Below are 126,414 nucleotides of genomic sequence, written 5' to 3'. Positions count from 1 at the left end.
CAATGTGGTATGCAGACACGCAAAGCGATGGCATGATAGCTTGTTACGAGAGTCACTGGGCGGTTCCTCTGACAAATCATACTGGGATTATGGGTATGGCTGTGTCACCAACAGGCTTATAGATGAGAACATCTGATAAGCCATGACTAACACTATGTTTTAAAAAAAGGTATTCCCATCCATTTTTGTTCCCAGTGTACACCAGCAGCTTTGTTAAATGAACTTAAGTACTCCCCTCAAGGACATGTTTCGAAAAGTGTTTATTTGGGCGTTCCTAACGCTACTAATGCAAGTGTGAAAGCTGTTACTACAGTGTTTAGCAGAGCAGAATTTATAACTTATGTGCTGGTTTCTTGTAGCTCACCACAAGCTAACCTTTACCATCACTTATCCATTATTTTTATTTTTATCCTATTGTATATATAATTTTATTTCATTTCATTCTATTGTATATAGTATTTTATTCTATTCCATTCTATTCTATTCTGTACAGTTGTGTACAGTATCTTATTCTTATTGTATTCCAGTGTTCTCTAATTTTATATACAACTATATATAACTTTGCACTGTTCACTTTCTGCTAGACAAAACAAATTTCCCACGTGTGAGACTAATAAAGGTTATTTTATCTTATCTTATCTTATTACTCTTGGCTGCTTTTACCATCTAGCATAGCTGTATATAGCTATGGATATTTTGTGCCACATGCTTTTATCAGTAACAGTAATTTTGGAGGGTTGTGGATTTTTTGCCAGTCTTGGTAGCTGGGGACCTCCGTCAGGACCTCAACTCCTGGCCGCCACACGGCTACGGTGCCTCCTGCGGGTGTTGGGCCTGCAGGAAGATGAGTCCATGTCCCTTTTTCGGGCTGTGCCCAGCCGGGCCCCATGGACTAAGGCCCGGCCACCAGACGCTCGCCCTCGGGTACCCTCCCCAGGCCTGGCTCCAGGGCAGGGAGGGTGAACTGCTCCCTCTGAATCGCTCTTTGTCTTGTCCCTCACCCAGGACCAATTTGTCATGGGAGACCCTACCAGGGGGCAAAAGCCCCCAGACAACATAGCCCCTGTGATCCCTGGGACACACAAACCCCTCCACCACGATAAGGTAGCGATTCACGGAGGACAGGAGGCAGGGAGGAGGCCCCAGGGCAGACCCAGGACACGCTGGAGAGATTATATCTCTCGGCTAGCCTGGGAACACCTTGCTGTTTCCACGGACAAGCTGGAGGAGGTGGCTGGGGAGAGGGAAGTCTGGGTTTCTCTGCTTGGGCTGCTGCCCCCGTGACCCCGCCCCAGATAAGCGGAAGAAAATGGATGGATGGGATTTTTTGTTTGGGTTTTTTAGGGGGAGTATATGTGTGCATCCAGTTTTGAAAATAGAATTCATATGTGGGTTGTGGATGCACATGTGTGTTTTAAGTGTACACATGTGCGTCTCCCCTTCTCACAACAGTGTCTAGTGTCTTTGAAATTCCTGCAGTGTCCTTCTCAATATGCCACACCCATACTCAGCGAGATGAAGGCAACATGCAAGGAATAGATTACATACAGAGGAAGTTACTGTGTTGTTTTTGTTGGGAGTGAACCGGGGAGTGGTACTCACACGCTTGTGCTTGTGCGCGCACACACGCATATTTTAATGTTACTACACTAAACTTTGAGTCAGGAGATCTCAGATTTTGTTTTGTTGCGAAAACAGGGTGCAGCTCTCCCACAAAAAAGAAGGCCCGCTGTTTGTGCGCAGACGTGTGTAGATGTCTGTAATTGTGAGCACACTGAGATAAAAGTGGAGAAATAACACCAAACATGTGCAAGACATGCAGAGATCCTAAAGAACTGTGTATAAAGTGGGGTAAAGCTTTACTCTTTGGGATGGAACAGTGTTTAAAAATGTTCAGGGGAAGTTTCAAAAGAGTTTTTTTCAAAAGTTTCAAAAAGAAAAACGTTACTTTAGTGTTTAAAGTATACTGTGTGTATGAGTGCACAACTACTAAAGCAATCATCTAGTGCCTATAGTATTTTCCACAGAATTTAACGTTTTAACTTGAACAGAATAAGATTTCACCCACTTTCGAAGTACAGCGCCTTTTTGATTCCCTTTCTTGCCAACGGGGTGTGGCCTTTAAAGAACAGTCTTAGCTACCAGAAAATGCTGATTCCAGACAGACAACTCCTGTTATGTGTCTGCTAGCAATCAGGATTACTCCTGTCAAAAACGATGCACTGCTCACAAACTTTTCAGTAGGAGTTAAATGTTTACAGTTATTTAATAACTCATCAGTAAATCATATCATTGGTTATTTTTTCAGATACTCATGACGTTTATCTATAATACAGGTGTTCACATATAAATTTCTTATAAATATATCTGCTTTTATTCTAAATGAACTCACTGCAGCAGGTCAGAGGGAGACAAAGATAAGCAGAGCAGTCAGTTAGCTCTGGGACAACTCAAATGTGGACTGTTCAAACTGGATAATTGTGAAATGTGCTAAATATCTTCCATGCTCTTGCAAAGTCAATGTCCTCTGTGTATCACTGTTTTGTTGCAGATCACTCACTTGAATACAAGGATATGTGGGAATGGGTGTGTTTCCTGGCTCTAGGTGTGTCAGCCAGTGTGAACCAGCGCAAATAGCTTGGCTCAGACGCACGATGAGTCACAGCCCATGACTACAATGAAAACATGGGCAGCTCAGACTGCAGAGAGGAGTAAAATCAGAGGATTAGATTGGGATGGACGGTTGAATAAATGTGTGTGTGCTTGTGTGCGTATGTGTGTGTGTCTGTGTGTGATTGTTTGTGTGCGTGTTATGAATAATTTCTCCCGCAGGATAAGGGAAGTCACATGCCACTGGCCTAACTGTAACTTGTGATATGACTGAATAAAAGTAACATAACAACCAGACAAAATAACTTTTAATCTATCAAATTTCTTTCAGCAGCTGTTTGGACCTGCCTATAGGTAAGAAGGTGTGAGTAGAACACCTGATTGTGCAACACAGGCTTAATCATACACAATGGACTGATCTCAATCAATGATTTCCAACCACATATCAGGTTTTTAAACTGAATGAACACATAACTCCAATTTTAGCCAAACTACATTGGCTCCCTGTTAAATATTGCATAGATTTTAAAATTCTTTTGTTCACTTTTAAAATTCTAAATAATTTAGCGCCCGCCTATCTCTCTGAACTACTCCACTTATACAATCCCAACAGAGCACTTAGATCATCCAATCACATGCTCCTTGCACAACCTAGGTCTCGAATGAAGTCGAGAGGAGACCGGGCCTTTGCAACCGTGGCACCCAGATTCTGGAATAACCTCCCTGTACATATTCGTACTGCCGAGTCTATCCAGTCTTTTAAATCACGTCTTAAAACTTATCTTTTTACTTTGGCTTTTGATTCTAACTAGTTGGCTGTTTTAGGTTATTGTGTTGTTACCTATTGTTTGTTGTCCTGTTTTATTGTTTGTTTTAATTGTCTCGTGTTTTTACTGACTGTGAAGCACTATGGTCAACACTGTTGTATATAAATAAATTTTGATTTGATTTGATTTGAATGGATGGTATAATGGCTTTGAAAGCTGCAAATAAAATGTAGTATACGATGGAAAAAGAGAAAGATTTTATAGTATATCTGTAAAAAATAAATCACAAATATTGAAGGAAACTATGATCTTAGATTCAGACCATGCCAGCAGTGTACTGTAAGTATCTTGTTTGTAGGTATTGAGATGATTTTCAAGATATGATAAATGTCTATTCCAGAGCACATTTAAGAATATAACTCAATGTTTGCTGCTTTTTATTTCTAGAGACATTGTCAAAATGCTTCTGTTATGATTTTTTCAAACTTCTGTTAAATAAGTGGACGAAGATGGATGGATGGATGGATGGATGGATGGAGTATTCAGTGTAATGACTAACCATCCCTGGCAGTAATCCCAGAAAAAATGAGAAAAAAAGAAATTCAACGCATCTATTTGACGACAAGATTACTTTCTGTAGTTTTGCTTGCTTGAAAAGTTTGCTCAAAAGTATTTTAAAAGCCTGGTTTGCATTCAGAGAGCTTATCAAAAGCAGGCGGTCAGTACGCAGAAAGTGAGCAAATAGAAGTTCTTTGTAGCTTCATTAGATTTTTTTTACACAATGCAACATTGTCGATATTGTGTTGAGTGTTTTTCCAGCCAATGCTGAAGACAGAGTGAGATAAACATTGTCAAAGAGGCATTGTCAGTAGTGGAGAATGTCAAAAGAAATTCACCACAAATTCCACTTGTGTTTTTGGTGAATGAATGCACTATTGTAGAAGATGAGTTCAAAATAACTGCAAAAATAATCAGAACAAACACTGACCTGTCTTATGTTCCTACAGCTGCTGCCAGTTTCTTTTTATTTACTTATTTAGGATGTTTTATCTTTTTCTATGGTTTGATTCTGAAAGCAAATCAAATTGAAGTAAGAACTTCTTTAAGGAAAACACCCACTAAATCTAAAAGAATTGTATTCTATTGCACTGCTAAAGAATAAAAGTTTTTTTAATAAGTTATTAATATAGGCACCCTCTGCAATTATACTGTGCGCAAAAAATAATTAAGTATAATGACAATATTTGTTAAGTTTAGTTTAATAAAAAGAGATCATGAGAAGGAATTAAACATGATTTATTGATGTATAGAATTAAATTTGAGGTATTTGCCAGTTAGACTCCAATGGCCATCCCAGCTGTGATTTTGATTAGGGCAGGACCCACCAGAGTCTAGACGCTGGTGGTGGAGATGGAGGCATGAATGGAGCCTCAGTGATGAGGGAAAGAGGGTGATGGGGAAAGAGGTGTGTTGCACAAAGGCGTCTGCAAGGAAGAATGATGGATGCGCAGGAAGATTTAAAGCACGCAGAGTGAAAGCTGATTGGCCTGAAGAAGGCCGGCAGAAAGATGATTGGGGTAGACCAGTGATGTCACCGTCACCTTGACTGCCAATACCTGGGAAGCAGTCAGATGTGTGACTACAGATCTTCTTGTACAGCTACAAGCATTTCACCCCCATGTCATACTGTGTATGGTTGTGTGTGTGTGACAAATAAAATTTGAATTTGAATTTTGAATTCTTTATTGAACTAATGCATAAGCTTCATTTCAATAAGGAGAGATCATTAGAAGGAACTGAACAAGATTTATTGATGTAGAAAATACAATTTGAGGTATTTGACTGTCAGACTTCGATGGCCAATTACAGCAGAACAGAATCCCAGAAGTGATAGGTATTAGGGCAGGATACCCAAAGAAAAGAACGCATTCTTGCCGTGGCAGGAAGATCTGATCTATAGGGAATGGAACATATGAATTTATGAAGCAGTAGAGTAGAAATTGAGCCTGCGACAAGACTCGAGGGCCATCGGGGGCCAGGAGGGTGGAGAGAAATTGTAATAAGGCATGAGGACAGACTAGAGCTAAGACAGGGACGTAGATCCTTTGATTTGGCTCAGAGCTGAGGTACGACAGGAGAGATACAGAGAGTTAGTGATAAGGCTGAGAGCTGGCAAAGGAGACAGGAGAGATTGAAGGGCAGAGAGGAGAGGCTGCCAGCTTAGGGGCACTGGAGGCCAACCTGCAGCAGAAAGATGATAGGAGACAAGAAAGGGTTGCAAAATGCAGGAAAGAGAAGAGCCTGCATTAAGACTCAGAGCCGCTGTTGGCCAATAGAGAGCAGAGAGCCTACAATAAGACTGAGAGTTGCACAGACAGGAGAGAAAAGAGCCTGCATGGAGGCGCGGGCTGGCCAACAGAGAGCAGAGGGCCTGCAAAAGGCTGAAAGTTGCAAGACAGGAAACAGTAAGCCGATAATCACCAACATGTGAACGACAAGAGAGATTTACCTAACCAAAGCTTCCTGGAATAACAGAAAGAGGCTAAGGGTTTTGTTTGTTTGTTTGGGTTTTTTTTTTATTATATAAGGTTCACTATAGTGGACTGAATGAACTTCCGTATAAATGGCTTATGCAGATGTAAAAATCAAAGCTAAACATATCACCCTATTAAGAAAAAAGAAAACAGGCTCCGCCCCCTCACCTGAATTCCACACATAAACTTTGATCAGTTTCATATTACTTGGTATTGAAAAACTGAAACGTCAGTAATTATTGCAAAGACCAAAGCCTGACCTGACCTATCCGGGTCTAGCTTTGCTAAATACAACTCATGACTCTCAGAGATTTAAAAAAAAAAAAAAAAAGGCATTTATCTGCACAGTTAGTTTAAGGCATGACCCAACTGAAAATTTTGAAACAAATGGGGGTATGTTGCGAATGCTGAGCAGACACAGTTCATGCTTTAGTAAAGAAAAACCACTGCAGGCAAGAGAATGTCTAACCTGAACACCCCTCTTGCCTCTGCAATGGTGGACAGGGTCTGCACCTTTATAACTATGGCTAGATTTCACTATATGTCCTATCTGTAAGGTTTTGAATAGCAAAGTGACTTGAGCCGAATTTGCCCACTTTTTAGTTGGCTACTCATACAGAACATGTGGACTACTGCCACATGAGCTAAAGAGAGGAATCCTCACCTTCTGCTTACAGGAGTGGGATGCAATATAATGAGAAAACTAACTTGAATGTGTTGGTGCAAGTGCTGCAAACTTAGCTGCGGAGGATTCGCTAGAGTTGCTGCAGATTTAACTCTAGATGAATGTGAATGATCAGGCTGAGTGATTAGACTGGGAATTTTAGCTTCTTACCAAGCTTTGAACTTATGAAATTCCACTAGAATGTGTTTTCAGTATCAGCCAAAGCAAAAAGTTAAATGAGATGTCATGCAAATAACCACAACTGAGAATGAATTAACCATATTTTTTAAAAAGCTGAATACAGTTTCACTTGCCAAACCCGGGCTTGATTACTGCCACACCTGCTGAATCAAGAAATCATTTCAATAGAACCTGTTTGACAACGTGAAGTTGGCTAAAAGCTTGAGGGGGGGAAAAAACACCCATCACACCACAATCTAAGGAAACTCGAGAACAGATCACCAAGGGACTGACATCTATCAGTCTGGAAAGGCTTACAAAGCCATTTATTAGGCTTTGGGACTTGAGGGAATCACTGTGAGAGCCATTATGCAGAAATGCAGAAAACTGGGAACACTGATTAACCTTCCCAAGATTGGCTGTCCTACCAAAATTACTCAAAGAGCACATCAATGACTCATCCAGAAAGTCACAAAAGAACCAAGGGCAACATCCAAAGAACAGCAGGCCTCATTTGCTTAGAGATTCAGCAAAAATAGATGCGTCTGCCTAATCTTTTTTTTTTTTTTTTTTTAAGTTAACATGTTCTTTATTTCTTTTCTTTTTTTTTTTTCTTTTTTTTTTTTTTTTGGCCTGTCCCGTTTGGCTCTTTTGCCATCAGAATTGTTGTCTAAAGGCAAAGAAAGATGCCCAACGGATTTACTTTACCAAACTGACCATCCCAGCCTTGCCGTAATGGTCCATTTGATTCACCTTTTATTGTTTATTTTATTTTCACTTACTGAATACGGGACAGACTTGACTGGGGGAAAGAAGGGGAGAAAGAAAGAGGGAAAGAGAAACAGCTGAGAAGAGGGACAGGGGAGAAGGGCAAAAGACAATCTTAAATGGGGCATTTGTGATCGAACACCCTCAAAATTGGCTGAATGAGAAAAATCCTTCAAAGAAGATTGGGCAAAAATTCCTTCACAGTGATGTGAAAGACTCATCACTGGTTATTGCAAACATTGCAGTTCTTGGCACCAAGGGTGGCACAACCAGTTATTAGCTTTAAGGGGCAATTACTTTTCCACATATGCCCAGGTGGGTTTGGATTGCATTTTCCCATTTAATAAATGAAAAACAGCATTTTGTATTTACTCAGTTTATCTCTGTCTAATATTAAAATGTGTTTGATCATCTGAAACATTTAATTATGACAAAAATTATAACTAGGTAAGGGGGAAAATACCTTTTCATGGCACTGTAACTATTAACAACGGTCCATAGTCATCTGGAAGATAAGCAGCCCTTCATTTCATGATGCATCAAATGTTTTCAGTTAAATACTATTTTATTTATATAGCACCAAATCACAACAACAGTTGCCTCAAGGTGCTTTATATTCTAAGGTAAAGAGCCTACAAAGAAAACGATTACAAATACAAAGAAAACAGAGATAAGCCCAACAATCATATGACCCCTTATGAGCAAGTGCTTTGGTGACAGTAGGAAGGAAAACCTCCCTTTTAACAGGAAGAAACCTCCAGCAGAATTAGGCTCAGGGGGGAGCAGCCATCTGCCGCAACCGGTTGGGGGTGAGGGGAAGACAGGACAAAGTCTTGCTGTGGAAGAGAGACAGAGACTAATAATAACAAATAATTAAATACAGAGAGATGTATAAACACATAGTGAGTGAAAAAGATGACTAAAGAGAAAGCATTCAATGCATCATGGGAATCCCCCAGCAGCCTAGAAGTATTGCAGCGTAACTAAGGGAGGATTCAGGGCCACCTGATCCAGCCATAACTATATGCTTTAGCAAAAAAGGAAAGTTTTAAGCCTAACTTTAAAAGCAATCTCAGAGCGAAGAGTTCTAATGGGGTGATATGGCACCATTAGGTCATTAAGATTAGACGGGGCCTGATTATTTAAGACCTTGCATGTGAGGAGCAGGATTTTGACTTCAATTCTGGATTTAACAGGGAGCCAATGAAGACAGGAGAAATATTTCTTCTCTTTCTAGTCCCGTCAGTACTCTTGCTGCAGCATTTTGGATCCACTCAGGGCTTTTCAGGGAGTTTTTAGGGCATCCTGATAATGACAAATTACAGTAGTCCAGCCTAGAAGTAATACATGCATAAACCAATTTTTCAGAGTCACTGGGAAATGCACGCAAGACAGTTCAGCAGCCTGATTCTTCATCCATAAAGCTATGCTGTTTGTATTAGCTGCAGTGTGCAGTTTAGCATTGCATTGGTGGGATGGGAGTATATGTTGCTCTAAAACCTGTATGTAACTTTCAGCATTGATGGTGCCTTTTCCAGATGCAAGCTGCCAATTCCATAGGCACTGATGTATCCCCATACCAGCAGAGATGTAGGCTTTTGAGTAGTGATTGACAAGCCAGATGACTGTTTCTCTTCTTTAAGTCGAGAGGATGTGATGTTGATGTTTTCGAAAATACATTTCTAAATTCAGTTCATTTGAGCACAAAACAGTTTTCCACTTTACCTCAGTCCATTTTGAATGAGCTTTGGGTCAGAGAAGGTGGCAATGTTTTGGGATTGCGTTCAATTATGGCTTCTTCTTTGCATGGCAGAGCTTTAGCCTGCATTTGTAGGTGGGATAGTGAAATCTTTGCATAGAAAAAAATAACTTTTGGAAGTATTCTTGAGCCCATTCACTGATTTCCATGACAGAATCATGCCTGCTGCTTAAGGGCACGAGGATCTCAGGCATCCAGTACTGATTTTCTGCCTTGCCTTGTGCACAACATTTTCTGCTGATCTTATCGTACTGTCATAAATGAGTTTTTCAAACACTTTATGATTTTTGATAAACATTATTCTGAAATTGTTCCAGACTTAGTGGACAGTTTTTTGCATATTGCTGACCCTCTGCCCATCTTTATTTGGGAGAAATTCTGCCTCTCTAAGGTCATCTCACTGACCTTTTACCGATGAACCTAGATGCAAAAAAATTCCTCCAGCAGTGCCACTTACCTTTGCAGTCTTTTGTTAACCCCAACCCAACTGAAATAGGGGTCATAAATGAGCTAATACTTTTGGTAACGGTAATGGTCTCAGCTTTCTTTGAATTATTGTGGAAAAAAAAATATTTGTTTATGAGATTTGACAGTCATTGCATTCTGTTTTTATTTACATTTCACACAGCATCCCAACATTTTAAGAATTGGGGTTGTATTTGAACTTTGGATATACAGCACAAATTTTCATCTTTTAAGTTTTGTCCTTAGCTGTTAAATGTTCCATGGTAGTGGAGCTGCAGACTGGCTACAGATGTATGTGTCTGTCTGTTACTTGATGAGCAGGTAATATGTAATGCATTTACAGGGCTATTGCTGAGGAAACAGATACCTGCTACTGTTGAAAATGATACTATGAAAGCAGTACTATGAGGAAACAAAAATGTAAGCAGTGAGTGGGAGCTCATGCTAAACTGTCATAAAGCTAAGGGGGCTGTACCTTCATAATAATGCTCTGCAGTTAGCCTTCACACTGTCATTGTCATGGTAAGAACTTTTACATACAAACCATGTACTTGTAAGGGAATATTTGAATACTGGGATGATGCCTGCTGTTACTTCTGTAAGGACGGTGTACATGGCTTATTCTAATGCTTATATTATTTCCAAACATATCTGCAATTCAACAAGATTAAAATCACTCTACTGTCTTCAACTGTGTTGAGACTGTTCAAGCCAGGGAAGTTTAAATCCTTGTAATAAAAGTAGAATGTAATTCCTCGCCTTTCAAATTGCTTTGCAAGTTGAGTACTGGGTAAAGTCCTGTTTAAAAACCTATTTAACCAATTTAATTAGCACAGATAATTGAATTTCATCTTGTTGGCAAATTAGCGAACCTATGGAATGAAAACTGATCACCCCATCATTAAGAAGTTTCCCCATAATTGAATTAACACATGCATCATTTGTTACGTCAGATGCAATGTATTACCACGTATGCAATTCTGTGCTACGCTAGCCCCAGAGCGCTGTGGGTAAGTAAACTACAAGCTGCAGCTTCTCAAAACAAAGTGGACCTCAAATAATCATTGAGAGCAGAGTGTACCTATGTGGAGATACACTAGAAAGAAATCACTGGCAGCTCATGAATGTGCAGTACTCAAGATAAACTATCTTGCAACACACGGGTCACGCTGCCTGTTATTTGCTATCACCATAGTAACTCGTCTATTGGTAATCTTTTTGGAATTCCCCTCAGTTCCTGCTCTCTCGCATGCACACGCTGACTTACAGGGCACACACGAGCACATGCTGATGACTCAGAATGGCAAGCTGTTCCTTTGGTAGAGAAGAGAATGTCAGGAAAAAAGGGGAATAAGAGACAGATCGAGTTGTGGTTTCCACTGCAAGCTATGAGTCACAAACACGAGGGAGTGAGTCAAAAAAAAAAAAAAAAAGACTATTCTGGGATGGCTACTATAGCAACATAATAAGCAAGGGGGCAGGTACTTGCAGGGATGTTTCCATAGCAATGCCCTGTGTGTGTGTATGGATAAATATCACATGCCCAAAAAGCAGTTTGTTATGTAGTAAGGAACTCTGCCCCACTTTTTTACACAAAGTATTATAACAGTTTTTAAAGAAGATGATTATCCCCCTCCCGTCTTGTCTTTCTATTTCAGCCTGAACAGACCTTTTTGTCTGCACAGAAGAGTCATCTAAACAGCCCGATGCTTGGAACGCCTTCCGCACGTTTGGTCTTGTTGTCACCACCCTACAGCAGGCTTAATAAGTTCCTGGAAACCTCCGGTAAATTTATGTTGTTCAAGTGTTGTAATGCATTGCCCCCAGAAAATTAAGCAAGTGATCTGACACATTACTGATGCACACCTTTGTGAATCTGATTAGATTACTGTGATCATTTTCTTCACAGAGTCTCACAGCTATTCACTATCAACTGTTTTCAGCTATTGATCTCTCACTCCACTTCCATCCGTTGTGCAGGCAGATATGATCCCAAGCTGCACATTCCAGTCATAGCTAAAAATGTTGATGCGCTCACTCACATGAGTATAATGTAAACGGCCAGCAAGTCAGTACATGAAGAACAGATGAGTGAAGTGGGGGGTACCCCTCTGCTAATACAAGTCTAAACGGCTTCTTTCTTAACAGAACGTTTTGAACTGAAGTGAGACAACAGTGGTACCTGTTTTTAGTTCTGCAAAAAATACATTTCTAGCAACGCACATTTGTTTTTTCGTGTGAAGATAGCCTAGGGCTATTTTAAACACTGAACGTTGAGTACACACCCAAACCACAACTGTGGAGCTATTATGACTAACATTTGAAAGTAATATTTCCTAATGCACCGTCCTCTAGCCTTGTAGGGTAGCGAACCAACTATAAAGGTTTATTAAAGAGAACACATTTTTATTTATTTTGAATGTTTTTCCAACATGCAATATTTCTGCCTTAGTAGTCATGGCAGTGCATTATTGTAGTTTGGCTTAGTTTGACAACACGCCCCACCTCCAGATTCTGGTAACATGAGACAGAAGCAACTCTGGGGTTTCATGTCCAAAAGTGCAGGGGCTGACTGTTTTCTCTCCATACCTCTCTCTTGACTTGTGTCACGCACTTTCTTCTCTACTTTCACACCGACAAACTCTGTTGCAGGGCAACACAAACTCACCAACAAACAACTTATTAATAATCTCTTCACGGATGACAATAACTGCTTCAACTTAAAGCTGGTACTTGCAGCGGATGTTTCGTGTTATGTTGTCCGAAGTGCTTCGTCACTACTGCAAAAGATCTAATCTTTTCTTTCCCTGCCTCCTTTAGCTATTTCCCCTCAACATACTCACCTTTGACCTCCCTCATTCCATTCTAGGGCTGCGTTTTAGAGCTATAGAGCTGCAGAGAAATGTGCAGCTCGCACACTTTGACTGCACTAAAGCCATGAAAAGACCCTATCACCAAACAGAAGATCTCAAGGTCACATTTCTAATCTAAGAGGATATAATATGATATACAGCATGTATATATGCATGTGTAACTATCTGTAATGTGTTGCAGTCTTTAAACTTCATATTTTCATTCTTGGCCCTGCCTCAAAAATAGAGGACATTTGACTTGAAGTCGCGCTGGGTGCTGACTAAGAATCCATCTTCCTGACCTCATTTTTATTGCTCAAATTTAGTGTGTGTGTGCGTGTGAGTGTGTTAGAGGAATTTAAAACCCAGCAACATACTAGAGTGTAGGGAAACCCCATAAAAGTCTAAGGGTGGGATTATGTGGTGGCTGAGTGTTGTTTCTATCCGCCCAGAGATGTCCCTCCAACTGTGACAAGAGTGATGTGCTCTTGTTTTGGCCAGCTGGCCTGTGACAATAAGCAGAGCTGTAAATATGTCCAGATTTGTGTAAAATAGACACATGTAAGGCCTTTAACGATAACTTAAAGACACAAAATCTACACACTCATAATCCATAGACATGCTTAACCCACACAACAGGAACGTCAGTGGTAGCTTTCCTTTCATGAAAACTGTGTCAGATTGCTTCACCTTGCTGTTCCAAGCCCTCCACTGACTACCTAACCCTTTTCCAGATGTGTGTCTCGCAACACCAGATGCTCAGCACATGCATACCATGCCCAGAGCTCCTACTGCGAGCTGACAGCCACACAGGGACCTTGTGTGGTGAAACAATACATCAGCTCTCTGTGTTCCTCCCTTACAGGGCTCCTCGCTGATCCAACTGCTTTCAAGAATCCCCACCCCTCCTCATGCGAGCACACAGAAGAGAGAGAAAAAAAATGTCCAGAAAACGAGGATCAGTAGAGGAAGGAAAAAGTAGTGAGTGTGTGGCCAAGTAAGAAATAAAGACCAGGGGGAGGAAGGTTGGCAGGACTGGAAGAGAAAATGTTGCTCTTTGGCATAAGACAGCTCATTGTTCTCGTGGCTTGCTTCAGTTTGGTTTTTTAACTCTGAGGCTTCTAAATACAAAGCAGGCACAGCATATTGTGTGGACTTGATGCTGCCTCCATCTGGCAGGAAGCTTGCCTCAAAACGATTAAAACTGCATGGGTTCTGCTCAGAGTCATTTCATATTTGACTTACAAAACAGCTTTGGTAACGCCACTCCTTCAGCAATCAAAGGGTTATCCTTCAGCACTTTTGTAACTGCCGCTGTGGTGCGAGTGAAGTCAAAGTTATTTGCTCAAGTTACAGCCCTCTTCCACCGTGATCCACAGGATGAGTGAGTCATGTGTTCAAGGACTTGGGTGCTTGGCTGTTGTGGGAACATTTCCATTTTCTGATTTCCATGAGACTACAGAACAAACTAAAATGGCTTCCCTGATTCCACACCATGGTGGAAGATGGTTGCGCCAAAATGATCTTGAATCACGCTTAGCAAGTAGGAAAAAAATCACACATCTGACTCACTCTGAGATGAGAGTCCTCTCCTGTGCATCTCCCATGAGTGTGTGGATGAGTGCGTCAGAAAGAAAGCCCCTGCATCCACCCGAGAAGTTATAAAGTTTAATGCGCAACACTTCAGTGATCAAACCACAGTCAAGCGTACTAAATGTGTCACATGTTTGATATTAAAGGGAAGTTAAATCAATATGTGCCTGAATAATCTGCATTCATTACACGGGCTCGTCCAGGTGCACCGTTTCACCTGCAACCACTTGTAACAGACAATGCTGCGACAAACAAAGAAACGCCGGGCAGCAGGTGTGGGGAAATTTCAACAACAAATGATCAAGTGTGTTCAACAAACTTTCATATGGTTGGGTGTGTCCGATGAAGACAAAAGCTTTGTGCTCACAGTTCAGCGCCAACAGACAAAATTTATTCAAAGCATCTGCCATTACAAAAGAAAGAGTTTAGCTTTGAGTTGGGCATTCAGGCAGATGTTAAAAAAACAAGTAAATTGATGTACCACACAGGAAACTGTGGATTATGGTTATCCCTGCTTTCTTTTCCTCTTTTTTTACTCTAGCAATACCAACTTGCAGAAGTAGGTTCTGAAACATGGTATTTCAGCATTGGACTGGGGTGTGGCTCTCTCTACATTTTTATATCAGCCCTGCACGCACACTTATCATTGTCAAAAATAAAAAAATAATTTTCCACTTACAGACTACATATTTACATGCACATTTGGAGCTTTAAACAAGTTAAAGTTTAATGTGAAAATCTGCTCTGAACTTCTAAGTCTTAAAGAATTGTTTTACTTTGGAGTCCATGTGCCTTTTCAACCACTGTCAACTCCAAAACTGAAACACATTTTATTGATGCTTATCAAGTTTAGTGTTTTGTTTTCATGGCATAAACATGATTAACAAAGCACAGATTTTATGTGAATGGCCCTTGCCCTCGTGTATCCAAGAGGAGTTCCTTATAAAGATTTGTTTCAGTCATCTCCTTAGGGGAGCACAGACTACTTCAAAACAAGAACCCATAGTTTAAGGCAGACAACATTCCCATATTCTCAAACCACAGAGCTCAGCCCAGCCATTTTCTCTACCAGATGTGCCTTCAATGTTAAGTCTTTGCCTGCCCTCTACAGGGACTTGAAGAATCTAGTTTTAAGTTGGCTTACCATTTGTATAGTAAACCCACATATGGTTTGCAAGAGTTAGAAATTTAAAAACGCCCTATACATGTTCCAAGACAGCTAGACATTAATCCTGATGAGTCACAAAATCAGCTGCAGAAGTGCATCACAAGATGCCTGCTGAGCCCAAGGTTAAGTAACTGGATAAAGCCAAAATGCAGTATTTTACTGACCTCTTCTGGTTGAATTTTTCATTGCATGTTTCAAAACCTAACCACTGCCTATTAGCATGTGTGGGCACTGTTGTACCATAGACTGCAAGGTCATTTTCTGTTTTTGGTACGCATGAAGTTAAGAAAACCCAAATATTTGTTTGCTTATTCTCAAAACAAAACTTAACAGAAATACATTCAGATTGAATTCACACACAATGGACATCAAAGAGAGATAGCATTGAGGGAAATGCTTTATTTCGCACGTCAAACAACCAGAAAACCACTTTGAAGGCCACAGAGAAACTTCATTCTTGTCTTCAAATACTGTCATTCCTGCAGGTAAGTAAGCATGTGTGGCTCAATGTCCATTGGTTTTAAGTGTTGGAGAGCAGAAGCGCAGAGTGCTTTTGTTGACTATCAGTGTCCTCTCACTTGAAGATCTTGCCCTGGTTGAAGGCTTTACCCACATGCTTGAAGTCTCCCTCCCAGGCAAAGTACTCTTTTACCATGGTTTTGCACTCTTCACTGTTTGGATCCAGCTTGCGCCAGTCATATGATTCGTAGTCAATCTGCCAATCTTCAGAGAGCTGGGAAGGAAAGTCACAAATTGAATTCAAGTTAATTACCCTCAGCTTTTAATCCAAAAATATATCATCAACATCACTATCCGATTTTAGATGACACATTCCATCCTACCTATCAAGGCGATAGGTGAACCATAACAGAATGCATTCAAATGCAGACCATGTAGGCTACGGGACACTTTATATGAATGCCAGATCTCAACATTCCTCAAATGTTTTTTTTCCATTTTCACAACAACTGTATACAACAGAGTGGTTTTCTGTGACAACAGCCTAAATACAGCAGTATCAATAATTATAGTTTGAAATTTAAATGTAATGTTTAGTGTGTGCACATGTCCACTGCACAAAAGCAATGTTTTGCTGCCTAAAATAGACATGACAATCCACAGAGTTCAAAAGTCAGCTTAGGTCAGTAACCAACAAATACCTGCACAACTAAATCTGTCTTTATTCAAGGACAATTGTCTTAAACTGCAATACGGTTTGTGGCCACAGCATGAACCAGCCTTTTACTCACTTAACCAGAGATGACTGGGATGAATATGGTCTTGAGTTTCTCTTCCCCCGTTAGATTAAGACTGCGTGTCATAATGGGACACTGCCTTGCCCAAAAACAGGGGTAATTTAAAAACACTGACTGGAACGTTAATCCTAACAGAGCTGCAATCCATGCACTTCACCTCGACACATGAGGAAATGCCCAAATCAATGTGAGAAACACTGGGGATATTATCAAATCAGAACATTGATCAAAGCACGTTTAAAATCTAATACTTACAGTGAAGGCCAGTTCCTGGCCTCTGAAGACCCAGATGCCAGAGATGCTGCTGTCGTTGTTGGTGCCGAACAAGATGACACTGGCAAAGGCATTCTTTCTGAGTTTGTCCAGGCGCTGGAACATACCTGTGAGGTACAATCAGAGATTTGAGACATTTTGATTTTTATCAACACGTCATGGACATCTTCCATTTGATCCATATCTAAAGGAACTTCTGTCTCTCTACATGTAGAACAAAAACAAAAAAACAAATTGCCTGTGGGGCAATTCTGATCCTGTTTAATGTGACCACAGCATGAACCAGCCTTAAACTCACTTAAAACAGAGATGACTGGGATGAATATGGCTTGCAGTTTCTCTTCCCCCGTCTGATTAAGACTGTGTGTCATGACAGGACACTGCCTTGCCCAATGACAGGGGAATAATTGCTTTTCTCCTAATTGTAGTACAGACCCGTTTCTGAAGTTGATTCAAACATGTCCAAACTCCTTACAAGAACGTCACTGAAGACCTGAAGATGACCAATTTAACATTTGACAAAAAGGTACTTAACACTTATTTTTAAAAAACAAATCATGGTTTTAGCAGTGCCAAGCCCGTTTGTCCCAATTTACACATTCTTTGAAAACTGGTGTAATCAGCTTTCCTGAAAAACTGCAGGATTAAATTCCAACTAGGGCTGCCACAAACGATTATTTTGATAGTCGACTAGTCACCGATTATTTATGCGATTAGTCGACTAATCAGATCATCATCCACTGGACGTAAAACTACAGCTTATTGCACCAGCAGCATCTGCTCTTATATAACTATCATTAGCTTACAGCTTTAAGCTTTTAAGGTGCTAACTAAAAATAAAGACAAGATGATAGTTTATTCAATTTTAATGAAATTTGCAGATTGTTTCGGTAAAGTTTAATAAACTCCTTGCTATCTAAAATATAACAGGACACTGGAGTATATTCTCCAGCATCTCACACTTCTGATAATCAGCTGTCTGCTTGACGTTTATTCAGCTGTGTAAAAACTATAACTTTAATCTCAGCCAAACCGATTTACTCAGGAACAAATAAAATAAAATAAAAAAATAAAAATAAAAAAAGCCAAACAACAACATTTTTAATTTATCTAAGTGACTCATATATATTTAACCTGAGTCGCGAAAGACGGCGGTGGGTTTGAAAACAATTTGCCGGGAGTCCGGTGTTCTCACGGCGCTAGTGACCTAGCCCCCGGCTAGCTATCGAGCTAGTGGGTAACAGACGTCTCCGAAAACGTCGGAGCGCTTTTGAAAATATGTGGTGTCCTGATAAACTGAGCCGATATTTGAGGTTTACACAGCTACATTCTCGCCTGAAAATATGTTAAACGTTTATTTTGTGACCCAGAAAGAATAATAAGAGTAATATTAAAACTAACTAGCTACCGCCATTGTTGGAAACTAAGCTGGGCCGCGCTATGAATTCTGGGACACAGCTGCTTCTTCTTCTTCGGGGTTTAACGGCAGCTGGCATCCTTGTACATGCTGTGCTGCCATCTTCTGTTTCAGTCCGTTATTACACTCTTAAATCCTGCTATTATTCCTGCATCTTTTGCGATCTTACAAAGCTTCAAACGACACGTCGACTATTAAATCAGTCGTCGACGATTTTGATAGTCGACGTAATCGTGACTAGTCGACAAATCGTGGCAGCCCTAATTCCAACCCAGAATCAGTCCAAATGATTTAAATGAGACTAAAACCTAAATCTACACCAGGACTGAGAAAACCAGCAGTACCCACTGCAGTCAACAAGAACACAAGTTAAGATGCATTTAAAATGATCTGTCCTGTGTAGCAAGTCCCAGCACTGTCTCCTCTAATCCCCTCTTTAAGGCTACATGAGAGCCGTCTTAGAAGTCTACAGACTTTCAGAAAAATTCCCATATGCACACGACTGCCTCTGATCCCAACTTGTTCCTGGGCCATAGGAGCAAACCTAAACAGATGGAGGAAATTCATGCCAGCACATGAAGTAGCAAAGAAAGATGTAAGACCAGGGAAGAAAATAAAGCCTTTTCTGCGTTTGCTTTCCAACCAATAAACAACCATAATAATAAAGTAACTTTAGATACTAATGAGACCAAAGGTGTTATATAAAATGGCTGCTGCTGAGTCTCACCTGTGATAAGGTTGCAGCTCTTGAAGGTAAGTGTGAGCTCCTCGGGATATTTGTACTGGCTGTGCCAGATTGAGTAGCCCTCACGGTCAAAGTGCTCCCAGAAGTGGGGAATGGCTACGGTCAAGGTGTCCTCGTTGGAATACTTTCTCTTGAACTCATCCATAACAAATGCGCTAAAATGAAAAAAGGAAATGACACGAGTTATGTGATCCGTGTACATGCAAGGTGAAGAGAACAAGGTGCAGAAATTAGATTGAGATCACTGGAAAAAAATTAATGTAGGAACAGTTACTGAATGCCTACAACCATTTTGTGGGTCCTACAGGACTATAAAAGGACGTTTAAAGCCAGGATTTGCCACTGACAATAACCCGAGTTTATAAATACCCACATGACTCCACCATCTTTACTTCAAAGAGAATCTTTAAATACCATAAAGCCTTGATTATATTCTGTTGCAGACATGGACAGCTGGAGACGACGTGACCAAGTAGTCGTTCCTTTTATACTTCTCCAAGTCCACTGCCTGGGGTATACGCATAGTTTGCAAATTGTAATGTAAATTTCTCTGCAGACAAGTCTGCACAGTCAACCCCCCCCCCCCAAAAAAAAAAAAATTTAATCAGACCCAAGCCAGCTGACACACAGATATACAGTCAACCTTGAAGGGCAACTATGCATCTCAAAGTTACATTCTGTTTGTGGCCACAGCATGAACCAGCCTTTTACTCACTGAATTCAGAGATGACTGGGATGAATGTGGTCTTGATTTTATTTTCCCCTGTTAGATTAAGACTTGGTGCCATTAAATGGGCACAGTCTTGCCAAATGATAGGGGACCATCTTTCCACAGCATAGGAATGTCAAAACTCAACATGTGAAACCACATAACGAGTTTTAAATGATCAATATGCCAAAGACTGCTACAGATGCACAATAGAGAAATAGGCCTTCACCAACTGATTAACACTCTTAAAGGCAGAGAAGCCTTTAGGGAAAACTACTGGGGTAAAGGGTCACACCCAACACTTGCAGATTGACTCCACATTATAGATTTTTAATTACCATACAAGGTGTGAGCTTACAGCGAAACAAATTCTGAATGATGAAATGTATACACAAAAGAAAAAAGATCTCTCTACCTCTTTGGCAGGTGTGCAAAGGGGTCCTTGGCTTTAGGCTCTGCAGCCAAAACAGCATCACAGTCATCCATTTCCTCTTCAGGATCAGGCTTCTTCTCTTCCTTTTTCTCTTCCTTCTTCTTCTCTTTCTTCTCCTGGGGCTTGCCAGCCTCCTTTCCTCCCTTCTCTTTCTTAGAAGGAGTCTCTTTCTTGGGCTGCATCTCAGCAAATTTCTTGGCTGGAAGAACAAAGCAGTGAAAGTCATGTTCCGTCTTTGGTTTTGTATCTGTTGGGAAGGAGCCTGCCCTCAAATCATTTGCCCAACAATGGCTGATTTTAGCTGTGTTAGTATTGGCGTGAATTAAATCAGATATGCAAACTTTTTTTTTTTTTCTTAACTTCAAATAGCCTCAAAGACAATGCTTGGGGGGGGGGCAGTGTGAAGTATGGCCCGACTCCATTGTGCACCTTAAACTTGGCAGCACGATCGGGTGTAATACTAGATTCTTAGATTGGGTTCTACTCTGAGATCCCTCACCAGCGAGGTGATTGGAAGATAATTACCCACAAAATTCAGTTGTCAAAGTGATACAGTATTACTATTATTTTTGAAGAATCCAATTGTGCAAATAACTCAAATATTAGCAGTGAATGCAGCTTTTCCAACTATCATTTAAACAACAATGGTGTGGACTTTTGCTTTTAAACATTTCAGACACTTAGGCTACGAGTTCATACTGTCTAACATGTATGCCTTCTGATCTAACTGCTGGTGACTCACCGTCAAACTGGGCCATCTTTTCACACAGCTTGACCTCTCCCAGGACAGCCTTGAACTGTGGCTGGTTGACACAGGTGACAAACCAGCGGGTCACATTGGGATAGGGCTGACGGAAAGAAGGCTCCAGGACCTACAGGGAACAGTGAGGTGTTAATGGCTTCTGGTGCAACTTCCTCCCCAAATTTCATTACAGAGATGAAGTATTGCCATTAGGCTCCAAGGTACCGCAAGGTGCAGCCGTCTGTGACAAACCTGTTTGTAGAGCCAGAGCATGGAGCAGGCCACGGTGATGTCTGCAAGGGTGACCCTCTCTCCCACAAGGAAGGTACGGGTGTTCAGGTGTTGGTTCAGCACAGCAAGGAACTTTTTCACATCCTCCTTGGCCTGCTCGGTGGCCTGGACAGTGGAAGAAAAAGAAAGAAAAATGACTGTAAATCTTATTTTCCAGTACCAAGGTGCAACAACAGGGTGCAGTCCTCTAGGAAGCCATTGTTTCAACTAAGAAACACTGAGCTGTATACCTGCTTGTTGAACTGCATGATTCCCAGAGTGGGGAAGACCCATGCGCTGGCAGGAGGGATGATCTCTGAGTCAGCGAAGCTCACCCACTGCAGCACTTGGGCTGCCGCCTGAGGAGTGGAACCGCGTAGGGTATCATTGCTCACTAAGCACACAAGATTTTAAAAAGGAAAGTTGCTGTTATGGTTTCACAGTCGTTCTGATTTTTAAAAAAAATTATAGTACAACTTCAGCATTTTAAGATTTTCTTAATACACTAGAGGTAAAACTGTATAGATATAACTAGTAATGTGGTCTGACCCATCTATATGATGATAAACCCTTGAGTCAAGAAATGTCCTGTGAATTTAAATGTTTTGCTGATTGAGTGCTGTATCCCATCACAAATTCTAGACCGAATTAACTGCATCCCTGAGCAATTTTCTAAAACAAGAGTGTAGAATTCAAGCCACTTAATTATTATTAAATGTGAGACTTACAGTAGTGAGCAATGGCATTACTCTCAAACAGACAGAAGCCGTCATCTCCCTGGTAGGCAGGTACCTACAAATGACACAACTACTCATTTGAACACATTCAATGTGTTTTTAAGTCAGAGAACAAAGCGGTGCATGTGCAGATCTGTTAGCTACGAAACATAAAAGGGTGTGTTGTCAAACTGGTTAAATCCCAGCTCATAAGTTGCATTTGACAAATAACGAGTCAACCTTATTCGTGTGGGAAGGAAAAAAAGAGAGGCTCTAAAAGCAAAGCAAAAATGCATATTTAAGGGAATTGATACATTGAATTGATTAAACCAGCTGTACTTACCTTGCCCAGAGGGAAGTTGTTGAGGAAGGCAGGAGTACGGTTCGTCTGCCCGAAGGTGAAGGCAGGGGCACTCGTGGCAACTTTGAGGCGAGCACCACTGTACTGGGCTGCAATCTGGGCCTTAAAGGCCCGCCAGTTCTCTGGGTACGTGTACAGAGTCTGAAAGGACAGAAGACAACTGTTTTTAAAAGCAAACTGCATATATATGCACCACACCTTTTCAAGCTGGATGTCTAACCATTTGATTGGCCTATGAATGACTTTCAGGAAATAGCCTGGTGTTTTACTAATGTATATACTGAGTCCTGAACAGGCTTCTGTCGGTTTTCTAATTCTACTTAAGGCATGTAAACTTGGATAAAATTGGTAAGCAATCTATCAAACCCGTTAAGAGGCAGCATTTAATTTGTTTTAGTGTCACAAATAAAAGGATCCCATCCAAATTAAAAGGGTGGACCAATTAAAATCTGGCTGATTAGGCTATGGAGCATGATGAAGCTGAAATACATGCTGACTTGCACGGAATACCGCATTTCTGTTAATCAGTTATCTAAAATAAATAAATTCTTTTCACGTGGCTTAAAACGCTCTCTTGACAAATAAGCTGTTCCTTAACACCGAGTCGCTTAACTTCGGAGAATAAATTTAAATATACGGCAGAATTGAGACTAAATAAACTGAGCTGTAGCGATACCCTCAGGTAAAAAAAAAAAAAAAAAGAGGGGAAAAAAGCGTATGATGTGAGGAGGAGGTTTTCAAAGTGATGAATAGGTAAGGTAACGTGGCACAACCCTGAGCTAAGAGAGCGGAGTCTTCCACTTACAATGCATCGTTAGCAACAGCTAACCTGTGTTAGGAGGAATACTGAATGGTATTGTTTACAAATATCCCCTATAAAAGCTAGAAAACACTCCGAAAGCAATGTCTGTGTGAAAAGCTACTCAGTAAGAGGGCAGATGCATCTGATTTTTAGCGGATTGCAGCAGGAAACCTAAAAGTAAGCACTATAGCTGGCCATCTCTCCATCTTACTCACCCCTGCCGCCATCTTCAGGACGAGAGAAAGAAAGAACGACGGCGCGCTTCACTGACGTATTTACGGCCAAATGACGTGCGCGTTCTTGAAATATCCGCGTTCACAATTCTTCTGAACGGCATGGATAAAGCTGCCTGGTCACATTTCAAAACATCCAAACATGACTTAAAAACTTAGTACCTTCACAAATAGCATTTGTAGCTAACACAGGGAGATAAACATACACTGACACAAGGATGTAAGAACAAATTAAATATTTTATTACAGCAAAAGCAAAAAATATGTAGGAATGATGAGCATTCAAAATAACAAACACTACTAATATGGATACTTCTATTCGTTAGCAATTTTTAAGTAAATTTGTTAACACTCTTACAACATTTCCATTAAAAAAAAAAATGTAGGCTGTACAGCATAATAACATGATGTGCCTATAGGGCTTGGCCCCCATCTCCATACCAGAACAGAAGAAAAATAGTAATTTGTCTGTCTTAATAGTAATTAAGACAGACAAACTGAGATACAACGCAATAAAGTCCCACTGTTTCTTGCTCCTCAGAAGAAAATCAGCTCACAAGACCTGAAACAAAATACAGATGGTAAGTTTAAAAAAAAAAAAAAAAAAACAACATACACCATTATTTTTGTTTGTTCTTGTTGTTTTTATGTGCAAATAATCATAACCAAACTAAACCAACAACAACAAAAAAGCAGATCTATGACCCATCTGACAATGTACTGTGGTCTAATAACTTACCCAGATAATCATCCATGAGAGATCCAATGGCAAACTGAAAAACAAGGAAAACTTTGTTTTAATATAGTTTAAAAGATTGATGAAGGCACAATGGCATCCCACATTGATTTGTTGAGCTGAGATTTTTCACTGTTACCGTCTTGGCGTCTGTAAACTGGATGTGACAAGTGATCTGACTGTTGAACCATACACTTTAATAAGTATGCCCTGAACAAAGACAGTTGTAGCGCACTGGCAGTTTGCAGACAGCACATCGACTGGCAAAGAATGTCTGCTGTTGATGGGGACAGAGTACAAAGTGGGTGGTGCAACCCGTCTATGGGCAACTCTTGCCTGCGATGTTGATCAGCCAGTTGGACCAAATTAACATACGAGAGGAAGTGAAACAGAGTTCTAGAGACAATGAAAAAGTGTCCACTGCAGCTACAGTCTGTACTTTTAATGCTGTACTTTTTAATCTTTGACATTTTGAGGGTTTTTTTCCACACTTCTCCTATTCGTGGAGAACTCTGTGGTCGCTCTCTTCCCCATTTTGGCCCACTTGTCAACCAATCGGCATTCAACCAACACACAGCGTTATCCACATCCTGCAACATGCAGTTGGTATGCTTGTCTGTAATGAAATACATACACAAAAAGGCGCAATAGTGCCATCAACTACACACTACACTGGCCCTGATAAACCAGGTGTGATTTTTGTAACCTGGCACACATGGCATAGCCTGTGCAGCCCAGGTTGAAGACACAAGGGTAAAAGCAGGTCAGTCCTTACCACCATTTTAATAATATATTAGTGCAGGAGCTCAGAGATTCCCCAATTACAGAGAGGGAGATGCTGGAAGAGTTGGAAAAAAGCAAAACTTTCTGGAGAAAACTCAGCGATCGCTTTGCTTTGTGTTTCGATTTTTCCCGTTTCTACACCAGCACTGATGTTGAGGTGAGACATATAATTCAGGAGAAGAGCCACAACCCAGTCATAAACTATGAGTTGGTTGTGGCACAATCAATCCTGTGACCAAAACTAGGTGTAAGGCACTTCTGCACTGCCTTAACTTTTCAGAGCCTGTAACTATGAACATCTTTTATATTTATAGGAAATTAACTCCGGCTTAAGTTTATATGAAGTACTTAACTAAAGAAGAGTAACAAACTTGGGGTGAAGAAGTTTTTCAAAAAATAAGAACAAACACTTACAATGTCATTCTTATCCACTCTGGTTCCCACAATCTTCAGCCGGATCTCATCATCTTGCTGGATTACAATGTCCTTAAAAATAAGAGGAAGAAACATCCTTAAATGCAAAACTGACACTTGTGTTTTAACCTTTATCTTCACTATAATGTGAACACATGTCTGAGTTTGCTGAAAACTTTTTTTTTAAACACATAATAATGATAACTTTAACTTTATTTTAAAAGCCAATAAAGGCAAAGAAGAGAAATGTATTTTAATACATGTTTCTGTAACACAATTATTGTTTCAACTTAACAATGAAACAATACCTCATCAACTGTCTTATAACAGGGTGGATTAGAATTGGGGTCAAAGTCCATTTCTATGGGGATCGACTGCAAAAGAAATGTATCATGAGATTGAATTACAAACAACATAAATACTGCAAAGTGCACTAAATGACAACTAATTAAACACAATTGTAAATATCTTGCTGACTCACGTGGCGAGAGATGAAGCAGGACATGGGACCTATTTCTGTGAACAATCCGACCTGTAAGAATTACAGACATATTTAGAAACATTTCAAAAGGAAGACAGAACACTATTCTTTTTCAGCAATTCATGACTTCCTTCTTAAAACTGGACACATTTAGTTTAACAGTTTGGCTGTTAAAATGATTCAGAAAATTCAGAAGTACAATTTTTTTTATATTTCTACATCTTATAGGATGGATGGAATACATGGTGTAAAAAAGTAACTTTTCGTGCCACTATTGCATTTGCAATGTTTTACATCGCTTTGGAGGAATTTTGGCCCAATTCTCTTTCCGGAATTATTTTGAATTTAGCCACATTAGAGGGTTTTCAATCATGAATGGCCTGTTTAAGGTGATGCCAAAGCATATCAATCTGATTTAAGTCCAGACTTTCACTATGCCACTCCAAAACTTTCATTTTAGTTTTTTAACCATCCAGAGGTGTACTTGTTTTGACTCATTGTCCTACTGCATAACCCAAGTCACAGAGAGCCTCAATGCACAGACAGCTGAATGCATTTTTCCATTTGTAGTTAAACGCTCTCACTGTTGTTCAGTGGAGTCCCAAAACCTTAGAAATGGCTTTGTAACCCTTCCCAGACTCACGTGTGTCAATGACTTTGTTTCTCATCTGTTCTTGAGTTTCTTTAGTGTGTTGCTTTTTGAGATCTTTTAGCCTACATCACTTTGTCAGACCAGTCCTACTTCAATTCAATTCAGTTTTATATATCTAGTGCCACAGTTGCCTCAAGGCACTTTATTTTGTAAGGTAAAAACAAACAAACAAACATAGAAATCCCAACAAGTTAAGTGAGTACTTGAGTCAACAGATTTGACAGTGATCAGCCCTGGGTGTGGGTAGTGAAACTGAACTCAACTTTCCAAAAAAAAAATTAAATTCCAAAATGATTAGTCATATTTAATATAGGATTTAAAATGTAGCAGGAATTATTTTCCACACAGGGCCAACTAGGTTTTGGATAGCCCCCCCCCTTTAATAAAGGAATTCATTTAAAACGGCATTTTGTATTTACTCAAGTTAAATATTAACCCTCTCTCTGATACAATTTTTTTTGATTATCAAAAATGCAAAAAACAAACAAACACACAAACAAACAAAAAACTAAGAAATCAGAGAGGGGGCAAATACTTTCCTACAGCATGGTATGAAAACTGTGTTTTAAGACTCTAAACCTGCCCCTCACCTTGTTAACCTGAGTGACCACTGCATCCACAACTTCTCCTTTAAACGGACGGAAGACAATGGCCTTGTATTTGACTGGATAGAGGACAAAACCTCTGCCTGGTTGGATTACGCCAGCACCGATGTTGTCAATGGTGGTAACGGCAATGACGAAGCCATGCCTGCAAGACAGAATTAAACAAATTATTCAAATTGCAAAACAACCTCCATCTGTGGCCCAGGTTTCCAGAAGCCACTGGTCAAATTTCAGCTTCTTTTTAGCCTTTGTTTTAAACTATTTTTAAGTCAAACACAAGAGTCACTCACTTGCCAGTGCAGGTCCCCTCGACCTCTGTGAAGAGCTTCTGCTTCACGGTGTTCAGCAGATTCGGACCAAAATATCTCGGATGTAGTAAGATTTCGTGCTCCAAAGAAATCTGTGAAAACAAGGCTTTTGTAAATTAGCTTGCCGTGGACAACGTCACTGCTCAAGCTATTCTGCTGCCGTTCAAAAACAAGAGAAAAAACACTTGTAGCATCTCCACACGACTATAAAAGCGCAACAGTGATAACAGCTTTTAAGGGTATACGATAAAGTTTTACAAAGCTACAGTAGCTACAAGCACGCCAGCCAAACTTGTATCAACGACAGAACCAGACTGCTGTTAGCGATTATATACAGAGAGCAATACAAATACTTACATGGTAAAACATTTCGGTCTGTTTACGTTTAGTCCCAACTCAAAAATCGTTTTATTATATTTTCTAAAAGATGTTTTTTCGTGTATTGAATGAAAACCAGCCGCTCGTTTGTTCCTAACAAAGTCACTTCCGAGTCAGAGGTCGATGTTGGGAAGTTGTTACCCTCAGTTCTGTCTCTCAGGAGCGTATCGCTTTTCTTCTCTAATTTTGATAGACACGAAAGTTAAATGTAATAATCACAAGTTAAGTTAAACAATAAATATAATAACAATTTAAATATTTTACCTGCCTTATCTACGCATCGCTTAATTAACTATTTAAACGACCCACAGCAATCAGGCTAACCTTTTCAATCCAGTCACAGACTGACCCCTGTCGGTGAGGAGGACTAGTGCGTGAGGGTGTGGACGTGCAGCAGGCGTGCCTCCATACTGGGTTTTGATTGGTTTGTTTTCCACGAGACTGTTAACGTCTGACATATAAACGAAGCAAAAACGAGATATTTGCTAACACGATAGCTGATTAATGGTAAATACTGCTTCAGTTATTGTGTAATGTGACGCACTGTGAAGTCGACTTAAAGCTGGATAGGTAAATATCCCTGCTTAACTTAGCGACATTAGCTCTAACTTTGTGCCTCTTAAGGATTAGTCTGACTTCCTTGAAAACCACTCCGCCTGGATACAGCAGTAGCTGACTGACGATCAGATTAATCTCACACCAGCCTCCAGTTTCTGCTGACTGACATGGCGAGTAACCTCGTCTCGAAGCTGTTCCGCCCTCATCTGACACAGCTTGTAAGTTGTTCCACACTTTTCCACTTTGTAGAAAGCGCACTTTATGGGTGGTTTTACGTGACTGCGCTGTCCTCCCTGCAGGTGTCTCTCCGTTCAGGTTGCTTATTACGGGGGAAGGGGGAGGTGGCAGCAGCGATGTGTACCAGATGTTCCTCCAGTGGCTCTCCACCAGAGAAGATCAGCCGATACCCAATTCCTTACAAGAAAGATCTGCCGTATGATATAGTGGAGCTTATGGAAGAAGTGGAATCAAAGGTTTACATATGAGGCGTTCAAGGTCTTTAAGTCTGCTGAACTTGATTCTGCTCCCCGTTAAACCTGTGTTTCCTTACAGGGAGGATTTTTGCCCAATGTCTTCAAAGTTCTGTCTCACAGACCGGCAGAGTTCAGAGCCTTCTTTGCATACTACAACGAACTGATGAACAAGGACACAGGTGTGCTGTATGTCTTTTTTTCTAGCAGCAGGTGCGTTTTTGTCTGAGATTCAATGGAATTGACAAACTCTGGGAAACGTTAGGCCCCAGAAGGTGCGCACACACTTCAGTAATGGCCCCACTCTTCCCATTGAGAAACACAACACCCAGACTGACATGAACCATGGTGACACAACTTGCTTTTTTTAGTAGTTTCAGTAGGGATGAGAAAGTCTTTGGAGTTTATTGTCGTGTGTGTGTGTGTGTGTGTGTGTGTGTGTATGTGTGTGACAGACAGTACAGTGGTGTGGTGGTTAGCACTGTCGCCTCACAGCAGGGAGGTCCAGGGCCCTTCTGTGTGGCGTTTGGATGTTCTCTCTGGGCACTTGGGCTTCAAAGACACCCTTTAGTGAGGTTAGGTTAATTGGTGAGTCTAAATTGGCCAAAGTGTGGATGGATGGATGGATGTTAGATTTGGATGTTGAATTGTTCCTTTCAGAAAAGCATTTCTAAAATTCAAAACCTGTAACCCTTGCAAAACTACACATGTAAATCCTGTCACATTCCAGGATATCTATAGCACTCTGGGTTCAATGAATCCATAAGCCATTATTTGTCTGTGTGCACCAGCCTTGCTTTTTAAAAGTAAGGAGAGCTGCAGATTTGGTATGCATTTTTAGCAGCTACCTTTAAAAAGAATGCATCATATTGCCTAGTATGAATGAATACTAGGCAATACGTAAAATGAGCTCTTTTCATACTTGCGTGCACTGCGGGGGATTGATGATGAAATCACAACTGCAATATATTTGTGGAGTATTCCTGTAACAGGGGTTGTTTTGTTTTTCTTGACTTAAAATTCAGTTGTGTTTATTTTCATTTCAGATCATTTTGGTAATGTGTAACCTGAGTCACTGTTTGTCCAAAAGAAATGTTCAGTAGCTTAGAAATGGGACAGCGCCAGCAAATTATCTTTCACAGAAAGTTAAAAATTCTCTTTTTAATGAGAAGCCTTCAAGATGGGACGTAAACTTCATGCAATGTGGGAAATGGCTCGTTCCAGCACTAATATTAACAATCGCTGCCATTTGCACTGTTTGGCTATTTTGTTGCTACAATGTAAATTAACTTTTCCGGGTGTAGGCATATTTGTATTAGCCTTTTTGTCTGCAAGTCTGTACATCTAAAATAAAATCTGTCCTGAACAATGCACCACAGCCTGAGAGTCTAGCAGATTGGCTTTAATTCTAAACAGAGTTGAGATTGCGCCTAAGATGTAGCAGGTGTACTGATTTATTGGTAAAACTTTAGCTAGATCAGGTTCACTTCAGTCTTTTAGTACAGGACTGGATTGTTATTTGAACAGGTTTGTGAGAAGTGTTTGCACCTTTTCCTTAAATGCAGCAAATGTAATTTTGACTCAGTATTTTTCCGATAGTTATAAATGTCAATTGTTTTGCAGGTAGATTAACCAAGGCAGACCGTGAGCTGATTGTAGTGGCAACCAGTATCTACAACAGGTGTCTGTACTGTGTGGTATCCCACGGTGCTCTGCATCGCATCTACTCAAAGAACCCCACACTTTGTGATCAGGTATAATCTTAAATCCGGTAATTATAACAAAGGTGTTTTAAGGTATTTTGTATATACACTCATTATGTGATGTGCAAAATTAAAACTAGGCTGTCTGTCACATCTCTTTTTTACTTTCTAATACAGATGCTGTTTGCATGTGACCTTCCTGTTTGGTTTTTCTTAATTGCCATAAATCAGCAAAACACACTTGTAGGTCTAATTGGTGCTCTGTTTTCCCCAGGTCATTGTGAACTATGAAAATGCTGACCTGGCCCCTCGGGAGCGTGCCATGCTGGACTTTGCCATGGCTGTGTGTCGCTGCGACACCATCACAGAGCAGCACTTTAAATCTCTGGAGGAAGCGGGCTTTGACCGCGAGGATGCCTGGGACATAGCCGCCATTGCTGCTTTCTTTGCCATGTCTAACAGGCTCGCCCATCTCACAGACATGAGGCCAAACCTGGAATTTTTTAACCTGGGCCGCATACCACGGGACAAGAGCAAGGACAAGGGGGGCGATGGCAACTGAGAAAGGGAGATGTTACAGATTGTCTTAGGTCAAATGCTGTATGTGATGTTAAACTGTTCATGGTGAAGGAAATTCTCTTATATTGTATCAACATATGACTGTTGATATTTGAAGTGTGGTTTAATGAGGTGTGATAGCCTGTTCTACAGGTGTACACGCTAAAGGCAAATAAATTGACACTGAAATTAGTCTGAAGGTCAGGAGTGTAGACTTGAGATTTAAGTAGCTTGACTGAGCCTGTTTGTTTTGTTTTTTGTTGTGCCAAAATCAAGTTATGCAGTGCAGGCATCTAAATGGGGCTTGTAGGAATAGTTATGTTAAGATTTATTCCGATTCGCTCATGACTCACTAAGTTGCGGTTAATAGAGAGGTTAAGAAGTAGCCCTTTGTTTTGTTTTGTTTTTCTGCAGTTAACACATCTCTTACCTTTGAATCTGACCAGTGTGTAAAGTGAGAAAGCTTGTTTGGCTCAGGCCTTAATAGCCTCCACTGCCATGTAATTGTTTATTGCAATGTACACGAAAAGCATACCAGGATACACGAAGACATGCATTTCTGAAGTATTGGGTAACTTTGAACCAATTTCGAGTCCCTTCCTATGGCAAAAAATGTCATGAAACTGACTTTTCTGTATTTTACTGACCTTGTTTTAAAGTTTAAATGGAAAATTGCATTTCCTCAGTTTCACACTGTCTGTGGGATGAAGTTCTTGATTTTATGTGAGCTTGTATTTTCAATAATTTCTGTGTACAAGTGAAAGATGGGGCTTTACTTGCAGATGTCTCTCCTTTGTCGCTGTCAACCGAAATTACCTAGTCTTGGAAAAGTGCTTCCTATCACCACCAGATGGCGCTGCATTCATGAACCTATCGGAATTTACACTGTCTTCTATATGTAACCTCTGACTCATTAATTATTCCATATGTGAAAGATGGGCAAATAAAACCTACAAAGAAGAGCTTTATCTAAAGCTTAAAAAATGTTGCTGAAAATTATCTCCAAGATTTTTTTTTTTTTTAAATGCTGCAATCATGCTATCATTTTTCCTGGTGTAACTCTTATCTGTTGGAGTGTCTCACTTCTGTATAGTACCCAGCATTTCCTCTGAAAGTTGATCACTTTTGATAGCAGAAAGTAAAGTCAAACATGCATCACCTGAAGATTTGCTTTTTTTTTCCCCTCTCCTCATGCACTAAAAACTTCCCTGCTCACTAGACTATTTAGGTGATATTCACACCAGGGGACATGAGATTGTGTGTGTGTGTAAAGCTTACAGGAAAGAATTACAAATATAGTTTCTGTATCATAAACACCCTGAAAGTCAACCAGAGCAGATCCTTATTGTAGCATAATGGGATTATTTATGTATATACACATTTAAATTTAATCCCTGTGCCAGAAGATGATGTGTCATTAAACCATTTGAAACAGAATCACCTGATGTTAGCAAAGGTCATTTCACAGATAGTTTTGTCCTTGTGTCTGTCCTGGGAGACCTATTGATTTGTTAAAGTGTCATATGGCTCATGTGCTATTACAGGTTCACATTAAGCACCAACCTTTATGACCCCCATGTGTCCTATGACTGTTAAAATGAGAAAACAGTCTCTTGACAAGACAAGTAATGTGAGGCTGCCCTGGACCATTCATGTTGTAACTAGAATAGAATAAGATACGATTGCGCTTTGTTGAGCTTGAGCACATAAAGATAAGAAAAGCCTTCAAAATGAAAGCTTTAACCATTTCCTGTTGTAGTCTGTACTTTGGTGGAGGAATCAAGGTTTTATATGGCAGCTGTATGGGGAGTCTGCAGGCCTGCCACAGTGTCTTTATTCTCCAGAGGGAGATAAAACAAAGCACGACACACATATCAAATGGGGTATGATAAAGAGCAGAAGGAAAAAGAAAATTGAGGTTGGGGGTTATGTGGAAACAAAGGTGGAAAAAAGCAAAGTAGAAAACATTTATGAAACATAACTTAGATGTTTCCAGACGGGGTCCAAAGGGTCCAGATTTACAGCATGAGGCACTCGAGACCACTTAGGCAATTACATAAATGCAGACAAACTGTGAATCAAACAGATATTAGACATTGCATTGATCATAATTTGCACAGTAAGGTTTTCTTGGTGGGAAGTTGTATCTCTCCACTTACTTTAGGCATATTTGATAAATTCTTCAATATATTCCCATATTGAAACCAAATAATGTGAAATTATTTTCCCGTGCTGACAGATTCCTCTTATTCATTTGTCATTTTTTCATGTCATGTTAATCTGTCAACCTTTTGAGAACAATCTCCAGATTTTACTGCGTTATTACTGCGTCATCCAACATGGCGAGTGGAAAGATGAGAGGGGAAGTTATGGAAGAAGTTGCTTCTCATAGATGTTCAGGCAGACTTGTCTGCTTTTATTTAACACAACTTTCAATGTTGTCAGACAGCTTCTCCAATGTTTTGCATTTCTTGGAGAAAAGGAAGAAAAGGGGCAAAAAAAATATAAAGTAGGACAAATTAATTGAATATTTAAATAGATTTTCTTTTGCATCCAAATTGTGTATTCAGCATTTGCTTATTTTGTTGCTGTGGTCTTGTTACGCTGCTCTGGTACTCTGTGTGCAGTTCACTTGTAAATTCAAACTCCAAGGCAGCTCAAAACCTTTCTGTCCTGTCTTCAACGCTCTAAAACTGAGGATAGGAATGAGGTTTACGCTTTTCCTTTAAGCGAGATGCTATATCTCTACATAAGGGACACATTTGCCATTTGCAGTGCAGTGAACAGAATGAAGACAGGCAGAAGAGCTCATTTCTAGCAAGTGAGCACATATGGGACATTAGCAAATGGAGAGACACAAGGATGAGACCATTATCGTTCCGTTAAGAACGTGTCGGCTACTGTTAAGAATACATGTGAGCATGCATGTGTGCAGGATTGCATATGCACATACTTTGTCAAGCAAAGTGTGTGTCTGCTTGTGTGTAGAGTAAGGCTGTTCTGTAAGCCTTTGCAGCTGGGGTCATTTGCATGAATTTGGCTTGATGGAATTTCACATTAACTGGCTACTTGCCCCCTTATCTGGGAGTCTAATCCCTACAGACTCATCGTGCAAACCCATCACACAGCTGCTAAACAGAGTGGAGGGAAGTAGCAAGTAGAAATGGCTGTGGTGGAAAAACAGAGCATCTATTTGTTACAGCCCTTGATGGCTTGACATTTCCTCTTTTTGTGTGGCTAACCTTTTTGAGTCCTTATGTGCAAACTTGTGTTAGCAAGATCCTGACCTGGGCTGGATTCATCATCCTTTCTTCCTCACTCCACCTGCCATTGTAACAGTGCCCCAGTCCAATTCCTGACACCTGGTTAATAGTGCATCTAGTCTGTCCATTGAGACGGCTGTTATTTAGTGTGAACAGTTGGCTACTGTGTCTGTTACTAGCTTCCCAGCACTCATCGCCTACAAGTAAGGAGATATTATTGTTTACTGATATTATGAATAACCAAAGACATTTTGGTTTCATCAGAAGCAGATATCATCCCTAAGGACAATGTATGCTCATGTGATATTGGCTTTTCTAGCTCACTGTATCAACACCCTAAAGTATACCCTGCTTTCAGGGCTGTGCAGAGATGTTTGAAGGGGCGGGTGCTCCAGTTAAAAAGGGGCAGATAGAACCGGGCTGAATAACAACAACCCACATTCATCAGGAATCTAATATGGAATCTCATCATACTACAACTGCGCACCGCCCAGGTGGCAAAAAATGTGCATGCTCTTTGCGAGCTCATTTCCGGCTCATAACCAGTACGCTCTGCCATTAACGGTGAGCATTGGTTAATGGTAGTCATGTGACTGATGCAAACCAGAACCTTTTATTTAGCAAAATTGTGATTAATAGTCAAATGTTATTGTTGAGGGGCACAGGCAGGGCTCCACATACACACACATTAAATAAATAAATTAAAAAAAATTTACCTCAAGAAAAGAACACTTGGAGCACCCATCAGGAAAAGGGCAAGTGCTTTTGGTTGTTTAGATTAAGTGCCGGACCCATTAAGTCTTGGAAGCTGTATATGGACTTAAGTAAGGAGTCCACTTTTAGTTATATTTTTTCCTCGTCATGTGTAAATCTCCTAATAGACAAGGGTTGGTTTCACTCACTATGAGCAGAGCCCAGTGTGTAGAAAAAAGATTGCTGAGTTGTTGAAAGAAATGATTTAGTCTAAGAAAGAAATAAACTTGGCACAGAAGCATGATGCAAGAAAGCTGCAATGGAAAAGTCAATTTGCACATCTAAAACCTGATCATAGAGCTCATAGACCTTTTGCAGCAGCTGTCACTGTACGCATCACAATGATAGAAGTCGCTGACTCACAGATGAGGTGTGGCAGCAGTCAGAGTTTCATGTTTGATATGTTCCAACAAAGACCTTACTAAGTTTCCCTTTGTAATGGCTCAAAGATTAATAGTAACCCAGTTAAAAATGCTTTTTTTAACAAGCCCATGTGAACCTTGCCTAAATGGAAGCATGGTGTGCTGCAGATTAGTAAGATATCGGTTAATTTGTGATGGTTTTTAATGACTCTGCTTGATGTTCTTTCTGTGCTTTGTTTTTGTTTTTTTATGATTTTATGGCCTCACCTTACACCACTGAGCCCTGTTTGTCTTAAATTCATTTCTCAGTTGTCTGTATGGTCTTTTTTTCCTTTTCTGTATCTTGAGCTGGTTTGTGACATAAATGGAGATTAAACATAAATATTTAGCCGACTGAATGGGGTAAAATCTGAACAAATATGAAGTGTTAACATTCCCCCTACTTGCACTAACAGATTAACCACAGGCTAAGCAAAGCGGTCATCTAAACAATTGTGACATGTATAATAATAAAAAACGTGATGATCAGTTCTGATTTGACTAGGAAAATAGGTAATCAGGCAGCATGGCCACCCACTGGTGGTATGATGTTCATGGATATTGGCCCTTTAGGAACTATACACTTCCCTGCACAGGTTTTCCTTCCCTTATCAAATCTAATGAGTGAAATCCAGTAAGGTATCAAGGGTTGTGATGTAAATGGATTCACAGGAAGCTGTCTGGAATTGATTTCATGCACCTAAAATGAAAGAGCAAGAGTTTAATGAGACATGTAACACCTCTGAGAGTGAACGGTGAGCAACTGACTAAAATGGGAAAAAAACACATAGTTGCCACTTGGTCGTCATGGCTTCCTACTTTAGTACTAGAGGAAGTGTTTTCAAACCGGTAATCCACATACTCAGATTACTTCATGCCTGAGGATTATCAGTGATGCTTTACCTAACCTCAAATAAAGCTTTCACTGCTTTTGTGTATCCTTGCTTGTTTCACAGCAGGTAATTTAACAGTGTATGTCTGCATGAAAGAGCCATTTCTGTAAGTCAAGGCATGAAGGCGAGTGCTGTAAAAATAATGGCTTCAACACTGCATGGATGTCAATTCCATCTTAATGATCTAAGGCTCCGTTATCACAGTGTTGACGTTTCAGATTAGGGTTGAGTCCAGCATTGAATATTGTAAATAACAATACAAGTCAGTCTTCACTCTTGCTGTCCTTGAAACCTGACATGATCTGGGCAGACTACTATATTTGAAATTTTTGCTCAGCTAGATTGATAGATAGAAGTTAATTAGTGATAATAAATTGGTCATAGGTGTATATTGTGAGCATGGACAGTTGTGTTGGCCCTGTGACAGATTGGTGACATGTCCAGAGTGTACCCTGCTTCTCACTCTATGACATCTGGCTGCCCATATCACCACTCCATTCCAAATCTTTGACTCAGATAAGCAGAAGAAAATGGAGGGAAATTGCTCTAACCAATCTAACAAATGTGCTGGCTGGACAGGGAGATTGTGTGTTTGGGATTCCTTGGATCAGAGGACCAGGCAGGTGGCCTGGCAACATTTAGGGAAAAGAGAAACAATATTCGGGTATGGCGGCAGCAGCATCCAGCAGGGTTGGATTAATTGGGACCGGAATGAGAAAATGTGAAGAGGGAGCAAGAGGGGTGGTAATGGCCTCTGGTGATGTTCAGTATTTGTGCATTGAAGCTAGTGTGTGTTCGGAAAGCAATAACATTTGGCTTTCAAATCCCACTCACCAAGCATAAACACACACAGTTCCACCCACTCATAATCCACCTACCACACACAAACACAAAGTGAGAGCTTCATTTTTCTTTAAAATAATAATGCTGGCCCAGCAGTTCAGCAGGCAGAGGTCATTCCCATATTGGATGGTAATAAGGTTGAGCTTCATTCCATAACTTTTTTATGGATTTTATTACTTTTCTGCCCTTTCCTGACTTTTCCCTATAGCTTCCTGAACCTGTTTATGGTTTGGATCCCTAAATTATTCATTTTCAGTCCGTCATATACTGTTGTTGCATTTTTAGGTTCATAGATTTTAATTTATATTCGCAGGAAAAACTGAAATAAAAAAATCTGCTTTGGTTCAATTCTTCTTGATTCCCTGTGATGTATGCATCATTTGCACGCCGAGCTCAGCAGTCTGACATGCAATCTGGCCTCACTGAATCCCCCACCGTGCGCAGCATATGTGATCGAGTTTATGTTGTCGGTGCGCAACACATAAGCATGTGTTTATGTGCGAGTGTATTTTCAGAAATTTTGCATGTGTGTGTACGTGAAGGCGCCCTGACATTCAGTCTTGCTACCACTTTAACCCCATGTTAACAGATCCAGACTTCAAAGCTTCTGTTGCTGGCTCGATATAAAACAGCAACACCGGGGAACACATCAGCAGCAACAACAACATTTTTTTACATGTTGTGATCCCAGAAGAGTCTTGAAGGTGAAGGTCTGGCAAGTATTTCAGGCACTTAAACCTTAACAGGCTGACTCTCTCTCCATCATTGAGAGTTTGCTATACATACCAGGTGGTGCGCATGAAATGGGGTGCACACATCTGTTCTAATGGAACCGTCTGATTGCTTTTCCAAGACCTCCAATTTTTTTTTAATGGTGAAAAACATACAACATGATCTGAAGATGTAAAGCATGAGAATGCTTTTGAGGAAGGGTTAAAAATGTAAAACATATTTGCACAGGTTTGAAATACAAATTATATGCCAGAAAACAGAAAGACTTTTTCCACCCACAGGGGGAAATCTCTGAATTTTGCTGAACATCTACTTTCACAGTCCTTGGATTGCTCCAGAGCATGCTGCTGCTGTATTTCTGCTGTATACACTGAGCTCTCCCATATGGAAAAGATATATATAAATCTTATGAAGTTTGTATCTGTCTTGTGTGAAACTTGTATGAAAAGCATACAAGAGTGAAAACATATATAAGATCCCTTGAAAAATTATATAATGAAACTTGTATGTTTTGGACACTTACTAAAACAATATATGAAAGAAATGAGAAAGTGGCCACTTTCATGAGTAAATCATATAAGTTTTTACTGTTTCTTTTCCATATGGGTCTGCTTAGGTCTGGTCATGTATGTTTTACTGTAAATCTATGATGTAAAAATCTTGAATTATTAATGTTGATAATAATTAATAGCAACAATAAAGAGATTACAATATAATGTATAAGTGTGTATCACAAACCTACCATTACCTTCTCACCACTGCTGTGCTCTGATCCATGATGATGTATCAGATGAGTACCAGAGCAACCAGACTTCTAATTAAAGGGAGGTGAGTGACTTCTAATTCATTATAAATGGATTATACAGCATCTCCCATGCTTTCTGTGGATCTGTTGTATTTAAATGTGTTATATAAATGAACTGACTTAACCTGACTATGTTTCCTGTAAATTCATGAATAGGTCCAAGCCTAAAACTGATTTAGAGATTAAAATGTTCCTCCATGACCTGAATGCCCTAATAGTTTTTTACACTTGCATTGCTTTTGTCTATAGTATTGAATTTGTTTGCTGCATGTTTAGGTCCTTGTTATTTTGGGTTTTGCCTGCCCATTAGGTGTCCTAGACTCTTCTTGCCCTGAGTTATGGTTGTTTGTTTGTACCAATATGGCACCAGTGTCTTTCTGCATTGTTTGATGACAAATAATGACAAAATGTTAGAGATGATAATATGTCAGATGTCGACACTTCGAGGTAGAATTTTAACCAATTTAATTACATGAAGTTGGTGTTTTCTGGTCTTGTTTCAGTGCCAGTTAGTAAATGAAAAGATTGCAGTGAAACCAGTTGGGAAGTTAAAAAAAAAGATTTTTGGCAGCACTTATGTGGTAACATGTCACAACAAAATTTACTTAATTTACCAAATAAATATGAATTCTTCTTATATTGGGGTCCTTTAATGAATGTAAATTAATCATTTTAAGTTGATATGTGTTTCAGCCTTGTATCACTAATATGGATAAAGGGCTGGCTAGTTATGGTTTATTACTGTTTAATAACATACCTGTTACTAACCTAAAGTCCTGGATTCAAATATAACTTTCCCCTGAGTATTTTTTTTAATTATTTTTATTTTTTATATTTTTTGTTTTTGCTCCACTATACCATCATCAGTGTGTAGACCGTGAGTGCACACAAACATACAAATATACACAAAACCTCAAGTGTGTAGCTAAGGCAAGCAAAGCTAAACAAAGGAGGGCCTGTCTTGCAGAAACAGAGTGAGGGGGATTAACCTTTAACACAGTATGCTTTATATAGAGAGGCTACTTGTCTCCCAGCCAGAATATCTTAAGAGCTTTTATGCATAACACACACTCACAAAATATATGAATACATGGGATATAGAAGCTCTCTTATCACAAACCTTCCATTTGTAGGATTCCCTCTTTATTCTCATTTATGTAATATTCCCACTGACTGAGTCTAAGTGTCTTCTCTCTAAAAGTGTCTCTGTGTGTTTTTTTTTTTTAAACCAAACTCAGTTTATGTCCAAAATTACACTTTTGCGTATGTTCTCTACCAAAATATAAATTCTAATTATCTAACTTCCACAACTGCAGAATAAAAGTATGTGGGCTTTCGTGTGAATAGATCGATGAAGTGGCACTTGTGAGTCGTGAAATTCACAGACAATTGGAACAAGGAGGTTAATGTACCCTCTTTGTTCTACTTACAAATTTAAACTGGCACCGGTGTTTAATGGTGCATTTGTATTAGGATACAGTTGCATCTCCTGCTTATAGTATGTTGACAAAATTATTCAAAACCTCCACTGTAATAGCTGTTAAACAATGTCTGATCATGCAGTTTCATGTTTTACATCAACGAATAGATTTTAAGTTTTCAAGTTAACGTGTTTCTTTAACAGCTTGTTCATAGTGATGCCGTTGAGGTGCAGTGCTTTCATCTCCTGCTGTCATGGACTGTTTCGCTCATTTCTATTCCCATGCCCTTTTAATAAGTAATTTGAATGCTAACGCAGTGCAGCAGGCATATCTCAGTACAGTACTTTAGTCCCTCAACATGTTCTACACGGACACACACACACACACACACACACACAAAATAATGTATGCACGAGAATAAACATTGAATAATGGACGTGAATAATAGACCTTCTTATGGTCAGAAAGAAGGAAGTTTTTCCATGAGAGAAGGCATCTGCAGTAATTCTTGCAGTACCCCCTCATATTTTTACTTAGCATTTTGTTATTGTTGTTATTAAAATATATTTAGTCCAAAATAATTTTTTTATGTCTTGGTTTTCACAGTTTTAATCATACAGTATTTAATTTCCAGAGAATTCACTCGACGGGTAACCCCGCTCAAAACAGTCTTATGAAAAATAACTTTATGTGCCTGGTGAGAAATGTGGTTATATTATAATTTTACCATACCTATGAGCTTTAGCTTGGTGACATTAGTTACAAGCCAAAATATATTATTAGCAGAGGTGTGGACTCGAGTCACATGACTTGGACTCGAGTCAGACTCGAGTCATTAATTTTATGACTTTAGACTTGACTTGAAAAAATGTTCTAAGACTTGTGACTTGACTTGGACTTTTACACCAATGACTTGGGACTTGAATTGGACTTGAACCGGTTTACTTGAAAAGACTTGATATTTTACCCCAAATATAAAATTTTACATGCATATTATATAGAGATTGAAAATGTGACGTCATTCACGGGTAGAACCGCAAAGGATTCTGGGAACTCGTGGCAAGCGGTACTAGCGCACGCAGGCTTTCAATTAAAATCAGTTAAACAGCGATAAAAAGAAACACAAAAATGTCAAGAAGCCGTTGTATTATTAACTGCAATAGCCGGTCGCATGACAGCCACGGGAAGCCGACGGGTAAAGAGATCGGTTGTTATCGGATTACGTCGTTGAAGAGAAATTGTTCGAGCCATGTTTCTGAAGTAACAAAGACGCGACGGATGGCCTGGATTGCAGCCATTCAAAGATCAAATATAACGTCCCAGAACACTCCAGCTCACAGGTTAGTCTGCTCCAAGCATTTACACGAAGGTCAGTGTTTTTTAGTAGTTAATACGTCATTTTCATAACATAATTAGTGATATAGGTTACAAGCAAGTCTGGCGCTGAACAGAAATCGTCGCGCTATGCTCCTTTATTTATTGTGCATAAATAGTGAATTGTCCTGACACAATATTGCGTTTCGCTTCTGTTATTATGGTACATTGACAAAAACATATACTTTTATTCACAGGATAAAACAAGTTTTTTGTATCACTAATTGCCCAGTGCGATTACAGACTGCGGTAAAGTGAGCCGTCATTTGTGAGCCGCGGTCAAGCCAGCCGCCTCCTATCCGCGCGGTGATTACAGCATACAATATTGTTGTCACTGCTACATTTCTGTAACGCTACCAGAAATTATTTCCACTACTAATTAATTACCGTTGAGCTCAAAGGTCCTATTAATAAACGGTTAAGGAATGTGTATTTATGACGACAATTTGTGAGACTGGTAAACTTATGATACGTACGATGGTCTTTCGTTCTACACGGTGCATTTCAAGGTCCTGCACCCATCCGTCGGTAAACTGTACCTGGGCTTGTTGCAGTGACCTGAAGTTACTAAACTTCATGAGTGTGTGCACTCACTCCAAGAACCGTATAATTATAAATATGCATATAAATATGCTACGATGAGATAGCTGACTTCATCTAACTAGCAAATGTTGTCCAGGCTACGTTGGTGATGCAGTTTTTTTTAATGTGTATGATATTTTTGTCATGCGATTTTAAAGCTGGTCCTACAACCGCATCCAAGAATAACATGCAGCTTATCTCAGAACTGTCGGTGAAAATTATTCTTGGAGCTAGGTTTAATTGAGCTGCATTTTAAAGAGGTGCAATTTCACAATTTGTGTATATTTTCTAAGTTCACTATTTTGTCATGTGTTGAGAAAAACACAGATTTTAAAATTACATGGTCTAATATTTACATTTAGCATAACTGCAACATTATTTTTTCGTTTTTTTTTTTTTAAAGACTCGAAAGGACTTTAAATTCAAAGTTTCAGACTTGTGACTTGACTCGGACTTTTACACCAGTGACTTGAGACTCGACTCTGACTTGCCTGACATTACTTGAGACTTGACTTGAGACTTGAGGATAAAGACTTGAGACTTACTTGAGACTTGCAAAACAATGACTTGGTCCCACCTCTGATTATTAGAAACCATTTCTTATTGTCTCAGTGAAAAGCACACAATGAAATACACTGCAAAAATTGAGGAAATGTTTAATCATCACTGCACAACCCCAAAACAGTTACATTTCAGAGACATCCCGCTGTCCAGTCAGGAAGCATAAACCAGTGTGAATCTATTTCACGCTTTCATGTAAATTAAAGTCACAACAGGCGCAGTGTCAAGACAAAAACAACTGATCTCCCCAAAAAGGAATGGTTTTGCAAGTGGTAACCACAGACTAGTGCTCTAGTCTGTTATTTCTCCTGACTGATTTTCCTCTAGTTTTGCTTTTTGTCAGTGTCCTTGTCACTGTGGGTAGCATGAAACCATATCTGCAGCCTATTCAGACTGCACAGGCAGAACTTAAGTTGGTTCTATGAGCCCATGTGAGGCCTCATGTGCCAGATTGTGTCGGCAGTTATTGGATAACAAAGGCACTGGCCCTCATGCCAATCGTTGCCTTCATCTGAGAACCTCTGGAGTGTTGTGTATTGGTTCATTTCAGTCACAAAATAGTGCCAAGGAATGTCCAGGAGCTAATTCAGATCTGGATCTAGGAGGAGATCCCCAGGACACCATCCACCATCTCAACAGGAACATGTCCAGGTATTATCGAGAGTGCATACAGGTAAATGGGGGCCATAGATTACTACTGAGCCACCTTCTGACCTACAGTGGGGCAAATAGTTATTATATCCCCTGCTGAATTTGTAAGTTTGTCTACTTACAAAGAAATGAACTGTGTATAATTTTAAAGGAGAGAAAGATAACAGCAAACTAACAAATTCTGCAGGGTTTCCTACTATTATTTCCCCCAACTGTAAGTTGAGATTAACTTTTGTTACTTTGACTGTTTGGTGTGATTTTGATCAAATCTATAACCCTGAATTTATTAATAATAAAAGACAAGCATGAGGGTGAGATTGATCACAGTTATATAATACAACAGAAGGAGGAATCTATAGAGTTCTTAATTTTTATAAAAAAAATAAATAGAAAGTATACATGTCAGTCTGTGGCATCATCTATACGTACCAACTACATCAGTATAGATTTTCTTCATAGTCAGAGGCACATAACTGTACAGTATGATACTTTTTTTTCAGTCTAACCCTTCAACCAAAAGGTTTATTTTGTCACGTCCACCCCTGCAAAATAAAGCCCACCCTAATTTCTAAGCTTCAAAAGATTTACCTGAACAAAGGTTTTATTTTTAATTAATGTTGCCATGTGAATCGAATCATTTCAAATGATAATACTTGTAGTTTTACTGTTAACAAAATGAGTTTGTGCTTGAGTTCAGGAAAATTGTGGTTGTAGAAGGAAATGTGCTCTTGTAAACTGGTTTTAACACTACTCCTGTCTGCGTACATACAACAGTAAAATCGCTTCAAGACTTAAATGCACGAGTCATTCTTCTTGAAGTCTTGGCTCAGTCCTATCAGTTGGAGTTTATCCACAAAAAACATCAAACAGTTGGGACTTTAGAGAATGTCTTTGTTGGTCTCACAAAAGAAAAAAAGGAAAAGAGGAAGAAAGAAATCAGAGCATGTTTCCTAAATCACAGAAGGAAAACATGCCCCAAATTCTTGGTCATGGTTTTAGCTCAGATTTATATTTAATTTCCTCCCGCATTCAATTTTTCATTCCCCTTCCTTATCTGGGACCAAAGACAATTTTATGCCACTATCTAAGAAAACCAAAGCTTTACTGAAAAGAGCGAAGAATATACAGATCTTGAATAAAATGTTACACTGTATTTGTCTACTCCAGTAAGATCCTTGGACTGTTTGATGTGTTTTACAGCAATTCTCAACTATTATTTGTTGTTTGGGATCATTCTGTGATTAAAAGTATTCAATAAATGCAATATTCACAACAATAGACCAATAAGGATTAGATGTGATTGTGTTTTATGTGTAGACTCTATAGTGACTGTCTCACATAGCAACAAAGCCACACGTTTGCCTCCTTCCACATTATATCCCCACAGATTTATGCAGAGCCTGTTATACGGAGAATAAATAGTCTTTTATTAACACAGAGAGCAAAACACTCACATTTAGGCAGAATGAAAGAGATAAAGACTGTAACTACCAGAGAATGGTGGCAACTGTTCCATGGGTGGGAGGTGGAGGTGGAAGTAAACATTTACAGCTTTCAGTCACTTTCAGTTCCTCAGCTCCTTCAGGAAAACTCATACTGGGATCCTAGCCTGAATCAACACTATATTCTTTGGTGATATGGTGGCAAATGAGGTTATGACATTTTCTGTTTGCGATTGAGCCTCTAGCAAGTGTCAGCAGTGTCAAGGATTCAAAAGTCACTTTGTTCTTCATCCTTAGAAACCACGTATGATTTCCAACAAGTGCAAACTCTTTAACAGCTTTCAAGTGATTGCTTGTTTTTTAAACTGGTGCAACTACGTGACCTGTTTTCAACAGTTAAATGAATATTAAGCGCATGTCACATCAGAGCACTTGGTTATATGATTTACTGTACAGGTCAACATGTGATATTTTACAGTACTCGAAAAAGAAAAGACACCAGTTCATCTTATTTTTACTGGTCAACAACCATAAATACCAGTCAACACAGTGATGTCAATACAATACACTGGATATTTCATAAACATTATTTTTCACTGTCCCAAACAGCTCTTATTATGTTACAGATTCTATAGTTCGAAATGAAGAGGCAAGACAAAGTGAGAAGTTCCTAAACTGATGAATAAAGAACAATAAAGCAATAAAGTTTTGTTCAGTGCTCTGTTGATCTACGCGGACAAGAAAACATTAAGATTCACAGTGAAACATCTCATTTCAGTAACTACACTAAACATTTTTACAAGGATTTACATTATCAGAAGTAATGTGTGACTTCCTTATTAGCTTAAAAGGTAAACAACGGGTGTATGAACTCAGACTGAGGTGGTGCAAGTGGACAGGAGAATAATATTTAACAAAGAGGACTGTGGTGGAGTTTGTATCATTGGAGAGGTGATTTTAATGGACAGAAATGATGTTTACACTAGTTTCAGGGTAAAGACAGTTGTCTTCCACTTACTTAATGTAAAAAAAAACGTATGCAATGCTGTCCTCTGCTTTCTCACTGCTTTTCTGTGTTCTGAGTATTTTTGTTTGTTTATTTGGTTATATTTTTTTCCTTTTAAAGAAAATCTATCAATCTATTTCTTATATCAAGACAGAAAGAATAAAAAGAATTTTTCCTGACCTTTATGATGTAGCATGATGCAGGTGCTTTTGCATTTATTTGCACCACATTTTGAAGCTCGCCTCCTATTCAGTAGATTTGGTTGGTTTGGGACCACGTACATTTATGCCCTCTCCACTGTCCTCACTCTTACACTCTCTCTCTCCCTGTTACACCTTCTTCATTCCTTCTCTCCTGTTGTAACCAGTTATGTGAAGTCTTTAGAAACAGCCTCTATGAAGTTGGGTGCAGACAACAGGATTGTGAAGGTACAAATGATTGAGAAGAGAGAAAACGCCACTAGACACAGCCGGTCCACTACTGCGGCTGCAAACTTCCACTCACTGCAGATCGCCTCAGCCTCATCCTGGTCCCGGAACCTCTGAGCTATGTACGACACCTCCTCCAAAATACGCTGGATCTCTGGTGGGGGGAGGCCCACTCCCATCCCCAGGCCTACAACACCACTGCTGACATGTGGCTCTGCCTCATCACTGGGGGAGCTGTGGGCACGTCCCCCAAGCGTTACCCCAGAGTCACTAGAAGGTGGACAGTGTGGGCTTTCTATAGGATGGTAACTGCCAAAGTAGAGACTCATGGAACCATTGGAGGTGCCTGAGGGTGGGCAGGACGTCTGTGACATCGGCACAGTAAGGCTTGGTACTGTTCCCATCTCTATGGAGCTGGTGCTGGAGTGGTGGTGGGAGGTGTGACGATATTTGTAACCCGGCCGCTTGCGCTCATCGCCAGGTTGTTTCATACGGAGAAACCAGGCACACCAATTTAACAGAACCACACGGATCTGAAAGAAGAAAGGGGAAAATCAACACATAGGCACTGTTAACATATTCATTCAAACACAAACATGATGATTATCTTTTAATATAAGCTTCAGTCACTCACCCACTTAGGCATCTTCCCGCCGTGAGGGTCATGGTGGTGAAATTGTAAGACTATAACTGTAACCACCACAGACATTCCCACAATCATCATGGTGCTGGCAAAGTACTGAGCTGTTTAGTACACACAAACACACACACACACAAAAGAAAATCAACAAGGCTTAATTGTTTTTTCCCCAGAGTTATGTATGAGATCAATCATTTTATTACTTGTGGCATGTTTTTTTCCCACTTACTCCTCATTTTATTTTTAGATGCTCATAATTACTAGCATTTAGAAACAGACAAGACTGAATAAACTAGGCTGATTTCACACTCTATCATGAAAGGAAAGCAATTCTCCTCAATCTACAACACACTATTTTGCTAAAGGGAAGAGATGCACATTTGAACTGAAGCTGGGTGAATAAAAGCAGTGCAAAACAGTGCAACAAAACAGAGAACAAAGGTAAATAAACCCAAAAACAGAGGCGAGAGAGAGAGACTCTTATCAGGAAGCAGTAGAGGAGGGGGTAGGATAAGTGTGTAGGTGGAGTTTCATTATTATTTGTTAGGATTTTTTTTTTTTAAAGATAAAAGAGAAGAGGTTAGGGCCTTAAAGAAAAGAAAAGAAAAGAAAAGAAAGGAAAAGAAAAGAAAAGAAAAAAAAAAGAAAAGAAAAGGACAGAAAAGAAGGTTATAGTAGAAGTGGAGCACGAAATAAGGCTGCTATTAGAAAGTGTATATCTATACGGAGGTAGAATCAATAGAAAAACACAAGATGTACAATAATTCCAGAAATACGGTAAGTGGACCCAAACCACATTGTTTTTTGAGACAGAACAAACTAAATTGCGAATTAATCAAAACACAATTAAAATGAACTAAGCCAAACAAGAAATTAGCACACCTATGTTGTGATTAACGGCTGGCGAGTAATAAAAGACTCATGCCCTGACAGCTACAGTAACTCATATATATATATATATATATATATATATATATATATATATATATGTATGGGGGCATCTCCCATTTTGACCTCGGGACTTCCAGGTTATACTCCGCACAGATGTTCCTGTACACTATGCCGGCCACTTGGTTATGGCGTTCCATGTATGCCTTGCCTGCTAGCATCTTGCACCCTGCTGTTATGTGCTGGATTGTCTCTGGGGCATCTTTACACAGCCTGCACCTGGGGTCTTGCCTGGTGTGATAGACCCCAGCCTCTATGGATCTTGTGCTCAGAGCTTGTTCTTGTGCTGCCATGATTAGTGCCTCTGTGCTGTCTTTCAGTCCAGCTTTGTCCAGCCACTGGTAGGATTTCTGGATATCAGCCACCTCCTCTATCTGCCGGTGGTACATACCGTGCAGGGGCCTGTCCTTCCATGACGATTCCAGATTGAAGAGGTACATATATATATTTTTATTTATTTATATATATATATATATATATATATATATATATATATTTGGACAGCAGGGCAAGAATTTTGCATAACTGCCATGAAAGTATGGATCCACCCTGTTCTAGGTGGTGGTGATGGTGGTGGCACACTGTGGGCTCTTTAGTACCAAGTGAACATAGAGTCCATTCCTTTTATGAACAAAATGTTCTCATCTTCTGCCTGCTTCCAGCACACAAAGCTGAAATAATCTGAAACTGGTTTCTTTAACATGACAATGTACTCCACAGCCACCAGATCTCAATCCAATAGAGCGCCTTTGAGATGAATCGGAAGTAGTACCAACAAGTTGTAACTAATAAAGTGGCAGGTGAATATAAGTTATCCTGTTATTGCTGCTGTCACTCATTTTTCAGAAGCCATAATAAAGTTTTGACAAAGAGGTATAATCAGTAAGTTGTCACAGGCTGGGTCTCCGACCCAGCACTCTGAGTTTTCTTTGTATTTTTTGATATGTTATTAGTTTTTGTGTTATTTCCTATTTTGCCTTTAGTTTAGGCAGTTATTGGTTATTGTTCCTGGGTTTTCTATGTTTTGGGGTTTGGTATTTATTCATCACGTGTTGGGTCCGTTGAGTTGTGTTGTCATGTTTAGTTTTAGTATTTCCTGTTTTATTCTGACAATGTCATGTGTTCTCTGTTAATTGTATTTAGCTTTTCTCTCCTGGTCCTGTCATTAGGTTTATGGCTGTCAGCTGTTTCCCCATATGTTTCCACTTCCCCTGATTCACCTCATGTCTGTATTTAAGCCTTTTGTTTTCTTCATGCCATTGTCGGGTCGTCTGTTTATTCTGCCCTAGTTCTAGCCTGGTTCTGTTTATTTGACCTCAGTCTTAGTTACGATTTTTTGTCTGTTATGTATTATTAGTCATGGTCTTTGCTTGTTATTTTCCACCACAGTCATAGTTTAGGTTTTGGTCTCAGTACCGTTTAGTATTTTGTTTCTTGTCAGTGTCTTGTCAGTTTACTTTGGTTTCCTGGTTTACTCCTGCAATCATCCAAATAAAGGATCGCTTTCTGTTTAAACCTGCAACACCTCGTCCACATCTGCTTTTGGGTCCTGTTTCAAAAACACACCGGCGCACCCCGCCGTGACATAAGTATCAGGTAAAGCTAAACAAAATCATTGGTATGCTTTATCTTCTAAGGCATACCAATCTCATTTGCTCCCCCTGATTCAACATTCACGCACGCTTAAACATGTTACATGTACTCACACAGACACAGAAATATAACCCACCAATGAGGGGGACAGAGTCTGACGTTGCAGGCATGATCTCAGCTACCAGAAGCATGAAGACAGTTAGCGAAAGCAGCACAGTGATGCCTTGAGACAGAAACCAAGAGAGACACAGTGAGAGAGAACATGAGCATATACATAATGATGCAATCAGGGTCACTGATGTATGAAATTATTCTTGTAATTACTTATGTATGTAATCAGTTATGTTCTCGTGACTACAACCATTTGTCAGATGGTGCCCTCTCTGACATGTTCAAGGTAGGTTACAGCTTCAAAACTCCCCTACTTTGTAGCTGCTGATTGCTCACAGACAGGTAGCTATTCATCAATGCTCTGCACGGACAGAATGCATTCAGTGATTTTTTTTAAGTGTCTTTAAATGCATGAATTCATTACAACATTCATTGTGGACAAATATGCTTGTAATGCATGTGAGGGCACCTTGAAGTTTTGATGTACTGTGCAGGGTGTTTGCATTCTTATTAGTTTGAACACTCTCCTTTATTTAAAAACTTAAAGAATGTCTAAACAATACACCCCCTTTGTTGTTTGTTTTATTTTACTCGACCAATATTCTATATCAATTCTTCTTTTTTGTTACTTATTCACATATGCACCAATACATATCTGCAGTAAGCTAACGTGTGTTCAGCATGCCCCTCTCACCCAGAGAAATCTTTTCTCCTGAGTCTGCAGGTAAAAGGAAGACCAGCAGGGCCAAGCCAGAGATCAGCACACAGGGGATGAGCAGATTTAGTCCATAATACAAAGTCCTGCGGCGCATGGTGACTGTAAACGTCACATCAGGGTAGGGCTCCTTACAGCACTCATAGTACAACTCATTACGCTTGGCCGGCACACCTGAAGGACACAAATGCAGATCTGTTTCTGTGGACTAAAGAGCAAACTTCATTTAAATGTTTGTTACCATGTAAACCCAAACACCATGTGACCATGCGACCTGCCAATGGGATTGCAAATTAGCTTAAGCTAACTCTGGTACAATGCATTGAATGCCAGCATTTATGTTAATATTTTATACAGTCCCTTCTCAAATAAAATTGTATTTCAACCTCATTATTTTCACTCTGTATTTAAATGTTTGGCAAAATAAAAAAGTAGAAAGTAGGTAGGCCATGGTTTTCCTGAATTTTAGAATTTTCTCACCTTAAGGTTCAGCTCTAGGGAAGTGATTAGCTCCACTCACATATGGCTTGGCTACACTCATGTCAAAGTGTCAAACTGTTTCTCTTGCATGCCATCTGGTTCTGTCTCACACCCATTTCAAACTAACCTAAACCCCAGAGCCCTGGAACTGGGATTTCCTTCTACTCTGTCCCAGCTTGAAAACCTCGAGAGGTCTTCCAAAACTTCTTCCATTTCCAGTCTATTCATTATAGCTCATTTTTTTGGCCTCATGTCAGTCTATTAACAGGCAGTGTGCATGTATATAATGTATAACATCTGCTTATGTCTGAGTATTTTAGCTTTTTATTTACATAAAAGAGATTCGAAATATTGATTTAAGAAAACCTGATGTAACACCTCACTCTCTGGTGACAGATTGAATTAAGCAGCCTTTCTTATTGCAAAGTTCTGCAATGTTCTGATTAAAGAAGCCCTCTTACCCACAAGATCCCACTCTCCATTTGGTATATAAGTGGATGTGTCCACATCGAGCATCTGGAGGTCCAGAAGCCAGCCGTTGTGTGTCCATGAGCCAAACTTCAAATCGCACTTCTGCACATCGAAGGGAAACCAACGCACGTCGATGTAACAGGTGCTCTTCAAGATGCCAGGGGGAATATACTGGCAGTTACCCGACGCATTCACCAGCACGTTGGTGTGAAACGTGGCATCAAACCTTTCATCCGCACTGGGAAGAAAGCAGAGGACAGTACTTTTAAAGCATTCATTCATTGCCACATGATAAAATTATCTTGTTGGGGAATGCAAGCGCTGATGGAAAAAGTAACAAGAAGGTATTTCTGTCACATCTGTTTATTTGCAGCAAACGTGGTGCCAATGTGCCTTTATTTGTGTGTTTTTATTCTTGTAGCAGTTCCTACTCTTCACAGTCGCCCTGAAGCTTTGCTGTGCTTTCAGAAATAGCAAATTGCACAATGCCTGTCTCTGTTCAAAAGAAGGGTTTACACCTGAGAGAGGGCACCAGTCTACCATGGGGCTGACACCTGATACAGTTAATATTGTTTGCATTTTGTGCCAGCATTTTCAGTCTGAAAACTGAAGCCAAGTGCCAAAAACTGCATTTCTTTTAGTGACTTTTTGAGACTAGGTCATGAGTCAATCTGTATGGACTAGATAATAAAATAACAATCTTTAGCACAGAAACGATCATGCTTAGCAACTGATCTTTATAGCTAATAATTTTACAAGGGTACATAGCTTATGTAAAACTAACCCGTTACAATTTATCAACGCTTTAAGTTGAGGCAAGGCTGCTTTAAGGGACAGGTGCATGCACAGATAGGGGGTGATGTAGCCAAGAGCTACCACCTACGTTTGGTCGGAGCATTTTAATGCAATTATCATGCCCCATTATAGCATGATAGCAGCCAAGATGCTAACACTGAAGCTTCAAAATGGGGAGATGACGTATTTCATGTATAGTCTGCAGTGACTGCAGTGGCAGCAGGGAGTTGTTGAGTGATATATCTACTGAGCCCTCAACCTGCCTGCAACTATACACCTTGATGAAAACTGTTAAACGCTAAATATGTAATTGCAAAACCAAAACAGAGTAGGTGATCCTTTTTGTGTTTTTTGTAACTCACTGACTGTTGCAATGATTAAACGCCAGTTTGAGCAAAATATGAAACACATAAAAATTATTGGATCTGTTTCACTGACAATATTCGCTGTAATGTACCAAAAACAAATAAATAATTTGACGTTACATCTGCAAGTCGAAGAGTGCTAGCACTTAGAGATAGATGCTTACAGTAAAGAAAATGCATGTGCATAACCTTGATTGTACTACAGCTCTGGTACTCCACTTGAACTCTAATTAAATATTAAAGAAAAGCTCCTCTGGTGTTGGTTAGAATGGGAAGTCCTTAATAAAGTGCCAGAGGCAAAACCTGAACTTTTAGAGAATTAACAGTATATGGCAAAAGTCATAAAGCAAACTAAATTCTGAGTGTAGCAGCTGGCTGGAAGAAAGCAATTTAGATCCTTCTTCAATACGGCATTTGGATAGAAGTGAAAAAATGAGTCAGCTTAGACCAGTGAATACAAAAAATTCAGTAAAATATATCAATTAAGGTTGAGCAGGTGACCATGCAGCAGACAGTGTTTGAGTTTGCTCCATGTCTTTCCCTGTTCACTCTTGCTGCTCTATCAAATAAAGGGGAAGAAATCTTCTTTTATGAGCTACCAAAACAACAAAATTAACAAGACAATACAAAAACACACAAAAGTCTGCAACAAAAAGAGTGAGAGAGTGAGAGTTTCTCATATTGCTTCAAATTTCAGCTTCCTGAAAGAAAGGTCTGCAAGAGTGTGAATACAAAACAGAAGTTTTGATCAGAGGACTGAACCTGAAGGAGCAGACAGTGCTGGTAAAAAGTATACAGCAATAGCCCTGCAAAAAACACTGCAGAAAAAAGGAACAGACCACTGATGCTGTGGACAATATGACTGGCAAAGGAGCAAATGCTTTATTGTACTGTAGTTTTTAAATAATAACACATTTTGATTAATAAGTGTATTTATTACATGAAAATACACATGTGCAAACTATTAGACACATTGTGTATTAATTGTTGTGAGCTATATTGTTTTAGTTCACACTCCAAACAGCTTAAAAAGCCACATATAGATCTGTACATAAATGCACAGTATACAGGCACACACAATGCAGTAAAATGCAAACAAAAAATAAAGCAATAGGCACACACACACACACACACTTCAATCCCCAATGAGAGTGATAACATCAGCGTGTCTGAAATACCCCACAGCAGTATTGAGACTTGACAAAAAAACGTGGCCTGCATTTTAACCAAAGTTTGTAGATGGCTCCTTTTTCTTTGTACCTGCTTCTTCTCAGATTGAGTGATTGACCTTTTCTCTGGAGGGTCAAGTGTTATATTTTATGTCTCTGCTGTGTGCGTCGCTATTAGCTGTGGATCCTGCAGGTACTCAGGAAGGGATGTGTGGGGTTGGCCAAGGTGGAGACACGCAATGAATTATTCAAGCTTTGGCCTTACTTTATCTGGATGTGCAAGCTTTCTTGCGATCAGCGCTTACACACATCACAGTAGACGATGTCCTGAAGTGTGTGTGTGTGAGTAGATGCCAGAAGGTACACACTTGTCTAATCGCAATTTTTCAATTTTTACTTAAGACACTTGCCTACCCCTTCAGCTTGATTATAGTTTTTGTTGCATTTCTTTATCTTATACCTCCACAGTGCTTTCATCAGTGGTCACATGGAATTATTAATTTAAAGCATCATTACATGGCTCTTCCACGATGCACAAGTAACATCAAAGATCTACCAGACCTTACAGTTAAACATTTGTGAGCATATTTGAAGTTTCTGAAACCCTTAATAATGGAGTAACCAACATTTTGCCATGTAAAGATTAGAATTATTAAAACAGCATACAGTTGGACACGTGATATCCCTGGGAGAAGGAGAAGCTGTCACGCTCACATACACACATACAGGCTGGCAAAAGGGCGCTGTGGATATGTCAGAGTGCAGCAAGGGGGAAACGGAGACTGACCGACAGTGACAATGGTGGCAGTGACAGGTCTCTGCACCATGGGACATGACTCACCCGGCTTTATTCTCACTAACTCAACACCTGACTCTCAATAATAAAAAGAAGGAAGTCTTTTGGATGTGAGGCAGAAAAAAGGCCATACAGAGTGAACAAATTCTAAATGCAGCACAAGAAATGTACAAACGGTAAACATGTTTATATAAAATTATGTCAAATATAATCTTATGTATCTTAAATGATTAGTCTGAAGCTTTTTTTAAAAAAGAAATCTGAGAAAGATAAGAATAAAATAGAGATACAGAATGTGTATTTCTCCAGAGGAAACAGCTAACACCTTCCCCAAAGCTTTTCTGAAGCTTTTAGTCAAGCATAGTTGAGAATTACACAAGGTCAGTGCCTCAGACTCAGAATGACTGCATGAAGTACAGACCAATCTGTCCATGTCCATTATGTCATATTCCAGAGATACAGCCCTCTATTAAGCAGCCTCAGGGCATCATGACTTGAGGCTTTCTGTTTGACAGCCTCGAGGCTTCGTGGTTAGCAAATGGACAGAATAGAAGCAGAGTGCAAAGTGACATTAAATGGATTACTTATAAACTTAATTCAGCTTCAAATCATAAAATACAGAAGCAAACAGGACGGAAGAAGACTTGTAATGTTACACAGTGGTATCTGATAATTTCTTTGGTTTTGCATATAATATGTTGTCTGTAATGTAAGTTTAAACATGTTGTCATCATAAGCATTTTAGGAACTTGCACAGCCTCATAGGCATGAATACATATACTAATAACGCCGCACCTTATTGTTACTTATCCTGTCACCACTTCAGCGATTTGTGAAAAAATAATAGATGACAGAATTGGTTTTTTTTAGGTTTCTTATAAACCTTATTATAAACCATCGTGAATTTTGAAAACATGCTCCTGGGCAGTAAAGACATTGACTCTTTTCTTTCATTCAAAACTTCATTAATTTTAATGGATCAGAGAAACATCATTAAATCCAGCCATCTGTCTATTCATTCAACTCAGCTATCCGTCCAGGAAAAAAAAGTTCACATCCATTTATTTGATTACTTCTCTATTAATTCATATGGCCTGTCACAATGTTGTGTGCTGTATGTTTACGTTTTCTGCCATAACTGCAATTCAGTCTTTGTCCTACCTGAATTTGACGTCTGTTATGTTCATCGTTGCAGCTTTCTGTTTCCTCTAATGAGAGAAAAGTTAACAGCTCAAATATTCGGCCCGTTATAGTTCTATTTACTTTATATCAGAGATGTCAAACATATGCTCAGCAACCAGAACAGCCCTGCCACTGGGTGGCTTTGAAAAATGTCACAATGGTATAACTATAACGACTATTATTTTATCTGCACCATCAAAGGTCTGAATCATTCTCAGTGTTTCAGCATTTATAAAGACTTCATCCAAAACCTGGCGTACTAAAACGAAACAAGTAAAAGACAAAGCATGAAACAGAAAATAAAGTGTCTTTTTAAAACTTAGTATTTTGTGAATTAACAGAAAAGTTTTGGTTTTTTTTCAGAGAAGCCATAGTAGAAGTAAAGTAGAAGTCTCAGTAGAAGAGAAATATCTTAACGGTCTCATCTGTTAATTAAAGTTTGGTTTGTGTTTTCATGAGGCCAGTTGACGAAAAGCAAGTCATTAGACCCACTGTAATTATTGAACTGGAAGATGAAATGTGCTAATTAAAGACTGAAACTATTGCAAAGATGGAGGATAAAAAACTATTTTCCCCAGGCAGGAATGCACAGATATCTTCTGGATGATAAATCCATGGCTCACTGTATAGATTACCCATGCGTAAAATATAATTGTGAAGCAGTGTGAACAAAACAGGCTGACAATAACAAAAGCAATATCGGAGAAATATGAGATTTCACACTGGGAAAGAAATGAGCTGGCTTATCTCATTTTTTGTCTTTCCATTCAGTCCATTCCATATTTAGACAGAATCGGATCTCAGCACCTCTAAACATCATTATGGTAATATTAATACAATTGAAATGAATAAAAAAATTTATGGTAAGCTTTTGTCTAGTAAGTACTTCCTATTTTCATTCTTCAGCTTACAACTTGTAGGGAGGACACCTACACCAAGCATCCAACAGTGGTAACATGGAATTATTCATTTAAAGAAAACACAAAGTGCATCTTTCACAGTGTTGACATAAAAATGAGAGTGATTAAGTGCAATACATTTTGTTCTTAGAGTTATATAAAGTTATAAATCACAGATAAATTAGCCCAAACCGGATGACGAGATCTCTGGGTAAAAATGACAAACTGTTATTTAATATGCCTCATAGCAGTTTTTTTGTTATATATATATTTGCAGATTCATTGTATACATGTATATATCCATCCATTCGCTTCCACTTATCCTTTTCAGGGTCGCGGGGGGCGCTGGAGCCTATCCCAGCTGTCATAGGGTGAGAGGCGGGGTACACCCTGGACAGGTCGCCAGTCTGTCGCAGGGCTAACACACAGGGACAGACAACCATTCGCACCTAGTGGCAATTTGGATTATTCAATTAACCTATCCCCACAAGCTGCATGTCTTTGGACGGTGGGAGGAAGCCGGAGTGAACCCACGCAAACACGGGGAGAACATGCAAACTCCACACAGAAAGACCCCGGCCTGATGGTGGAATTGAACTCAGGACCTTCTTGCTGTGCGGCAACAGTGCTAACCACCGTGCCACCGTGCTGCCTTACATGTATATATGTTATGTATATATATGTTGAATATGTTTGTGATGGCATCAGCCACACATAGGTAAAACTAGTCCATTCATTCACTTTATTAGTTTGGTTTGCAGTTGCTTATTCACTAATATGATTCTTTAATCATTTTACTTAAACCTAACACTGATATTATGAGGCACACGCATAATAGCATTGTATGGTTTTTCTAAAAATATTTTCTGTTATATTAATTATGTTTCTCTTTCTTTGAGTTACCTGGTTTGGAGCGTTGGCTGTCTGCTGTCTGGGCAAAAGGTATGGCTGAGAACAAAATGCCTGCTCAGCAGGACCAAGCACGTGCTATCAGAAACAGGGGTGTTTTAGCTTTACTTAAAGTTATTCTGTGCTTAGTTAGTGTTGGTGTTTGTTTTTGTTTCCCCCCTGTTGTGTGTAAAGGGTTTGGTCAAACTTTGTGATTATAGGTCAGTTTGTGAGTTAAGTTGTGTCCACTTTGTTTATATAAGTTTCTGGAAATTACTTTTTGTAGAGTTATATTTAGTTGACCTCTTTTATGAGCCCACTAATTATATTTTTGAATTTTGTCTTTTTGAACTTTTTTTGAGGGTTAAAATAAAGAGAACCCATTTTGAAGACATTTTTCCCGTGTCCTCTATGCCTTAGCTGCTTGGTCCCTCACAGTGTTACTTTAGGTTATGAGTTAAAGTGTTATGGAATAAGTACTATTTAGTATGTAATTATTATATTTACCAAGACTGCATACATCAGCCCAAGTGGCACCCCTAAGAGAAGAGGTCGTGGGAATTTTTGTACAGATGTTTGTTGTGCATTTGTGTAAAAGCTCAGTGTCATGCAGTGTAACTATAGCAACCCTACCAATAATAACTGTAATAGTAGCTATATTATTAATATTTCTGAAAACTGTAAATTTAGATATTTCCTCATGAGGTGCATAAACCCTCATGCTCAACTGTGGACTGGATCTTCATATTTAGCTTCATGTTGCTGTTCATTTTTAGCGAGTTCAACAGATATTTTGATTTCTCATTAGAGTCTGTTTTGGGGGTTTTTTCAGCCATTGCTCTGAAAAAACTGTAAAAAAAAAATATTCAGGCCATAATATATTAGCAGTAGTGCTGTAATGGACATATGTTACTATGAATATATTTTGTAAAATACAACAGGAAGAATTTACTTTGACAAAGTATGCAAATTTATAGAAAACCCTTAACATGAAACAAAGAGGACAGAACCTTTGTTTTGCACAGACTGATACGTTTCACTATGATTTGATTAGATTTGACAAAAAAAGTCAAACAAAAAAATATGGAGACAAAACACCAAAACAAAGTGTTTGGTAAATAACATTTGTAGCACCTAAGTTTTAGGGGAGTGTGTAGCCAGTTCAGAAACAAGACAAGCGGGCAGAGAGAGGAGGGCGAGGAAACATGCTGACACTTTGACAGAGCAGATGGAGTGATTTATAAAGAGCACTCGATGAAAGATGGGAACGATAAAATATGGAGAGAAAGAGTTGATTGAATGGAATGAATTATAGTAAGACAGTGAGTTATGAAAGAGATGTGGAGGGAGACACAAATGAAATGAAATGAAAAGAGGGATGGTGAGACGGGCCGGCGGTGAAGGGGTAGGGGAGGGTAAAAGGCAGACATGGGGAAAGAGAGGGGTGAGAGTCAAGAGATTAGGTTGGGTAATCCTGGCAGGTCTAAAAGCTAAGCTTTTAAAATTTGGGTTAATACTCCTAGACCTTTGTTTTGTCCTAATGTTCCATGTGATGTGTGTGCTGGAGGTACTAAATTTATCCATCCCTTCATCTTCTCCTTTCCTTTTAGTCTCAAACTGAACATCCATCTCTCACTCAAGCATTGCAATTAGTTGTTTTGGAGGAAAACAACTGGCCTACATCTCTAATTGGACTGAGAAAGCCTTACACAGAAGCATGAAGTGGATAAGCCACCATCATCAGCTTGACCTGAATCAAAAATGCAATGAGCTTGTTGAACATCGTTTATGAAAACAATGATTTTGACCTTAGCTCTTGTGCGGCTCCTAAATTCATTAAAAACTATTATTTTTTAACATTTTAATATTTTTTTAATATAGTGAAAATCAGTTTTAATGACATCAGCTGCTTTTTATCAGCTTTCGTTCATCGTCAGTGACTTGACTGCCACAGAGTTTTTAAAATAACCCGTCTCCTCCTGTTTTGTATTAATGTGTTTGTGCTGCATTTTGATTGAATATTTATCACTTTGGCTCAAACTAATCTGCACGGTTTTGTGGAGATTAAAGGTGGAATTTAATTTAAAAAATGGCGGCATATCTAAAGAATTATATACACGTTTAATTCGCTCCTGTCAAAAATACATAGTGCAAGGAAAGATGGCTCTGAGAGGTGAGTTTATTTGTAGCAAAGGACAGACAGTGTTAAACTGCTCCACAAGAAAAGTAGAAAAACATTTTTTTTTAAGAAAGATCAAGGTCATAACCTTCTAAAGTAAGGCTGCAATGAGTGGACAAAGTCAGAACTGACCTGTTGTAAAGAAGGATGTCAGGCGTCCAGACCTGGTCTGAAGGAAATCGCAGGTTTTGGACACCGGGATAGTTTTCTGGATTCCAGGTCAGGTAGATGTCTGTCCAGTACTGAGACGGAAACATACATATTTATAGACTCATTCATTCAGTTATAGATTATGTGGCATTTTTATAAAATGGCATAATTTACCCTCATGCACTGCTAAACCTGTAACCTGTCACAATGTAAGAAATTGAATAGCAAAAATGTAAATGGAGCAGACAAGCTACATTAAAAGTCTGTATCTTAAAATAGAAAAAGCATGGGACAGTAAACTAGTGATAATTCTTCCCTTAGCTTTTTGAAAGCTGCTCTATTTCTTTAAATACACCTGGACTTTGGACTTGGGTGTCGACTGTGTCATATAAACAGTATATGCGGGAAAGGCAACAGGACAATGACACAGAGACACTGAATCTGGCTGCTTGAGCCTTTTGTGTTAACAACCTATGTGTTGTGTACCATTAGAAACCTAAACATCAGGTTGCTCCAATGTTTTTTCCATAGACCGAGAATCTGGTGCTTGGGTCCAGGCAGGCTTTCATAGGTGAGCAGGTTAAAAAAGCCAAATTGTTAGGTGTAACTGAAAAACACCTATAATGCTGATAATAGAGTTGCCGAAATGAGTAAGACTATTCCAACTTTTAGAGCATGCACTGTTATTTTCAGAGACAACAATTAAGCAAGTATTACAGCACATTAAGTTGATGGTCATGTGCCCCACTCAGACTTTAACTCACCAGCTGCAGCCAGGCATTCGTTATCAGCACTTGGTTCTTCTCGTCCTAAAAACAGAAGTAGAAGAAAGACAAAAAGAGAGTGAGATTTTCTTTTATATAAGAGCAAAGAACCAAAGCAATTCATATTTAATAAACTGGAAAATGCCTTTGTGATCAGCAAGTCATTGCAGCTGTTTTGCATTTCCAAAGAACCAACCACGCTATGTGAAACCTTCTAGAAGTGATTTTTTGCAATAAAGTGTAGCTCAGTTAAAGAGCTTCATGGTGGCAAAGGACTACTTAAAACTTTTCCAAGCTTTTTTATATAACACTGTCTGTTAAACAGGGGTGATGTAATGTAAAATATCATGCTAGCTCTTGTAAAATACTGCATGTCATGCTGAAATCAAAGAATGACGAACATTATAAAATAATGAACTTCGGAAATGTTTTTAAAGTGTACATATAGCATTTCTGGAAATGATGTTGCTCATATTCTAGCTGCAGGGTGGAAATTAGCATTTCTGCAAGCATCACTATTCCTGCTCCCTGTGCTCCCTTACTTTAAAGAAAAGGGGATATATATTAAATGAAATCCAAGCAGAATTCCTGCATCTTTTTAGCTTTTTGTCCTCTTTTTGAATTTGTCAAATAAAAGGTAAATAACTTTGTCTATAAACAATTTAATGAAACAATCAAAATAAAACGGAATATCCTGAAAAGCTGAATTTGCATATCTATTTGATGTCAGACAAAATTCTTGCAGCACAGTAAACAGGGCCATAATGTATAGAATGGCAATATTTATTTATATAATTTATGGTCTATCATTATTATTATTGCAGCAAAAATCAAGCTTTCGGGGTTTCTACTGTATGTTACAGTAATAGTGTTGTATACATTTCCTAGTAATATCTTGGTGTTTCTATCAATACGTGTTCATTTGCATTTTCACGTCATATAAAAATCAGACCAAAGCTTCAGTGAACACAATACACCAGTTGCTGTTTGAAGCACCAGCTAAGATGTTGGAGAACAGGAGCAATGCAGGTCTCGGTGGCATGAACTTGTCCAGAAGCCAAGATGAGAAATCACAAAGTTCCTTAAGACCATCGTCAAAACCCTGCTGTCAAGACTGCTCCCTTGGTTGTTGATTACAGATGAAGTCCACGTCACTCAAGTTAAAAAAAAAACTAGAGGATGGTCAGATTCATTATTGAAAAAGCATCAGAGACTGCCAAGAGCTTTAAGCAGCTTCTACTTATACAACAAAAATGCCCTGGAACAGCCTCTCTCAGGAATTACTTTTTAGGAAACTGATAACTTTTGAAGCAGCAGGACAGACATTATGTCCATATGAAGCAGCTCAGCGGACAAAAACTGCACTTCAGTTTGCTGACTTTGTTTGGAAGGTGCATGATGGAATAAATGGGCCTGGGCCATGCTCAAAGACACACTTTCAACAAAATCTGAGTATCTATTAACGAAGGATACCACTGAACTAAGAGCAGAAGATGGTGACACGTGTCAAAGTATCTCAGTAACAACATGGATAGTAGAAATCAGACTGTTAGAGACAGGAGGAATAAACAGGATTAGCCTTTTTCTGAAAGTTGTCTGGAACAGTCAAAAATCTTTGTCAGAAAAGAAACATATTGAGGTGCAGAGAAGTTAATTGACATTCAGTCTAAAAAAATTGAATTCCAAACACATCTTTTGTACACTCTTAACTGAAGACCCTTTATGAAGGAGAGCCAATCTGATCTGACAAATAAATGACTTGTAAGTATCTGAGTCCTCAGTTTTTACATAAAAGCTTTTCAGTGACTTAAGAAGCATCACCACATATAAAGAGAAACAAAAATTAGTGGAAAAACAGACTGAAAGGTGATTTTAGAAGGACTGAAAGTTTGTTTGTTTTAGACTACAGCCCTACTACAGTAAACTAGTGTAAAGAACAGTAAAATTCTGAATCTGTCTGAATGTCTTCCTCAGTCTGTTAGAAGCTGTAGATCATCAGAAGAACATGTGGTTCCTTAATTATCAAATAGATTAAACAAGAAAAACTGGAAACGCTTTATTTCCAGTTGTTTCCAGTTTCAAAAGGAAGACGTCCTTTTGAAAGTGCACGCTCTCACACACACAAACTGTTGCATCTGTCATTTCTGACAAATGACAGCAGACACATGGCAGTTAAATCTCAGAACCAGTGCATGTAACATGCTAACACTTCCCTAAACTGTCTCCTCTCTGTGGATGAGACTGACTGATAAATGTACACACAGCCTCTGTCGGGTCTGTTACGTTTTTAATTCTTTCTGATGGTTAATGAGGCTTCATGTGACAACCTGCTGCTACTCTGAGAAGATCATTTACTATTTAAAAAGTCATTAAAGTTAGTAGAAACCTGATTTTGGGGTCACAGGCCTGAGAAAAGAGGAATAAAATATAATGTTCATAAACTGCAACTGTTTAAAGTGTATTAAGCTCCCCTGTATCGAATATTATCAACCACTGAATTACTTTTACCATTTTTATTACTCTTATATAGACACATCAACAGTGGTCACTCCACTGTGTATTGGGCAGAGTTCTAGTTTAAAATTAAACTATACAGTAAGATTTGGGTTTGGTTAGATTTACGCACCAGAACAACTTGGTCGAAGGTAAGACAAACCACAAGTTGAGTTTAAACACAACCATTAACAAGGAAAACAGTCTTACCACAAAGTTTAGGAGGGCACCTTTTGGCCAAATGGGATGCATTACAAGCTGGTAACAGCCATTCAGTGTGCTAATAAACAAGAATTGTATGAGCAATCTCACACAAACTCAAAATCACAATCAGGAAAGGAGATTCTAAAAAATCTCTTAAATATACTCCAGACAACATGGGAAACTGTGGTAGAGAAAATCACAGGGCTTTTGAGGCACGGTAAAAAACTACAATTGAGCTGCAAGAAGGAGCTGCAAAAATTTTAAAAATAAAATGTAATCTACTTTTGGCTCCTCCCTTGCAACAAGTGGTCACCACAGTGGGCCTCACTCTAATCAGTGACCTTTCACTTGCCAAGCAAATAAGTAAACTACTACACAATAGAGCCACCTTAAAATGAAAATAAATAGAATAAAACAGAGCTTTTAAAATTGTTTCATTAACCCAAATGTAGTGTTTGATTCATCAATCACTTCATGGATACCCACATTACAGCTTCAAACAGACACAACAAGAACACATTTGCATATATACTTGCCTGTATTGTGTAATATTTAATGTCACCTGCAAAATTAGCGCAAACCTTAAAGCCACAACTCTTACACGGAAAAGTCTCCATGAATGTAACACTCAGCTAAATACAAAAATGTCAACGTTAAAGTAACTAAAATCCACTTCAGGTTTTCATACAATTACACCTGGAAAACTTCATATTTTTCCACACATTCTTTATTTTAAAATGACCAAACTAGATACCATGCCACACACACACATCCAGTTTTCTCACCACATCTATGATCTGCAGAAGTGTGAGGCCCAGCTCCACCAGGATGGGAGCTGAGTCATTGACCACAGGTCTCTCTAATCGATTGTAGTTAGCCAGCAGCTCCTTGTACAGTCTTCTCTGGTACTCGCCCTGCAAGGACCCTGGAGGACAAATGCAACAGGAAAAGGGGTTTGTGTTGAATACATATTAAACCCAAAGTGCCGTCTGCTGCATTTACAACATATACGCATGGAGGCTCTGTGAGAATGAAAGCAAGTATGGAGGTCTATGAGTTTTTTACACCTAAGCTCCACTAGTTTGCATAAATGCTCCACTCCTTACATGCCCTCCACTCACTATAAATAGTTTCTGAAGGTCAGCATGTGATTGATAGGGTGTGTTTTGCATTTTAAGCCATAAATCTAGTGGTAGAATAACAATGTTATGGAGAAAGACGTTTTTTTTTTTTTTTGGCTTGGACTATCCAATTTCTTGGAACATATTCTGTGGTGCATTTGGGCTGAATTCCTAATCCAAAAAGTATCTTTAAAGGTCTTGAGAACCTTTTACCCTTCATTTGCTGGCACCACTGCCTTACTGCCTCATTCTAGAGGCTTTTGATTTCTATAGTTTATCATGTGAGCTTATTGAAAATGTATAAGAAGAAGGTGTGTATGTTGAGCCATGAGTTTTGATGAATAATGAACAAATAAACAAGTGCTGACATCTGCAGATACATCTGCTGACTGTAACACAAAGAGAGGGTGGAGGGACTGTGAGTTTGGGGATCTCTAGGATTAAGGTGATTAGGTTGATGTGTTTGTTGGCCCAGCTTTTGTCACCATTATTGATTCAAATGCCCCATACATGTTTAGCACAAGAACAACCTAACTTTTCACATCAGGACACTTTGTTAACCTTGAAGTCACTGTTCTGACTAGCTGCAGGATGATACTGTATTTGGCCTTAAAATGTAAAAAAAATTAAAAATCAGATTTTCTGCCTTTATTATCAAACAGCTGGAATTAGAGTATCAAAAATGACTTAAAATGACATCATATGCATGTCCAATAACTTGATTCAATATAGCATTAATTCTCTACAAACATGAGCATCTGAGGGTTGGTGTGGATGAATTTCTTAATGATATTGGATTCCAGCTACAATGAAAAACATAAGCTGAAGTTGTGAATTAACAGTCGAAGTGATAATATACACCCACTAGTTCCTTCATTAGTTACATCTTGCTGTGAAGTTGGACCCCCTGTTGCTTTCAGAATTGCATTAATTATTTGTGGCATAGATTCAACAAGTTGCTGGAGTCTTTCATCCACATTGACGCAATAGCATCGCAGAGCTGTGGCAGATTTACTGGCTATTGGATTCAAATTTGGTGGCTACAGAGACTATTTGAGTACAGCAAACTAATTTTTATGAAAGCAGATTGAGATTTTCTGAGTTTTATCATTTTATCATTTTATTAAAGATAAATTCTTTCATCTTTAATAAAATGATCAGTGTGGCTGCTCTACCAGGTGTAACAATGAAGTTTAAAATCCAGGCATCCATAAAAACAGAATTTATTCAATTTCACTGAGTTAGAAGTTAGCAGAAAGTTAGCTCGCCTAGTTTCCCACCTAAACATGATATACCATGTTCTGACTGAGGAATTTCTGAAAAAATTAAAACATATAGCTCTGCTATCACTTCTGGCATAAATGAAGACAGGAAACTAAACAGCAGTGACGTTTGAAGGGTTACTGATGTTGGGCTAGCTGGTATATGATGATGTGCTACATGGTGACCGGCGACCTGTCCAGGGTGTACACTGCCTCTCACCCTAAGACAGCTGGGATAGGCTCCAGCACCCCTTGCAACCCTGAAAAGGATAAGCAGAAGCAAATGGATGGATGGATGGAAGGATGGATGGATGGATGGATGGATGGATGGGTGGATGGATGGGTGGATGGAATACTAAATCCCATACATTTTTTATCTTTGTTATTTTTTGATAGTTTGTTTAAAGGATTTCATAGGACCAATATGTTTTGGGAATCACAACACTCTCAAAACATGGTCAACAGCACACAGGTCATTAAATCCACACATTGTTTTCTAGATACCAAATTGCTACTCTTCCCATGCATATAGATACTCTAATGCAAACAGTAAAAGGACTCCCTCATATTAACATCAGAGGGCAGTCAACAGTGAATTGCTGGATGGAGTAATCCAGTGAAACAGAACAAATACATCAGAGAAGGCATGTAGTATGAATGGGAAAAAGGAGAAGGGATTACTGACACAGCCCTGCAAAGCTGTGAAGATGATAGAAGCATGCCTTTGGCTTAGCATGCTGCTGATTGGCCCATTAGGACTATAATGAGAAGAATTATAGGAGGACGGAGCCTTAGGTCAAAGGCAAGAAGCTGCTCAGCACAGCAGATGCCCTCTGACTGCTCCTAAGACTCCTCACACTCTCAGACTTTATACACCCATCCACCCGAGGCCCAGTACCTTCTGCTCAAGTGGGATTGATAAATAAATATTTTTCCCACATAAACATTTAAACTCATTAATAGCCACACACATGCATGCTGAACCATTATTCACCATCTGTACCATTTGTTTTTCTTTCTTTTTAAAAACGTGTTGGAATGGACTACGAGTATGTTAAAAGTTGATTTCTTCTGCAAGGTCAAAAAGACATTTTAAAGAAATCACAGCACAACAAAGTTATAAATATGTCGATATACCCTCAATAAAATTTGCATGCACACATTCACAATGACTCAAACACAGCCTCGTCTGCAGCTGTTATCCGGCCAATCTCCCTCCTGTGTCACTTTTATGTGTTATTACTGTGAAATGTGAACAGAGGGCCAAACAAACATAACTAAACCAATCAAAAAGATTTGAAACCTCAGTCTCTGTTGCAGCTTGTATCATAAAACCAAGTTTATAAGGAATTAAATAATCAAGTCAAATAAACCACTGCAAACTTTAATTCACATACAACCGTGTGCAGTGTACATTAGGGAGGAAGGGGTAGATTCATACCTTTTGTTTTGTTTTTTCTTTTTCTTTTTAATCATCTCACTAATGAAGATTATATGAATAGATGCAATGAAGGAATAATTTCCACCAACACAGCGAGAGGCGTCCTCAAAACAAAACAAAGATTACGCATCCAGCAGAGGGAATGAAAGAAGGAAGTAAAGGGAGCAGTGGGAGCTATTTTTCTTAATCACCTTCACTATTTATCTCAATGTTTTCCAAATCTGCTCTATTGTTTAAATAAGTATAATAGAAAACTGTCTATAAAGATAATCCTCAAAGAAATAAAAAAAAATTCTTTCCTTTTTTAGTCAAATATGTTTTCTTAATTTTTTTTGTTTGGATTTGGCTTAGATTGAATTAGATTATTGTTAATGCTGCTTTCTTTTTGAAATAAGAAAGTGAGAGTGACACACTTTTAATTAGGAACTTGTATGGGTGTGGCTCATTAACACAGATGCTAATTATTTTCTAGACTCGGATTATGATGGATTTGGTTTCTCACTCAAGTCTTACCAAGGTCAGTACACTATAGGTCAATATATTAAAGAGAGAAAAAAAATATAGAAAATATATGACATATATTTATTGTATTAATTTGTGATTTCCATGTGGTAATATGTTTCTGAGGGGGAAATATGAAAGATTACCGTGCATCAGTGTTAGAAGGTATCGTAAAGGAAAAGCATTCATTTTATACTCAGAATATGTGTAGACCTTGCTGGTCAAACAAGAGAGGTCAATCAAATATTTTCAGAACTAAGAATATTATATAAATAGTTTGAGAGGTTTGACCTTTGAGGTTATATCTCAGTCACCTTTACACAAAGTTCATTTCAATTCCAAATGACTCCATTTACACCACTAAACTAAACCAAGGAAAAAGATAAATATATATATATATATACTTTTAACACATATATGTTATTCTACGAGTCTTCTTAGCAATTTGCACAGTTGGGAAAAAATGTGAAAACTGTTTTAATGGTGATCCATGATAGGTCAACTGATGTAGACCCTCAGTTGGAGCACTTTCTTGGCACTTTATTCACCCATTTGGGCAAATGTGTTCCTGTTGCAGGGAGATAAGAGTGTTCTACATGGGTTAATGTGTGTGTGAATGGGTGGTTGACTGGTTGTGTAAAGCGCTTTGGGGTCCTTAGGGACTAGTAAAGCGCTATACAAATACAGGCCATTTACCATTTACCAGTTAATGTCTTTAATTAAAGAAATAAATTGTAATACTGCAAAATACTACCAAATACTATTACTGAATGGGGTCCTACTTTAATAATGAAGTTCTATTGCCTGTACACTGTACAAATATATGCAAATACATACAGATTTTTACAGAGTCCTGACAAAACAACATTTGGGTTCATAGTATTTACTTCCTTACTCTCTTTCTGAAAATGTATATATAAAAGAGCATCACTGTGTGTGTATAGCATTCACATATCTATCTTGCATACAGCTGATTTAGAATCACCAATTAACCTAGTGGGATAACCCACACAGTAACAGGGAGAACATACAAGCGCCACGTAAAAACGATCTCACAGCCATCTTGCTGTGACATGTCTGCGCTAACCACCATTGCACCAGCAGAAGACCAGCAGGCGGTTTGTGGTTGTTGGGAAGAGAAAATCCTTGTTCTACTCCAGTTCAGGAGTATGTTACTTAAGGCCCCCAAAAATCTCTGCTGGGTTTTTTTAGGGGGGACTTAAGGGTTGAATGCTGGTGTCATTAATAGAAGAGCCACAAACTTTCCCTAACTACAGTACATGAATAACTTGCCAGTTAAAAAATAACATGTTTATTAATGCATTTACTTTTGACCATGGGGGTATTTGTTGAAACTAAGCTGCATCATTAACATATTTCATTTTAACGTATTGTGTCTTTTATACTATGCATGTTATCCCTGCTAAACTCAGGCTAATGTTATACAACAACTGCCTTCAATGCTCAGTCCCTCTAACCCCATATAGATCACTACAGGAAATGATCAGCCTATGAAAAGGTCACAAAATTATTGATTATTAGCTCAACTTTACAACAGAGAATCTGTTCATTATTTATATGTACATTTAAAAAGTGAAGGTCAGACCATTTGTAGATATTAGCAGAGAAGGTCAAGAGACAATTGTCTCAGTCTCAGGAACCAAACTTTGAGTCTATACTGCCACTGGAACAAGTAGTGACTATCTCTGCCTCCTTCAGAAAGCTCACAAACACTGGTAGGCCACACACTGTTGCAGAAAAATGCACTTAATTGTGGATTACTGTGGATGAAAGCACTTTTTTCAGGGTTCTGTTTGAGTTAAATTTATTGTTTATGTGAGAGAAAATTCAGGAATTGTCAGAAGGACGTCTACTTTACTTCAAACAAAATACTTAAGCAGCCAAGTTTTGAACAAAGAAACATTTTCTTCAAGTTTAACCAAATTCTCTTTTCGACAGACTTCTGCTGTTAATACTTCTCAATTAAACATAAAACTTCATTTTATTTGGTGAGCTAACTGCAGCTAGTATGAAGAAAGGGGACCCTACCACATCAGAAGAACCTGGACCTTTCCCAGAGAGCAACCACAGAAGTGAGTGAGAACAAGAAAGAAAGTGGGAGAAAAGCTGTGTTGTCATGCTCAGCCCCACTGAGCCCGCTGCAGCCCATTGTAGTTCTATATTTTGCCTTTCTCCCTCCCAGTTAATGACGTTCGGTTTCATCCCATGGCTCTGATGACCTGTTTACCCTGTGTCAGTATCTTTATCACCGGTGAAACACTGAGGCATCCAGCAGGAGATTGCTGCTGACTCACTGTATACAAACAACAACAATAAAAGAATATGCAACTGTAAATTTAAAAAGAGGCTAAATTTCATTTTTTAAAAACAGCTACCTCTGAGTCAAGAACAAACACAATGGCAATGTGTTGTTGATGTCAATACAAGTCTCATCCTCATTTCCACATTAGACACAGATTCCACAGAAACAGGTGATTTGTTTTTAACTCAGTACACTCACAGGCTCACAATGATGTGTCCACGTTACAATTCATAATGATTTGGCACTCTGAGCTTACCCCGAGGTGTCTGCATGCATTTAGTTCTAATAAGGAGAGCCAGCCTGCTCCTGGTCACTCCAAGGCACCACCAGGGGGAAAGTTTAATGCATTTCACATATTCAAATGGTCTACTACTACAGACCATGCCAATTTTATTTGTGTGGATTTCCTTGACATGAAATTTATTAGAAGAATATTGGATGTGCGCTCTAGCTCACAGATGACTGTGGAACTGAATGGAGAGGAAATTAAAAATGTGAGACCCATGGAGATGTGCATTTGGTATGAATATCATTATGTTTTTAGCTCTGTGCTGATAAGACAACCTGTCCAGAAATGTGTCGCTTGTCTCTCAATCAGTCTGTGTTGATGTTGTATGCGAGCAAAAATTTAGAGGTCTTCAAATACTAAAGAAATTAATAATGATATTGGTGCTTTGTGGGATGGACTCTTTTAGACATAGTCTAAAGAAACACCTTAAATCTGCAGTGCAGGTCTTATCTTTCTAACTTCTGGTTCTTATTTTTGAACTTTGGAATCAGACGCTGCTCAAAACTTTCCTTGGTCTTTCCACCACCTCCACCTAGCTGTAGCTTGTTCATTTTCCAGTGCAATGATTTTTACTTCCTTCACCTCCAACAAATTACACATTGCTCTATAAACTAAAAAGTATCACTATAAGATACCAGATTTTAAATTTTGAAAAACTAGGTAATAGCAAGGCAACTTTCATAATATCATTAATGCTAAAAGACTTAATCAACGTTATGAGAACTTGTCTGAGGGCTTAAATGTAACCGAAATTTGTTCTTATGTGATCAGTGAAGCTCAAATTATTCGTTTTAGTACAAAATATCTACGATATCTAAATTATGTGTTGTACGCAAATGTCACTGACTTAGCTGAAAATGGATGGATGGATGGATTTATGTTGATTATTTCCACAAATATAAATTATCTGAAGCACTTTTGAATGTCAAGAGCAAATCTTTACAAGAAAATGAAAAGTACATTCTCCCTTTTCTATCCTTTTGCTCTTATTTACAGAGAATGAGATGGCGCACACAAAAATATGAACAAAACCATCCAAATCAGCACTGTCACCTATGCAATTTATTTCCAATCAGCTGCAAACAAATAGCAGAGTCGTTTGAGGTCGAGGTCATGTGAGGCCAAACAAACAGGCAGAAGGTGACCATCGCAAAGTGATTGTGATTTTGGGGTGGCATTTAAGCACATTAATCTTCTCTCTTTCATGCTCACAAATTAATATATACTGAGAAATTCAGCTATTTGATTCTGTCCCTTTTGGATATTTTTACTAGGTCAGTATGTTCAGATGAGGCTTCTAAACAGGCTCATCAGACAGGCTATTCACACACAAACAGCCTGAGGGACTCATTCTCCTTCTTGCTGTCACACATACCTCTTAGACAAACACCCAAACAACAGGATTGCTATTTTAAGCAGAGTACTAAATGACCAGCTCTTAAATCAGGGCCCCTGTTGTGGCCAGGTAAACCTATCCACGCTGAGCTGCTTTCCATTGTGCAGCGATGATAATGGCTTTGTTTCTCGGTCCATTTTTTCCCTTTGTCAAGATAATCTGCCACATGAATCATGAATATTAGGTAATCTATTGTGTAGATTACCTATACAGTTAAAAGTGATTTAATTACTATTTTGCTTTGGGCAAATCCAAAATATTATGTAACTAAACTTGCAATATTGACATAAGGCTGAGTAACTTCAGTTGTTTTCACACATGCACAGCAGCCCTCGACCTTTTTCCAGCTCAGCTGCAGGTAAGAAAGCAAATATCAGACACTGGATCGCATTAAATTGTCTTTAACCTGCCATCTCCATAGCAGATAGAACTAAGACAGCACCCTTACCAAAATCAAACTGAGTGTTTCCTGCAGTGAAAACACATCTACAGCAGACCTACCTGCTATTTACTGCATGTGAATAAAGGACTTCAGGCCTGTTTGAAATTCATGCCTGAAAATTGCTAACTAACTTGAAGTTATTGGAGTGATTAGTTGAGTGAAAACTAATCAATGGGAATGCTGATATTTAACAGATAAGTGGTAACAAATGGGACAGAAATGGTGTGTTTAGTATTCTTGGTGTGCCTGTGCTATGTCATTGTATCAGCCCCGAGGTTATGAGGACATGTGCTAGCCGGCTGTCTGTGAGTCACATTTTACAACCTGAATCTAAAACTGAAGACGATACTGGTGCTGTGGAAAACATCACATCTGGTTCTTATACTAAACAGATGACACCATCAGAGCATATTGACTATTGACCAGTTACTGTAGCACTGGAAAGACTGGTTCCCAGATCGGGGTGCAATGATGCAATCATATCCATGCTGCAGAGAGTTTAACCCCATCAAGGGGCTGCATTGTGGAGGATGCAGGCCCCTGTGGTGCTCCACTGTGCTGTCTCCATTTATGTTTACTATCCATAGCTCAGACGTTCAGGACTTTTAGACCTTTTACTTAGGCAAAAGGTTGAAATACTTGTGCCACTCCATCTCTTCCTCATCTGCACTTACCTCTGCCTATACCCTGAGACAGTGACACCCATCATCAGCCTTCAAATGTATAACAGTAGTGAGATGATGCAGCAAAATTGCATCTCATGAACATTAATCAATTTAAAAGGACTCAAAAGGCATTATCTCCTAATGTCAAAACTGTCTTCAGCATAATATATAATCCATAAGTGATGGAGCAATTGTTATAGATGTTTTTTTCCTGCAGCTGGAGTGTAACAGTCTTCATAAACTGTTATTCACACCAGTGATCTTGCTCCTAGACAGACATTGTTCACAGTTAACCCGGGGACTCTGGTATAGCTGGGACCCCCGAGGTTCTAAATGATGTAACTTTAATCCTGGTGAATAAACAGCAACACTACAAAGCTGCAGTAACAAAAGGCTCGGGAAGATTAAAATACAAATAAAAGGCTTTAAAGACATTCACTTTAGTGTGACTCAACATTAATTTACATGCAGCCAGCAGGTTCTTTCTTTTGAGGTTTGTCCCTAAGAGAAAAGCACAAAACATACAAATAAAATAACTCTACACAAGAAACAGATCTATTATTATTTATCGTAATTTTGTTTCACACAACAAACTTGGCAAATCTCATAAAACCTGATGCAAAAAGCCAGATCTATCATCCAGTATGGAACACAAAAAGGCTCTGAGCCCACAGTGCCCTGGGACTAGAGTGATGAATCTGGCAAGGACTATGCTGCACAAAGGAGCTGCTAACAGAATGCCACTCCCTGAGGGCCCGGAGAGTCGACATCACAACAAATGCTACGCATCTAGACCCTTTCTCATGCAAATATATGGCATTAGTGCACTGTATTTATGAGTGTTTGCGGAAGAAACAAATATGGAAAAATTTCCACTATTGAATGAATGTGCAATATATCTGATGCTGAAGTCACACCGTGAATGTTTTTAGTCCAAAGATGATAAACTTGCTGAATATAAATCAAATCTGCTGGCAGCTGGAAAAATAAACATACCAAATCAGAATGTAAACACAGGCTAGAGTGCAAACTATAATACATTCCTTGTTTGCAGTTAGGCGTAACATATAAACATTTAACAAATACTGTATATTTTGCTTAAATAGACTGGGATGTAACGTAACTGGGTCTTTTTGAAGCAGTATCAATAGACGGACTTCTCAGCTATGAAACATACTGATATTTTTAAAATGCAGTCCGTCCTGCAGATATCAACAAATTATATGTCTGACACAAAAAAATACTGCTGCAGCATTGGTAATGAATGCGTAACATCACTATAGGCAGGATGATAGGTATACCTTGTGTGATCTTACACATTGTTTTGTCGATTTTAAAGGTTAGTTAGCTTTTTGAATCCAGAAGTCAAGACTAAAAGATGGAAGGTGACTGCACAATTAATCAAATTTTAATCTGAATCACAATTTCAACTTCCTGCAGTTTTAAATGAACGTGATTGACTGATAATGAAAATGTGTGCTACAGCTAGACATGAAGTAAAAGCAAATCAAGCTCTCTCTGACAGCGTGCCTGCATGTGCCAATCACAGCTGTTCCTTGCACCGCAGAGCCTGAAATTTCCTGAATTCACTTGACTGCAGTGATATACTACATATAACAGAACGTCAAAAACAAAAATCAAATGTCTGGCACAGCAGAAGGCAAAGATTTTGATCCTAGAGGCAGATCATTACCTGTAGTTTGGATATAATTCAGATTTAGGGCCAGTGATGTCAACCTAGAACAATTGTCCAATGTCACTTCAGATGTCCAAGATAAGTGACCAAAAATACAATGAGTAAGGAAGGTTTCAGGAAAATGGTCAACATACTAGTAAAAAAGAAGTTATCGCCTCGCACAGTTATTTTTTCAAAACAATAACAGCTGCACTATATGCAGATCATTGCAGGGGAAACAGATTTTCACAGGTTCAAACAAATAAAGTTTAAGACTTTATAATTTGCTTCTAGGAGATGGAATTAGATCAGGACAACACACCTTGTTTTACACCACAAACTCCTACAACTAACAGTTTGTCAATTTTAAAGTACTTATACAGCACTTCAAATCTTCTTTTTTACTCTAAATAAAACAATAATAGAAAGGTGAACAGCATAGATATGAATCTCTTTTGTAGACTGTGGCCAACACAGTACAGTGACAGTGTGGAGAGATAATAGAATCCAGACACTATAGTGACAGAAACAAGAAATAGCAACATACTCCAGGGATGAAACAGTGTTGAACAGTATTGAATGGCACATTTCACTATATGCTAATTCAATGTGCTTAACCCAGAAGATAAAAACATAAAAACATGTATGGTGTAGGTTTACAATAAAGCAGTAAAAATAACAAATTCAAATAAAACAAGACAAACAAAAAAACCCCTATGGAGTGTAAGGCTGTCTGAATAAAAAGGTTTAGAGGTTGTATTTGAATTTACACACACATTTAATAATATCTCAGGTCAGCAGACAGCTCCTTCCAAAGAACAGAAACACAATAACTGAAAGCACCCTCAGTATAGTGAGACTAATCCTGTCATCTCAGTCTGACGACCTGAGAGTTCTGACTGGTTAATAAACAGTGAGCAAGTCAGAGATGTAGTGTGGGACCTAACCATTGAGAGCTCTGTGATATAATAGGCTTAATCCTTGAAAGGATTTTAAAGGTAATTCTATATTGCACTTGGAGTCAGTGAAGTGACTTCAATACTGTGTTAATGTGGTCAGATTTCTGTATACTGTGATTGCTTATGACAGTACTAAGTGAGATCGTGCAAATTGTAAAGAGTAATGGACCAAGGGCAGTGCTTTGAGGAACCCCTGATTTAGGTTTTAGGCAGATCTAAAACTGCTAATTAAAATAAAAACTTCCACCCACCAGATATGAAGATATGATCCAGATATGAACCAATCAAGAATCTGACCCGTTTAACCAACTATGTCATGAAGCAGTGTGGGATCATCTTGACAGAGGACAGAGCAAAAGGAAACCAACATCCAAAGAGCTTTTCTATGTCTTTGAAGAGGCCTGGAGAACTATTCCTGAGGACTACTTAAAGAAATTACCTAAAGCTTTCAGACTCTGTTGAAGAATGAAGATAATCACACCAAATATTGGCTTTCAAGTTTGTTCACATATGACTCTACATGTTTCAATAAGACGCCGGACATCTTTCCCATTTTCTAACAACACATTAAAGAATGAGGGGTGGCTCAAGACTTTTGCACAGTGCTTTTCTGTGTGATTCTGTTTATAAGAATGATTCTTATAAACTGTGTGTTGCGCTCTGGCTCCAACACCAGGCAAGTGTGCATTCATGTAAATTGAGGACATATCTACACTGGCATGGTCTAGCAGCTCATTATTTTACTATCAGTCGTTTGGCAAGGAAACATATCAGTCAGGGGAGGTCAGCAGTGAAGCATCCAGATGTTCAGCAGCTCTAAACCTACATTTGAACCCAGGTCACTAGCCTATTACCTAACCTGATTCAAAATGCAGCTGGGGAGACTGGAAGAACATGAGACTCTGGGAAATTAGTTGATTTGAGTTAAGCAGGAAGTACAAAAAGAATCCAGGGAGAAAAAATAATTTGTGCTAGATGGAGGTGTAAGAGATGGATGAAAACCAGTCCATCACAGAGCCTTTAAAATCCTGGATTCCTTTACATTTCATCATATTCCTGATCATGCTTAAAGGACTTAAATTAGGGTCTCTGAACCTGTAAACTTCAATAAAGCACAAAATATTTTAGTGAGGCAGTAAGACTATGACTTAAAGTAGTGTAAAAAAAAACCCTAATAAAAGGGTGAAACTAGAGAAATGACCTAGAGCTAAAAATGATGCAAGTAAAGGAGACCGTTAGGATGGAGATAAAACAGAAAACTGTAATTCATATAATAGATTTAACCATCCACATATTCTGTTGCTAACTAATAATGCTTGTCACTTCTCTGTGCAGCTCTGGGCTTCCAAAGAGCAAGCACACACACTATAACCATTCTGTGTGTGGGATGTTTAAATCAACTGATGAACCATGAACTCATCCATTAACACATCATTTCCAGCATTGTGTGACTGGCTACAGTAGCGAGCATAATCGTGTATGATGCAGTTTGTTAATGGACCTCTAGATAGATGAATTTATAGAGAGATTTACAATCTATGGCTTCCTGACACCACTGTAATCCTAATCCAGGAGCTAAGACCTCTGAAGTGCTGCACTGAGTCTGTGACCACCACATCTCGTATACACTGAACACAACCCACATGCTTTTACAGATTTGGAAACAAAAATCCTTCAACACCTACATGGTTAATGCAAAATAAAAATGTTTTAGGTTTACTTTTAAACATTTGAGTTTAACTTAATAGCAGAACAACCTGTTAACTATTTCTGCACAACATGCTGTGTTATAAATGTTTGAGTAATCACAGACTTCCAAGGGTGGTAAAGGATGGGAAAATAATTTGAGGAGAGCTTTACAAATAAAGATAACCAAAACTAGAAAACGTTAAAGAGCTCTACAACATCAGTTTTTTCGGGTCACTGTTCTGTTTTGTTTGACTCAGTAGAGTGGAGGAAACTACCATAAGAACCTCTACATCCCTGTTTTCAATTGAAATCAACCTTAATTAATTTTTTAATCCAAAGTAATCATTAATATTTTTTCATTAAGTATAAAACTCTACTATTTTATTTTACTAAACATATAAACAGTTTTTATAGAATATTAACATTTATAAATATTCTGCACACACATACAGGTACACACATAAATTTCTCCCACCACTACCACCCTAGCTAGCCATTCTAGACATTAACAATTTAAGAGTGTGGACTTTGCATGTTGTTCCCATATTTACATGAGTTCTCTCCAGGTACTCAGGCTTCTTCCCACAATCCAAAGGCATGCAATTAGTGAGGTAAGGTTAATTGATCATTCTAAATTGCCCATAGGTGTGAATGTGAGTGTGAATGGTTGTGTTAGCCCTGCGATAGATTGGTGACCTATCCAAGGTGTACCCTGCTGCCAAAACAGAATAGAAGGGATGGATGGATGGATGGATGGATGGATGGATGGATGGATGGATGGATGGATGGATGGATGGATGGATGGATGGATGGATGGATAGATGGATGGATGGATGGATGGATGGATGCAACAAATACAACTCTATGGTCAACCAGTATTTGATTTTGAAAACACTAGAAGACTAGAAACACTTGGTAGAAGACTAGTTCAGGTTGTTCTTTTTTTGCTTTGTCTTGTTTTTTCCCTGCTATTTTAAATAAAAACATCTGATTCTGAGTCACACGTATGCAGTGAGGCTGTTGTTTCAGTAGGATGCCATTGGTGTAGTCAGAGTAGTGTGTGTGTATGTGGGTGGGTGTATGTGTGTGTCTGTGGGTGGTTGGGGGAGGTTACAGTCTTTATATTGGACCCCTGTGAGTCTAAGCATGTTTTCTGGATGTGCCAGTTTACTCCCTGAAGTACTTTAATGGATTAATTGTTTTCCCTCTGTCCCCTTTAACATGGAGAGAGGTAATACCCTTTACTTGGCATGGGGCTCATCGCTTTTGCTTCATCAGTTATGATGCTCTGTTTGAACAGCGTGCTGTGGAGTCGTGTCTGTGCTTGATTTTTGGTAGCCACTTAAAAGACAGTAAAAAAAAAAAAACATCAATGGGTGAAACAAACCGTATCCATTCTGTTGCGCTTCCCTTCATTTTTTGGTTCATGTCCACATATGTCAATAAAGCAAAACTAAGCTTCCAAGACAGTTAAGTTTTTACTCTTGCTTCATGTAAAACAACAAAAAAGAAAGAGGTAAACCACACAATTCTGAGAAGTCATTACATGCTAACCCTGTTCAAGGATAACTAGCGTGCTATTACCAATACATGCCAACAGCCATATGTGACATGTGTTAGAATGTCTTATCACTTGATTTGACCTTGTCTCCTGGTTTTTGCCTCCCTTCTGACTGGTGAAGTGGAAGGTGGCAGGTTCGGGTTCGCGGTGGACATATGTCTATGCATAAAGCAGTGCTTTGGAAAGCAGATTCAGCAAAACCACTGAGTTAAGTAACCAACCCAGATGTTAGATGATGATGCTGATGATGGGATGGGGCTTAGCAATGCATTATAGAGTCATGCATGCACATCATCATCATTCAACGCAGCAAACATTAATGTAGAGAGTAATGCACACATATGCTCAGTCTTTAAAAATAACTCTTTGCGTCTTTAACTTGTTTTTTAGTCTGGATTCTGGGTAGGAAATTCAAAGATTTATAAATCTTTGAATTTCCTACCCAGGCTATAGCCTGTGAAAGATTCAGCAGCCAGTGTTATTCAGCAGGTGTATGGTGACTGCTAAACAAAAAACCGTCACCTAGTCCTGTACTGTGAGGTCTTAAGTAAAAAATTCCACATTATATCCAGATATGAAATTATCTAAACGTACTCTGGTTTGTTTATGTCAGACAATTTAAAATTATCCTATCAATTTTGATTGTTTTTTAATGTTAGAAAACTTTCCGAAAATGCCGAAAAGATTCCCTACTAGTCGTTTGAGGACGTAAACTCAGGTCTAAATTACCATCCTCCTCAAAAAAACCAAAAACAAAAATCGTTTTCAAGTCGGTACCCTTCATTAGATCATCTGTATAAACTGGAGGGGAAGAACAACTTTGCCCCAAACCTACCTCTGAAAAGCATTGCGATCCAAATATAAAATCCAAGCGAACACGGTTTCCAAAACTTGTGGCACCGCATGCTGGCACCGTCCAGTGAACTCCAGCGGTTGTGTCGGCTAGACGGGAACTCTGATCCGGCTCGGCGGTGGAATGAACATGCGGCTGGGGAAAACGAAGGGGACCGGGACGGCGTGAGAGATTTGCAAAAAGAAAAGAAAAAAAAGACTGACAGACAGGAGTGCGGAGTTCAGATTGGCACGTTCACGCTGCTTCAGTCTCCCTCACACGCACACGCACACAACGCTGCACAGTGCACCTCCTTCCCAGCCTGAGTGCGCATCACAGGTAACACAACAGGATACAGTAAAGTAATAGCCTCTGTCACGGGAGTATGAGCACAGATGAGGCTGATGAGATGCCTGTAACCCAGTAATTGTGTGCTAACCCTGAAAACTAGCTCACATTTGAATGTTAAATCCTACAACATGCTCACGAGACACTGACTAAAGATTACATTAGTGTCTACTTAAACTCAACTAGTCTAATCAAATAAAGGTGCGTGTGCGTGCCGCCCACTTATATTGCTCACATTCTGGGGGTGATAATGTTAGTGTTTGACCTCAGGCAATGATGTAACGAAACCCTGAATGTAAAGTCCCCTGAAGTGATGGAAACAGGACTGTGTGTATGCTCTCCCAGTCACGCCTGTATACACTGCAGTCTATTACAGTAAACAGTAGAATTAAACAGGGACTTTTTTTAGATGTTCATGGAAAAAAAATCTTATCTTTCTTGCACAGAGTAAGGTATGAAGATTGATTCCATTTGTGCACTGTTATATAAGTACAGATCTAAAAGTAAATAAGGAATATGTAACCCTAAGTAAAACTCCAAATGGCATAAGTGCTCTGACAGTGTAAATAAATGTATTCATTAGTGAACTTAGGATAAGGTTATCAGTTGGTAGCCGTATATCACTATTAAGTGTAATAAAAGTTGTATCAATACTCTTATCTACCTCAGATAAACAAGCTACTTAAGCCCAGGAGTAGTATTGTAGCCTGAAAGTAACATCCTGCAAGATTTAAACCAATCTGCTCAGTCCAATCAGTCAAATCATTACATGCTTGATTCTATGCATAGCCTTTTCTGAGCAACTCGTAAAATTGGTAGTTGCCCAGTGACTGACATATATCTTTTTTCTTTTGCTAAGTGCACATTTAAATCAAACACAAGGTCAAAGAGTAGCTATACAAATACCAGATAAATAAATTTGTCATTTGTCCGTTTTTTTTATCTCACTGTTTGACAGGAAAACTTACTCTGACCCAAGTAGCAGGTACAAATCACCAGTGCATACCCTCCATCTCCCACAGCTGTAGATCATCATTTATTGAAGTGCCACGCGTCGCACTGCAATTTCCCCCTTCCCAGCTTTACAAAGAGGTTCATCAACTGCATTTTTGTCATATTTGTCTCCTTTTTGTGCCAGACTGGCTTATAATCAAATGACCTATTTATTCCAGTCCATAAATAATTTCAGTCGGAAATAGAATCCAACAGGCAATGAGGGGGAACATTGCATATTTCTCCAAATGTTCTCGCCGCCTTTGCTCCCTGTCTCTTTCTCTCTTCTTCTTCTCTCAATGGAATAGGGGCGTATTATCTAAGAAGCAGCCCTGCGCCATTGGTATTAGTTATTTTTCCTACCCCACATGGAGCTCCATCTGAGGAGATTTATGCTGTTAGATCTGATTTGGTACAGCATCCCATATCTGTTCAATAGGTGGTCCCGAAAGCCACAGTGGGCTGTGTGAAACCTCTGATCCCAACTTCATCCTTTCAAATAATCTCACTGTAAAAGAAAAAAAAACATCTAGGGAGTGAGAAGGAAGTAAAAGTAAACAAATCACACACAGTGACACACCATGTCACAAAGCTTGAATCATCTCAAACTGGTTTCTTGAACAAGAATGCGAGTTCACTGTAATCAAATGTCTTCCAAAATCACCAGATCTCAATCCAATAGAGCTCCTTTGTGATGTGGTGTAATTGGAGATTTGCATCATTGATGTGCAGCTGATAAATCTGCAGCAATTGTTCGAATTGCCATCAATTCAATATGGACCAAAATCTCTGAAGTATTTCCAGAAACGTGTACAACAAAGAATTTGGGCAGTTCTGAAGGTAAAAGGGGTCCAAAACATTACTAAGGTGCATCTGACAAAGTGTTTGTTGAGTGTAAACATTAAGTGCATCATTATGCATGCAGTACTGTCTCTGTGTGTGTTTGTGTTTATAAAGTGATTCTGTGGCTCTGTTGCACCAGGAGTATTTTTTTTTTCACTTTATGTTTTTCTTTCCACTGTTTTGCCTCCTCCTACACTCTGTATAGCTGTTTGCCCCCACTTAACAATGCACAGTGCACATTACAACTGCACAAACACACAATTTAAAAAAACAAAAACAAAAAACATCTCTATGCTCAAAGTTCTTAAAATCAATCCTCCAGCAAACTGGCAGCTGATGATACTCTGGACTCTTTCACCCAAATACTACAGTCCTTTTTCAGACAGACCGTTCAGATTTAATAATAATAATAATAATAATAATAATAATAATAATAATAATAATAATAATAATAATTTTCCACCCTAACGACGTGTACAGATGTATTCCCAACACTGTTGTTTGGCAAACGTATGTAATATGAATGAACATGAAAGATGCCACTGTGCAATTCTTATTTAATTAATGTTTCACCTTTTTGAGTTGATTGTGAGCTTCAGTGCTGAGGTTTAAAATGTCTCCAGTCCAGGAAGTGAACAAGAGAAAATGATAACCACAGAAAGGAGTGTAAGGACTGCAGGGAGCTGTTAATTATCAATTTTTTTTTTATAAATGGAAACTGTTCTGTTTAATTACTTAATGTTATGACGTTACTGGTACTGCTTCCCTGTTTCGTCTTTGTCTTTTCTTCTCTTCAAATCCTTATGGTATTTTTCTACTACGTGAAACAAACTTAGCACACATCATTACTGACAATCACACATCGCAGTACAACTAAAAGCTGATAGTCAGAAAAAATAATCACAGATTTGTCACTATCTCGATATTCTCTCAATGATGAGAAAGTATGCATGAAATTTTCAGTATCGTAACATATTTTGTTCAACATCCATCTTGTCCTTTGCCCTGTTTCTAACTTAAATATTTGAAATATTCCCCATAGTCCCAGCAGGGCGCATATGTATGCATGTACATGATAGAATGAGGTCAGATGAGCTTTAGTTTGTATCTAAATCACTACCTTTGATGTGGGAGGTGTGCACGCATTCGTGAATCTGCATTGTGTCATTTATAATCTTTTCAGAAGTGTGTGCATATCTGAAATGTTTTCAACCCAAAAAATAAAATGCATCTTTTCTGCACTCCAATATGTGCTGGTTTGAGGTACGTGTGAATATCTAGCCCACATGATGAAGATCATCTTGGTCCGCTCAACACAGCTCGTCCTTTTTTGTCTCACTAGCTGCCAGCTTGCCATTTGTCTCTGTTAAAATGTTCAGGTGGTGACAGTTTATTATGGGATGCGACAGAAAGGTCAGACCTCTCATACACACTTAGTAGTTTACTGTAGAAAAAGGTCAGCAGTGTGTCAAGGGTAAAGGACAGACAGAGCGTGTCAGACGAACCCAAACAAAAAGAGCTAAAAGGTTTTGTGCGGTGTGTGGGGGCGAGTGAAAATGTTACACAGTTAAAGAAAAACAAATAAAAAATTATACAATTACGCTGAAAAATAATTGTATAATGTCACATGTGTATGAAACAATCATTAGAAAGTCTTAGGTTCATAAATAGTTAAAATTATTCTCAATAGTTTCTCTTTGGATAACCGTTACCCTCAGTTCAGCTTTTATATAGTTATTTTCATGTGGCTGCATCAGCGTTTGAGCGAGATCGTAGGCCTAAATATTACATCACACAAAGAAATTCACTGGCAGGCTCCTCCTCATACTTAAAAGGATGAGACCTAACGCAGCACCTCAACAAGTAAAAATGAAAATTAATCCTTCTGGGACCTGCTTTGATTTTTTTTTTTCCGGAAGTCTAAGCTGATTCAAAAGCAAGCTTTAAATTACCTTCCCTCAGAAAATGCTGCTTTATGTGTTAATATTTCCCTTTCATTAAATCCATCACGTAAGTTGGAGTTTTTGTTTATTAATTAATCTGCTTCATTTTGTCAGTTTCACTCCTGATTTTATGTTAATAGTTTAATGCATCAACATCTGGCCACATTTATGTTTGTTTTGTTTTATTCTTTAAGTGTGTTTTTTTTTTCACGGTGTATTTTCTCATACTTATTTTCTTAATATACCAACACAGATTACAAAAATTATTTTGGAAAAATGGCAGTTGTTTTGCCATTTGTGTCACACAAAGAGTGAACGCTCTAACCAAAAGTCAGTGTGGATAGGACTACACCTAGTGGTAGAAATGTAGACATACACACACAAGCTTTACTTCTACAAGACTATAAAAATAGGTCGTGCGTTCAATAATATATGGTTATTTATATAACATAAAACATAAGGAATTTGGTAATACCATTTGAAACAGAAAAAAATATCTATTGCAATATAATGCAATAAGAGTTCAAAGTAACATGAGTGGAGAATCTTTTGTGGAAAAAGTTGATGCAATAATACCTTTAAAGTTCAACATAACTTTTGTTTTTAAGGGTTTTAAAATGTAGCCAAAAAGCAAAGAATAGCTGTGTCTAGAAAAAAGCATTTGTAAGCATCTTTTCTTCGCTAATTGTAATTTATTTAAACCAAACACGTCTTACAGAATAAACGTTTTAGTGACTGTCATGGCCTAAAAATACAGCCGGTAACATCTCTATGCTGAATCTCACAGCCTGGCTGCTGTGGGGGAAGGCCTGCTGTTTGGTCTGCTGGCAACAGATAAATGTAAATGTTGACTCAGAGTGATGGCCTGCCCTGATGCTTGAGTTCTTTCATTCCCTTCTGGTTTCTGGTATTAAAGGGAAAAAAATCTATGAAGGAAAGTGTTGTTCACTTTTCATGATGGATTTTAAGCTGAATCCGAAACACTCACACATTCAGACGAATGACACCGCTGCAGGTAAATCTCCCTTTCTGTCTCGTTTTAATGAAACTTTACAGTATTCACACCTGACAGCTCAAGCAGTTAGATGTCTACACATTTCTCTCTTTCTTCTAAAACATTTTCTTTACTCATAATTTCACAGACATGAAGTTTGTGATCCTGTTAGCTGTTTTGAGTGGTAAGTTTTCTCCTCTGTTGTTACTGCAAGTATATGTGCTGGTGTTGTAGATTTAAAGTCCTGAAACATAGTTTTGAAAATTATAGTTTTAAAATTTAAACATGCAGTGTTCTACTAGACCTACTTAACATCCAGGATTCGCTCATGACTTCTATTTATGTCAGTGTTGTTAGGAATTCTTATTTAATACATGCACCTACAAGTATTATAATATCCGTCAATGTTAATGTTTTTAGGGGGTTTTGCTGCCCCTTTCCTGAAGGAAGAGGAGGCAAAGGGATTTATCAGGCTGAAGAGACAGGCAGGATATTGGGATCCACACCACTCTCAGAACCAGTGGGGTTACACCGTTCAGGAGCAGGTAAATGTTAGTGAAATGTTCTAAGCATATAGAGTGAGTCACTTTAAGAATCGTTTCATGTAATTGTTTGTTCATTAGGCTAATGAGTACTGGACGGCCATTCGAACAGATGCGCAGTATTACATGGACATGAGCAACCTGATGTTTGACCGCTCTGTGGCCACGTGAGTGACGTAACTGTTTGTCGCTATTAAATTACATTTGAATGTTTCAGAGTCAGACTCTTCCAATTTTATCGAGTACATTACTTACGTAACTTTAAATCAAACACGTTTGCAAAAGAAACAACAATGGTTACTGTTTTAATGGTCAGCGTGCCCAAACCGAAGTAACTTCAATGAGCACTGTAACTTCCTTTTAATATAGTTATGATACTTTTGATCACACAAACTTAAAGCCAATATTCATTATATGTATTTTACTTTGCAGCGAAAACAACAGGATGTATATGGAGATGCTGCGCAATGCACGCGCCCACCTGGACAGCCTCACCGGTCGTAATGGGTAGTAAAGAAAAAAGAAGACTGGGGGCCCAAAATAAAAACAAATTAAATGGAAAACATTTCATAAAAAGTGATTTACATAAGCATATATACAAAATATTAGAAAGTATATAAAGACTTACTTGATATGGGATGTTTTTGAATATGTTCTCCATTCAGAGCCTGTCTGAACTGTAGATTTAGCGATCAAACGCACTATGACATGAACGCAACATTTGGACAGAAAGTCTTAGAATCTCATTAATTGGTCAGCTTTTTTACTCAAGTTAAGCCTCTCATTGGTTACGAAGCGTGACCATTATTTCCTATATCAGCATGGCGGAAAATGTTGTTTTTAGCAATTGTGTCAAATTTATTGGATTATTGTAGAAAAATGATGCAAGCATTTCATACAATAAAATCAAATTAAATTGAACTGAACATTTTGCTTCTTTAGTCTTTTGGGATTGTCTATTAATGGAAATAAAATGATTTTATGCCATTAATTAAAACGTATTCAACAGTATTCGAAGAATCAAACGAAATGAGATTCACCACCAGGTGGTGCTGCAAGATGCAGATTTTACTTCACAGATTTCAGCCAAAGCTAAAATGATCCTGTTTGGGGGGGATAAGTCATACCATTTGTGACACTGCAGTGACTTAAATTTTGCACACAACATGATGAGCAAATACTTTTTTTGCTGAATTGTAAGCGAGTCTAAAAACAGCATTATCTTAAACAGGCTTGTGTATTTAAACCAGCTTTATTGGTTTGATTAGGTACATCGAAACAATAAAAACAACAAACTTATGGGTTGTTTTCATTAATCCAGTACACTTTGTTACTTTAAATGTATTCTTTGTCTGCTGTGAGAAAAATTTATCTGATGAGGACGACACAAGTGACAAATCAGTAAATGCTACTGAAACAGAGCAGCACAATTTTTAAGCTTCGGTGTGGTGATACTCAACATACAGCCTGAGGGCCAAATCAGGGCTATCATTAAGTTAATGTTAGCAATAACTGACTTATTGCTAACATTAACTTTTACTGTTTATTACTTTTATTTCAGGTTTATTCATGCCTTGTCACATGCAAAAAAAACACAGGGAAGAGTAAGTTAAGTATCTTTCCTTTAATACTTTATTTCCCCTAATGTGTGACATCAAAAGTCAAACGTTTTGCGAGGTGGTGGGATCTCTGTTTAAGGTAGTTTAAAGGTTTCTGCAGAAATGATTTTTCTTACAGTTTACTACAAAAAAAGTAGCCTACTGTTAAATAATAGCTTTGACAACGCCCTCATGGGTGTTTATTTAATTAAAATTCCCAGAGTAGAAATTTGTTTTGAATTTGAAAAAAAAGTATGTCAAGAAAAAAATATCAAATTAAATATGATGTTGGTTAAAAACATAAAAAATAAGGCAATTATGGGGTTTTACCTTAATCTTGTATATTGATAGCTAAATACCATTTGGTGTAGAGTTTATGAAGCATTTCTTTGTTGTTGTTTTTTATTTTGGCAATTTGCGAACTGAAACTCAACACAGGTGAGACTACTGGTTACTCAGGTTGTCATATATATCTTAAAGCAGAATAAAATGCCAATATAATCAGATGAAACGTTATGATATTGACAAAACAGACAGAGTGACCTGATGACTTATTCGCATGTATATTTTACACAGTGGTTTAACAGAAAGAGTCAGATAGTCAACAAAATCCTGTAAAAGGTGCCTGCAGTGGGCTCTTCTTGCTCAGTGGTACCATGTTTAAAAAATGTTTTCTTTGAAGGCAGATGATCAGTTGCCTCGTCAGTGTAACGGCTCTGAAGCTTGTTCCTCACTTGGAATTGGAGGGGGGATTTTCATGAACATATGCAGAGCTGGAGTGAAGATAAGGATGGTGCCTAATACTGAGACAGTGAGGAAAGCCCAAAGGAAGATTCTGTCTAACACCTGGGCCACAAACTTCCAGTCTTGTACCACCTGTGAAAAGGTAAAAATAAGACATGGGATTACAGAAAGAGTATGCGCAATATAAACATCAAGTTCTTAATCTGTCAAAAGAATTTAATGTTTATTGATAAATACTTTACACACCTCACGGATGAAGTGTTCTTTACGGATATGTCTGCTGATGTAGCGCACCGAATAGATGGCTTTCTCCAACATAGCACCCCAGGCTTCTTCGTCCTTCCCATCAGAAGTAGTCGGTCCGAGCGAACCACTGTTTGTCTTCTGGCCTCTCCGACCTCCAGAGCGAGACTTCAGCTCAGGGCTTTCGGGAGCCAGCTCTGGGTAGTGGTAGCGGTCAGTGTGCCCTCGCATGCACAGCAATCTGGGCAGTTTTTGAAGAAAGAGGTTTCGAACCCATGGTGACATTGGGTGGTAAGTGGCTGAGGAGCGGTGGTGGACATTGATGACAAAGACAGTGACGATGATGGAGAGGGTGACAAAAATCATGATGAAGAGGAGGTACTCTCCGATCAGGGGTATGACCTTGGAGGAGGAGGGAATAATCTCTTCAATGACCAGCAGGAACACAGTAAGTGACACTAGGACGGAGGTAGAGAGTGAAAGCTTCTCTCCTTCATCTGAGGGGAGGTAAAAGACCAGGACGGTCAGAAATGACAAACCCAAACAAGGGATGATTAGGAACAGCGTGTAGAACAAAGGCAGCCTCTTCAGGATGAAGGAGTATGTGATGAAGGGGTAGGATAACAAGCCATCTTTTCTGTTTCCTTTGGCACCAGTAGCGCTGAGTATCTCCCACTCCCCGTTATCAAAGAAGTCTTTCCGATCAACCTGGTTGTCCATGAGAACCAAGTCCACCATGCTGCCATCATAGGTCCACGACCCAAACTTCATGGAACAGTTCTGGCGATCAAAAGGGAAAAAAGTGACATCCATGGTGCAGGCAGATTTGTAACTGGCAGGTGGTGTCCAGGTGATGGCCCCGTTGTACTTCACAATAGCTTTGGTCATCAGGGAACCCTCAAACCGCCCATCAGCACTGAAGAAATATGAAACACAAGTCAATTCTCATCTTAAGTCCATTTACATGAAACTGTTAAATTAATACTACTATATGCAATCGTCCATCTCTTTGATAATGAATTGTTTTTATGCACCTGTTGTAGTTCAACTGATAATCACATGAAAATTGAAAATTTATGGACTCTTTGAGAGCATTATGAAATGTGTCCACATCGCTCCCTGCTACTTGACCAATGGCAACTAAGACAGGCTCAAACCTAATAAGTGGTCAAGTAAATGTATGGCTGATTGGGTGACCGTGGCTCAGGGGGTTGGGAAGCGTATCTGTAACCGGAAGGTCGCCGGTTCGATCCCTGGGCTCTCTGTCCTGGTCGTTGTGTCCTTGGGCAAGACACTTTACCCTACTTGCCTACTGGTGCTGGCCAGAGGGGCCGATGGCGCGAAATGGCAGCCTCGCTTCTGTCAGTCTGCCCCAGGGCAGCTGTGGCTACAACTGTAGCTTGCCTCCACCAGTGTATGAATGCGAGAGTGAATGAATAGTGGCATTGTAAAGCGCTTTGGGTGCCTTGAAAAGCGCTATATAAATCCAATCCATTAATGTACAAGGAACAGAGTGGCCTTTCTGAGCACAGCTCAGTGTTACTGATTTTTTTAGATGAGGTGTAAGATTAAATATTTATATTATTTATATTACAACATGCTGGTTACACTCAAAGAAAGCTTTTTTTAAAGCAATTAAGATAGATAGCATCACGTTGTGTTAGTGTTTTTCATGCAGACAGACTCATGTTTCACATGACGTAATCATCAGTCACTGGATTGCTGAAATTTCAGAGCGGCCTTACTTCTCATACAGGACGATGTCTGGGAGCCAGATATTTTCTGAAGGAACTCTGATGGAGGTGATTCCTCCGTATTTATCTGGATTCCATCGCAGCTTGTAATCAATCCATTCCTGGTCAAGGGAAAATGCAGGAAGCCACATCAGCAGACTTATAAACAACACTCAATAATACTGTGATTTGCTTGTATTTGTTGTATACCCTCTATAACAGACTCCTTTATGAATTCTGTCACCCATCATCAGTTATACAAATAACAACTAAATATTACATTTAAACCAACTGCTCACACATACAGCTTATTTAAGCAAATCAAGGGTCTATAAATTAGTTTTAAAATACATTACATTCAAAAAGTCAGTCTCATTTTACCTGCAAACCATGTGTTATTTGTTAATGCATCATGAAAAATAAACTGATTAACATTTATGAGAAAATGTTTATAAATGGTCTCTTGGATGATTCTGTACAATCTTTCATGCTCCTGCCCAACAACATTGTGTTCATTTTGTCTTACCTGCCACAGCCAAACATTAGTTGTCATTAGCTGATTTTTCTCATCCTAAAAGACAAAAACATAAAAAATAGAAAAAATATTATTATTTAAAATTGGGAAAATATGTTATGTAAAAATACTTTCCAAAAACGTAAGAAGAAATCATTTTTGCAACCCATTGTTTTATTATTTGGTGGATTTGCACATTAAAATGCAACTATGAAAATGAAATATATTTGCTTGTTTGGCTGGTTTTGGTTGGGTTGTTCAGTTCTGTGCAAAAGACTCAAGACACCCCTGATGTCTTTGCATGTTTTCAGGGAAAATGGGAAATAGGTGCAGCGATTGCATACATAGAAATAAAATAAGACAAAAACAGAGTTTGTAGAATTCCTAAAAGCTTGAAAGTCAACATTTGGCATGGACACTTTTATTCTTCAGCTGTGTTAGCTGCAAGCTCATTTTCATTGTCATTCAGTATTCTTCAGGAGCAGTTCTCCAGGCTTCTTGAAGGATGTACAAAGCTCTTCTTTGGATACTGGCTGCCCTTTGTTGTGCCCTCTGTCTACATGACCCCACACTGCTTCAGTAATGTTGAGGTTTGAGCTATGGGGAGGAAAGTCCATGACTGATGGTGTTCCACTGTGTGTTTTTCTATCCAAGTATGCTTTTCCTGCATTGGCAATGTGCTTGAGATCATTGTCATATTAAAAGATGAAGGCACTGCCAATCAGAAGCTTCCCAATTGTTAGTGGATCAAAGTCTGATGATACTTTTCTGGGTTCATATTTCCATCCATTTTGACAAAGATTCCAAAACCACAGACTGAAGTTCAGCCTTAAATACTGACAGAGCCTCCACTGTGTTCTACAGATGGCTGTAAAACATGGCACTCATTGTTATACCCCTCTCCTGACTTCCTCTGTACATACTGACAAAAATGTCAGCCAAAAATTTCAGATTTGGATTCATCACTCCATGAAACCTATCGCCACAGATTTTGAGTCAAATTCTCATGTCATTGGCATACCTCAGCCTTATCCGTCTCATGTCATGATTCTATTAGTCCAAAAACACTATTTTATGCCAATAAACTTTGATATCTTTGGCATTTTTTAAAAGATTTAACTAAAGAAATAAAAAACTTGCTTTTGTAACAGAGTTCTAGTAACAAAGTACCTAAAGATACACTTTAAAATTGGTTCTTCGCTAAGGCACCTGTTCAGTATAGACTCAACACTGATTCACGCTTAAATGATTCATAAACAAAGTTTACAAAGAAATCCAAGATCACTTATTTCATTCAAATATTTTATTGTCTGCTACTGTTTTAGTGAATATAAAACCCCCAGCTCAGGTGAACCAAATCATCTTTTCGTTTTCCACTGTATCTGACAGAATCTGATTTATCTGCCACTTTCTTAGTAAACACAAAGAAAACATAGTACCAAAAGTGGGTGCAGGAAGCTGTGCTGATAACAAAAACAAGTTCAACAACCTTAGCAGACGTGAGCGAGACATATTCAAAGATGTTCAGCATATCCAGCGCAGGCCTCAGCTGTCAGACTCAGTTGAATGTTTTGGTGATCACATAGACCAGAGGTGAACCATAATCTAATACAGAGCTGAGCAGCAGCCTAGAGAGAGTCAGGGGACATACACAGCATAGGCAGGCTGCTGTTTTTATGTTTAGCTCCATCGCCCTTTCTCTTTCCCAGAATCCAACAGATCAACCTAAACCTTTCCTATTTGCCACAAACAGCTTTATGTAATTCATTTCTGGCTGTGTTTGTTGGAAGGAAGAGAAGAAAAGTTAAATATGGACTGGCTGAGATGAATATTTCAAGCCAAGAAGCATGGTTCCTCCATTAGCGTGCTCAGTTTTCTCCTCCGGAGCAACTAAACCATCTCAACCTATTGCAACCAGCCTCTGAAATATTAAACAAACACTCCAAAGAGAGACAGTGTAGTCACAAGTATGAAGAGATAGCTTGAGCTCTATTTCAGCACCACACATAGTGGGACTGATGAAACCAGAACAACCTCTTTATATTTCTTTTATATGTGTTACACGTGTTTTATCTAACTCAGTGTCTTGATACTTTTTCAATAATTGCATTTTCAAAGCAAGTTCATGCTTGCATTTAGTGTTTGCTGTTAAAGGGCAAGGCTTGCAATATTCTTTACTTTGGATGTTGCCAACAAATCTCACAGGAAGACCGAAAGACTAAAAGTTGTGTAAAATTCAAACTTAGTTTCATTCAAACTAAGGAAGCCACTTTTAACAGGAGTTGCAAACTGATGTCAGTCTGTTTGTACGTGTGTGTGTGTGTCGTCTCACCACATCGACCAGCTGAGAGATCTTGAGTCCAAAGCGTACTTTAATAGTGTCATTGGCACGCTGGATTGGCCTAACCCAGCGCTGATAGCCTTGGAAAAGGTTCTTCAATAAAGCATCCTCCATCTCCGCCAAGGACACAAACTCATTTGGAGCTGGAACAAGAAGAGGGAAGATGGATCAACAATAATAACTCCTACTGCCGCTGCTTTTCACCATCACCAGCCTGATTTTAAGTGGCAGGGATAGAAAGTAGAGCATTTACTCTTCCTCTAAAAAACACACACTGCATAACAAGATAACAAGATAGGATAAATGGTTAATATGGCTGTGCACAGAAGCTGGGCAGTCAGCCCATCAGTCAGTCTGCAGTGAAATAAAGCCACCAGAGAAACAGAAACTGTAATGTCGATGGAGAGAGACATCTAAAATATCCGACACAAGGGACATCATGTGCAAGGACTAATGTGTGTGAGCTGAGGGACCGGGAGGAAGGGTGTCCACCTTTGACCTGCAGCGTTTTTGCTTTGTTTTTTTTTCCCACTCTGGCTTCACATCTGTCTGACATCATCTGACAGGGTAAATGCATATAAAGGATCCACCAAGCAAACATAAAAGCCACATTACAGATGATTGAATCCCACAAGCTCTGGCTGTACTTTCAAGGACAGGTGCAGAGATGCTGATATATGACACCTGTGTTCTTGTTTGCCTGATGACCAGTCAGCTCCAAGAGAAGCAGAACTAGGGCCATCGCATTACTGCGTTACACTGCTAAAAGGACTATCTTGTTGCACTAAAAAAAAGCTTAATTCATCCCACAAAAATGGCAGCTTTTGCTGTTTTGTTGTTGTCAACACAATTAGAAGTCTGCATGCCTTCTCCAAGTTACTGAATCTTTTAAAAAAAGAAACGTAGGAATGTAAACATAATCCTTTGCTTTATAAGACCAGTGGTGAGTAGTTGGTAGTAGTTTGTGCTTACCCGTTTGACAAGGTCATCGGAGTTTATGCAGAGTTTAATCAAAGCTATTAGCGGATGTTGCACAACACAGAACAAATCGGTGGAGGCATTACTGAGCATAGAGTATGTCTTCTAAAGAAATATTATATTTATATATACATATATCAAGAGTTTTCTCACCGGCAATCTTCGCGGGGGACAGCTTGCAAAAACCCAAGAGGAGGAGAAGAAGGACTTCTAACTTCATGGTATTGTCAGCTGGAGAAGAAGGCTATGCACACCGATATGTCTTAGACCCCGAGGTTCCCATCAGTGCTGGAACTAGACGGTATACGGAAAGTAACCCCGTTACTGCTGCCGTGTATCAGGGGGCAGGGACCTGATGTGAGAGCGCATGTGTCCGAATCTGATTCCGTTCGAGGCGTCACGGGAAGCGCCGCTGTCGGTGGACGGGGTGGCTTGCAGGAGGAGGGAGGGAGGGAGCGGGGAGGATGAAGGAGGTGGTGGAGGGATTCCCGGATCGGACAAATAAGTGAAGTTTTAAAGATGCTCTAAATCTTTGTGTTTAGCTCACTGCTGCTACTGACCTCCTCAGGATGGACTAGGTTATTACTAGCCGATGTTTAAAAGTCCTGCTCGGAATGTAAGTCTTGAGCTTTCACTTTAAATTGTGTGTAGAGTTTGCATTTTTTACAAAAGACTTGGGACAAACAAATACCCGCCTCTAATGACTTTAGCTTTTGTTGCATTTTGTTTTATTTTCTATAGTTTTCTTTTTAGAAATAAAATAATGATGAATATAATGCAGTGAGAATGGTTGCCCCTCCTTCAGCGTCACCTTTTAGTCCATAGCACAAAGCAATTAAGCCCGTCCTTTAATGCAGAAAGCCCCTGTATGTGCGCATGAAAACATCACATGAATGATGCGTCTTGATGAACTTCCTTTGAAAATGCAATCACTTTGTACCTAAGCAGGAGACTAGCCTACCTTCATCAATAACATCTGTTTTACCTGTTGTTATGTTTTGGAAAAGCTTTATTACACTTTATTGCACCATTATCCCCAGGATCAAGAATCTGAGTTACAAACACTGTTATATTTAACTTTAAATTACTGAATCAAGTTGTTAAAAAGTGCTTCCGTTGGTGTATGTGAAGGACACGCTTGTTTGAATTTTTTTGAAGTTTTATTTTGCACAAATAAACTCAAACATACATAGATCAAATTAAAGTAAGGCAAAAAATAGTTTTATTGACATAAACAGGAAGCAGAAAGATTCAAATCAGATTTTGAGACATTTATAGGTAAACCTGCAATGCAACTGGAACATTTCTGTCTCAGAGCACCAGGTTATCATTACATTATCACTGTGCAATCAGTCAAAGCTTACTGAGTATGTCCCAATGTGATTAGTTTGGCTAGTTTCAAGCTTGCTGAGACTCACCCTGGCATGAGTTTGTCTGTTAGTTTCCTCTACCTGATACCAACTATACACGGTCATAAATAGTGTAGTGAAAGTTTATTGTGTTGTGTATTTTTTAGAGGTCAAGTGTGTTTGCAAACATCAGTGTGAATATTTCATCAAGATAAAGTCATCGGCTGCTCAAGTGCCAAAGACAGAATATTTGGGGGTCACAACTACATAATTCAAACACATGATTGCACACATGTAAGACACAGAAACAGAAACAATATTTCCATGTTATGAGGCATGCCCTTGCATGCAACTGAACAAAAAGACTGAGGGTTGTCATGAAAAGGAAAGGAAAGGAAACCCAAACTCATGGCATACAGGACAAAAACAGCTGAACATAAGGCCTAACTCGCACACAAAGAAAGACACTTAGAAGAAGCAAAAACAATAGAATAGGAGTGAGAAAAGGAGAGCCAAGAGCAACATAAACTTATTATTATCCCGCAGTCAAAGACAGGCTGGTGGTGAGACGGCAGACATGCTTTACAACTCATAGCTGAGAACAACAACACTTTAGATGAAAAGAAATGTGTGATGTGAAATCAGTACTGCCCTATACCAGCTGACATCTGGGAACTTGTAGAAATGCTTAGCTGAGGTGTGAAATCAGCATCTTTGATACAAACACATTAGTATTGCTTAGTTATGTACAAATACACTTTGAAGTTTAAAGTTCCCTGTTAACACAGGTTGAAACCAGGCAACAATCATCTTAAAATATCAGCATGTATAAAGCTATTATTTGTATGTTAAAGTTCAGGGATTTGGATACCTGCTTTGAATGTTGTTGGGCCATTGAAAGGGTGTTATCAATGGTACAAGCTCCATAGATATAAAAAAGTCTCCATAACTCATCCAGGTATATTCTAAGCAGACAGGAACTCTCAGTATTTTTATTTTCTCCTCCTTTTCACCTCCCTCCTCTCTTTCTAGTATACATATGCAGTACACACACACACAAACACACACATACTTATATATATATATATATATATGTTTATCTCACACTCCCCCTCCCTTGTGTTTCCTTTCCTTCTTCTCCTGGGTTGAAGTAGCAGGGATAACGGGAGGCTGATTATCACAATGAAATTATCCTGATTTTCTGCTCCACTTGGAGCGGTGGGGCGGGCAGCTGCTGCCTCCGAGATCGACCCATCCGCCTCGCCTCTAATCATTCAGAAACATAAATTCTCATGGGCTTGAAACCTGCTGGTCTCTTCCCAGATGACTGTGGGCAGCTGTGCAACGTGCTTGCATATGTATGTGTTAGTTGATGTGTGTGAGAGTGAGAAAGTGAGATAGTGAAAATGCAAAGTGAGGAGAGAGCACATTGTCAGCATCTGTGCGTTTACAAAAATGTTGGCGCTTGCTTGTCTCGGCTCATGTGTGTGTGTGTTCTCTTCTTGACTGTGTTGGTGTTGTTTTTGTTTTCTCAGCCGTTGTTGAGCCCATAATTAGAGTCTGCATAATTTCACTGGGTGCAGAAATATTGAATTAATAAGAGGAAAAAGCCTCGACTACCAAGGCCTGGGGGTTTAATCTTAGTGTGTTTGTTGTTTTAAGGGTTTTAAAAAATGGTCATAAAGGAAGGAGGGGGATACAGCAAAGGAAATCCAATCTCACACAGACTTCAAAGGGAAACACAAAGAGTAGTCTAATAGCATCACCCCACCCCATATGCTATCACCAGCACTTCAAATGAAAAATCAGATAACCTGATGGCCTCATAGCAGCTTTGAGATGATACAAACTTTTTTCCAAGTCACTCCAACTTTAAAATGGTCTGATGAAAAAAAATCCAAAACCCATCAATAATATAGCGGTTCAGTCATTTGATATTTTAATCTTCCGAAGCACAAAAGAACTGCAGGGGAAACTAGCTGCAAAGATTCTGTCCAGATCTGAGGAGCAAAAATCTTTCAAATTTATCTCAAACTTACAACAGAGGAATAAAAAGGGAAAGGGGAGCATGTGAGAGAGGGAGGGAGTGAGAGATTAAAACAAATTGGCCATAATACCCTTTGGGGCTCAAATATCAGTTCAAGAGCCAATGCTGGAGTGGAAAAAGTTAGCAGCAGAGTGAGCTTTCTCACTCCACTGACACACAGTCACAACATGACTATTGACCTTGAACATGATACTTCAGTCTAAGAGGCTCACACTGATTTTCCTTTTGTTTTCGTCTGACTGACGTGAGAAAAAGAAAAGACGGAGCAGCGTTTGAAACTCTAGCCGCTCAGACAGGGTTACAATTCTGTCTCCTTCTGATAATGTGTAAAGACGGAGGAGCAAAGATCAAGTGCGGCAGAAATGTTCACAGCATTATAGAAATAAACATCTGTGTATGCCTGCCTCACTTTGTTGGAACATAAAAGCAAGTTCCTACAAATAACTCATTCATCTATATGTGACTACCACAGTAAGTGCAGTGCTCAGTTTGTGGTCATATTTTTGGGGTCTTCTTCTCATATTTATTCAGTAGATGGAGCCACTCACCTTTGTTGCTAAATATCTTCATTATAGGAAAATTATGACAATGCCACAGTTCAGATATTATTAATCACTGTTATTAGTATCATCTGTGACCGCATAATGATCTTGTAACATTGTACGTAAATAAACCAACACTGACTGTTACAGAACTCACCCAAGCAGCTTCAAGCTCAGCACTACATTTACTGGGCTGCAGATACAGCAAGTTTAAAAATGATCTGATTAAGGGTTGTTGGGGAAAGCGAACAGACTGACAGACACAGATTAAGCACAATATTCCGATTTTCAAATGCTATACAGATGTTTGGAGCTGGGACACGTTTAATCTGAAAATCTTCAGATTAAAAAATAGCCTTTTTTGACCTCAACACCTCTAATTTAATTGTGCCCTCTGACAAGTATATAAGCTTCACAGTTTGTTTGCATCAGCACTGTGTCAATTAGATGTCCCCACTAAGATATGAAAAAAACGACTGTGTGTGTGTGTGTTCCTGTCTAGCTATCTTTGTGAGGACCGAAATCTGCATTCTACTATACTTTTGAGAACCAACAGTCCCTTGTGAGGACACACACACCGGTCCTCACAAGTTTGAAGGCCTTTTTGAGGCTCAAAATGTAGTTTTAGTGTCAGGGTTACAATTAGGTTATGGTTAGGTATAAGAGAAAGTTTGATTTAGTTGACTTTCATTAAAGTTTTTATTGCATGGTCCTAGGGGCTGCTGGATCATCCAGATTTCTCCCTTGAGACTCCTGTTCAACTTCTCTGCTCCTCTTCTCCTTTTCCTCGATGGTCCTCTTCGCATATACCGTATTCGATCCCTTGTGACTGGGTTAGGGTTAGGCATTCATTTTTAATGGTTTAGGATTAGGGTAAGGGATTAGGGAAACCATTATGTCAATGAAGGTCCTCACTAAGACAGCTGAACGGGCTTGTGTGTGTGTGTGTGTGTGTGTGTGTGTGTGTGTGTGTGTGTGTGTGTGTGTGTGTGTGTGTGTGTGTGTGTGTGTGTGTGTGTGTGTGTGTGTGTGTGTGTAGGAGCATCTCCTCCCAGAGTTAGTAGGCAAAGAGTTAATGGCTATGTCTGTAGTCATAAGTTGTGAGTCAGTTGTGCTTTGCATATTTGCACGTGTCTATAATCTGAATTTTTGCAGATATGGTTGTCTATCTTTATGTGTTTGTGCAAGTTTGTGTGCTTGTATGTACTTAATGTGGGTATGAAACTGTGCTGTGCTGCTCCATGTGCCAATATGTATGTATGTAAATCTGTATTTCCCTTTTTCTGTCTGTGTTAGCCTAATCTGTCTTCACATGCTGCTGTATTTATGTAGTTATGTTCATAATCACTGAGACAAAAACACTCTCTGTTCATCTGGATTCTGTGTGCCACCGCAGTGGATCTGAAATCAAACAGTCAAAAAGTGACTGAGGGCAGACTTTCAGCTTTAATTAAATGGGTTTCACAAAAATATTGTATTAACTATTTAAGAATTTCAGGGCATCAAAATTAACTGAACAAACTGATATAATTTAAATATAAGAAGAGTTGGTGGGGTTTTTTTTTTTTGTTTTAGGGGGTTTTCTTCAGATCAGGTGGTTCAGTTCTGTGTTGCTTCACCAGAAGAAGGTCCTGGGTTTGAATCTACCATCGTTCCATGTGGTGTGAGTCTCTTCTGGTGTGTAACTGGTGATTCTAAATTGCCTGTAAGTATGAATGTCTGTCTGTGTTAGCCCTGTGACAGTCTGGTAACCTGTCCAAGGTGTACCCTGCACATTGGTAAACATGGCCGTGTCATATACATTTTCTCAGTTCAAACATTTGACATGTTTTCTTTATTCTGTTGAAACTAAAATGTAGCTTTATTAGATTTACAAATGCTTGGAACGTTTTTAAAAATTTACATTTAAATCCCTCAGCACTTAGTGGTGAAGGATTCCGATAGTTTCTTGATTTATCAAAGTATTGTATGCATTTCTCTGTGATGTTTGCTCACAAGCCAAAAACAACCTTGAAGCATTTTTTGCTGTCGCTGTTCCACCAAAATGTTCTTTCTTTATTCCAAGACAATGTTTCTTCATCCATCTGCAAATATTCATCAAAGAGTAAAATTAGGAGCCTGTGTTTGGTGTAAGGGCGTTGCAGCATTCTACGTCAAGAAGCAGCCATTTGTGTGTGCGAGAGAACCCTGCATGCATGTGTGCGTCTGTGCGTGGGTTCAGAAGGCTCCCATTGGAATGAATTATTTAGCGGAGAGTCTCCTTTACTTATCCATGGTTGACTGGCCACAGGCATGTACCGTTCTGCTCCCAACTACACAAGAGACTACCCTAATTCACCATCCAGCCTTCTGCAGTATGCCCCTGTCTCACCCTACAACCCCGCCCCAGTTCTCCCAAGCATGCTGAAGTGGTCCTCTGCAGATGTCCCTTTTTCGCTCCCTGCAACTCAGTGGGCAGAATCCCTGTAACTAGTGGACAAGGCAAGCATGGAAAGCTAAAGAAAGAGACAGAAGATGAGAAAAGATGAAGAGAAACTCACCTGGGGAAAAAATGTCAAGATCCTTTTTTTATGGAAACAAATGTGAGCTAAAACTATGATTTTATTTTTATTTTTTTATTACGTTAGTCCTTAAACCTCAAACCTGAAACAAAAAACCCCAAAAGCATTTCATCATCCTGGACTCTTCATATCCAAGAGCTGGATGCTAACAGTCGCGTCAACAGTGAAGAATCATGTAAAATATTCATCCATGTAGCTGGCTTAATAATGTATTATCCCTGAATTTACCACCCAGGGCTTTGCTGCACTCTGCTTTAGTCTCTGACTGCCACCAAGTCCCTTCTTGAAGTCCAATCATTCAAGAAAGATCCACAGTGCAGCTGCAAAACATCAAACTCACACCATTACAAATTCAGCTTTGAGTGGCTGCAGCTTTAAGAAGCAGCCAATTTGTGAGTCTTTCTCGACATATTCTATAAGTGGCATCCAAATACATCAAAGGGAAACATCTTCGTCTAGTGGATAAAATTATAGATGAAGGTGTTGTGAGGGCTCTTTATTTGTTCCCTATTAAATGCTGCAATAAGTTGGGGGAGAGGCTGTTAGGTAAATTGGATGCATACTGTCCAAATATAGCTAGAGTATTTGGTAGTTCTCAGAATGAACTCTTCATTCTGTGGCAACCAGGCACTAAAATGACCTTGTCTGGATGCAGACTGAGACTGATGGGATAGTATGTGTGTCCGCGATACGGTTGCTGCTCATCTTCATATTTATAGCCGGACTCCATGCACGCCATAATCCGTATGTAGGGAGACGCTTGCTACTGAGTGCTCATATGGACTTGCAATAACACTCACTCTGTCACTATCTCCACCCTCTCTGTCTCAGTGTGTGTTTCTCGTTCTCACTTCCTCAGGTGACATGTGTAATCTTCCCCGTCTCCTCTTGACACACACTCTTACCCAAACACAAATGTGTACAGGCTCAGCGTGTAGACACAAGTAGGGATTAAGTGTGAGCAGTAGATCGTTGAGAGCTGCAGTGTGGGCCAATTCAAAGCCATAATCACAAATGTGACTTGAGGGGAAAGGGCTGGATGGCGTGAACCTTTGCTGTGTTTGTGTGTGTGTGTGTGTGTGTGTGTGTGTGTGTGTAGGCTTGTGAGAGCTGACAGGGACATTCAGACTCACTAGTGACCTTTGAAAGAGGAAAGAAAAGAGCAGGGAAGTAAGAAAAGGCAAGTTTGTTACGGTACTTTTGCTTTAGCGATGCAGCCTTTTTCCTGTCTTCTGCCTATGTGCATCACCGTGTTAGATAACTCAAGACCAGCTGATAACACATTGATTGAACTTCAGGACCTTCCAGTCCTAATTTTGGCTTGAAATTGGTGGCACAATCAGAAAAGGTTAATTTTCTCAATTATTATCTCCACCTGCCGAGGTGGTTATATTTTTGGTAGTGTTTGCGTGCATGTTGTTCAGTCTGATAAAATGACACCTCAAAAAGTTTTGTGTTGTAGAGTGGTTTGTTAACAATCCATTGTCTTCAAAGTCAACTTAATGATGTATTGTCTTGCAAGTGTGGTGTGTATAGTCAGGCTGAAGAAGTCACTTGGATCAGCTTTCTGAGATTTCCTTACCTGGATGATCGAGCATGCATCAAGACATTTTTTGACTTGGTATTTATTTCTAAACATGTAAAAGATTTTGACTAAATGAATGAAATGAATGTTGCACATGTACTATTGCCTTTTAAACAAATAATAATGAATATAATTATGCTAGAAAATTTATAGAGCTGGTCATGTTTTTGTATAACTTAAATTAAGGTTCCAAGTCTTCAGACTTCACTGTAATCTGATATTGCTGAATCTTATTATTGTCTTTTGTGTGACACTTGTATCTATTTATATTTATATTACTATTTATTAGTGGCAAGTTCATTTTTAGGATTCACACACAGACACACAAGTCCTATAACACACAAAAAGGCATTAACTTCTCAAGTAGGGTTTCAGCCTCTGGGATCTGTATTTCATTTTGACTGAATGACTCAGCTTACAGATCAAGGACTGAAAGTACAAACTCGGTAAATTTGTATTTATTTGTTAGAAAAGACTAGAGCAATTTTTAAATTTATTATTCAATTTATTTCACGTCTTTTATAAGTTTAATCTACATTGTGCAAGTCAAAGTGTATCTATACATTGTAAATGTTTCACCGATTCTGTGAAATTTGGTGCATAATTAGACCTGAAAACCTACGTCTTTAAAGGTGTATAGCCATAGTCAGTGTCATTATCCAAAGCCATGCATAAGACACTTTACAGATATTTACTGGGAAAAATACAGATAACTTCTATTTGACAACAAGTAAACACAAGACTGCATTATTGTTTCTTAGCTTTAAAGGTCATATTGTGCACAGCTCTCAAAAATCTTTACAATGACTAGTGAAAAGTCATTCATGCATTTCCCTTTGAAATTATTCAAACTTATACAGTACTTACAACATTCCCTTAAACAGTTTCCTGACAATTTTAGAATTTTTTTTATCATTGTTTAAGACTGTACAACAATCATAACAAAATGGACATTTTCACTTAAACACACAGAGTGGTAGAAATGCAGCCTCAACAAGAAACAGGATTACCATGAAAAGACAAGCAGCGATGGAAAAGAAAGAAAGAAATAATGAAAGAAGAGCAGGGTTTTAAAAACAGAGAAAGAGAGAAAGAGGCTGTTAAAGTAAGACCAGACAGCATCAACTGCACATTGAAAAGCATAAGAAGGATGAGGAAATCTGGGTAAGTCGTGTGAGAAAACAGACAGCGGAGTGCTAGAAGTGATGGCTGATGATGGCAATCCCAGCGAAGAGCATGAGGCAGATAAAGGAGAAACAGAAAGCTGGAAAAGGAGGTCAACGGCATCTGTGAAAGACACGAAAGACCGGCAAAGGGAATAATTCTCGAAGTACTCAAAGTGGAGCAAAGAGACAGAAGTAGACAAAAAATAAGAGAAAAAGTGAGGACATAGAGACGTGGTTCATTTAAAGAAACTGATGAGGGGATGAAGGAAGAGTCCCAGAGTTCCCAGCACACACACTGTCACAAACACCCACAGGAAAATCCTGTCAATGACCATGGCAACGTACTTCCAGTCATCTTCCACCTGAGGAGAGAAAACAAAGGAAATTTAAAGTAAAAAGAATAAAAATAACCAGAGCACATTGTCTTTCTTTCCTCTTCCAAATGTCTTCAAGCGACCTTTGCTTAATGGTAATTGTGAACTTTATGGCACAAACTGTTACATTCACTGTTTTTTGTGCTCTAAAGACACTGTGGTGCCAAACACATTTTGATTTTGCAAGAACAGCTATATAGAACCTTTATAGGCTCCTCTTGTTCATGTGAATCTTTTATCTCTTTATTTATTTTCTTATTTTTATTTGTGTAATTTCAGTTATTATATTAAATGCGGTATAGTATGACAATGTCTAAGGCAGGACAGGCAGGAAAAAAAAAAGCCACATAAATGGGCTTACACACTGTGACCCACGCAATCCACAACCCCCTACAAGACCCCAGAGTAGGAAGAAGTCATCCCCACACAAAGAGCATACTGGAGTATACAGATGAATGTCTTCTTCCTCTCACACTAACCAGTCGCGGCAGATTGCTGCCCATCCCTGAGCCTTGTTCTGCTGTAGGCTTCTTCCTTTTAAAAAGGAGTTTTTCCTTCCCACTGTCGCCAAAGCGCTTGCTCATAGGAGGTCATATTAGGTGTTTCTCAGTTGTATTATTGTAGGGTCTGCCTTACAATATAAAGCACCTTGAGACAACTCTTGATGTGTATTGGCGATGTATAAATAAAATTGAATTGAATTGAATTGAATTGAATTGAAGACTATTAGGCAGCACCTTCCCCAGTTCTCTACCTCCACCAACCGAGGCAGACACAGAGACACTCCAAAACAGCAAAAGCTGCTCTCCAGCTCTCAGGAGGCTGCAGACACGCATAGTCCCACAGACCATCCTCATCCACCTGCAAGGCAAATGGGGAAACAAGACTACAGCGACCAGCCCCTCTAGGTAATGGAATTGATCAGCAAGGACCAGAGAGACAAATTCACCCAGTTGGTTTTTTGAAGAGACCAAATAATGTGATCTCCAGAATAATGTGATCAAGAAGTAAATTTCTACACTGATTAATAAAAAAAAGCCATTTTTTGATTTCCTTTTTGGTCATTTTGACGGCATTTTAAGCATACATGTGTCCAGAAGTTTTGATCTGGACTCATGGAAAGATCTCGCTCCCACTTTACAGTTGGGAGGGGAATTGATTTGTTAATTTTAAACAATAGCTTTTACATTTTTGATAACCATTTGGGGTTCAGATATTTAAAAAAAAAACTTGTTAGCCAATTATGTATTTTTAGATTCAGTTGACTGGGATTGAATTTGTCCTGTATGTTGGCTTTACTTGCTGATATTCAAGAAATTTAGCTTTGCTGATTCTGAATTTTCAAATGAAATAAACTTTCCATTTTGTATAACACGTTCTAGATTGTTAATCCCTTTCTCATGATGTCACGATGGTAAATATCTGGATTGTTTCAAATGGGTGATAGTTTGGATAAGTGAAGATTTATACCATGTAGGTTGAAGCTTTGTGAATTAAAATCATTTGTCCTAACACAAGCATTTGGAAAGCTGTACAGTGTTTTAATCTAGTCTATAAAGAATGAACCAAATTCAGATTTATGCAGAACTGCTAATACAAATTTTCAGTTTATCCGGCCAAATGCTTTCTCTGCATCTAAGGAGACAACTGTGGTTTCTAATTTGTTGATAGAGCAATAATGTATTATATTTATTAGTCTACGTGTATTATTCACTGAGTGACGACCCTCGATAAAGCCTGTTTGGTCAGAATATATTATGATTGCAGTTATTTTTTCTAAACTTCTGGCAAGGACTTTGTAAGGTCAACGTTTATAATTGAAATGGAGCAGTGGCTGGATGGGAACGCAGGATCCTTGCCTGGTTTAAGAAGTAGACTAATGACAGCAGAGTTCATGTTTAGAGACAGAGTCTGATCATTCTGAATTTCAGTGACCATTCTGAAAAAAGAAGTTGCTTGTAGAGGCCAAAATTCTTTGTAAAACTCTGCTGGAAAACCATGTGGCCCTGGGGCTTTATTGTTTGGGAGATGCATTCATGGTGAATTCAGAACCACAATCTGATCGTCATTTATTTTCGGTACATTTATATATTTAAGAAATTCTGCAAGAGAGATTAACCTGTAGTGAGTGTAAAGCCTCATGAAAGTCTTTAAAAGATGTATTTATTTGTTGTGGATCATGAGTAATGTTCCCAGTGGAATCCTTTATAGAATAAATAGTTATTTTCTCTATTTACATTTAAACAGTTTAGGAAGGAATTTTTTTAATTTACTGAACTTTAGTATTAATAAACGCTATTTATGGCATTGTGGCTTCCTCACATCCTTTTTATGTCTAATACATCTGCACAGTGCTAAATATAGTGTGAGTGTGGCCTGATCAGTCAGGTGTGGACAATAAGATCATGGATTCAGTGACCATAATGCCATTGTGTGAATATAGAAGGCCGTATGGCTATTCTGCATGCAAGAAGGATCCAAGCATTGCTAAGTAAAGCTGGAGCAGCAGCAACAATCATATCAGGACCATCCAGAGTGTGAGGAAGGAATGCACAAAGCCCTCTATCTGTGACAAACAAGAAGCTTTACACTCCCTTTGCAGCCCTCTGTAAATGGCTTCCAAGCCATTTACCAAGCTAGATAGAAATTCATCTATTATGCATAGATGAACCACATGTAGTAATGCTTGGTTATGTGTATGTGTGTGATTATTTACGTCCTGCATATATTTGGGGGGGAAATCTGTTCTAAAATCTATAAAAGGTCTAGAAAGCAGACATTTTTATTTTTATCACTTATGTTTAAGACAGGGTATGATTAAGGGGAAGTCATTTGTGAGTTTGTGGTAAACTCTTTGGTGCCTCTCTTGCCGGGAGATGCTGTCGTTGGCTGATTTCTGACTTTGTGTTTGCATTATGTGATAAGATTAAATAGTGTGGCAAAACATTATTATAAAAATCATTGTTGATGCATAGTCCCTCAAATGAACATTGTTGTTATACCTGCTTGACCTTTTTTTACACTCTTGTCACAGAACAAAAAAACCATAAAAGTTTACACACCAAAGCCTGACGTATTGGCCCTCATTTTACTAACAGCAGATGTGTAAACGTGTGTGACTACATTGCACGTACAAATGTCTCATGTATGAATTTTTAATACCATTGGCTTTTGGCAATTATTTCCAGTTTTACAAAACACTCTTATTACTATTTAACCATCATCACTCCAGTGGAAACACTTTGGAAAGATCTGCCTTTTCTTCCTCTTTGGACACAATTTCATAAGCCCAACTGTAATTTTTGGTGCACTCGATAACAGCTTTTCCATGCACATATTAGTAAATGGTCCTTCTTTCATGAAGCCAGGAGACTATATTTTCAACAATATATCACAGCCACTTAAAATATTCACTGTTTGTTTTGCTTGTAGTGACTAATATAGCCACAAGCCTTTAGCCTCAGGCACAGACAAGCAAAAAAGCTTGTTTTTAGCTCTTCTTTAACTGGATTATTTTTAACTTCACACTTGTAGCCCAAACCAGTTTTATGTTGATGTCACTCAGATTTGACACAGCTCTCTCTGAAAGCCCAGAAGGCTTTTCCCATCTTTTCTTGCATGCATTGTATTGCAACAAACTGTTGTTTCTTGTCCCAGTTCCGGCTGTTCTTGAAAAACGTTTCTGGCTTAAATGGAACCATATATCATTTAAAAATAAATTTAAAAAAATCAGTTCTAATTTTTTCTAATACACCAGGGGTCGGCAACCCTGGGCACGCATGCCACAGCTGGCACGCGAAGGGTTAACTGATGGCACGACCATAGCTGGACTGGCTACTGGGCATTTGCCTGATAGGCCGATGGTGATCTTTCGTTTTTATGGACCGCTGATTTTTTTTTTTTGATTTTTATTTTTTTTAAGGTATAAACAATGAAAGGTGGTGGATTGGCCACATGCTGGCCAATGTGTAAAAATAACTCAGTTGTTTGGTGGTGGTTTCTATGGCGGAGCTTTCACAGAGGCCAGCAGATGGATGAGGGAAAGGAGAGGCAGGAGGAGGAGAGACCCGAGGCGGCCGCCGGTCCGAGTGTCAGGTGAACTGAACTTCAGGTAAGAAGTTATGACCTGCAGTCTATCTGGGTCAGATATAAACCAAGTTTAGGTGGAGTTTATTTTCGTTGTGCTGACTTTTTACAGTCAGTTACAATAACTCGTACTGCGTACTAGCTAGCATGACGGAGTTTCGATACAGCTGGGTGTATGCTATGTCACTGATAGTGAACTTTATTTTATTCATGAAGTTAGTTAGTAGAGTTGCAAACCGTCATGTAAAAAATGGAATCGTCCCGTATTCATAGAAAATATTACACATTTCGTATTGAGTTGAAAAGGAAAACAGTTTGTCTCGTACTTCACCTACAATGAAAAAAGACACAAAGCTGGAGTTATTCTGTGTCTTTGCTGCACAGCTGGCTCTTCTTCTCTCATTCTCTCTCCTTCCCTCTCCTGCTGCTACTTCAATCATGAAACTGATCAATGATCAGCTGATCAGCTTTTCTCTCTTGTTTGTTTATCGCCCACTTTGCACCAGAAAGAGGAAACCAGCGGATGTCACGCTAAACAACATCAGCACGTTTAAGCTTGATCAGCTGTTGTTAGAATTTATTTAATATTAATTTCTAGTATCAGCTGATGTTTGCTGGAGCCACAGCTGTAAAAGCTGCTGGTCATGATATCGGTTTGGTTATCTGGTGAGAGGGAAACATGAAGATGAAACCAGGAGATGTCCTTACTGAATCATCAGAGCTGAACAGGTGATGGAGAAACAGGTTAACCTTTTAGGTGACATGAATGAGTTGAAGGGAAGTTATGAACTGTTTCTGAGAGACAAATAACCCCAGGATCCTTTTCTAAGTAGCTGACAGCTGGTAACTGTGCAGGGGCGGGTCTAGCAAAGTGTTGCCAGGGGGCCAGGGAACAGGGAAAGGGGGGCACAAAGAAATACTTTTGTGTCTTATTCTCATTTAAAATGTCTCGCTTTTAATAAATAATTATCTGAATCTTACAACCAAAGTTTTTATCTGACGTGAAATGTATAGAAATATACATTTTACCTATACCAACAAGACAGTGTACGTCACTGTCACAACACAAGAAAAACAATGGTGCGCTTGGTTTCAACGTAACTTTATTCTTTCATGAGTTATTTACAAGTTTCTCTTTGTTCACAGCCATTGACATGTCAAAGAGGTTAACACGTGAGGAGTGGATCGAAATTGTGTTGCTATCTGGTGAACGCAGTAACCGGGTCATTGCAGCAGATTTCAATGCAAGACACCCTACGAGGCCACCCATCTCCCATGCTACAGTTAGCAAACTGCTTGCTAAGTTTCGTGAAACTGGTTCAGTGTTGGATTTGCCAAAATGTGGACGCAAGCAAACTGTCACTAAGGAAGAAACATCAGTGGCTGTCCTAGCTTCATTCAGCAAGAGCCCACAGCGTAGCACTCGCCGCATGTCACTGGAGAGTGGCATTAGTCGAACATCCCTTCGGTGGATATTAGCTACTCACAAATGGCACCCTTACAAACTCCAGCTACTGCAGCATCTCAACGAGGATGACCCAGATCGGCACACAGAATTTGCAGAATGGGCAAAACAAAAATTGGAACAGGACCCTCAGTTCACGCAGAAGATTTTGTTCAGTGATGAGGCAAACTTTTATGTAAATGTTGAAGTTAACAAACAAAACCACCACTATTGGTCTGACACTAACCCACTTTTGGAACAACAAAAGTGATGGTTTGGTGTGGTATATGGGGTACAACGGTAGTGGGTCCATTTTTCATCAATGGAAACCTCAAGGCCACTGGATATTTGAAATTGCTACATGATGATGTGTTTCCCTCTTTATGCACTGAAGCTGGCACGTTCCCTGAGTTTTTCCAGCAAGATGGTGCACCACCACATTATGGGTGCCAGGTCCGAGCATTCCTAGATGAACAGTTTCCTGGAAAGTGGTTTGGTCATCGTGGGCCAGTTGAATGGCCCCCAAGGTCTCCCGATCTGACCCCCTTAGACTTTTATCTTTGGGGTCATCTGAAGGCAATTGTCTATGGTGTGAAGATACGAGATGTGCAGCACCTGAAACTACGGATACTGGATGCCTGTGCTGGCATTTCTCCTGCAGTGTTGCTATCAGTGTGTGAAGAGTGGGAGAAGAGGGTTGCATTGACAATCCAACACAATGGGCAGCACATTGAACACATTTTATAAGTGGTCAGAAACTTGTAAATAACTCATGAACGAATAAAGTTACATTGAAACCAAGCACACCATTGTTTTTCTTGTGACATTACCAATAAGTTTGATGGCCCTCTTCCTATTGAAAAAAACAAAAGTTGCATCCAAGATTGCCGACTTCTAAATGGCCACCATGGTCACCACCCATCTTGAGGAGTTTGCCCCCTCACATATACTAATGTGCCACAAACAGGACTTTAATATCACCAACCATTCCCATTTTATTACGGTGTATCCATACAAATGGCCCACCCTGTATTAACAAGCATGCCATATTGGCCCAGTTTATTTTTCTTATCATTGTTGTGAGGAGACCATAAATAGCGAGTTCTTGTTATGGATAAAAAGTGTCTTTTTATTTTTTTTGTTTCAAAATAGCTGATAACTATTCGCTGATAGCTGCGAACATCTGCGAACAAATATAATTCTATAAAGTTGTTCTATATAGTGTGTAACTGTTAATATAGAGCGTTATTAAATTTATTGCTAATGCAATCATATGGCACATTGACTTCTGAGGAAATTTCAGATGGCACTCATCATCAGAAAGGTTGCCTACCCCTGCTATACACTTTACAGACAAAGTAATGGACCATCAACAAAGCACACCTACAGCAGCCACTCAGCCTTGGAAACTGACAATGAGAAGCTCTCCGCACAGTTTTTGTGCTGATGTTAACATCAGTTATTGAATCAGCAGAGTCTTGGTGACGTTTATGCATTATAAACACATTTTTTGGGTGCTGGAGGATATTGCCTACCAACTAGGAGGTTGGTGGATTGCCCCCCCAGCTCAGTATGTTGTCCACGTGTTCATATATTAACACATGGACCAACTGAACTGAGCTTCCCCTGTTGCATCCATCGATATGTGCTGGACAAAAAATGCTTAACTATAAATAAAAGCACTGTATTAATGTGTGCAATTTGGCGGATGCACTTTGAGTGCTCAAATTGAGTAGAAAGGCGATATTTAAGTACCGTCCATCCATTTATACATTGTAAATGGATGGTGCTTCAGCACTTGGCAATAGTGCTCTGTATCTTAAGTTGGTCTTATCGTCATGGCTGAGTGTGGTTCTTAAATGCTTGTACTTTGCAAGACTGCCTCACAGTTGACTGAAGAACATCTAGGAGGAAATAAATTTCCCAAACTGACTTGTTGAATGTTGGTATCCTATTACAGCACTACACTCAAAGAGAAGTGGGCCAGTACTTTGTCTATATAGTACAACTTCTATCAATTTGAAAAGCATATTGAAATAAATAAAACTGTGTTTTCCACATTGCATACCTCTTTGGCTTTGTTACGAGTCCTCATGTTCTCTGCAATGTACTTTACGCTCTCAATGGCCTGCTTGATTTCGGGAGACACCACAGAAAAGGCGACGACAGCGTTTACCGGCGATGAAGCATTGATGGGCCTCGGCAGCTTGGGCAGCTCTGACTCCTGGGGCCCCTGAGTCTGAGGTGGCTGGGGAGGAGGTGGTGGTGGCACCACTGGCGGTGGGACAGGAGTCGGTACCTCTTTGCCTCTGTAGGGGAACCTTCTGTTCATGTCCCGTTTCATGTCACGGTTCATCTCACCATACTCCACACAGTTCATTGAGCCACCAGCTGAGGACGTACCCCCTCCTCCTCCTGCGCCGCTTTCCAGCGGCGGACAGGCTACACCCCCAGTTATGCCTCCAACACTTACACTTCCTGAGCTACTTGTTGCTCCTATACTGTTTTTTCTTTTCTTGCTTCCACCGCTGCTTCCTCCTCCTGTCCCTCCTGTAATTCTGGCAGGTGAGGAGCAGCCCTGGTCAATAGGACGCCTCATCAGCATTACTCTGGGCAGCACGCCAAGGAACACAGCCCTCACCCACTCGGGCATTGTGTGAGTCATAGGTGTGCGGTAGTGAACATTCAGCACAAAGACAGTGATGACAATGCTGAGTGTGACAAAAATCATGGTGAAGAGGAGATACTCGCCAATCAGGGGGATGACAAGAGATGTTGAAGGGATGGTTTCAGTGATGACCAGCAGGAACACAGTGAGGGAGAGAAGGACAGAGATACACAGGGTAACTTTCTCCCCGCAATCAGATGGGAGGTAGAAGACCAACACTGTTAGGAAGGAGATGAGGAGGCAAGGGATGATGAGATTGATGGTGTAGAAGAGAGGCAGGCGGCGGATGTAGAAGGAGTAGGTGATGTCAGGGTAGATCTCTTCGCAGCAGTTATACTTGATGTCATGCTTGTATCCTGGAGCGTCAATAATCTCCCACTCTCCACTTTCCCAGAAATCTTTTAGGTTCACCTGGTGAAGTGTAAATGTGAAAGCTGTTTTTAGAAAAAAATATTATATCTCAAAGTTTAAAACAAGTTCATTTAAAGAGAACTGAATCTGTCTTCATTATTAAAATAATCTATTTAAATACATTTGTCAATTTTAACATTGTAATAAGTTCATCATCAGTCTTCCCTTTGACAATGGCCACCCCAATCCATCACATTCTGAATTTCAGGTAAAAACACATAGTAAACTTTATCTGAAAGAAAGACAACAAACACATGTTTAAAATTTCCAACTGCTTCTCAACAAAAAAAAGTTAACTTTCTAATTCAGACTATCCAAAGTCTAAGCTGCAATGTACTGCCAAAAGCATTCGCTCATGCGTATGAAATTGAGTAATATTCCTTTCTTAATGCATAGGGTTTAACATGATGTCAGGTGACCCTTTGCAGCTGTAACAGCTTCAACTCTTCAGAGAAGGCTTTCCACAAGGAAATCATGTTTATGGAAATTTTTGACCATTCTTACAAAGACACCAATGTTGGACAAGAAGGCCTGGCTCACAGTTTCTGCTCTAATTCATCCCAGAGGTGTTTTGTCAGGTTGAAGTCAAGACTCTTGGTACAATGTAGTGAGATGAGTAACATTCTCCTGGAAATCGCCAAACCCAAACTCGTCCATTGGATAGCCAGATGATCGATCCAGAAAACACACCTCCACTGCTCTAGAGTTCAGTGGTGGCGCGCTTCACACCACTGCATACATTGCTTTGCATTGCGCTTGATGAAGTAAGGCTTTGATGCACCTGCGTGGCCAAATTCATTCTATGATGCTCTCTACTTACTGTTCTTGAACTAATCTGAAGGCAACATGAAGTTTGAAGGTCTGTAGCTACTGACGCTACAGAAAGCTGGCAACCCCAGTGCATTATGCACCTCAGCATTTGCTGATCCCCCGCTGTGATTTCACGTGGCCTACCACCTCATAGCTGAATGTCTGTCGTTTCCAGTCACTTCCATTGTGTTATAATATAACAGCTGATTGTGGAATATTTAGTAGCGAGGATATTTCACAACTGGACTTGTTGCAAAGGTGGCATCCTATCATAGCACAACACTGGAATTCACTGAGCTCCTGAGAGTGACCCATTCTTTCATAAACGTTTGTAGAGGCAGTCTGCATGCCTGGGTGCTTGATTTTATATACCTGTGGCCATGGAAGTGATCGGAACACCTGAATTCAATGATTTGGATGAATACTTTTGGCAATATAGTGTAACATTGCAAGTTAGTGTTGCTTTGTTGTGCAACTGTCATCTCTTAGAATGAAAGTGCATTGAGGATACTTACCTAATGGACTGAATAAAGAGGAGGAAGGCAAACATAAAAAATGAAGCAATCTAAGCAAGTTGGAAGATATAAGCACTTACTACTGTGCAGTGCTAAATAATTCTTCTCAATAATGATGCATAAAAATGCTAAAAACAAATAAATAAATAAAACTGACAGAGATTTCTTAATGACGTAACTGCAGGGATCTATTTCCTTTCACCCCAGTTGCTCCTTCTCACCTTTGAGCCAATGAGCACTAGATCAATCTTGGCCTTGTCGTAGGTCCAGGAACCAAACTTCATGGAGCAATTCTGGTAGTCAAAAGGGAAGTAGGTGATGTCCATGGGGCAGGAGGATTTAAAAATAGCTGGAGGGACCCAGGTGATCGTTCCATCAAATTTTAGCAGAGCCTTGGTCTTGTCTTCCACAAGGAAATCACCTACAGCACTGTGAGAGAAAAAGGCCAAAATACATATAATTAACAGATATGTTTGAAATTAGTAGTTGATTACAGTTTTAACACCACTAGGCAATGACAAGAGGGTACTGCTAGCAAGTGAACGCAAATTGTGTTAGAGAAGTACACAGGGTGCGCATATCTACTGTGTGTGGTTGCTTTTGATGTGAAAATGTATCTTCAGAAGCAAAAGAGAAAATAACATAAAATAGCCCAATATAGACATCTAGATTTCTCAGATAATGATAGATGGAAAACAAAATAAAATCCTCAGTGTAACAACCTCTTAGCATCTATGCTCTAACACTTACTTGTTGTACAAAACTATGTCTGGCCTCCAAATTTTATTGGACGGAACTCGTATGAACTCAATCCCATCAAACTCAGAGGGGGTCCATCTCAATTTGTAATCATTCCACACCTGAAAGATGAGCAGGGATTAAAACAATAGGATCTTAACAAAATCCACAAGTAACAAAAGAACAGATAAAAACAAAGCTCGTGACTGTCACTCACATGTCTCAGCCACAGGTTGGTTTCCATTATTTGATTCACCTCATCCTGAAAAGATAAACGGGGAAATTTGACGAGCCTTATTATTTATTTATTTTAATCAAACACCTATTTGTTATACTGATTTTACCCTCTTACCACTTTGACAAGCTGAGATATGGACACCTCAAACTCGACAGTAACCGGATCCGACACATTCTCTACTGGTCGGATGAACTGGTTGTACCTTCGGAATAACCTTCGAAATAATCTGTCCTCTGCCTTAGATGAAAAACAGCCTAGAAAAATAGGATGGAGATGTTAATAATGAAATGAAAAGATGATAAGTTATTGCCAGGGAAATAAGGGGGGAAACTGTCGCTTCACATTTAGTGAGCTGATATGTAGGCATTGTCCAGCATTGCTAGCAAACTGAACTTGACTTCAATGTAACTAAAAGCTCAGTCACTCAGAAGGATTAACATTAATGTCTTCTAAAGCAAACACTATAGAAACATAAAAAACACCTGTGTCCTGAAGGTGGTAATATCAAGGGTTTAATTCACCGGCGAGTGATAAAGTAAGAAAGAAATAAAGTGTGAAGGAGAGAAAATGCAAACAATACATGTGAGCTTTCACAATAAATCCATATTACTCAGAATAGCTTCAACATTTCCTCACTTTCATTATACGGTTACTGCAGACAGACCAAACAACACATCCACCTACAGCTTTATTAAAGGACTCACTCCTGGAGGTATCTAGCCATGCGGATACATGTAAGGAAATATGTTTGCAGCAGTTTGCTAAAGTTAAGCATCACAAATCAACTTCCATTCACCTTCATTGTACTTCTGACAGTGATGAGCAAAAAAGGTAAATCTATGCACCAGTCTTCACAGCACTGGGGCTTTCAGTTTGACTTTCAGTCATTTTTAAGCTGTTTATTCAATGACAGGAGAGAGGGCTACAAATGATCAAAGTGTGTTAGTTCAGTTGTATGTTTACATAGTCTCATTAAAGCCTAAAAGCTTGTAGAAAATCTGAAAGCACAAGAGGCTTTAAGCAAAACAGAATGATGTGTCTTTGGCCAAAGTGTCTGCAGACAAGTGACTTAGACAAGTGTGTCTAAGTCTGGACTGAAGGTCATACTGTGGAAAGCTGCCACTTGTAACGCTGGTGCTTGGGATGGCACATGCAGGCCCACGACTGTCCAAGCAGAAAATGTTGCCTCGCACGGGACAGCAGGCACTCACGCTATCAGCAAGACCTCAGAAACACTCTTCTAGTGGCTTCAATGAGCTTCCTCACATCTATTCATAACTACAGAAATGCTTCCATTCCAGACTTTTTTTCACCTGCTTTTTATCATATTTCTTTATCCCCTGCTACCTTTTTTTTTTCTTGGTTAACTAAACACAGGATGCCTGTGGTTGGCCTTCTATACCCTTAAATTTTGAACTGTTTAATTTTGTTCAGGCTGAAAACCATTAAATAATAAATGCTTTAACCTCTGAGGCCAAACTCACGCATCACAGCTTCCCAGTCATGAAATGCCGGACACATTTTTCAGTCTACTAAGAAACCATTAAACCTGCACTTAGTGAACTGCATTTTAGAGATGGGTCTGAATGTATTCAAGTAGGACCCATATACACGCAAACAGCCATATTCACCGAAAAGGTTTGTTTCCTTGAAAATAGCTAAATAAAACATAGACCTTTAATGGGACGCGTTCTGTCTGAATCTGTTTCCTCTCTAAAAAAAAAAAAAAAACACAGAAAACTGCTTTGGTTTCTTATTTTGATGCTTTTTTTTCATGTTTTTGGTCATCGGTGTGTTATTCGTGTCACATTTTAAACCTATCCAAAACTCCAAGCAGTCTGTTTTGCAAAATCAAGTTTATTCCTGGAGTTTCAGTGCTTGACCTTTATCAGACTTACTGCTGCTCCCTATTCTTTGAATTATTTGGCTTCCTTCTATCATAAGCAATTAAGTCATGGAGAATGAGCACCAACACTTGACAAATAAATGTATTTTTGGAAGTTAAGTGAAGTGCAGCAGGCAGTCTGTTAGGTATGCTGGACCAGGTTTCCCTTGACTGCAGACGTGTCTCAAAAAACAGGTAACTCAAATCAGTTCAATTCAAACCCATTTTATTTCCATAGCACCAAGTTACAACAACAGTTGCCTCAAGGCGCTTTATATTGTAAGATAAAGACCCTGAAATCAATAATACAGAGAAAACAGAAAAAACCCCAACAATCATATGACCTCCTGTGAGCAAAAATGAGGTGCAACGGTGGGAAGGAGAAACTCCCTTTTAAGAGGAAGAAACCTCTGGCAGAAAATCTGACACAAATTACTGTTCCAAAATTATGATAGCAGTATCCTAATATATTAAAGCATCAATCAGTGTACACTGTTATTATCAGGTGAATACAAAAAGTAGTCACCTCATAAAAAATTTGAATACACATATTTTATCATTTAATCTTTAGCACATTGTCATATTGTTCTCGAAATATTACTAGACTATTACTAATTGGTTTAACCTCGTAAGCTTATGCTTGTTTCCACATTATTACCCGTAGTTTCTGCCCTTTTACTCGATAACACAGATTTTAAAGTAATGGCATGATATCAATTTTACCAGCTTATTACCAAGCTGTAACAGAAACTGCGACCAGAAACATGCACCATCAAGCAAATGTGTATTTCAGATATAAACTGATACAAGGCTACTAAACTGGCTAAACTAAGCTAAAGTGAACTGGCATGATTTGAGTTCAGATGGAGCAGAAGCAGAATAAACCAGTGATTTGCTCTGAAGCAAGCGCTCCTCTATTTCCCAGGGTGCTTAGTTAATTATTATTTTTTTCATATGGCTCGTATGTACTCACACCACACAATACCCAACACAATCACCTTAAATAAAAATTGACTTTCAGTGAGGGTATCACTTTAATATAGCACATTCTTGAAGAAACTGTGTGGCAGAACAAATATTTCATAATAACAACCCATAAAGTGAAGTCATAAAGCTGTTCTTGCATTTATTACAACAGGGAGTACACTTAGATGAATATGGTTCAGACTTTTCAGTTTAGCGTCAGTCCATTTTTTCATTTTGGGAGACGAGCCTATTTGCTTACAAAATCTACAGGAATAAATACATTTTCAGAGAATTTATCCCAAGTTAGTTTCTTTGTGAGTCTAAAAGGTTAAAATCTAAATCAGTAAACACTTTTGAAGCCTTTTACCTTTTTTTTTCCAACCTTAGATGCTAAACACAAATTTCCCTGGCAGGCTCAGCTTACACGCTAAAATGATATCGACTTCTTTGCTTCCATCAAACTCAGGATCAGGATTACCTTTACTCATAAAGCCGGTGTTACCAAAACAATCTAAGGCAGTAAAATGGAAAAAGACAACAGAAAACCGATGGTGGGGAGCAGTTATCTCGGCTGCAATCAAGAGGAGAGAGAAAGTATCCCTGAGTTAAGATTGTTGGGTGCTCTTCTACTCTGGGTGAATCACAGCAGACTTAAAAGAGCCTGTTAACATGGCTACAGCTGATTTTATTCCACAGTAGTGTGGTTGATTTTTGTTCTTAAGATCTTGCTTCCCTGTTAAGTGGGTAAGAAGCTGAAAATTATGTAGTGACTTCAAAACCACTGAAGTTTTCTGAGGTCAGTGGCAGAGGCGATCTAAGTCTTAAAGCTTAATGAAAAGAACTTTCTCTGGGGACACTTGTGTAATTTCTGCTCTCTGTACCTGCCTTAAAAACTGCCCACTGCTCCCTAATTCGTTGCACTCTCAGAACCTTGTTTAAGCCTCTAATTGGCTGAGGGAAAACCAGGGCAATTATAATCAGCCAGTTAATTGGACCTTTTGTTCCTTGTGACAAAAAAAAAATGAAGCCAATATATTTTTCCCCTTCCTCCAATGGCACATTCACTCCTCTAATTCCCTTTATTTGTTCTGGCACTGAAGATGTTAAGAAGCCTTAGTTTAGAGGAAGTTAATTATAACCTTTGCACTAACATGTCAGTTGATTATGCACAGCTTTTACTGCTTTTCCCTGAGAGTCAGCATAAGGATTAAATTTTGGGGGATGTGAGGTTGCTTCCAAAAGTAACGGCTGTGACTTTTTTATTTTCAACACAACAGTTTTGTAAAGTTTTATTATCTTATACATGGATTATAGCTGCTTCTTATCTTTCTGGTTAAGCAAAACACCATTACGGTCAGACTAACGGCTCTGTGTGGCCTCATTGACACTGCAGTCTGACTCAGTTGTTTTCATTATCGATACCTGTTCTGTAGTACTCTTTGGGGGAAGGGGTATGAGGAGGTGCCAAGTGAGCTAAGCTAATATTAAAAGGTAATCTAAAAACACTGAGAACCACTGGTCTGGTAAGTGAGGATGGTAAATGATGATCTGGCATCGTGGTGCCAGGATAACCACCTCCAGCTGAACGTCGGCAAGACTAAGGAGCTGGTGGTGGAATTCAGAAGGAGTCAGCACAGATACTACAAGCCTATTATCATCAACGGAGCTCCAGTGGAGTGGGTGCAGAGGCAGAAGGTTCTGCACCATCCGAGCAAGAACAAGAGGAGCTTCTATCCCCAAGCCATCCAGGTCCTAAACCAGAACATGCACCCCACCCTCCCACAGCATCCATAAGTGACAGAGACAGGACTTATTCCTAACACATCCCAGACTGACTCTTCTAGACACTTTAACACCCATTTGCACAATGTACATTTTTCAGATTTTCAATTTAAAATTTCCAGATTGTCTATTTAATGTAATTAATTTTATGTACCTAATTCACTTAATTGCTGCATATAATGTCCTCCTGTATATATTCACTTAATGTATATAATGTTGCCTCTCGTTTTGCTGAGTCGAGGAGCATGTCAGGATACATTTCACTGGATGTTGTGCTTGTATAACTAATCATGTGACAAATAAAGAACCTTCAATCTCAAACCTGAAATGGAATGGTACTTATAATTTACCTTTCTACTCATTTGAGCACTCAGATTGTTTTCTTACTACAGGTCTCATTCATTCAATCACCTATGGACTTTGTATTATTTATACATACACTCACATTTCAGATACGCTTCTATTGTTTCAGACGGTTCAAACAAAGGTTTGGCATGTACCACTCCACCACTGAAAAAATGTTCCCATGGGTAAAGAAATTTTTAGTTAAGTATCTTTACTAAATTTCAAGTTAGTAATTCAAAATTCCGACTTACTTTGAAGTTAAAGTCAGTAAGACAAAATTTTGAGATGCTGAACTCATTTTGATTTGGGTCAGCCTGGCTGTCTTTTTGTTTTTTTCAGTCATAGAAACAAGCTATTGGTACAATCATTCAGATATGTATATTTTAAAAAGCCAAGTTAATGGCAACAGAAACCACTGGAACCAAGAATACCCTCAAACAAACCAACCCTAATGGTTGTAGCTAGAACTGAAAATAAACCAAGTCCTTTTCCTTTATCGGTTCACCTTACCTCAAGGTTTAGAATGAAGTTACCATAATCACTGTGCCAAAAGAAATCAGCTTGACATTCATGTTTCATTTCACCGGACATGTGCTCATTCCTTCCCCTCACTTTGTGCTGTATCAAAGTGACAAGCCTTTGTATTGCTGCACATGAAGCCAAGTCAAGCTGTCATGCATTTCACCCTTAAAAAGCCACATTGATTTAGAATTAGAAAGCCAAACACTGAGTCTGTCTTTGTCTCTTGTGGCTACAGGAGCCAAAAGCTACTGGAAGACCCATGGCCTGTGGGAGGCTCTTTGATCAGGCATGTGCTTAACAGGATGAGCCTGGAAGCCAGTTGTGGACACTCTGAAGGAACTAATTACCCTCCAAAAATACACCACTGTCAGAGTGCATAGAAAACAGATACAAAGAGAGAGACAGTGGCAAGAAGAGATAGGAAAAGTGACAGCAAGTACAAGGAGAGAAGAGCTAGATAGTGTGCCTTTGCTCTCCAGGGTTTTTGACGGCCTGACTTTGACATTCTGAATGACGCACAAGAGAAGCCACAATGATTACAGCCCGTCCTGACTGTCCCATGAAGCATAAGGTGTTTAATCTACTGTAAGTGTAGCTTCATATATGGGGGCTACAGTACATACACATAACTATGTGTGTTACTATTTATGTTCATCCACCTTTGACTTGACCCATTCTGAAAAGTAAAAGATTTTCTTCTTCACTGATGCGTGAAATTTAATTGCCACTTGTCTCCCTGCTTTCATCAAAAAAGATGTGGGAGGTTTGAGGCTGCATTCTCTCTGTATAAGATATTTTAAGTAAGCTTAGGTTTAGGTTTTTTGTTTGGGTTTTTTGGTGGTGTTATTTAAAAAAAACGGACGAAAAAAACGAAATGCTAAGATAATCCAAGAAGTGATTAACTCTGTTAACAGGAAAATGAGCTTCAGGCGTAATCGCTCATTTTATTTTGTGCATTGTGTCAGAGTGGGCGGGAACAGCACCTGGGACACAAAATAATGAACCCAACGGCGAATCACTCAGAAAAGTAAAAGATTTGGCACTGTTTTGGCATTTAGACTCAGTGAAATGTGATTTTATCCAAAGAAATAATGATTGATGTAACAAGATAAACACCCAAGGATTTAGCTGGCGTATGGGAAGGAAGGAAAACTAGATGGGGCCCCCTTTTAAAGGAGATAAAATACAGTATTTAGCCATTCTATGGAAAACGTAAATAAAAAAAGCTCAAGCCATGTCTTTTAATACGACTGACACTATGAGCCTGAATGCTTAGGTCTGCCAAGTATTTAATTAAAATGTATCCACATATTTAAAACTGTGCCTTGTTTTAGCAGAGGCTAGAAATGAATGTGTGCTGTTGCTGTGACACTCTTAAATTCAGAAATGCAGTCTGGGGACTTAGTCTGCCTGGAGTGGGTGGCTGTGATGGTTCTCACAGCACTGCAGTCGCAGCTGCAGGTAGTCAGTGCTACTTATCTTTCTTCCAGAGATGCTGAAGCAGGCCTGTCTATCATGCATGTCAGCAGTATTGACTGAATCAGTACGCAGAAAAAGACTTTGACAAACGCTGCATCCCAAATCCATGGCAGAAGTTTTTGCAGTGGATTAGCTAAAGTTTGAGTTAAAGTTGTGTCCTCATTTCAAAGTGAGGAGTACAGAAATTGGGGGGGGGGGGGGGGGTGGGACTTTGCTAAACTGCTAAAAGTCTTTGCTAAAATATGTAATTCCAATTCTCATAGTAGGAAAATAATGTCATCATTGGAAATTAAATCCCGCTATTTAAGCATCTAGCTAGCTACAGATGAGGAGCCGCCATCATTTCAAACAATTCAACAAATATAACCAAACACACAAACCGCGTCTGTGAGCTACATGTGCACTTGCTGTGTTTCCCAGGAAGAGGGAAAAAACATTAACACTGAGAGATGGAGAAGAAAGAGAGGAGAGGAAGATGAAGAATGTTTTCAATGGTAAGCGCTGCTCAGCAAGAGTGAGATTCAGCATGAATTTAAAGCTTACCTGTCATGTCCAAATTAAATGTGTAGCTTTAAAGTCAGTTATTGGATATATACATGATGTTTTGTTGAGTTTTGAATAATTTGTAGTGATGCACTATGTTGGACTGGTTACATCTAGGGTACTAGTACCATTTTACATCAAGTGTAACAGATATCAATTTATATTTGGGGTGTTTAGGTGCTGATGAGATTCACTCATTGAATTCTATCTTTTATGCTAGCTTTATAGCCTCAGGTAACATATACTTATGTCATTTGGCTAAATCCACAAAAGCACTGAACGCTGTAGTAGCTTTTCATACTTTGTGCACAGTTTGTACCACTGTAAATCACCTGATTGAACAGGCACCTCGTATGCTGAATGGTTACAAGGGCCATAAACACTTCCTGTGTATGACTGCTGTTCATTACTCCCTTCTGTCTCTTCATAAATATAGGTTAAATGGGTATTGGGAAAATGTGTTTTGCAGATTTAATCATTTGCACTGGGGTATGTTAGAAATACAGTTACAAGAAATTCCCCCAGTTGACAGATAGTGGTTTCCATTTTGGGTCTAAAAGAGGGTAGTATTCCGATCCATTTGGGGAAAACTCTCCACGATTGCTTTAAGCACTGAGTGGGAAGAAAGCAATAAGGTAACTGATACAAGTGGCTCTAATGGCTTCATGGATATAATTATTCTTTAGAGATTATGGAGAACAGAGGTATTACAAAAGGTATTACAGATGACATTCTTTAAAGCTGTTAATCCTGCTTCTGTTCTTCAGCGCTTGTAATCTTATGTTCACTGAGATTGTGGAAAAACACAAAAAGAAATACATAATAAGAGAAACAGAGGCCACTCAGTAGAAAATGGTGCGTGGTTAGAAGAAGGACTGAGGGACAAAATGTGCTCATCTTCCATCTGGGGCATCTCGGACAACCTCCCCAGCACTTTTATTCTCACCTTCTATCTTTCCATCATGAAGTGTGACTCAATTCATTGCCAGCTCAGAAGACAAGGATGTCCCAGAGGAATCAGACAGCAGGGCTGTTTGGAGGAGTGTGTGTGTGTGTGTGTGTGTGTGTGTGTGTGTGTGTGTGTGTGTGTGTGTGTGTGTGTGTGTGTGTGTGTGTGTGTGTGTGTGTGTCCATAGGGGGCGTAATAAGGGTGTCTACACAGCATGTGTAGGAGCTAAGTAACTGGAGTTTGGTGGCAATAATCACATGACAATCGTGTTAAGAGGATCCTCAAGCCACCACACAGCCCTTAAGCCACATACTTACACACACATGCACACTGATTGCCTGTCAGATTTTAATGCAACTATATTGCTTCATGGAGGGAAACCGGAGAGCAGCTCTGTATTTCCAAGGGAATCTCAGACGAGCATTTAAGTCTGCGAGAGGAGCAAATACGCTTGATGATGCTGCGATGCAAAGCAGACAACTTCATATAAGCAGACTTAGATAAGTGCTACAGAGTAGGGTGGCTTAATATAAACCATTTCTAATGCTCAGATAGGGGGAAAAAACTCTGATTGTTGCCACGCTACACTTTTGAATAACTAGTTTTCTGGCTCTCTTGGCCTCTACGCTGTCAACCCATTAAAAAGCACAGTACAGTGAGATGAAGGGTCAAGGCTGAAACATAATGCGGAGTGGGTCAGTATAATGCGAGCGTGGCTGGACATCTCTCTCAGCAATTTGTGGAGATGCTGAAGGGAAATGCATCACGCGGTTTCACTCACCCTTATCACTCAGTCTCTAAGGTATAGCAGCCCATCCTGCTCTAAAATATGCTGATGTGCACCACAATCGATATTCCACAGGCAGTGGCTTTATTTTGAATGTCATAACTCCAACTAAATCCCCATGCCGTACAGATTTCTCATTCCTTACCTCCAAGCGACTTCAACATGATTCTATTTCTGACTAAAATACCCCAATCCCATGAACGGCAGGATCAGCTTTTCCTCTGTTATGAGGGCCGATCCTGGATAGCAGGAAACAATACCTTCTGTAGCTCACTAATCGGACCCCCACTGGGAGTGTTTGTACAATCTGTGTGTGTTTTTAGGCACTTATCTGCATGCACAGCTCCTGTTCATACCCGTAGAAAAGACCACTGAGCCAGTGAAGGATTGTGGAGGAGAGGGGAGCTGGAGGACAAATTAGGGGGATAGAAAAGGTGAGGCCAAAACCCTCCTGGTTTTCAAGGTAACCGCCTCACAACTAGTAACAATATAAAGTGGATTTCCTCTCACTAGAGCAAAATGTGCTCTGATATGAGAGCACTGACACTGTCATCCTTTTAAGGCACTGTTTTGAAATTCATTCAGTTCAAGGGCAAAGCAGCAAGGCTGCTGGCTGTAGCAAATCTCTCCAGCTGAAGGGAATGACAGGACAGAGGGAGGCATAAAAAGAGACAATTGAGGGACTTTATGTGTCTTACAGAAACACATCCCTTCTCCTTAACTGTGAGTCTGTGTTAGGTTGCTACACAGGATGACTAGAGCATGACAGTACAAAGGCACTTAGTGCAGATCCCCAGGGAGGACTCCAGGTGCCACATGTGGAGCAAACTCCCCACCACACTCAGGACTTTGAAATGAAAAAAACAACAATTTAATTACTCCTCCTCCTAGTGTCTGTAGGAAGGATGCATGTTCAGCCGCCCATTCCCAGGAAAGCAATTGGGATATCTGGAATACCTCAAGGAATATTTGGGTGTTTATCACGAGAAATGACTTCTATTAAGGCTGGAGGTGACCAGTAGAAAAAATAAAAACCTATTATCTACATATCATTAACTACCTAAGATCTGAATTTGAATTTCTGTCCTCTAACCAACCAGCCAAATGTTGCCTAACTGAAAAAGCTATCTGGCGAAATAGTCCCAGCTAGCTTTAGTTAAGGCTAAAACAAAATGTATTTACAATTTTATATTTCAGTATTTAAAAACATTCACTCAAAAAGTTGCTTCTCAGTTTAGTTTGTTAGTCAATATAAAATCTAATTAAATTAGCCATTAAAACTTCAACTCCAACTAAACTACTGATAGTCATAAATATTATAGATCCTTTAACATTAGCCACTGGTTTCTGAAGTCTCATTTTAATAGTCATTCCAAACCAAGTGGAAATTTCTGAGTTCCCAGCTGGAATGTTTTACTGGAATGGATTTCCAAATCGAAAAGTCGAAAGATCCCCACCAAACCCAACTTAACCAAGATGGCGGCACAGCACATAAACATTATTCAAACTGTAAAATTTTTTATCTGTGCTGCCACTGTTGTGTATAAATGTATAACCGAAAGTGTGTGGCCAAGCCCATAGACTCAGCAGGAAAGTAGCGGCTTCAAACTTTAACAGAATGGATGCAGTCGGATAAAGACAGAAATAACTGCAGCACCACAGCTATCGCCATCTGGTGGCCTTCAGATAGAATGAAGCTTTTGGTTTTAAGATCTTTCCCACTGCCTTTGTTTTTCCAGTCTGGAAACTAAATATAAACCACTAAATATATGATTGTGATTTTTGTGTGAAGTGAAAAAAAATTACCATTTAAGTATGAAATGAAGGCACTGCAGCTTTTTTTTATCATTTATTTTATCCCACACACACATCCCCATTAAAGGTGTTCCCATTGGTGAAGACACTCTCTGAAGAAGCGTGTCTATATTTGTGGAAGTGAATGGGAGAAAACTTAAGATTTAAAATAACCATCAAGTTACATGGGAATACGACACAAAGCTTCCTCTTTAGAGCATTTATCTACTCTTTGTTTTTTCTCTGGTTCCCCAAGGAGCTACTCAAAGACCCCACTATTCTAAAGCACACAAAAGACTGACAGCCTTACACAACCCAAAGGCAGAAGCAAAAAGAAAATGTGTGCACAGGTGATTTTAAATACAAGAAAATAAAGAAATGGGTTGCACATAGAGAAAAGCAAAGTGCAGACAAACTAGTAGTTTGATTATTATTAAAGCATAAGGAAAATTTTAGTTTTGTTGGTCAATTCTAGTCCATTTTTTAAGTACCAAGGTTACTTATAGTAATTACCCCAGGCAACCATCTGCTTTCCTGTGAAGTGTTGTGGTGCTAGTCTGAATCTTGACCTCTGAACTCTGCAGAAGTCCCCAAGCCCTTCACACCTTGTGAAACCAGGGATGAAATCTGTATGGACACTTATCGAGCAGTTTGTCACCCCTATGTTGCGTCACTTTTGGCACTGATGGTCAATGTGAGCTACATGCTGACATGTTAAGCTCTAAGTCATCAACCTTATATAAAAAGTAACCAAACCCGATGTGTAGACTAAAATCTAACAATTATACAGTGTGCTTACATCCCACTGTTCTCACTCTCTGCAGCATAACAGTGACTCCACAAGTTCGAAAAGCACGGGATATTATATTTCACAGGCACGTGGGATTTGTTATTGGCTGGGAACAATTTCCCATGGACAAATGTTGTGCCCTGTGTCGTGAAGTAGTGTGAAACAAGTACGTTAAACGCAAAAAAGAACAAAGCAAAACGGTCTTGTTTTGTAAGATGTGCGCTGCTGGTGCCCCAGAGGAATTTGAGAAGAATATGGCTGTTCACTGTTTCGCCATTTCAGCGATTTGACAACATCAGCGTGCATGCGTGCCCAAATACAAATTAACTGGGTTGATAAACTGAGGTAAAGTTTGGGTTGCTCTGCCTTTATCCTGACTGGCTTTAATGGATCTTCCTATCTGGACTGAAAAGAGATGCAGTTTCTTGTCACTGAGAAGCGCACAAAGGAGTCAACTCGAGGTCAGTTTGGCAGCCAAAAATACTTAAAACTGACATGACAAGTAAGGAAAACACAGAAAGTGATGGTTTAAAAGTACTGAGTAAGAGGCACTTTCAGCGATGCACGGAGCGCCGTGTCCTACCTTGCGCTGCGAGGATCACCAGCAGGAGGATGTTTGTTAGTTTCCCGAAGAGATTCATGGAGACATCGGCGCTTCGCGAGTTTTTTGGATATAAATAGCGATGCTGAACAATGACTTCTCGTAATAATCTGCTGCAGATGTCTGTGAAGCCTCAAGATTAGAGCACCTTTTTCCTTTGCGCTCCCGAACGCGGAGAGGTTGGTGCGCTCTGCCGACATGGACAACTTCTGCACGTCCCGCCTCCCCCTGCCTCCCCCGGCACTGCGTCCCACACGCTTGCGCGCGCACACAAACACGCACACCTAAGGGTCAAACCTTGCGATCTGACTCAGAGTGACTCAGAGGTGATAGGTCTGGAATAATTAAATGGTTTCGAATATGGCTCTAGGAGCGTAAGGGTCGTACAGAAAAAAACATTCATAAAACTCTCCTATTCAGTGTTTGACGCGGGTTTTGTGAAAATTAGGAACATTTCTTTTAAAAAAAAATGAACAACTCAAATATCCCTACCTCAGACAATTATCC

At 39.2% G+C, this 126,414-nt stretch overlaps 7 protein-coding genes across 7 annotated transcripts; 2 read left to right on the top strand and 5 right to left on the bottom strand.

The window, feature by feature from the left end:
• Positions 1-15,739: 15,739 nt before the first annotated feature.
• On the bottom strand, positions 15,740-23,380 carry eef1g (eukaryotic translation elongation factor 1 gamma). The gene is made up of 10 exons (XM_026142776.1): positions 23,300-23,380; positions 22,265-22,423; positions 21,934-21,997; positions 21,457-21,599; positions 21,188-21,331; positions 20,936-21,065; positions 20,176-20,392; positions 19,034-19,206; positions 16,872-16,996; positions 15,740-16,093 (listed from the first exon to the last, which is right to left on the bottom strand). The coding sequence occupies exons 1-10, from the start codon at positions 23,309-23,311 to the stop codon at positions 15,935-15,937; spliced, it is 1,326 nt and encodes a 441-aa protein (XP_025998561.1). The 5' UTR covers positions 23,312-23,380; the 3' UTR covers positions 15,740-15,934.
• Positions 23,381-23,568: 188 nt separating this feature from the next.
• On the bottom strand, positions 23,569-27,991 carry polr2g (RNA polymerase II subunit G). The gene is made up of 9 exons (XM_026142794.1): positions 27,939-27,991; positions 27,654-27,854; positions 27,279-27,388; positions 26,974-27,133; positions 25,732-25,782; positions 25,559-25,624; positions 25,251-25,322; positions 24,057-24,090; positions 23,569-23,879 (listed from the first exon to the last, which is right to left on the bottom strand). Exons 2-9 carry the CDS (start codon positions 27,663-27,665, stop codon positions 23,866-23,868), a joined length of 519 nt encoding a protein of 172 aa, XP_025998579.1. The 5' UTR covers positions 27,666-27,854; positions 27,939-27,991; the 3' UTR covers positions 23,569-23,865.
• A 31-nt stretch (positions 27,992-28,022) lies between these two features.
• LOC113006681 (uncharacterized) lies at positions 28,023-31,654 on the top strand. The gene is made up of 5 exons (XM_026142784.1): positions 28,023-28,450; positions 28,532-28,705; positions 28,785-28,884; positions 30,326-30,456; positions 30,680-31,654. Exons 1-5 carry the CDS (start codon positions 28,400-28,402, stop codon positions 30,965-30,967), a joined length of 744 nt encoding a protein of 247 aa, XP_025998569.1. The 5' UTR covers positions 28,023-28,399; the 3' UTR covers positions 30,968-31,654.
• A 12,994-nt stretch (positions 31,655-44,648) lies between these two features.
• On the bottom strand, positions 44,649-79,589 carry LOC113006654 (neuronal acetylcholine receptor subunit alpha-7-like). The gene is made up of 9 exons (XM_026142740.1): positions 79,120-79,589; positions 63,746-63,885; positions 60,264-60,308; positions 59,482-59,591; positions 51,067-51,314; positions 50,105-50,299; positions 49,436-49,522; positions 46,753-46,862; positions 44,649-46,651 (listed from the first exon to the last, which is right to left on the bottom strand). Exons 1-9 carry the CDS (start codon positions 79,187-79,189, stop codon positions 46,058-46,060), a joined length of 1,599 nt encoding a protein of 532 aa, XP_025998525.1. The 5' UTR covers positions 79,190-79,589; the 3' UTR covers positions 44,649-46,057.
• Positions 79,590-84,146: 4,557 nt separating this feature from the next.
• LOC113006668 (uncharacterized protein C3orf85) lies at positions 84,147-85,330 on the top strand. Its single transcript, XM_026142767.1, has 5 exons — positions 84,147-84,258; positions 84,386-84,421; positions 84,658-84,782; positions 84,861-84,946; positions 85,212-85,330. The coding sequence occupies exons 1-5, from the start codon at positions 84,198-84,200 to the stop codon at positions 85,288-85,290; spliced, it is 387 nt and encodes a 128-aa protein (XP_025998552.1). The 5' UTR covers positions 84,147-84,197; the 3' UTR covers positions 85,291-85,330.
• Positions 85,331-86,639: 1,309 nt separating this feature from the next.
• On the bottom strand, positions 86,640-93,416 carry LOC113006662 (neuronal acetylcholine receptor subunit non-alpha-2-like). Its single transcript, XM_026142754.1, has 6 exons — positions 93,084-93,416; positions 91,944-92,095; positions 89,624-89,668; positions 89,110-89,219; positions 87,368-88,280; positions 86,640-87,253 (listed from the first exon to the last, which is right to left on the bottom strand). Exons 1-6 carry the CDS (start codon positions 93,148-93,150, stop codon positions 87,080-87,082), a joined length of 1,461 nt encoding a protein of 486 aa, XP_025998539.1. The 5' UTR covers positions 93,151-93,416; the 3' UTR covers positions 86,640-87,079.
• An 8,274-nt stretch (positions 93,417-101,690) lies between these two features.
• On the bottom strand, positions 101,691-126,130 carry LOC113006646 (neuronal acetylcholine receptor subunit alpha-3-like). The gene is made up of 7 exons (XM_026142728.1): positions 125,890-126,130; positions 113,579-113,718; positions 113,444-113,488; positions 113,239-113,348; positions 112,710-112,917; positions 110,153-111,163; positions 101,691-102,542 (listed from the first exon to the last, which is right to left on the bottom strand). The coding sequence occupies exons 1-7, from the start codon at positions 125,945-125,947 to the stop codon at positions 102,417-102,419; spliced, it is 1,698 nt and encodes a 565-aa protein (XP_025998513.1). The 5' UTR covers positions 125,948-126,130; the 3' UTR covers positions 101,691-102,416.
• Between the last annotated feature and the right edge of the window lie 284 nt (positions 126,131-126,414).

This window comes from Astatotilapia calliptera, chromosome 2 (genome assembly GCF_900246225.1).
Source record: "Astatotilapia calliptera chromosome 2, fAstCal1.2, whole genome shotgun sequence".
Taxonomy (NCBI): Eukaryota; Metazoa; Chordata; class Actinopteri; order Cichliformes; family Cichlidae; genus Astatotilapia; species Astatotilapia calliptera.
This window is presented reverse-complemented; position numbering and strand designations above follow the sequence as displayed.

What these genes read in the sequence shown, in the direction of transcription:
- polr2g (XM_026142794.1), bottom strand. An exon ending in GAGGGGACCTGCACTGGCAA is followed by an intron (nt 27,134 to 27,278) that starts GTGAGTGACTCT and finishes TCTGTCTTGCAG; the next exon opens with GCATGGCTTCGTCATTGCCG. An exon ending in GTTATAAGACAGTTGATGAG is followed by an intron (nt 25,323 to 25,558) that starts GTATTGTTTCAT and finishes CTTATTTTTAAG; the next exon opens with GACATTGTAATCCAGCAAGA.
- LOC113006681 (XM_026142784.1), top strand. Translation starts at nt 28,400, where the DNA reads ATGGCGAGTAACCTCGTCTCGAAGCTGTTCCGCCCTCATCTGACACAG. An exon ending in GCCCTCATCTGACACAGCTT is followed by an intron (nt 28,451 to 28,531) that starts GTAAGTTGTTCC and finishes TCCTCCCTGCAG; the next exon opens with GTGTCTCTCCGTTCAGGTTG. An exon ending in ACCCCACACTTTGTGATCAG is followed by an intron (nt 30,457 to 30,679) that starts GTATAATCTTAA and finishes TGTTTTCCCCAG; the next exon opens with GTCATTGTGAACTATGAAAA.
- eef1g (XM_026142776.1), bottom strand. An exon ending in AAAGATGGCCCAGTTTGACG is followed by an intron (nt 20,393 to 20,935) that starts GTGAGTCACCAG and finishes TTGTTCTTCCAG; the next exon opens with CCAAGAAATTTGCTGAGATG. An exon ending in TTTGCACACCTGCCAAAGAG is followed by an intron (nt 19,207 to 20,175) that starts GTAGAGAGATCT and finishes TTTTCATTTTAG; the next exon opens with CGCATTTGTTATGGATGAGT.
- LOC113006646 (XM_026142728.1), bottom strand. Translation starts at nt 125,947, where the DNA reads ATGAATCTCTTCGGGAAACTAACAAACATCCTCCTGCTGGTGATCCTC. An exon ending in GGTGATCCTCGCAGCGCAAG is followed by an intron (nt 113,719 to 125,889) that starts GTAGGACACGGC and finishes CTATTTTTCTAG; the next exon opens with GCTGTTTTTCATCTAAGGCA. An exon ending in TATCTCAGCTTGTCAAAGTG is followed by an intron (nt 113,489 to 113,578) that starts GTAAGAGGGTAA and finishes TTATCTTTTCAG; the next exon opens with GATGAGGTGAATCAAATAAT.
- LOC113006662 (XM_026142754.1), bottom strand. Translation starts at nt 93,150, where the DNA reads ATGAAGTTAGAAGTCCTTCTTCTCCTCCTCTTGGGTTTTTGCAAGCTG. An exon ending in TCTCTCAGCTGGTCGATGTG is followed by an intron (nt 89,669 to 91,943) that starts GTGAGACGACAC and finishes TTTGTCTTTTAG; the next exon opens with GATGAGAAAAATCAGCTAAT. An exon ending in GACATCGTCCTGTATGAGAA is followed by an intron (nt 88,281 to 89,109) that starts GTAAGGCCGCTC and finishes ATATTTCTTCAG; the next exon opens with TGCTGATGGGCGGTTTGAGG.
- LOC113006654 (XM_026142740.1), bottom strand. Translation starts at nt 79,189, where the DNA reads ATGCGGTGCCACAAGTTTTGGAAACCGTGTTCGCTTGGATTTTATATT. An exon ending in TTCTGCAGATCATAGATGTG is followed by an intron (nt 60,309 to 63,745) that starts GTGAGAAAACTG and finishes TTCTGTTTTTAG; the next exon opens with GACGAGAAGAACCAAGTGCT. An exon ending in AGGAGAAAAGATTTCTCTGG is followed by an intron (nt 49,523 to 50,104) that starts GTGAGAGGGGCA and finishes TTCTGTCTCAAG; the next exon opens with GCATCACTGTGCTGCTTTCG.
- LOC113006668 (XM_026142767.1), top strand. Translation starts at nt 84,198, where the DNA reads ATGATGGATTTTAAGCTGAATCCGAAACACTCACACATTCAGACGAAT. An exon ending in CCTGTTAGCTGTTTTGAGTG is followed by an intron (nt 84,422 to 84,657) that starts GTAAGTTTTCTC and finishes TAATGTTTTTAG; the next exon opens with GGGGTTTTGCTGCCCCTTTC. An exon ending in GTTACACCGTTCAGGAGCAG is followed by an intron (nt 84,783 to 84,860) that starts GTAAATGTTAGT and finishes TTTGTTCATTAG; the next exon opens with GCTAATGAGTACTGGACGGC.